The following is a 144,179-nucleotide window of genomic DNA, read 5'->3' on the forward strand; positions in this document are numbered from 1 at the left end:
TGTGATAAGCAGAGAATGTCCTTTAATCCGCTAAAAGCCCATTGAGTGAGTGAGAAAACGCCTGTGTTATTTTCTCTCTGCAGTAACTCAAAGGCACGCAGAGTTTCACACAATATCTAACTTCCTGTCGCTGTGGCATTAATGCAGAAGCCCAACGGTGCACCAGCAGGGCCCACAATAACAATCAGGCATGCGAGAGACAGCTCTTCTCTGTTCACACACCACCTGCGTGTGTGTGAGACCCTAAAAGCTCTCATTATGGGGGCAAGAGAATTCTTTGTTTGCCCACTGTACTTGTAACACATGATAGTGTATCAGCAACCAATGCTTGGCATTCTCCCTGGTCGTTCATTGCAGATCTGCAGCATTGTCTTTGTTTGTATCAAACAGTCAGATAATGATAACGAATTCAGAAGTGCCGAGACGAGCATGTGAGAAAGTAGATCAATGGATGGTTGCGACCCTCAAATATGGATGAGATGAGACTCAAAGAGAAATATTTAACACAATCAATAATCAATAAGCGCAGAGTTTGTGTTATCTGTGTGAACGCTTAGACGAGTCTTTGCTGACCTGATTTTGTTGACTGGACCCCAACTCTGAGGGGGAACATATAGATCGTCCGTGTCTTTAAACTACTGATGGTTAAGATCAAAGCTTTAACATTTAAAAACGAGAGGTGTTTGTCAGATATTTATGAGCAATTTTTTATATCTTTGATGTGTAAAGTGCGATGTCAGATAAACTGGTCTGTAGGATACTGGTCATCAGACATCTCTCATGTGATCTCAGTAACTTCTACTTTGTTTAAGAGCATTAACACACACTAACAAGACAAAATATTCTCATACATTTAATAAAAAACCTTTTGTTTATGTGTATATTTGAATGGTTTAATTTTGTTTATTTGATAGAAAACTCACAGAAACCTGGATTAATTTAACATTTAAATGTATATGTTTATATAATATATAATATTCATTATATGATAATAATATTAATCTACTAGTGTAATAGTATTTTGTACATTTTGTACAAAATGGCACAGGACACGAATATGAAGTAAATATTTGATGTAAACAGAATATGTCACTAAACCTGTTGCTACAAGGACCACAATTTGCATTCAAGGAAGCCCTGAGGTCAGCATGTGGCCTGGCGGCAGGTGTTGCATATTCTCTCATGCAGTGCATGCTGGCTCTTATGTGCAGCCAACTCGAGACCGGAGTCTCACAGGGGTCATTTCCTGATTCCACAACCCCATCTTCACTCTGTTGTTTGCTGTCACCTCTCAGACTGTCACTGTCAATTTAAAATGGCATAGTAAAATGTATATATGATGGGTCATTGGACAGCCACATTTTCCCAGCTTTTATTTTCCATACAATGTTTCCTGGATGTATCAGGAAAGTGTTTTTTTTTCCGGTCCGCTCAGAGGGGTGTCTGCATGAAACTCTTCCATCTTTGCTTTTCCCATGTCCTTTTACTCACAAACCTGAAAGAGCCGTTTTCCTCTCTTGTCTATTACATGGAAAACTGCCTCACGTTCTTGACAGAAAATGGAAGCGATGGGTGTTTTTATTTGTAACAAATTTCAAGTTAATCCTCCTTTTAATGCTTTTTTCACTTTTTTTTCTTTTTTTCTTTTTTTAGATAATTAATGATAGTTTGATTAGTGATAAAATGCTTCACTGCTGGCCGTGTTTACATATCTTTATTTTGAAATCACGTTGACGTTGTGCCACATTCTTGAAACACGCGCAGAATGTATTTTAGTGTAAACTGTTTGTAAAACAATTCTTATGTAAAATATTACATTCAATTATTATACACAGAAATGCTGCTCATGATTCACAGATGAGGCTCACTGAGTTCAAAAATAAAAACAAATTAAAATCTTGGTTAATTTGTGTGAGGCCTAGCCAGTTGACCCTAAATAATTAGACAGATTCCCTGGCATTGTATTAATATATATATATATATATATATATATATATATATAGCATTATCAATTATTATTAACATTTGAAAACTGTCCTTGTGTAAATCTGACAAAAAAGCAGATTCCAGTATGATGCAGCTATGATGACTGCACTTTAGCTCCATGTTTTTGGTCGTATGACAGATGAATAAAGCTCTTTTAAGTAGATGATAATATCTTTCTACCTCCTGTCCTGTCGGTCGGACAATGATTAGAGAATGGCTTTGTTTGCTCGCTCATAAAGAAAGAAAAAGAAGGAAGAGAGGCAGAGTTCTAAGAAGATGAGGTCAGAGTTCAAAGCTGTCGGGGGGGTCAGAGGCAGAAGTTTGCTTCTGTGACAAGATGAGCTGCATTGAGGAGATTTGACCTTCTGTGACCTCGCTGTCACACTGGACATTTACTAGAGAGGCCGATGACTTTAATGGACTCCAACTAGAGCACACACATATGTGTATGTGTGTGTGTGTGTATGTGTGTGTGTGTGTGTGTGTGTCAAACTTTCCCCTTTCATGTTAAAGCTAAGAGAGAGACTCAACAGGGTGACTGTGAGAGAGTAAAAGTGGACCTGACAAGGCAGGATATTAACAGAAACACGTTTATGATTCCTGACATGTACATTTAAAATTTGCACATATACATATGAAAACACGCGCATGTAGGCACATCAAAATAAATCGATTTCATCCAGTTGTCTGGTTTTTGGAAAGAGAGAGTGGTAGGGTCGTGTACGTGTCAGCAGTGATGTTCTGGACTTTGCTGCCCTCTAGTGGAAAACCAGCATCACACTTTCAGTCTTGGTTTGTAACAAATCCAGTTTATTCTTCAACGCGGAAGTAAGACGTTTTCTGTCAAATGTGTGAGACTTTCGGTTTACAGGGAAATAACGAGAAGAATAACACAGTTCAGTGTGTTCATAATTAGGATAACACATTCAAATAATATGCTAAGACACATCGTTTTTAAAATAAGATCCCACTAAACGAGGTGTTTTGTACAGCTAAAAATACTTGGGAGCGAGTGACACTTGAAACCAGACACGTTAAATGTACAAACGGCCGCACCCGCTCTATAGGCTACAGTATATCATATAAGCTGATGTGTGTTAGTAAATGTGTATGTTTAGTGAACAGAAGTTTCTCACGCCAGACCTCATAGACGTGTCTGTACTCACTGAGGGCTCTGTTTCCTGCTATTGAATCAACAGCCCTCTTCATTTCTGCTGCCTTATAAAACAAACACTCCACACTGACAATTCACTCTATTATTGACCATATTTCATAGGCATAGATTTTTTTTAACAGACTCTTGCCTGTAGATTTTCTTTCACACACAAACTAACTGGCATAACCTTCCATTGTTGTTATTATTGTTATTATTATTATTATTATTATTATTATTATTATTATTATTATTATTAATTCTAATATATTTTAAAATTAAAATTATTCTGGTGATGGCAAAACAGAATTTTCAGAATCAGAATCAACCAGTTTTCAGTGTCACATGATCCTTCAGAAATCTTTCTAATATACTGCATTTGGTGCTCATTAATTCTTTTTCTTATTATGTTGAAATGAGTTGTGCTGCTTAATATATATATATAAAAATTATATATTATTATTATTATTATTATTATTATTTTATTTATTTTTTTTTTTGCGGAAAACGTGACAACTTTTACCAGGATGCTTAAATGAATATAATTATTCAAATGAACAGCACGTATTTGAAAAATATGTATTTTGTAACAATGTTAAAGTCTTAACTGTCACTTTTGATGAATGCAATGCATCCTTACCGAATAAAAACGTTAATAGAGAAAGACCTCAAACCTTTGTACGCTAGTATATTTATTATATTCACTGCTTTTCAGACCACAAACGCGAAACTCAGCAAAAATCATAATAATAATGGGTTGCAATGGTAAAATGATAAAATATTGTACAAATAAGCTCAAAAGGAACGGCTTTCATTCAAGATTTCAGTTTGAGATTTGGACTTCATGCCAGTTCTAGGTCTGTACACTTACATCATATAAATTCCCATGATTTTAACTTGAATTATTAAGACTTGAGACCTTTATTTTCTGTCCCATTCTTCTCTTCTCTGTCCCCTCCTCCACTCAGTCTCTCGTTCTCTTTGTCTGATCAAAGAGCCCCAGTTCTGTCAATGTGAGGTGCTGTTTGGGATTAACACACCTCTGGTTCAGGGTTTAATCTAGACTCAGACATGGGAACCGAGTGCACTGGCCATATGTCCCGGCGGAGACACGGAAAGAGGTCTAACCACACCACCGGGCCTCGGCCTTAGACCTGAACACCTCTCACAATATTCATGACCAAAGATGTTCTGTGAAACCTCTCTTCTTATTTGCTCAGGGCTTTGTTTCAAAAGTTGCTTGTTTATCAAGGGGCTTAAAGATCCTGTTCACCTGTCCTCACCGTTAAAGAGAAAGAAAAAGCCTTTGGTCCCTGTTCTCTTCCTCGGTCTCATTTAGCCGTTCGCTCTCTCTAAGATGAAGTGACAGAGCAAACATACATCACACAGCAGTGGAGTTTGAGTGTGACCGGGCCGGCTATTCACCCTGTGTGTTTCATAAACAGTGGATTAACCCCACTCACACACAGCACCTCGCTCGCAGGGTGACGCCCCTGCGGCCGTAATACAATCTGACATTGTTTGTGAACTCCAGCACATTCCTGCCTCTAATTCTCTTTTTTCTGTTTAACAGTCCCCCACCTCCTGCAAACTGGAACATTAGCTCATGTCCTCGCTCTCATTCTTTGAAGAGCTAAGTTTGCCAGTGTGATTAATACAGGTCTTTAAGGAGAATTGGAAAATGGGACAAAGGGATTAAATAAAATCTTTATTCAGAGTATGAATAAAGTATTATTGACCATAAGCCAGAGGGCTGCGAATAAATTGTTACTCATTATTAATTATCAAAGAAAAAAAAATTAAAGTATCACAAAGTTTTTTTTATTTTTATTTTGTGTGCATGAAATGTATGTATTTTAAAATACATTATATGAATGACAAATTATTATTAACAATACTGAGAGAACCAACCCCCCCCCCCCCCCCCCATTTAACGAAGGCTGTCAGCCTTTTTTAAATAAATTAGTATTTAATTTGGTTTACGTGTTATTTTGTGCTATTTATTGAACTGATCAATACTATAGTACTGCACTAAGTTTATAGTATCATATTACCTGTTTAAGCTGCTTTAAAATCCAAAAAGCCTTACTGCAATACCTGCATGAGTGAATCTGACAAAGATTGTCTGGATCGTATTTCACCCTGAAATTCTGTCACAAGGAGTCAAATTTTCCTTGATACTTTAAGACATAATGGCTATCATATAGCCAAGAAGGGCAATTGTCTGAACATGCTCTGATCCGATCTGTTTTCGTTTATTGTGGATTGATTTATAAACATGTAATATAAAAATAATAAAATAAAATATTAAAACTAACCAATAAAAAGATCTAAACAGTGGCACGCAGGAGATTCTCATGTTGTGAGTGAGTGTTTGTCTCCATCTAGTGGCCGAAGCCAGTACGCCACGTGTATTGGTTTTATTCATTTTATTGGTTGTATATGTTATGGGTGCAGAAATTCAGAAAAATCACGAGTTGTTGTCGAAAAGGTCGAATTCGGTTATATTCGGTTATGTAATTTACATAGCAAAATACTTGGTTTTTGCTTTAAAATGAAGGTCACCATCTAGTGGCTTAACTTTGCTGTGTACTCATTATACAAACAACCTCATCAGACCATTATTGTTTGATTGTAACCCTTTTAATTAAATTATTAATAAACGTATTTGACTTATAAGTTACTATTAAATATATATTTTTTTCTGTTAGAATATACAAAATATTACATTTTTTAAATAGATAATAAAATAATGTATTAAATACCAATAAAGTTTTCTTCATCTTCTTCTTCTTCTAGCCCCTAGATATATTTTGCATCCCTCATTTTAGTTTAGTGCAAAATTAAAAAGGCTAAGAGGGGAGAGAGGCTTCAAACCGCATGCTATTATACTGTTTCCTGTATGAACTGAGCCAAATAGGGTTATGGTGCACCAAATGTATATTTAAATATACATCCTCAGACAGATGAAACCGAAATAGTTGCATGTGAACTGGTAAGATATAAAAAATAATAAAAAAGAAAGCATAAAAAAATCATCATTATTACATTTGAAATTTGCTGTAGTTTTAGGAGAACAATATAATGTGGGCAGTTATCACAGTAACCTGTGGTACCTGAGAATATTATGCATTATGTAAATCTTATAGAAATCACTTCCCTCAGCCTTATTATAGACATGGAATCCAAGTTATTTGGTCCCAAGTCCAGGCCTAATTTAACCGATCTTTTCTGAAATAAGAGTCACTCATTTATACCCTCATATGTGGGGATGTCTCAGGCTGAGATGGCACTGATCTCCTTTCATCTGTTCCACAGCGGCCATCTTGATCGAAACTGTTATGACAGGCCTCAGGAAGTGAAGAGTGTAATAGCAGAAGCCCCATGTATGCACTTATGCTTGCACAGTTTGGGTGTCCCATGTGACTTGGTACACTTCCTCCAAACGACACTTTCTCTCTCTGTCTTTGCTGAAAAAGGTTTTGAGCAGTTTTTTTGGATTACAACCGAGAACCAGGTACGAGTTTCCACTTAATTCATTTTTTGTTTTCAGCAGCAGCGGGTAATGACAGAATACATGAAATGAACAGAGATGATGCGACAAAAGAAATGTTTTGTGGGTGGCAGCTGGTTACTGAAGGATTACTGATGGTTGCTTACAGTTTCTCTGCACGTTTCTAAGTTAGATCTTTATTTATTTCTTTATTTATTTACATCTTTACTGGATATCAGGTAAAATAATAATAATAATAATAATAAAAAGATATGTAGAGGGACAGATATGTCTTATTTTACATGCATATATATATATATATATAGCAAATTTGTATGTATATATATATATATTTAAATGCATGCATATGCCATTTTATGATATAATAATATATATTATCTTGATATATGATATAATATATTTCATATGTATTTATAACTTTTATTGGAAATGAATTCCCTTATACAGAGGAGACTGCAGACTGTTGCCCACTGTTAAAACCATTGTGTAAAAAACCAACACGTCATGCACGGCTGAAAGTGGCACTGTTTCCGTTGTTCTGTCTTTTGAAGATTTATTTATTTCCTGCCATGCATGTGCTATCATAGCAACAGTGGATTTCATGGTTTATCAACTACAGAAACATTTTAAATATAAACATAATCATACACACACAATCAGAGTCTTTGTATTGCCACAGATGAACAAATAATAGTAATCAAATCAAATCAAAAATAATTATTTCAATATAATTAGGAATAATAATGATAATTAGTTATTAGTTTACGATTAATGTAATAAAATGTGATTTCCGCATCATTCTGTAAATGATCTTTGTGTCTGTACACTGTGATCATGGCAAGTTTACTAATTATAGTTCATCTTAAAGAAAGTGACAAAAACAAAAAGAAAGTAGACTAGCGGTTGACAGAATTGTCACCGTCTAAAACCTGCTACAATAATGAAGAAAAAAAAAAGGCTGTTAGTGTGAAATGCACTGTGGAGTTTTGCAAGAGTCGGCTGTTTATTTTGAAGTAAACCATTTGACAAGTGAAGTCAAATTATCCAAATATGAAAACCTTTTATTTAAGAGTGTGTGTATGTGTGTGTGTGGATATGTATATGTGCATCAATGCTAAAATGTGATATAGCTCAGATGCTGTAATAAAAGAAAAGTGTGACAGCAAAATAAATATTGACATAATATCGAAACAACTGAATGTAGTCTATATATCACTATATGTAAACATTTTATAAAAGCTGAAATTGTTATTGTACCAGTTGTACCAGTTGCATTTTGATATATTGAAAAAAATGCAATGATTTTATCAGTGTGACTGAACTGCAGTGGAATTGCCTGCAATTCTAGTTTGATGTCTCCAGTGACAAACTTTTGTGAACAAGATACATTTTAAAGAACTTTACAGAGGCATATGCTACTACAAAACCAGTGCTAGTTCAGGCCGGGGCTAGTTGTCACACAGGGAAGTTGTCACTAGGCCTGTTCATACGCACATGTAATATATTCTCATGTGGAGTAAAAATATACATGAAACATAGAAATTTTAGAACAATTTAATATATAAATCTATATGTCTAGTCCATATAAATTCGTAGCCTATATGTTTTTTTAAATGTGTAATACATTTCTGGGCATATTAGTCATGTATAAACTCATTTATATATGTTAATATTATATAAGGGAATATAAATGATAGGCAATATAATATATATATATATATATATATATATATATATATATATATATATATATATATATATATATATATATATATATATATATATATATATATATATGCAGTCTATATATCACTATTTGCAAATCATATATTCATTTAAAGGTAACATATATTGGCAATATATGTCATATATTACATTTCTGCCCGGATAAATCTCAACATCTATAAGGTTTTCAGACAAAAGTTTGGTTACACAAATGTGAACTCCTTGTTCAAAATTATATTCTGCTCTCAAAGTTAAAATGAGCTGCCTTTTAAACAAGTGAAAACAGGATCACACTGGAATATGTTCCAAAAAGTGTCAAATATAAAATTAAGTTCAAAGTATAAAATTAAGGCAAACTTTTTTTTTTTTTTTTTTTCAAGAGGTTGGGATATTTTTAATAAATACTGAGTTGGAGCAAGTTGTCACATGCTTCTATTTGTTGTAATGTAATTTTCTACAATTATTTATTGAATGCTTTTACTATTTTGTGTGTCTGACTCAAGCATAGTTTATATTTTAAGCCAATAAAAATGACAGATTTTGTATTAATGCTATTATTTTTGCTCAGTATCACAGCGATGCAGAAGCAGCCAGCAATGGTGCTTCCTGGAGCCGTTCAGCTGAGGATCAAGAACTCTCAAAGCAGCACTGGAGAGAGACTCAGCCAGACAAAGTCTATGGTCCTACCAGAACCTGACACACTACAGAAACCTGTGAGCATGAGTGCATTCACACGGTCCAGGACCAATTACATGATATTTCTGGAAATTAATGCAGCACGAGTGTGGGAAACTGCATTACATGCAACACCTTGTTTGCAGTTTCCTGTTGCAATGGCTGTTTTTAGAAACACAGACACAGAACAGCAGAGGGCAGGCCAGCACTGCGGACATGGAGCCATTTTCACCAACCCAAAAAATGCACTGCATCTGTGTTGCTTGTTACTTTTGTAATCATTTTGTGTCATAGTCTATTTTTTTTATGATACCTACGAATAATAATAAAAAAGAAGCACATTTTTATTATAATCACAAATAAAATGGAATATAAAATATACATGGAATTCAATTAAATATTAGATTACTTACAAATATGTAAATCTTGTAAACATGCATGTAAATTACAGTTTAAACAAAACAAGCCATCAACTGTATCAATTGTAAGAGAAATCAAGTAACCTGATAAAACAAAAGTTCTCCAAAAATATATACATAAATAAATAAATACATGAAATATTACATTATATATTAGATGAATTATAATACCAAAAATTGTGGTCATAACTTAGTCCATAATTTCAAACAGGCAAGAGAGATATTCATTTAGCAACACATGCTCTTTGTTCAGATCAGCCGTCACCGGAGGAACCAGTCTCAGCATAACGTTGATGGTTCTGTTGGGCTGCAGGTATGATCTGTCGTACCTCCTCCATTACCACAACTGGCTTTTTACATGTGTCATCGAGAAGAGCCTGCACTGACTGATTTACGCTCACAATAGTGCAGAATATAATCATTATTTTGAAGAACGGAAATATGAGCTGTGTAAACAGAGTTCAGTATTTCATTACACAATAAATTTAAAGGCTGGTTTCAAAACGCCTTCTTATTTATTTATTTATTTATTTATTTATTTTTTAGTCAGTAAATTAACCAGCAAAATAAATGAAAATGCAGCAGCCAACCAGACTGTTTCCAAACTTTTTTTTTTTTTCTACTGTAGTTTTTAAATTCTGGAAGATTAATTATTTTTGTGTTTGTGTACTGTTTACAGACTATTTTAAAAGGAGAATATTTGAACAAAGCCAAAATTGCTGAAGGAGGAAAGAAATTACGGTTTGTCTATCTATCTATCTATCTATCTATCTATCTGTCTGTCTGTCTGTCTGTCTGTCTGTCACTTTTTCTCTGTCTGTCACTTTTTCTCTGTCTGTCTCTTTGTCTACAAAACTGAGATTTTAAAGCTTATTTTCACAGGAAAAACTGGACCTCAACCTGGGTTGTTCTTTGCTCCAATCAACTATTGTTCTATAAAGAGAGCAAACAAGAAGCGGTGGCAAATTTGGTAAGACCACAACACATATTTACACACACCAACAAAAAATAAGTGGCTGCTGCACATGTATTTAGGTAAAAAAAAAATAATAAAAAAACATACAGTAAACCGGATAAATCCTACCTTTATAACAAAATAAATATGTAATGTGTAATATCATGAAACTGAAACATAAACAGCAGAATTTAATGAATAGCCACAGATGTGCATTAAGCAGCATAACGGTTAGCGACTGGGCGGGGAAGCATAATGATTTCCATATTTCTCTCACTTCTTAACTTCGCCTTTGATCCCGACTATTTAAAACACTGCTGAAAAAAGACATATTTACCCGTCATGCACGGGACTCTCCAGCCGTATTATTATTCTGCCGATTTGAGCAGCATGTGGCCATGATAGAGACAGGAGGTTCAGATGAGAAGAGGTTTGCTACCTTCACAGGCTTGCCATGCTTGTAGATGGTATGTCGAGGTCATCGATGGGGTCAACTCATATTAGTTTCAACATCACTCATGGTCAAGTGGCCATAAAGCCCCCGAGCCCTCTGCCATTTCTGTGGGCGATACAGGATGAAGATAAGTATTTTTGCCACCTCATTAAAACTGTAGGACTGTATGAAAAGCCCCTTGACTGACGTGGAGCCTTTTCATTTCTGCCGCTCGCATGCAAAGCTTTTTGAATCTAAATGTGAAAATCTCCTGACAAATGTGATCTATTATTATAGGAGATCTGTCCTGTATCAAAACATTGTGCTCGTCAGTTGTGTGTTATTTCACAGAGTCACGTAAGAGACACAAGAAACGTGGTGTTTCTATTTAGTGTTTTGGCAAACGTGTTCAAATAATTGTACTTTCTTCACAGAAACCAGGTGGTAAACCAGATGGTGTGGATCTGTGTGGGGCTGTAATCGAGTGGACAACAGAGAAATCCAGCCGAAAAAACGTGATTCAGGTAGGACAGGGGGACGCGAAAGTTAATCTGTTTATCATCCATTAAAACAGGAAAGGCTATGCAAATGCAAATGATTGCACTTGAATCTTAGTACATAATGTAGACTGTCTAAATCTTGATAGTGATGATTTGACAGAAGTGCAAATAACAACTAGGGCTTCCTTCTTCATCTATTATAATCTATCCCACAACTCAAACTTTGTAAGATAACAGCTTAACCAAGTTGCACAATACATGTATGAAGTCTCAAGGGATTGAAACAGCATCTAGGGCTTTCACTAGGCCAGCGGCGCAAGAACTGTCGGAGCTAATGTCATACCTCTCAAAAACCTTCAAGAGAAAATATACGCAGTCTTTTATCTGCACACAGTGACTGGATGGATCTTTCAGGGTTCGGAGTTCTTTAACACCCAAAAGCATTTCCTGTCATTTCTGTCCAGTCATTGTTGTTGTGAAGACTTTTCATTAGGATTTATGTAAAGCGAGATAATCTTTCGGGCTGCTGTTTTGGGTGCTCCAAACGCTTATCAATAAACTGATAGCAGAGTTAGCTCACATAATGAGAGCAAAGCGAGGATAAAAAGCCGATTTCATCACGATCTCGTCGCGCACTTATAATATCTTATCGCTGCCACTGTACTTGCTGTCCAGTATTTTGCCCAGAAATCTTTTTTTTTTTTTTTTTTTTTTCAGGAGAGATTAAAAAGGCATTAAACCGTAATCTTAAATAATCCCAAACTCTCACACAGAAAAAGTGCTTGTAATGACGGTACCAAGCCATTTCGTAGTCCACCACCGCTGTCAATCAACCTCAACCAGGATTAGAAATTAGTGTGGAGGCTGGTTAATTCAGCAGCGTGGAGAGTTAGATTTGCAATCTGTGAGGCATTCAGTCGGGGTCTCGAAGATCTGCTCGGCTTAGGGCAAGACAAAACACTGGTGTCAGATGAGGGATAGTTGTGATTAAGGAAGTTCACGTTCTTTCATTGGAGGTTTTGATCATCGTCTTAAGCAGCTGGAGTTGACTTTCATTCCTTTTTGTGCTTCTGTCACTGCCGATATTAACCTTAAATGCTGGTGCAGATGCTTATATCTCTACTAATACCAGGATTACAGCATTTATCAGTTGAAACTTAGCAGCCTTGAATCGCAATCACAACGTTGGAGGTGCTGTATTTAGCATGTCTGCAAATTAACATTTAAAATGGCCAAAATATGGAAATTGTGCACAAGTGTGCAAATGGCTAGTATATAACTTCTGCTTAAGACATGAGCTGCTGTTCAAAAGTTTGGAGTCTCTAAAGTTTTTATTTTAATTTTTTAATGTTTCACCAAGGCGTCATTCATTTGATTCTCTGCTAAATATTATAGTTTCACTTTAAAAAAAAAAAAAAAACAGAAGACTTTTGAAGCATTATAAATGTCTTCACTGTCACTTTTGATCAATGAAATATAAATCGTTCACTCTTCTGTGATGTGTGGCAAAGCACATACCATTTATGTCAAGTACTGAGTAAGAATCCTGATGCACTTTTCCTCTTCTTGAACTAAGAATCTCCTTCACTAGATATTCTCATAACGCTGTTGTTCAGTGGTTTGACTCACACAGCCTTTCTGGTTCATTTAAAAGGGTTATGGACCCAGGGAGCCATATGCATTTATCACTTTCAAAGCTCCCACAAAACTAAATCTGTTTTCCTACACAGATGAAACTCTAGAGCTGCTGAGAACACCACGTTTCTTTAAAAGAAAGAGCACTGAAACAACTGATTCTAGCATGTATGCACTTATACACATTTGTGCAAATCACATCAAACTTAACACAGAACTAAAATCATGATCCTTGATCCTGCATGTTTAATTTGATCATTTGTATAGTCAATTCCATATATAGGAATTGTGAATTCTGCCATAATTTACTTACTTTTATTTCAAAGTGTAATTTTAGTTTTATACTATTATAGTATATTTTTATATTTTATTTTATTTGTATATTTTCAGGTTTAATTTTCAGAATGGCCCTGTCATTTTTATTACTTATTGTTTTTTTTTTTTAAATATATGTCAGTTGAGCTTTAATAAATTTATTTTATTTTTATTATTATTATTTTTCTGAGCATATTTTTTCCTCTATTATTTATATTTTGTTTTATTTAAATTGCAGATTTTTTTTAACAATATAAACACTTTTGCAGCTGAAAGAAAGTTACAAAGGTTTTGAACTATAAAGAGAGAGAGAGTAAACAATGACAGAAATCTTACCTGTGTAAAAAAAGAAAAACAAAAAAAAAACATCAAATATAGATTATTTTTCAACCCACAGAAAACTATTATCTTCCAAAACATGCATCCTGAAAACCAAAGAACTTTCCCGAACAGCCTATCAGTTTTCATGAAAAAATTCAGACGATGGAAATCCAAGTCTCATCGTGTCCTGGGTTTGCGTCACCTGCGTGAAAAAGACTATCAAATCCAGCAATCCTGTTACACAAAAGCGAGTGAACTAAGACCTAACAACTGTCTCGTATTATTGACAATAGGTGCCTGGCATGAGTGTTTGAGTATCAAGAGGAAACATCTGATGTTGATTGAAATATCATATGCCGACATGTGGTGTCAAGCTGGAGAGACAGCAGAGCTAAAACTCAAACCCTTGCATTGCCCTTTCACCTGTAGATTGACATTTTTCCTTTGTGTGTATCTTAAACTACAACAACTATTATTTGATAATATTATGGTTTTAAAGCATGCAGTGTAACTTGAACAAGAGTTAAAGGAGAATCCTTGACTAAAGTCAGACAGGGTTCAAATAAATGAACAAATGAATCCTTCCTCAAAAACTGGGCAGAGAATAAGTAGCAATTATGAACCAATTTGTACCATTTAGAATGAGGCCAGCGGAGGCTATTGCGATGTTTGATAAGCAGCATGTGGTTCGTGTCCATACGCCATCTCCTGAACTGTCCATGGAAGTGAAGATCTTTGGCCAGACACTGTCAGACCGTGTGTCTCGTGTAAGCGGCACCTTTCGGGCATGTTTACTGCAGATTATGACAGACTGACAGGCCTTCAGTGAGCAGGAGAGATCTGACGCTTCGAATGGCTTGCCTAGAAGGACCACTATATCGTGCTCTTGAAAGGACGCTTTACAGAATCGAGCTAATGAAGTGGTGTATGGTCTAATTACAGGATGTTGTTTAGATTGTCACTCATTGTGGTACATGTAAACAGCCTTAACCTGACCGTCACAGTAGTGGGACACTCAATGCTGGACTTTGTTGGTATTTCTGTCAAAATATATTTGATCCGAATGACATTGCAGGCTAAAGGCGTAGCGTATTTAACGATTTGTGAGCAATGTTAGGACGATACACTTGGAAGGATCAGTCTTTGAAAAGTACTTTAAAGGTTGAAAGGTTTAAAATTGTTTCTTTGTCTCCAGATGAGTGACATGTAAAGAGATATGAATGAATTTTTCAATAAATTTTCGAGTCACATCCACTTGTTTAAAACACTTTTCACTCTCTCACTATATATGTATGTATTTATTTCAAAACATCCAACCACATCTCAAAAACAATTGTTTTTGTCCTTTAAAAAAAGAAAATAAAAACACTTACTACTTACTACAAACTTTTTCTTTTTCATATTAGTCATCCTTTCCTATTAAAATGCTTGTTACGGATACGAAAACGTAGAAAATCTTACCTGATTAGAATTTTTTTTTTTTTATTGACGGATATAAGTTTTAAAGGCAGTGTGTAAACGTGATTGACACAACATCAGGTCGCATTTAGTTTTTACCATGCAAAAATTTTGGTCCAGAATTTTGGATTCAGTGTGTAATGATCTTTACTAAAATTAATTGCAGATAGCATTTTATGTACCCTAAATACATAAAGTTAAACAATATTTTTGCAATTTTTGCCTAATTTTGACAAAATTACAACTTCATTTGAAAAAAGTCAGTTCAAGACGTTTAAGAATTATCAAAGATTTTAAAATGTGGTCATTTTTTAATTTATATATATATATATATATATATATATATTACCTGAGACAATGGTAAAACAATAGACGGAAGACATAAATGTCATTTTTTGTATAAAAATGTATGACAAGATAAAATGTTTCCAAGAGACAAAATATATTACTGCAGATATGAAATATATTACTGTATCTTTAAGCTTGCGATCATGCAATCTTTTTCTTAAGACCACTTTGGAAGAGAGTTGAGGGAAAGGTATTTGCTTGCCCTCAAAGCTGCTTATATTGTATTGAGCATTAATTTCAGTATTCATAACAAAACAATATACTTTATATTCAGTAATAATCATGGGGCGAATGGAAGGATTTAAGATTCAGACAGCAGATTACAAAAGAGATTAGAGCAGCAAAATCACTCTTTCTTAGCAAGAGCATACGATTTACAGTGTCTCAGGACAAATAGTTCTTACTCAGGAAAAAATAAAGAACTCACTTTTGGTTTTTCAATTTAAGAAACGCTCGTTTAACCAACATAAAAAACCATTGCTAGAGAGAACACATTCAAAGTCCTTGTGTGACAACTAGCCCTGCTTGCTTCCATGTTCTGATTCATTATTGTGCTATTTCTAACTTTAACTTTTAGTTCAGCTGTTCATTTGTGGAAGTTTTTGTATTTGCATGTTACAACTCACAATTTTTATCAAATCCACTGATGGTTGAATCCTTTACGAGAATAGCTTGCTCATTTAAAATCGCAATCCGGTGAATGTATGTTACAGAAACAGTATTTCCCGCTCGTGAAACATTTTACAAAGATTTTGTTTCTGTCATTGTTATTATTAATATTTTTAATCTGGCCTGTGCAGTCTGAAGCATTGAATTAAACAGTGTGCAGGAGAAAGCATCAGGGAAACGCAGTGCATCTTCCTCCATTTCCTCTGATTTTAGCTTTTGTTTTTCGCTGGGAAGCCGATAGCTCTCTTAGCCAGACCCATCTCAGGAGTTGTGGAAAATTGGAGATAATTAACCCTCCTATCTAAAGCGCTTCAAAGTTGAGTTGTGTCTTTATGTAGCTTTCAAATTAATGTTTAATTTAACAGCAAAACACAAATGTTAAGTCACAAATGGCATTCGGGTTTTTGTAGCGCTCTGCCTAATTAAACATTAATGAAGAGTCAAAGTGAGAGCCCAGATATTCAAATTCCTCCTCATTAAACAGTGTGATTAAAAGCGTAGTGCTTTTATCTTATACTCTTTCTTATGTCCACTCATGCAACACAAAACTTTCCAACAGTCCCTGCTTTCCATTCAGCGCCTCTGCTACTTTGCCTTTTTCCTGACCAATAATATTCTTTCAAAACATTATATGTTTATATATATATATATAACAACATTGATGAGAGATTGTGTAACAGACTATCCATCTGCAATACGAGATACTGAAGTTTACCAGGAATGTAATACTATGTTGAATATGTAACTTGTTTTTTAATGTAAAAAATTCACTGTCATATACGGAGTGATGCCGAAAGTGAATAGACATTGCATTTATCTAAAAAAGAAAAATAAATATGTAGCTATTCATATACATAATAAATTACAATTAGCAGATGTTAGAAGAAGATAGATGCAAATCATAAATCCCAGTACAAAAGCAGTGAAAATTGTGCAAGGTTTTTTGTGTAAGCTGTCCATAACAGCATTAACTGTCCATATAAATATGTGCATACTAGTAACATTGGCATTACATCTATGGGCTCTTCTGGACATCACCCCATGCAGAGATGAAACACAGTATAAATTATGAGAGCTTGATTCTAGGGAAGTATTGGTCAATATAGCAATGGGTAGTTGGAAAGATGATTATCATTTTTTCAGAAGCAGAATGGACAAAACTCATGACTCATCAGCCAGATAATCTTCGTGAAATTAAAGACAAGTGCGACGTTCGGTTTTGAAACGGCTTGATTTACAGGATGAGCTGTTTTGAAAGACATCAAATGTGTTTCAGTTTAACTTGATCGAGCTTTGGTGTTGAATTTATTAAGGCTGGTTTGGCTTTGAAATCCTGAAATACTTGAATTATTTGATACATCGCGTGCTTGGTTGTGAAACATTATCACTACGCTTTCTTCTGAATCAAAGTCAAATGGTAATACGTCATACGGTTGTTCAATGATGTTCAATGTCCGAAAAGAATGAGAAAAAATAAAGTTGTAACATGCATAAAATAACCATTGACTCTGCATTTAAGGGGACTGATTTGCACAAGATTGCACGCATTGTACGACAGCAAAACCAGAAAGAGATCTGAAACTGCCATTTCAAAGTTTCTGATGACCTGCAGCACAAATATCCTTCATTAAAGTGGATCTGTTTCACCCGTTCAAACCGCCAACGAGGACTCCAACAAGTCCACCCCAATACAAACTATTACTGTCATGTCCGCAGGCACCCTCCAGGAAAGAAGCAGCTTCAGAACAAACATGCTCTCTCGGATGTTCCACTCTGAAGAATAGAGGGATCGCAAACACACTCTGACAAGAATTGTGCCCCTAACCATTCCCTCTATATTCACTCCATCCCCAAAGAGACTGCTTGATTCCCCCTGCCACCCTCTCTCAAAGTCAGAAAAGTCTGTTTTAAACGGGCTAAAACTTTGGACGTCTATGTGAAATGACTGTACGGGGGGGAAGGAGAAATGTATTCTGTGATCCAGTCTGGTATTTTTAGAGACTGACCACTCTCTAAAATGATTTTAGGCTTTTGAAATATGTGGTGTCAGCTCTTTTTAAAATAACAAGTATCTGTTCTATGCAACATTTTTTGACAACTCTGACCTTAGCGTTGGTGTTTGCTTGCATTTTATTTGCTGGGAAGGCCACTTATTCTATGCGACTGTGCCATGTGATGTTATGGCAGTCTTGAGTCTAAATGTCTAATGTTTAGTCAGGTATCAAACTAATAGCTCGTCAAAAGGCTTAGTGCATTGGAGATTTCTCACTTTCCATCTTTTTGTATTTTTGTGTAATTGTATCCCTTAGATCTTCTGTCTTCACACAATGTTTATGATTGACTTTGCATTTTTAGCTTTTAATGTGAAAAAAATGTGTGTTTTGTTTTATTATTTTTTTCGACTCATACACTACCATTCAAATTTTTTGGTTTGGTAGTTTTTTTTTTAATGCTCACTAAGGATGCATTTATTTGATAATGATAATAATAATACTATATATGTAATTTATTCCTGTGATTGCAATCACATTACACATTATACCACTCTAGTCTTCAAATCCTTCAGAAATAATTTTAATGTACTGATTTGGTCCTTGAGAAACATTTGACCAATTTACATTACATTTATGCATTTAGCAGATGCTTTTATCCAAAGTGACTTACAGTGCATTAAGTCAATATTATATAATATAATCAGTATGTGTGTTCCCTGGGAATTGAACCCACAACCTTTTGTGCTGCTAACCCAATGCTCTACCGCTAAGCCACAGTGCCAGTTTATCCTTGCTAAATAAAAGTATTAATTTCTTCATAAATCTAACATTTATATGGTTACATTCACAGTTAGAAAAAGCAAACCATAAAAGATTGTATTATTTTGCTATATTCAGTTCTAGAGTTGTGATGTTAATTAATACAGTACATAGGTCTTTTATTGGCAGGGGATGTGCTAGCTTGCTAGCTTTGTTTGTTTGAATTCCACTTTTAAACTTTCACTTCAACTGTCTTTTGCAAACAGATAACCACCTCGAATGGGCATGAGTTTTTGCTGCAGGCAGATCACTTTCCAACCATCTCTAAATGGCATGATGCCATCAAGAAAGCAGCAGATAGTCTGGTAAGTTAATTTCTAAAAGGCAAAATTGCTTTTATACATTTTTTTTTTAGCATGTACTCACTGGAGAATTTAATTGTGGGCCTTACTGATATGAAGAACTATATTTTTAAAACATGTGTAGGTAAATAAATGGTTAAATACACTAATGCATAAGTAGCTAAACATCTAAGACTGAAATAAATACTTCAAATAGCAGCATTTTTTGGATGTTATTTCTGCATCTAAGTGATGAATCTTTTATATGATGTTGTGGTGCAGTCGAGTGGAGCTGGAGGCCAGAGCTGTGGTAGAGCGGCCCTACACCGGTCCAACAGCATAGAATGCTTGTCCAGACCAACCTGTGAACCCACCAAACCTAAACCGAAAGAGACCAAATCTGAACACAGACGCTCCATCAGTGAGTAACACGTGTGTGTGAGTGTGTGTGTGTGTGTGTGTGTGAAAGAGAGAGAGGGGGAGAGAGGTGATAACTGGCAATAGACGCAGAGAGTTCAGAAACAGTGAGCGTGTCGGAGTTGCAGCTTCGCTTCACCACTGCTTAATATCCACATTCATGAGTTTAGCAGTACAGATGATACGCTTGGTCTGTTCACCAAGCCTGTCTAGATCACATTTCACCCCAAAATCAAAAGCAAAAATCTAGAGTAATTAAAAATAATTTTTTTTTAGTTATGAAAAATAAACCCTACTGTAGGATCATATAAAAAATGCGTTGAAATGAATTCTCATGAGAACAATGAAAAAAAAAAAAAACTAAAATTTAAAATCTGTAAAATATACTTAATTTGTTATCAATCTGTATTTTTTTTATTTATTATTTTTATATATAAATATTGCAATGGTCCAAAAATTTGATTATAACGCATATCTACAAAAAGAGTAACATATAATTTCAGTTTTTACTCTTTTGATTTTGGGATGAAATGTGACCTGGACATGTTTTTGTGCAATTCATTTTTACAGCACATTGTAGATCATTTTGTCTGTGCAGTTGTGGTCACATTCTGAACAGGAAGCGCAGCAGCACCTTGACCACATGCAGTTTGGTGACTGAGAGACAGCGTTACAGTGAGAACATCCGCGTTTAATATGACGACTGTAAAATACAGACACATTAGCACATCTCATTACATCATTTAACATATGAGACAGAGACCAACAGAAGCTGAAGTTCAGAATACGGCTGTTCTGAACTCCGTTGAGATGTTGAGTCAGTCTGCTCTCTGTCAATCATTATTAGAAATTACAAGCTACTTGACACTCTCCAAACGCTTCTGTCATTGGTAATTGCAGCATTTTCTGCCCTGAATGAGTATCAAAGAGAATTCATTTACTACTGTACTGAATACTGGCCAGTAACTCCGAGCTCTCGCTCGTCACATACTAATCACTGGACTTGTGAAGATGTTGCAATATTGACACTAACATTGGCTGGAATCAATAAATGAAAGCTGTGGAATGAGATATTCACGTACACTGGAGAATATTTCAACAGAAGTAGTGTTTCTGATGTGCTTTTGAGCAGTGTGGAGAAAGGAGACACTCTTATTTGCATGAGGAGGAATTGCACAAAGACAGCCTCAAAAGAATGTGGCAAGTGTTCAGTGACAGCATTGTTCCTGTGTCTCCTCTGATCCCCCGCACAGTGTTCAAGCTGAATTACAGCGCCTCAGACAGCGCCGACAAGAATGGAGTTAAGAACAGACTGAAGAAGTTCATCTCCAGACGGCCCTCCATGAAAACGCTACAGGAGAAAGGCCTTATTAAAGGTGATGCATTCACTATATGCGCTCCACACAATACACTGCAAAATTAAATCCTGTTTTTAATTTCCAAAAACAAAAACAAAAAAAGCTGTAGCTGTGGTTTCCAAAATAGTTCTGTAAAAAGTACATTTAAAAAAAGCTTTAAACAGTTTTAAATTTTCAATTTAAACAGCTTTAAAGAACAAACATGAAGGTGTATTTATATATATATATATATATATATATATATATATATATATATATATATATATATATACACACACACACACACACACACACAAAAAGTTCAAAGTTCATGACATAAAATATAGAAAGTGCACCATGTCAAACACCAGTAGAAAAAAACATCTTGATAACACATGACACTAAGGCAACAAATATTTACCAACACAAGATATAACTGATAATACATAATATGAAAGAAAGAGTAAAAAAAAAAAAAAAAAAAGAAAACTACTATTACTACTACTACAAAAAAAAAAAAAAAAATGTGTTGTCACATTTCAGGTATTTCTGGGTATAAAAGTTTTTTTTTTATTTTTTTATTATAAATTATTAGATGACTTTCTTTTTGTTTCCATAAACTGTACATTCAATAATATTTTAATTAGCATGATATATACTGTTAGGTATTTTACAGCTTTTCACCGTATATAGTAAGGGAATGCTAAGATTACAGGGAAATGTTCAAACTACAATCATCTTTTTACAATGTTAAACTCATTGCTGACTACCAGATAAAAAAAAAAAAGTTGTTTTATTCATTTAACAACTTCACCCAGTTGTAGCCCATGTTAATAGTCATAATTGCATGCTACATAATTACAGGTTACGTGATGACATATGAAAGAGCAATCTTAGGACATTAGTGTGTTTTGGTTCTGCGTTTCCATATTAAACACAACTGTGACCCAGTTAAAAAAATAATAATAATAAGTGAAGACATTCTTTTTCCTTTACACAATTATAACAGTTCAACAAGCAATCCCTGACGCCGATTCTTAAAGACTGTAACTAATTTATTCCATTCATGGCATACACCAAATATAACATTAAAGGATATTTTAAGCATACTTGGAACCCTTGGATGGAGGTAATGATATCTTTAATTTCCTCTGGTGTCAAAAAAAGAGCCTTTAATGTAGTATCTGTGGGGGTAAATGGGAGATCAAAGAGGACAATATTGAGGGAATGAATAAAACTAGTGTGGGATTAACAGAGTAGCGCAGGTGGCCCCTAACACAGCTATCGCTGGCGGAGCTCCAAGGCCAGCTAGCCCGTTAAACATCCATCTCCAAATTAGGATCGTTCCACATTGTACCAATGCTTTTCAAAAGCAATTTATTGCGAAATGCTCCTCCTGCCTGATATTTCTCTAGGAAACCTTCTGAATGTGCATTTGTATGCAAAGGTGGCTTGCTTGCAGTCATTTATGCATTTAGCACATCGCCACTTCCCCCGGCTCCTCTCGGGTGCCGAAATGAGAGCAGGACATCTTTGATGTTCCAGAAGCCTCTGGGACAGCTCGCCTGGTCCTATATGAACTCAGAAAGCCAAATGATGAGGAGACTTGCACCTCTGCTCTGACAACTGTAGGTTCGCTCAATATGAAGCGTTCTGATCTTTTGTGGGCCGTCTTTGAAATGTGACTGCCTCAAAACATTCCACTATGCATTTCAGCTGTGAAATTCCTGGGTCACATGTTACATTATGGCGCTCATAATTATGTGTCCTTAAATAAGCTGTAAATATTTTTGAAGCAGCTGGTAATTTAAAAGCCCACTTATCTATAATAAGTGGCAATCATTTAAAACAATAATAATAATTAATTACATGATATGTTGAGTCATTGATACAGATATCTTGCAGCTATTTGTTGAAAAATAGCCCTCAGATTTAAGACAGTATTGTGGTAAACAAGTGACAAGACAACAAGTCAATATTTTGTTTATTTCCACATAATTAACATTAACATAATTAATTCACATAAACATGGTTTTTCAGTCTCATGCTCTGAAATGCACAAATTTAAAGGGATAGTTCACCCAAAAATGCTAAATGTTGTTCCAAACCTGTATGAGTTTCTTCCTTATGTTGAATTCAAAAGAAGATATTTTGAAGAATGCTGGTTATCAAACAGTTGTTAGTCCCCTTTGACTCCCAATGTATTTATTTCCCTACTATTAAAGTCAATGGGGACCAACAACTGTTTGGTTCTTCAAAACATCTTCTTCTGTGTTCAACATAAGAAAGAAACTTGTACAACAACATGACATGACTAAATGATAACAATATTCAAACTATTCCTTTAAGATACTTTAAGTTAAATGCATTTGTTTATAATCAACTGTCCTAAATAACCACATTAAACTGACAGCTCTACTATTAATAATCTTTATGCTACTTATTATTGTTATAACTGTTAATAAATGTTATTATATTAGTAATATTATTAATACTCATTTAAGATGCATTTTCAAGTTAATTATGCTAAATTAACATTAAATTTAGAGTTATTATCATTATCATTATTATCGTATTAATAATGGTAATCGTTATTTTATTAGTATTGCTAGTAATAATAATTGCATTAATGATATTGATTTAATCATTGAATTTAATTATATATTACTGATTGGTTTTAATCATTATTGATACTTTTAATATTAATAAATTAACACCTATGACATGGACTGCGTAATACAGTGTTAGCAAATCCTATACTTTTCTCAAAGTCATGTTTTTTTTCACAGACCGAGTGTTCGGATGTCACATGCTGACCCTGTGCGAGAGAGAAAAGACCACAGTGCCAAAATTTGTGAAGTTGTGTGTGGAGGAAGTAGAAAAACGAGGTATGGCTCAGAAAAGCTGCTTCTTTGTCTTTTTTTTTTTTTTTTTTTTTTTTATGATTGTGGTAGTGCCTTGCTGACTGACTGACAGATGTCTTTACCCCGTCCTCACAGGCCTGGAGGCTGATGGGATATACAGGGTGAGTGGCAATCTGGCCATTATCCAGAAACTACGCTTCCTAGTGGACCAAGGTAAGTTGAATTCAGTCATTATCAATCATCAGTGGCTGGTTTCAGGCCACCCAGCTAAATCAGTGTTCATCTAAATGACACATTATCATTTTGGTTCTAAAGGCTTAGCTGAAAGGTATAAATTGGTTCGTTTGTATTAGGCGCCACAAATTGTTTGATAAGGATTTTCACCGTGGTTTGATATGCAGTGAAATGCAAGCAGGAGAATGTGTTTGGCTCTCAAGGGGCGTATTAACGTTGACATAATGATTAGCATTTTTTAATTTCCTCATCAAACGACTGTTGTTCTAATTCTCTCTGCTGGCTTCTCTGACTGTGTCTCTCTTTCCCCAGAGGAGGAGCTTGACTTGGGCGACAGCCAATGGGAGGACATCCATGTCATCACCGGAGCGCTAAAGATGTTTTTCCGTGAACTGCCAGAGCCCCTGTTTCCCTTTCGCTTTTTCGACTTGTTTGTGGAAGCCATTAGTAAGTACTGAAATCGATACGAGCAAATCAGTGTTATTGCTACAAATATTTGGGATTAGAACCTTAAAATGTATTACAAGGAATGATTAATTACCTTTCCCAGAGATGTGAGACTGCAGAATACTCAAAATATGCTCAAGTACTCCACAGCAACATTAAGTTATTTCCATTCATGGGTTACAGCTCAGTTTGACCCAGTACTCCTAGCTGTAATTCAAGCCGCGGATGGCTAAACCGCTCGCCACTCTTGGGTTGAGTCGTGCTATTTGGGATTGACTCTCTTAGACGCATTCTTGCAGATCTGTCAGCCAAAAGGGGTCGCTCTTTGACAGGGAGGTGCTGAGATCATTCAAACTCCTTGTTTGGGGAACAGGGGAATTTCTCAGGCCAGAGGGCAAAGTCAGGGTCTGTGGTCCAGACAGAAACTGTCACCAGATCGGCCTTAGTGTCACGTGTAACCTCCCTCCAGCAGCACAGAGCAAACTCTCGAGCGTCCAGCTGACGCCAGTGTGTTGCTCTTGGGCAGTCTACCTTCTGAAAGGCATGTACCTTGTGAAATATATGTATGTACCTTTGCGCTTAAAACAACATTTGTCCTGCTCTTTTGTTTTATGACTTGTTCGGTTTCTGAAGCCCTGTTAGTTTAAAAACAAACACTTTCAGATTAGTGGCCGTGTGAACTGCATAGTGGCGATAAACTATGTACTAAGCCGTATACGGGCAAGTAAATAGAGAGTAAGTGTAGAGCAAATAGAGAGTGCTGAACAGTGTAGGCACAATTGCAGCTTTATGAACTTAAACACTGTGTACAGGAATGACGGAAGATAAGTTTGGAGTAGAAGTTTTCAAACCTTTTAATGCCCAGAGCCCAAAATTACAATAAAGTTCAGAAGTTTGGAGTCAGTCCCAAAAAATTTTTTTTTATTTTTTTTTTATTAATATAAATTATTATTATTTTTTAATTCAACTTTTTACTGAGGATGCATTAAATTGAGCAGAAATGACAGACCTCAATAATATCTATATTTAAAACAATGCTGTTTTTTAAACATTGTATTCATCAAAGAATCCTGAGAAAAGAAAAAAAAAATGTAATGGTTTCCACAAAAATATTAAGAAGCTTTTAACATTGATAATGAACACTAAACCAGCAGATTTAGCTATTGACCATTTTTTTGCTATTTGAGTAAATAAATAATTGACCTCAACCATGTAATTTTACTAATGCCAAAACAAATAATAAAAACAAAATATTAATAAAAAAAATATTCTGGAAAATAATTGTTATTATGTTGTCTGTATCAAGTTAACTATCAAATGATACAGGTTTAAATGTGATTTATATGTTTTTCACAATCATTTTTCATAAATCTTTTTCTTTCAAAATTTTTAATTGGACTTCTTAGCACCCTCTTGTGGCCCTCTTGTTGCCCCATAGTATCACCAATCATAACTGCAGAAATCATGATTGTTTTCACACAGGTTTCCAAAATTCCCTGTCAATATTTTGATAGTCCGACTATATCTACTATATGCTTTTTAGAGAAAATCAACCTACAAATCCCATACTTGTTTTATTGTATTAATAAAATAAAATAAAAATATGCCTCTCTCTCTAGTTTATTTAATTCGATGAATGATTTATATTCTCAGAGTCTTGAGATATGACCCAAAAGGCCAGCGCTCTCAATGTAATAAGCGCAGGGATATCATTATGAACACAGCACCTCAGTATTTCCCCAATGGAAGGAGATATGCATAAGACAGAATGGGAACAGGCCTGGGGTGATCTTGTAAATTGCTAATAAATATTTACTCATGCTGCATGTAGGCCAAAGTACCTCAAACTGCTTGTATCCAATTAATCAGTAGATGAGCCCGATCACTTACAGATAGTGTGTAGACTACTAATTATTACTGTTAAATGCCCCTAATAGCAGGAGGTATAATTAGTTCAACCTGCAACATGTCTCTTTAAAACCTAGGGTATGAGTATGTTGATATAACATACTACTGTACTACTGTACTATTACAATTTAATTATTCAACCGCTGTTATTAATAGTAAGTAAGGTAGTTGTTAAGTTTAGATATTGGGTACGATTAGGGGTATTGAATATGATCATGCAGAATATGTGCTTTATAAGTGCTAATAAACAGTCAGTATATTAATAATAGGCATGCCAATAAGCAGCCAGAGAACTAGTCCCTCCCTATACTAAAGTGTCACCTCGAATTTAATCAGACTGATTTGACAATTTAAATATTGTTTGGCAAATTGGAGTTAATTTATACACGACAATAGTTTGATTAAACTTAACCTTCCATTCTTAGTAGGATTGGTGCATCTCTTTGTTGAATCTCTCGATATATATATTTTTTTACCGAAAATATTTGAATTAGTTAACTAAAAATTACTTTTTACGTTTTAAATATTGATTTTTGTTTGTATGTTTATTTCTGAGACTAACCTAATCTTATAAGACAATTATTATATTATATTATATTATATTATATTATATTATATTATATTATATTATATTATATTATATTATATTATATTATATTATATTATATTATATTATATTATATTATATTATATTATATTATATAGGGACAGGACAGTAATTAACCATATCTGTAGAACAGGACTGTTTGCACTGTAGACTTTTCTAGTATGTAGGTTACAAAGCTCCTCCCCGTCTGCAATGTTGGCACGGTTAAACCTTGAAGCTCGTCTTACATTTCATTTACCGAAACTGCCCAACATCCTGTTTCATTGATCTCACACTAGACCACTGACAAGCAATTTCAGTGAATCCAGCTGATACTTGAGTGGCTCAGGTCTTCTGTATTGGTCCATCACTGTCAAAAGAGGACAGCTCCTCTAACCATGGCTGCCCTTTAAATGGGTGGTATTAACTAAAGGTCTCTGGAATGGTACTTTGGACAAGGATCCATTCAATTAGGACAGCTGCCCAATCGCACACTGCTTCTGGAAATCTTGTGGAACTCAAAGTAATTTAAGCTTACTGGAAGTTTGGGCCAATTATTAATATGTAATCTTCAGGCTTAAGACTTCGCCCAGCATTTAAACGGCGCCTTCGCTCACGATCTGCGAGATGCTCAGAGCACATTTCGCCTTCTCGCTTGCAATCTGTATGTTTATTTAACATGTACGCACTCACTCCCGCAAACCAACATTTGGGCTTCCCGGGGTCCTCAGGTGAACAGTTGGCCTAATTTTCCATTCTTTCACTCGGAGCCTGTTGTGGATGTGGCAGGCACCAGCTCTTGGCTCACGATGGACTAAATCTATTATTCATATTGCCTGGTATCTTAGCGACATTGTCCTGCCACCTGTCCAATAGACAAGCTCGCCTTGTTGTACAAAGCGAAGACATACTTGTTGACAAATGGAGGCTTTGTTCTCCGGGCCCACACACACAATTCGGCGTTTGTGTAGTAATCTGGAAAGTTCATTCAGATGGACTGTATCGTTATATCACATTTGAAGATGACCGGTCGCGTATTTTAAAAAGCGAGATTGTAAGATTTCCAGCTTGACTTCTTCTTTGAGAAACCACAGTGCCGCAATTGTAGTGTACAATGTGCTGAAATAATGCCAATCAGAGCTGCGTCACACAGTACATCTGTCATAACATAATTGTTTGTCTATTCTGATGTTATGCTCTTTCAGATGACAGTTCAAACTTCAGTCTGTGAATCACAAGGCTTTACATTCTATGCAGCTTTCCTCATTTGTGCAACGTGGCCTCATTGCCATGCAAAGCTAGCATGCAGAAATATTTTCAGATGCATAAATCTCTTCCCAGCCTCTATATTTCATCAAGAAGTTTTTCATGTTTAATAAATTACAGCGCCGATCCTCTAAGACTTTGTTATTCATAAAGCAAAGTATTCAATTGGGATACATTTAAAATCTTAATCATAACCTGCAGGACTATTTGCAGTGTGCTAATATTTGCCTTGACGGGGCTTAAAGAAGCCCGCAGACAAAGCTCGCAGATGGGCTTATACTGAGAAGCAAAGCTGTACTGCAGTAAAGATGGTCTCATTGTTTGTAATTGGATTATATTCACAGATTTTTGTAACCAAAAGTGCATCTATTCTTTACTGTACATCAGCTCTTTTCACAAAACAATGATTCTCTCAGTTTGATTTATAGAGTGTGCACTGTAGCAATGGCTCTGCCGCATTTGTGCAGCTGTAGGAATAGAATTTTGTACTTTCTTTTTTTTATCTGAACTGTAGTGTTAGAAAGTGACATCCTGTTTTGTCATTTTACTTTTACATTTTACATTTACTAGGAATTACTAATGATACCTAAAAAAAAAAAAAATATATATATATATATATATATATATATATATATATATATATATATATATATATATATATATATATAATATTTTTTTATTATTATTATTTTTTTTTTTTTTTAAATATCTCATCTCCCAAAATGACTTCTCCAAAAAAAAAAAAAAAAGAAAAAAAAAAAAAAAAAGAAAAGTGTTTCATAATTAGTTCTGTATTGTAATAATGCAAAACTGGATGGAAAAAATACATTCAAGTACCATAAGAACAATGTTTACCATAGTGAATTCATGCTGATTTAGGGTATAGGCATTTCGAACGAGTTTTATATTAATGACACTGTCCCCACCATCTGTCCAAAATACAGGACAAGGGACCATCTCCAATATGCTAGCCACCAAAGGCAAAGTAATTAATGACAGCAATAATGCCAGCAATAATGACTAGATTAAATATTTTACAGGCCGACTGCCATGCAGTGTCAAAGCCAAAAGAAAGCTAACACCCTCCACTGAGATAATGCTTGACGAGAAAGTCATAAAAGAAGATATTGCTTGAATAAAGTAAAAGACAAAATGTTGATGAAAGCTGCAGTGAAGAATTCTAGTTCGAACACACATTGTTTCACTAATTATGTGGCCTTGACATTAAAATTGATGTTATCACTCTATTTTGAGTGGTTTAGGGCATCGTACGCACAGCTTTAAACCCTAATGTTATATTGCTAACTTCATTAAAAAGCACAAAATATTGTCCCTCTGCTAGTGGTACCTAGAGTAGCGGGTCAGAGATTCGCTCTCTGTCCTAGAACATGGTCTCTGTCTGTGCTCAACTGACAGACCTGGCATCTGACAGGGGCATCTGCTCGCAGAGCCTGTGCCAGCGCGGTGTATACACGGAGACATCTGCTCCATTAGTGCCCAGGGGGCATCCTGGGCAGTACAGTAGACTGGGGGCATAACTACTGCCAGCTCCCTTCCATGGCACATCCCATGAATAGCAGAGGTGGGTAGTAACGAGTTACATTTACTTCGTTACATTTACTTGAGTAATTTTTCGGGGTAACGAATACTTTTCGGAGTATATTTAAAGATGGGTACTTTATACTCTTACTTGAGTACATTTTTTGGGAAAAATCTGTACTTTTACTTCGTTACTGTGGGCGACGCCCCTCTCGTTACTTTATCTTAATGCAATAAATGCTTCAGTTTATTCCAAACGCGCCGTCTACTTTTCTCTGGACAATGAGCGATGCCCATTCGCGAATGATTCATTCTTTTGAGTCAACTCTGTTCAAAGGCTTGATCAAACCAGTCGGCAAACGAGTGAATTGGTTCATGAATCAGTTTGATTGAGTCGTTCAGTTCCATGCTGCACGCGCTGAGCTCTGAAGCGGTTCACTCAGAGTTGTAACGTTTAAGAATATTAGCAGCGTTGAAAACGTGGCTATGGAACTGCACTGAATTGAAAGCTAATCTGCAAAGGCTATTATTTGCTTGCGATGGAGATCCTTATTAGATGAACGCGTGTGCTGTCTACTGTTTAACAGGTAATAACTTGGGCTACATTCGATTACAGTACACGATACCACTGTGACATTAGTTTGTTGTACGTGTGTGGCTTATAACAGGTTGAATGCAGCTTCCAAAAGACAAAGAATAGCCGATTAAGATTTTATTAATATTAATACAATCACACCAGTGCGAGTACGTTCAGCAAGTCATATCATCAGCTGCTAAATTCAGATCTGTGATCGCTTGCTGGCGCTGAGCCAGAGACAGACGCGTTTTTACAGCGCTGCACATTAACCAATCACACACGGTTCTGTTGAGCTTTTGAATGCAATAGCCAATCAGAGGCGTTCCGATGAGTCATCGCTGAAATGCCGGTGCTTCCTTCACTCGCTCACTTACTGAATACCTCTTTCTGCCGAATTCTCTCGTCAGAAACAACAAAGTGCAGATGTGTGTACGAATCTATAATTAAGATATTGATTTCACAGTGTTAACAGTTTCAGTGATTTTAATGGTAGTTTCTGAGAGTGAATGAAATCTAGACTGTCAGTGAAAATTATGTTTAATGTAAATGTTATTTGCTCTCTTTCTGAACAATGAAAGATTAGTAGCAATATTTATATCACATTAACTTTCAATGTTAAATTCACATTTAAAATAAAGTCAGTCGTATTAAAAATATGTTATGGCATGATACCTATATTTGTTACTTAAATAAACAGACAGGGTTTTATAATAAATTACATAAATTGGATTAAAGGCTGATGAAATATATACATTTATACACACACACATACATTACTTACATTTTTTGTCTATATATCTATATAAAAAAAGGCTCCGTATATATGACCCAAAGTAACTAGTAACTAACTACTTGAGTAGATTTTTTATCCGATACTCTTTTACTCTTACTCAAGTAACTATTCAAGACTAGTACTTTTACTTTTACTTGAGTAAATATTTCTAGAATTACTTTTACTTTTACTTGAGTAAAGTTTTTGGGTACTCTACCCACCTCTGATGAATAGCATGGTGGAGCTGTTAGCCAGCCACAGAAGGAATAACCAGTGATGTTTTCTTAGCAGGAGGAAGACAGAAGAGATTTTGCTCTGTTTAGAATGTAAACAATCTAAATTGATTTACAATCATACAATGCAAATTTGTTTCATTGTGATAGTTAATCAATACAGTTATACCAGGTATCACTTTAAGATGCACTTTGAACCTTAAACGGCGTGCTATAAAAGGTATTTGTACAGTCTAATGAAATTGTGAATGTCAGCAGTGTAGATGCCTGGATGCACATTCACACTGACTGCATGAGACAATTGTAGTTGGAAATGTGATATGAAGCAGAATTGAAGCACTTACACATATATATATATATATATATATATAAAATACTTATTTTCAGCAAGGGTGCATTACATTTTAAAAAGTACAAAATTACAGTAAAGACTTGTGCATTGTTACAAAATATTTTGAACTTATATTAGTCAAAGAATGCTGAAAAACACATCATGGATGGAAATAAAATGTATTAAAACAATTTGTGCAGTATCATGTGGAGTAATTGCTGCTGCTGAAAATTCAGCTTTGACATCACGGGGTTAAATGAGAGAAATCAGTTAATTTAAACTGTTATAATATTTAATAATTATTACATTTCTCTTACTGTTTGTATTTTAATTCTAGCAAATAACTGTAATCTTGGTATGGACACTTTTGAATGGTAGTGTATAGTTGGCTGTATAATCTTTACGGTCTGTTAATACTCTTTTAACCAAATCTGTTGAGGTGAAATCTGAGCTGAGGGAGTTTGGAGTGCACACAGGTGGCCCTGTGAAAGCTCCATTTCAACATCTGCTCAGGTTCCATAAAGATATTGATCAAAAGCATCGATTAAATTATTAAAATACCCTTCCAAATTAAAGCCTTATCAACAATAAATTACCCTTTTACTTAGTTTACCACACAAGCTTTTTTTTTACACTAACAGTGTTTGAAATAATACAATCAGCTATATTACTATATCCATCATAATGGGTTCAGGGAACGTCAGTGTCAAAGGTCAGGTAGTGACACTGATGTAGAACAGTCAGCGCACAGGTTGGTGCCTCTCAGGAGTTTGCCATGAGGTCATCATCCATCTGACATGTAAAGAGCAGCGGGGTCAAGAGGTCACCGGTTTCAGCTTGTGTTACAGCACAACAGCTTTTAATGGACGTGGACTATTACGGACCATTAGCACCGCTCGCATGTACTTTCATGTTGAAAAAACTGAACACCAGAGTGAAAAAGTTTAGGGGTGTTTATGCTTTGATTTTATAGGCGGAATAGGTTATTTTTCTACAACGTCTTTAATTACATCCATTTAAAAGCGAGATGCTTTATAAAGTGATTGCACAGAATCAAAATGATTTTGCTGAGAAGTGTAATGGTGTCAGATATCCATGCAATTGTACTAAATGTGTTTGGATAACTGCGTAAAGGTTATTGCTGCATAACACAGCTGCATAAGCACAGACTAAATGCTGCTAATTTTGGCATCTTAAAAAGAGATTATCTTGTACTGTACATTTTAACGAAATTCATATTTAAGAACTAAATTAAATCAAAAGTAGGATTTAAATTTCATATAAATGGAGTAATCTGTTCGATTATATATTGGCGTTTTGGTAAGTCAGCAGTTTGGAATGGGACATATTCTGCATGTTGCCTTCTCAAGCATGTCTCTATAATTAATAGAGAAAGGGGTAATGGTCCAGTATTGGGGAATATTTTGATGTTAGATGAGCTATGTTAATGAAAAAGTGATGGAAAAGACATTAGCTTCTCTCTGAACCTAGAGGTTCAAATGAAGGAGCAATACCCAAATCAAAACATTTCATCATCTCTTCCCTGCCAACAGAAATTAGGGAGCCCACACAGAAGATTCAGGCCTTCAAGAAACTGATCCATCAACTCCCCAAACCCAACCACAACACCATGAAACTACTCTTCCAGCACCTGAGGAGGTAAGTCTCCATCCATACACACAACCATGGGCGGAAACCAAATATTGGGTCCCGCACAGGACATTTAGGTGGGTGGTAGGAGGATAACGCCTACATTTATTATATTATTTTTGGAAATCACAAGTAGGACATTTTACACAGTAAATTAATCATTTTGTAATTTAAATGTTAGAACTTTCTTATCAGTGTAATTTTAGTTTATCTGAGCTTCACTGGTATCTGTCACCTTCAGAGGGTTTCACAAACGTCTGTGGTCTGAAACCTTGCACTCTGTTCACTAATGATCAACAAAATGTGCTTGACCTTCTCTCTGCGTATGAGCTCTCATTATACGTTTACCTTTTTTTTCCGCCTGTCTACTTTGTGAAATTAAACAGAACTGACATTTACTTTACTATCTAGCTAATTGTATCAACTTAATTAGGCTTCCTAGCTTTTCGTTTAACTGCATGTGGCTCAGCTTTCTTCAAAAAACTGGTCAGACGTTGTCTGTTTAATACTTTATCCTTTTTTTGAAAGTCTGATTTCAGCTTTTTTTGAGCTGCATTGAAGGAAAAACTTCAGTGTAGGTACAGAAACCATTCAGGATTGGGATGGCATGTGGGTGTGAGGGAACTAATGACAACATTTTCATTTTTGGGAGAACTATCCCTTTGAGATGTCAGTAACCCATCACACTGCTCTGCACTGCCAGCTGACCTTGACAGTACAAAACCAGACTAGACTATAATGGAAACTTCCCGTTTTTACGAATGGAAAGTTTGTGACGTATTTTTATAATGTTAGCAGATTAAAGATGGTCACAGATTACAAAGTCGTTTTTTTAGAGTGAAATCAACAAATAGTGCTCAATCTGAAAACCTTTTACACAAAAGTCCTCAATTAACAGGATGTGACATGAAGAGAGGACTCAATATGAACCATAATGTGTGTGTGTGTGTGCGTGTTTCCGTGTGTCAACGCTCAAGTCCTTGTCCATGATAGCGTTACTGGCACAGCCAGAAGGCCATATGGCTAGTCTCCATCTCCCAGGAGGGGTGTTCTATCCCACTTTACCCTTCTGCACATTTACCACCCTGCACAGGAGGGCCACAGGACTCATCTCAGATTGATGAGCACCCCCTCCTCCCTTCCCCCAATGGAACATGCCCTTTGGCACTAGTGCTAAAGTCTGTTGGGTAGCTCATGCCAGGTCTCCCAATCAGAAAACACTAATGTGTGACTGAGAGACAGAGAGACACTCATTGAACAGTCGATTTCTAGACAGGAACACGATATTCTGAGAGTCTGACGTGCTAAAGAAAACTAGGTCTGCATTCCATAATGAAGCTTGACAAGTTTTTTATTTATCTGGTGAACATGCTAGAACACAAACCTGCTGCCTCCTGTCCTACAGTATCCATCATGAGATTTACAAATTTTAAATACAATATTTAATATTATACAGCAGTGCTTTCCAACTTTTTTGTTTTATTTACAAAACTCCATCAAGCTCCCTTTCCTCTATTAATAGGTTATTTAAATTAATATTTTCATGCAATTTAATTTACTTTTTTTAAGCATTATTCTATCGTTTAACATTTATTATTATTGCTATTTAATTACTGAGGGTTTATATTCTATTCTATTCTATTCTATTCTATTCTATTATATTATATAATATTATATTATATTATATTATATTATATTATATTATATTATATTATATCGTTTACCACTTAACATTGATGTTATGGTTTATAATAAAACCATATGGTAAAAAACTAAAACATCAATGTTAAATGGAAAATATATAATATAATATAATATAATATAATATAATATAATATAATAAATTTTCAGTAATAATAATAATAAAAATAATAATATTCAATGTTAAGCAATATTCAGAAAGTTAAAAAAAATCAGAAAGTAAATAAAAATAAAAAAAATTGCATACAAATAATAATTTAAATAACCTATTAATTGATGAAAGGGTGCTTGATGTAGTAAAGTAAATAAGACAAAACAAGTTGGAAAGCACTGCTGTATGATATAAAATATTGTATTTAATATTTGTAAATCTCATGATGGATACTGTAGGACAGGAGGCAGCAGGTTTATATTCTAGACTATTCACCAGATAAATAAAAAAAACTTGTCAAGCTTTATAAGATAATATATAACTCGTTATTGCAGATTTGTATTGATTTGTGTTTATTAGATGCATTTTCTTCTGATATTTTTACAGATGACACATATGCACATATATTTCACTGTCATTGTGAATCTACACAAACTGCCCCTCAAACCTACTTAAGTACCACCATAGTTGGGAATCACTGGCAGCATTTCCAAATCTGTAGTCAGATCTACACACAGGCACGAGGACAAAGCATTGTCATAAATTCACTGAATGGTGGCATTAGAAAATCCATTCAGCTTTTATTCTGCTTACCAAAGAGCTGTTACAGTGGAACTTGTGGTGACACTGAAAATCCCTGTAGTGCCACCAAGTCTGTTCCTTCTCCACAGCGACGTTCCCGCTGCTCCTTTCTCTCACTATTAGAGCAATAAACGGGAAGAGAGCTTCGGATCCAAAGCGCAGTTTGCTTTGTGGGCACCACACCCCGGCCAAGTGATGTGGTTCTGTTTATTTTATATTCTCACTTAAGTCATACTTGTTTCTGTCTACTGCTTTCCCTCTCTAAATATCAGGATGACTTTCCCATGAATAAAGGCAAGGAATGTGCGGTCGCAGTGAATTAGCTTAGAGTGTGTGTTGTATTTGCCTTCCTTCTAAGACAAATGTAGTAATTTTGCAGTCCAGAGTGAGATGAAGAAAGAACAATGAGGTTAGATGCTTTGCAGCTTGTGGTAGTATTCATAATATTGCACACACCATTTTCTTGTTTTGTTGCCTTTGGCGTCTTTCACACTCAAAGTATCAATATGCGTAAGCTCTGCTCAAACCTCACTTTTCGCTTGTACACTTTCTGTCTTTCTCTTATAACACAGGTATACCTAACTGAAGCAGCTCTCTGAACCCCTACTGTAATGCCTTCGTGGGTTATATTTTGCGCTGACTTGGCTCATCTAAAGTGGTGAAAGTCAAAAGCTCTTTGTTGTGGGCGCTTTCTGTGCCCGCATGGAACCAATGTTCATTTTTTTCTTTTGGTCCGTGGAGCCTGGATTCAATAACCAGTTGTGTGCTCGCATTGTGATGATGTGGTCAAGGCAACCAGATTTTCTCAACAGTACACTTGCTCAGTAGTGCTATTTATGTCATTTTTTGTGGGAGGTTTTGTCACCACCCCTCATATTTCCCGTTTACCACAAGTGATTTAAAAGGCCACAGGTTTTGTTTTTTGTTAGTAATTCAAGGTTCCGTTCGTCTTTGTGCTGGAAAAGAAACCTGGAGAAACCTCTGATCAGGAAAGCCAAGAAACAAAAAACATTTCTTCTCATCTATGTTTGGTGTCTCTCAAATTAGATGGAAGAAAACTGCCGTTGTGTGAATTTTTGATATCCACCAAAGTATATGCCCAGCAGTTTATGACCTTTTACGGCGCAGACAGGAAGTAATAAACAATAATAATAAAAAATGGGCAAACTTCAAATATCGGAAGTGGAAAATCAAAGTATCTCTGATAAAAGTGAGCCTTTCTTTTATAGGTTCAGTCAAGGCCGTCATCTTATAACACGAAAATGACACAGTTTAAAGCTTGGAGCGATTCTGTAACCCCCACCCTGCCTCAATTTATTATTCGTCCCATGATTCTTCAGGAGCCAGTTAGGCTGACCCAATTAGCACTGGCCTCCTAGGCGGGGAATTACGGCATTGTGAGCTATCCTCCATTTCCTGTCATGCCCCGCTTGCAAACGAGATGCTAATTAATAACCATTGGCATCTTGAGCTGTACACATCGGCTTATGTACGGGATATCAATGATTTGTCAGATTCAACCAGGCGTAACGCAGTCACCTCCGGTCAAGCTGCCCACAGCCTGGCCCTTACCCAGGCACCAGAGCTTCTTCACTGGGCTCCAAGTCAGCTGATGGTTTAATGAGTGCATTTTGCCATAAATACCCAGATACTGAGGACCAGATTGCATCCTTCCCTTTTCCAAATCAACAAATTTCTTAATTGAAAGTGTTAATTTAGGCAAGGTGTACAACAAATACATTCTCTAAATCTGAGGTATTTTAGACGAGACACTATTTTAACTCAAGATTTTAAAATGACAATGGAAAACGTTTATATAAAATGTATGCATTTATACAATGTTATAATATATACCTTTTAATATGCATTATTTTAGGACAAGCATCTGATCAAAAAAATAAGATATAGAAATATAACATATCTACACTTTTTTATGTGTACTTAATTTAATGTGTTTGGTTGTTTGTTCTGTATTATTTATTTGCAATTACTTTTTTATTTTTTTGTAAATATGTTTCAAGTGTCACCAGGACTGTCACTTTAAATTATGTTTATGTTTTATATAAAACAATACAAATAGATACTATTTTTTCATATACATGGTATCTACACACACACACACACACACACACACACACACACACACACACATATGTGTGTGTGTGTCTGTATATAAAATCAGGATATTTAGGGAAAACATAAATTTAGAAAATACCTATGCATATGTATTTTTATTTTATTATTTTTTTTAGTGAATTTGATATAATTTATATATAAACTATTTAAATATACAACAGTATGTTGTCTTTTACGCGGTTCTCTTTTGATGTACAGAGTCACATCATTTTTTTCCACTTCCATAGAGTGTCTTCGAATTGCACTTCTTCCAACTGTGTGCTGCTACCGTAATTGAAAATGATAATGACTGTAATTAAGCTTCTATCATGATTTTAATCGATCTGGCATTACTGATAGCAGAGATGAATGTGAAGGTGGGGGGGAGGTGTGGGGGTCATGTATATAGTGGTGTCACAGTGGCATAATTACCAAAAAAACACTAAAAGGTTCGACAAAAAGCTTCATATTTAATGTTTTGAAAAATGTCTTCGGAAATGAAGTCTCTCTCCTTAAGATCATTAGCAGACCATTAGCAATGGCAGCCGGGATCCTTACATCATAGTGCGCTAATTAGGTTAAAAATGCTCATGGCAGGACAAGCGTCTAGCTGTGATGTAGGGGAAACGAAATGGCCGAGGTTAATTATACACATTAATGGGGAATTATTGAGAGCACTTGGCCTGCCTCTTAAGTTGTGTTTCTCGACTGAAATGGCTTCCCAAAGTCCCAATAACACTTATGTGGAGGGACGTCACATGTAGCACCAACGTTACCTTTTTCAGAGCAGAGTGCGTGAGTATTTTGACAACAAAGCAGCGATTATAGATCATTGAGTTGTGTTGCATAATTGCAGACCATTATTTTGATAGATGTGACCATAAACGTAGATGGCACATGACGTCGGTTACACTACGGTGCAATGTACGTGAGTGCAGTAAACCCAACACACTCCTAATCAGTACCTTTCAGAACTGGGCCGCGGTTAAGCCATACAAAGTGTGCTTCTAAATGTTAAGCCTGCTTCCCACCTCTTAGTCAGGATCCCGTTGACAACTTGGAAGGAAGCCTTCCACCACAATCCCTCCCCCCCTTTCCAGGCCTCAACCCATAACAGAGCCAGAGGGCTCCAATCTGGCTCCTTCTAAGAGTCCTCCAATACCCCAGTATTGATTGTTTCTCCACCACAGCCAAACCTCAGCTCAGAGAGATTCCACTAAAAGTGTGCTTAGATGCCTCCAAAGACCAGGCACAAGTCCTCAAAAACACCCTGCCATTGGTCCGTCACCGACGATCTGAGTAGTTTTTTTTATGACAGGAAACATGCACACTTAAATGATTGTACTTGTACGTCGTAGTCCGTTCTTCCATTAGGGATCTTCACAAGACTTGGAAACTATATTCATTGCTATTGTGTTGCTTCAATGATCTGGTGTTTTTCTGTTTTACAGAGTCTTGATGAACTCAAAGAAAAACTTAATGTCGACTCAGGGCATCAGCATTGTGTTTGGACCGACTCTCATGTGGCCCGAGCTTGAATCCGGAAACATGGAGGTCAATATGGTGTTTCAGAATCAAATAGTGGAGTCCATTCTCATTGAATGTGTGGAGATCTTTGGACCGGAGGCCATGTGAAGTCACCCCAGAGGATTCTGGAAAAAGACACTGAAAAAAAAAAAAAAGGAAACAAATGATGTGTGTGTGTGTGTGTGTGTGAATGTGTGTTCCCTGCTTCTGATTATTATTATTTTTTTTTCATATTTGCTCCTTGAAAAAAAAGGTTTGGATAAAACAAGTCGCATTTATAATTTAATACATATAATTATATTTTTGTATAATGCAAATCTCGCATTGTATCATACCTCAAAACATCAATGGCAAAATTAAAAAGCTGTATATTTGTACTGATATACATGTACATGGTCGTTTGTGACAGGGAAATTAACCCAATTTTGGAAATGGGTTTTGTACACTGATATTATCTAATGGATAATTTTAGTTTGAAATAAATTGGATGTAAGCGATCTCTGGCAGGCTTTTTTTTTTTTTTTTTGTCAAACTTTTATTTGGCAGAAACCTGATAGCAAACTTGTGATTATTTTTGGCAGCTCATATTTGCAGTCTGTTGCAACAGGTATTTGTGATCTTGTGTTTTATTAATGGTACATGTATTTTTTTTTTTTTTTTTTTAATAAGCTAAGCAAAATTTGTACAATTATTTTGAAAAAAGTAAAAAAAAAAAAAAAACAGAGAAAGAAAGAAAGAAAAAAAAGCCTTATTTCTTAATGCACTGAGTTTTTTGCTCTTCTTCCTGCAGCCTCCTTCATTAACTCTGTCACTCTGTGGGCCCTATGCATTGTCAGATAATGTACAGCGTGATCACATCGGTTTCTAATCAAACTGCCAAAGTCCTCTCCAATTCTCGAACAGCAGTCTCTTTTTATTTGCTTCCCGCAGGCCAGTGCTGAGACTGTCTGCATGGAATGTGTTTTTAATTCCATCCCAGAGATAAGAGAGAGTCTGTAATTACGGGAAGAGCTATCCCTCCTTGTAGCTTTTTCCCTGCATCAGATCCCTCATAGTTTGGCATCTCAAGCAGTAATGATGAAGGGGTACTGGAGGAACAGGAGGGCGACATAAACCAGATTTGCGGGTTGTGCGTCTCTCTAAATTTCGACTGAAAATAACGCAGTGAAATGAGATGCAGCTTTTAGTGACCTCTCTGGCACAGCTGCGCTTCACTCAGGGACCTAACGAGTTCGGCAGGCCACCAAGACCTTCATTGCAGAACCTTTGAAAAGATACACACATACTGTTTTTTTTTTTTTTTTTTTTTTTTTCTCCAACCACAAGAAGTTTACAGAGAGCTTGGATCCTGTATTGAATGTGGTGGCTTAGTTTGTCATTACGTTTTGACACCTAGAAAAAAAAAAGTTGAACATGCCAGACAGGCTCGCTTACTTCAGTGCTAGACAAGAAAATCCAGAAATAATAATTAAAAAAGAACCCAGAAGTATTACAGGACAATAAAAAATGTGCAGACAGCCATGATTATGATTCTAATGCAGACAAAGCTTTGCTTTAACACCTTAAATCCATCCCGTGATGTGCACTGGTCTATTGAGAATAAATTGTCTTTTAAATGACATTTGAATAACAAATAAAAACTTATATATACCCAATATATATATATATATATATATATATATATATATATATATATACCCAATTACAGACATCTCTGTCTGTGGTTTTGTTGGCAGGAGATAAAAAATGGTTTGTTTGCATTGTATGGGACTAAAATTTGAATGTTTCATCTGAATTATATCATAATAGCGGCACACCTCAGTGTTTTATTTCATACTGTCTTGGTCAAAAGTAGGCACTGAACTTCAGCTGCCCAAGCAGAGCCGAGAGGCCATGCTGTAGAGTTCATTCTTGCATTAAATGCTTCAAATAACAAGAAATCAAAATGTGTGGGTGGATGGACTGAAGTGGTAAGTAACCCAGGGGAGAATATTGGCAGATATTTTCAGTGTACATGAAGCGAATGCCCAGATTTATTCTGTGCTAGAGCCCATGGTCACATGACACTGGGCTTTGTGCAACACAGCTCACACTTTGAGAGCCGTAGTACTGCAGGTGGTGCTTAGCTCATTAATACATGCAAAATTAATGTCTCCCATCAAATTGGCTTGTGAAAAGGTGTGGTGCATTTTGAGTGTTTGGAATGAGGTGTTAAGTGCTTGAATCTAAAAAAAAAAAAAAAAACCCTTAATGGCCAAATTACTTATTTCAGTATTTTACACAGTTTGTTTGATGAGACGATTTTGACCTTGTCTATATACATTTAAAATATATAAACTAATAACAGTGCGCGCACACACACACACACACACACACACACACACACACACACACACACACACACACACACACACACACATATATATATATATATATATATATATATATATATATATATATACACACACACATATGCACATACTACCATTATATATACAGGTCCTTCTCAAAAAAATGTGCATATTGTGATAAAAGTTCATTATTTTCCATAATGTAATGATAAAAATTAAACTTTCATATATTTTAGATTCAATGCACACCAACTGAAATATTTCAGGTCTTTTATTGTTTTAATACTGATGATTTTAGCATACAGCTCATGAAAACCCAAAATTCCTATCTCAAAAAATTTGCATATCATGAAAAGGTTCTCTAAACGAGCTATTAACCTAATCATCTGAATCAACTAATTAACTCTAAACACCTGCAACAGATTCCTGAGGCTTTTAAAAACTCCCAGCCTGGTTCATTACTCAAAACCGCAATCATGGGTAAGACTGCCGACCTGACTGCTGTCCAGAAGGCCATCATTGACACCCTCAAGCAAGAGGGTAAGACACAGAAAGACATTTCTGAACGAATAGGCTGTTCCCAGAGTGCTGTATCAAGGCACCTCAGTGGGAAGTCTGTGGGAAGGAAAAAGTGTGGCAAAAAACGCTGCACAACGAGAAGAGGTGACCGGACCCTGAAGATGATTGTGGAGAAGGACCGATTCCAGACCTTGGGGGACCTGTGGAAGCAGTGGACTGAGTCTGGAGTAGAAACATCCAGAGCCACCGTGCACGGCGTGTGCAGGAAATGGGCTACAGAGAGCAACTAGACTGTTGCTCAGTGATCCAAAGTACTTTTTTCAGATGAAAGCAAGTTTTGCATGTCATTTGGAAATCAAGGTGCCAGAGTCTGGAGGAAGACTGGGGAGAAGGAAATGCCAAAATACCTGAAGTCCAGTGTCAAGTACCCACAGTCAGTGATGGTCTGGGGTGCCATGTCAGCTGCTGGTGTTGGTCCACTGTGTTTTATCAAGGGCAGGGTCAATGCAGCTAGTTATCAGGAGATTTTGAAGCACTTCTTGCTACCATCTGCTGAAAAGCTTTATGGAGATGAAGATTTGGTTTTTCAGCACGACCTGGCCCCTGCTCACAGTGCCAAAACCACTGGTAAATGGTTTACTGACCATGGTATTACTGTGCTCAATTGGCCTGCCAACTCTCCTGACCTGAACCCCATAGAGAATCTATGGGATATTGTGAAGAGAAAGTTGAGAGACGCAAGACCCAACACTCTGGATGAGCTTAAGGCCATACAGAAGCATCCTGGGCCTCCATAACACCTCAGCAGTGCCACAGGCTGATTGCCTCCATGCCACGCCGCATTTCATTTCTGCAAAAGGATTCCCAACCAAGTATTGAATGCATAACTGAACATAAATATTTGAAGGTTGACTTTTTTTGTATTAAAAACACTTTTCTTTTATTGGTCGGATGAAATATGCTAATTTTTTTAGATAGGAATTTTGGGTTTTCATGAGCTGTATGCCAAAATCATCAGTATTAAAACAATAAAAGACCTGAAATATTTCAGTTGGTGTGCAATGAATCTAAAATATATGAAAGTTAAATTTTTATCATTACATTATGGAAAATAATGAACTTTTATCACAATATGCTATTTTTTTTAGAAGGGCCTGTATATATATGTAGTGAAACTTGTGTATTAAATAAATCCAATGCACACAGACTGAAATTTAAGTCTTTGGTTCTTTTAATTGTGATGAGTTTGGTTCACATTTAACAAAAACCCACCAATCAACAAATTATTTCATAAAATTAGAATATTTCATAAGACCAAAAAAAAAAAGAAAAAATTATATATATATATATATATATATATATATATTAGGGGTGTAACGGTTCACAAAATTCACGGTTCGGTTCAATACGATACACTGATGTCACGGTTCGGTTCGGTTCGGTTCGATACGTTTTAGATACAGCAAAATGTAAAAACATCTCAACTTTTCAGAATGCCGCAAGCGCACCGCGGGTCATGTGACAAGAACTAACCAATCAGCTTCATCCTTTCCCGTAACAACGTTGAGAGCTCAGCCAAGATGAAGGATCAGCTGATCATAGTTGTATATGGATTGCAATTTTGAAATAAATTTAGTAGCAGAGCTACTGCAAGCGATTTTTAGAGCTGCAAATCCATTTATCCTTCGCTGAAATTTCCGCGTCTCATGGAGAGAGCACGTCATTGTTGCTTAGCAAAGACAGACGCCTCATGAGCGCTTCTGCCCGAGCGCTTTGGAAAGGAGGAGAAAGACGCGCTTAGCGTTTTCCATGCGTTTTTAGGCACGATATGTGAACGGCCCCTAAGGCGCTCGCTCACTCAGCACGCGCTGAAGGCTCGTTGCAAAATGTCGAATGCCTTTAACAGACCAGAAATATAAGATCCTAAAATAACCAACAGGTCTGGTGTTTGGGTTGGATTCCCTGTAAGCTATAGTTTCTAAATGCTGCAGGGATAGTTTGCTGCGTGCATGTTTCTCCTTTTTTTCGTCTTTTCCCAGATAGTACTGACGCATATATCCCAGATATTCCCGCTGGTGTTTTTTTTTTTTTTTTTTTTTTTATTCCCGCTGGTGTACCCTGTCATGTTGCAGATGCGACATACCGTTGTTTTTTTATCCACCACTCTCTTGCCATCACCATTATAGCTTAAAGGGAATCCAAAGTGCACCCAAACACCAGACCTGTTGGTTACTGGAGGATCTTCTTTTTCTGTTAAACGCATTGGCCATTTTGCAACGAGCCTTCAGCGCGTACTGAGTGAGCGAGCGCCTGCTGAGTAGCCTAACATAAACATATAAGATGGTGTTTTTTTCTTCTTCGGGAGTGTCAGGGGCGTTGCCTGTTACGTTGTTTGGGTTATTGGGCTACCTTGTTGAACGCATATCATTATATTTCTCTCTCTCTCTCTCTTTTTTTTTTTTTTTTTTTCAAATATAATTAATTACTCTAACGAACCGTTCGGTATACATAATGCGTACCGCGTACCGAACCGAAAGCGTCGTACCGAACGGTTCAATACGAATACGCGTATCGTTACACCCCTAATATATATATATATATATATATATATATATATATATATATATATATAATAGTGAATTGTTGGCCTTCTGGAAAGTATATTCATTTACTGTACATGTAGTCAATACTTGGTAGGGGCTCTTTTTGCTTTAATTACTGTCTCAATTCGGCGTGGCATGGAGGTGATCAGTTAGTGGCATTGCTGAGGTGGTATGGAAGCCTGCATTCAGCTGCATTTTTCAGTCTCTTGTTTCTAATTTTCCTTTTGGCAATACCCCATAGATTCTCTTATGATCAGGTCTGGGGAGTTTGCTGGCCAGTCAAGCACACCAACACCATGGTCATTTAACCAACTTTTTGTGCTTTTGGCAGTGTATGCAGGTGCCAAATCCTGCTGGAAAATGAAATCAGCATCTTCAAAAAGCTGCTCAGCAGAAGGAAGCATGAAGTGCTCAGGAATTTCTTGGTAAACGGGTGCAGTGACTTTAGTTTTCAAAACAATGGACCAACACCAGCAGATGACATTGCATGCCAAATCATCATAGACTGTGGAAACTTAACACTGGACTTCAAGCAACTTGGGCTATGAGCTTCTCCACCCTTCCTCCAGACTATAGGACATTGGTTTCCAAATGAAATAGAAAACTTGCTCTCATCTGAAAAGAGGACTTTGGACCACTGGGCAACAGTACAGTTCTTCTTCTCCTTAGCCCATTTAATATGCATCTGATGTTGTCTGTGGTTTAGAAGAGGTTTAACAAGAGGAACACGACAACTGTAGCCAGATTCCTTGACACGTCTGTATGTCTTGACCCCAGCCTCAGTCCATTCCTTGTGAATTTCACTAAAATTCTTGAATCGATTTGACAATCCTCATATGGCTTGGTTCTATCGGTTGGTTGTGCATCTTTTTCTTCCACACTTTTTCCCTCCACTCAACTGTTAACATGCTTGGATACAGCACTCTGTGAACAGCCAGCTTCTTTGGATATGAATGTTTGTGGCTTACCCTCCTTGTGAAGGGTGTCAATGATTGTCTTCTGGACAGCTGTCAGATCAGCAGTCTTCCCCATGATTGTGTAGCCTAGTGAACCAAACTGAGAGACCACTGTGAAGGCTCAGGAAACCTTTGCAGGTGTTTTAAGTTGATTGGCATGTCACCATATTCTAATTTGTTGAGATCGTGAATTGGTGGGTTTTTGTTAAATGTGAGCCAAAATCAGAACCAAAGACTTAAACTTCTTCAGTCTGTGTGAATTTAATTTATCTAAAACACGAGTTTCACAATTATATATATTTATATTAGTGCTGCACATACACACTATTGTTTAAAAGTTTGGGATCAGGAAGATTTGTTTATGTTTTTCAAGGCTGCATTTATTTGAAAAAAAAAAAAAAAAAAAAAAAATCTATATATATATATATTCTGGAAGTTGAAAAAATAAGCTTTCCATTGATGGATGGTTTATTAGGATCAGACTATATTTGGCCGAGATACAACTATTTGAACATTTGGAATCTGAGGGTGCAAAAAAATCTAAATATTGAGAAAATCACCTTTGAAGTTTTCCAAATGAATTCTTAGCAATGCATATTTCTAATAAAAAAAAAAAAAAGTTTTGATATATTTACAGTGGGATATTTACAAGATATCTTCATGGAATATTACTCAAATCTTCAGTGTCACATGATCCTTCAGAAATCAATCTAATATGTTGATTTATTATCAGTGCTGGTAATTGTTTTGCTTTTTTTTTTTTTAACCTGTGATACTTGTTTTGAAGGATTCTTTGATGAATAAAAAGTTAAAAAGAAGGGCATTTATTTAAAATCAATTTCTCTTCTAATAATGTACACTACATTAAATTGTTAATCTTTCTTTTTTTAAAGAAATTAAACCTTTTATCCAGCAAGATATGTAAAATTGATAAGAAGTCTTAGCAAATTATATTGTTAGAAAATATATTTTGAATAAATGCTGTTCTTTTTTTAACTTCATTCATAATAGAATCCTGAAAAAAAATATTTGGCAATTGTAATAATATATCAGCATATTAGAATGATTTCTGAAGGATCATTTGACATTTTAGACTGGAGTAAAGGCTTATGGAAATTCAGCTTTGCATCATAGAAATGTATTATATTTGAAAGGATAATAAAATAGAAACCATTATTTTATATTATAATTATTATTATTATTATTTTTTTTTATCTCATAAATGCAGCATAAAAAACATTTAAAGTCTTACTGATCCCAAACTTTTGAATGATAGTGTGTGTGTATATATATATATGTGTGTGTGTGTCATCATTATGTTTAGGAACAAATAGCAGCAAATTATCGGGCCTGCTAACCATTGCGACCAGTGTGAAGAGCTCCATTGACGCCATGCGGTCGGTGGGCGAGGGGCGCACAAAGCTGTATGAAACTGCGGCCTTCATGTTTTCTCTATGTTAGCCAAGACGTTCCACGTCTAATGATTTCATGTAATAACTGGAGACCACTGTGCTTTTCCGAACCCCGACAAACTCCCACACACCCCACCCCCACACTTTGTTTTCCCATCCTTCTTGGCAGAGCTTCATGGAAACGAGCGTCTTTGTAAGTCCGCAAAAAAACAGAAAAAGAAAAAAAAAAGAAAGGGCCCAAAAGTAAATGAAAGCATAACAATACAGTGTCCCTGTGAGATGTCTGCCATGTTCTAACCACCAGGCCCCATTAAAAAGAGCCTGGGCTCCAACAGAACATGGCAGCATATTGATAGCATATGACTGAGTCACATGAGGACAACTATGTCTCTCTCTCTCGCTTATCCATTCCTCTGGTCTTCCTTTAAGATTAGGGATCAGGGCAATGTTATATGAACTCAGAGTGAAAAGAGACATATTCTACCTGTTAGTTCAGCCAGGGCCTCCTTCTCATCTTGTGTTCAGAAATAAACAAGTGATAAAATCACACAACCGTACTGCATGACCACAAACAGTAGTACACCCCCCCCCCCCCCCCCCCCCCCTAGGTAATGGTATAATTAGATAGCGTGCCACAACATGAGCTGGTGTGTGAAAAAAAAAAAAAAAAAAAAACTAAAATACATAAACTGGCATCAAGCAGCACGCAAAGAGAATATATATATAAGTGTACAGTCCACTCCTAACAAACCAACAAACCCTTTAAAGTACTTCCCTTGCTTTAGAAAGTTATTTAAAAATATGTGTAATAAAAATATAGATATTATTATTATTATTATTATTATTATTAAAGGAATATTTATTCTGACAACTGTAGAATTAAAAAAAAGGATAATGGACAATAATTTAAATCTAGTGAAATTCACCCAATATAGTGTGATATATATTAATAATAATAATACAATTAAATAAAACCTACCCTCTTTACTTCGTTTTTAAAATATGATAGTTTAAAATATGATTATTCCCTTTATTAAACAGTAATTAGAAAAATTGTAAAATAAATACATTAATGCATATAAAAAAAAAAAAAAAAGAACTCCTTCCTAATTTGGTGACGACCATGCTCAAACTGTACTGTGACCACTAAATTTTGCTCAAGTCAGAACTTGAGGGTTCTCATTAAAGTGCCATTTCCATTTTCCATTTCCTAAATCCCTTTGCTGGTTTCAGAGGAGGCTGTGATGATTCTGTGCCGTTTCATTTGCAGTGATTTGCAACTCTAAATTCTGTTCTGGTTACAGCAATGAACAGCAAAGAGCAGCAAAGAGAATACTAAAAGTAATCTTACTGTACCTTCACTTCCAAGTATCTAATAATTGAGAAAGCATTATCTGATCAAGGTCTGAATATCATATATAAACTCAAAGCTGACCTTAAACAGATGAGTACTTATACCTGTTGTATCAGATCAAATTCACTTTAGTGATTCCCCTGTCAGATATTAAAATATCAACAAATGTAGTCATACGATGCAAATGGCAGCCCTCCAAGCTCTGTGCTACTCCAGTGGGACACCAAACATGAACTGAAGGGGAAAAAATAAAGAGTACCGCACATTTGTTTTGCCATCGAATTCGGTCGGTATTAAATTAGCTTCATATCGCTAGAACACCATGAGTGAGAAAACAGCAACAGGCCAATGAAATGGTTTAATGTGCACTGAGTTTTATAGAGGTTGCTATTAACTTTTAATATGTGGGGTGACATTTTGTGCCGTAACAGCAGGTTATAGGCTTTATGGCGTCATTAGGTCCTGACCTCAGGTTGGCCTGGAGTAGATGGCAAATTCATCTGACATTGCGACAAGGATAAGGTGGAAACAGGTCAATCGCATCCATATGCTCCTTATAAATAACACATGGATATACAAAAAGAGACAAATGAGAAGCGATAATATTTGAGAACTCATGCTAAATATCATACGGCAGACAAAAGTATCTCACTGACCACCTAAAATATGAATTAGATTACATATGAAGGTACAGTAGGATATTAGGACTATTTTTCTAAGAGCTGTAACGGAAGCATTGCTACTTAATGAGGAGTAATGAGACTAATTTTGGACGCATACAGAGATGGCAACGTGATTATATTTGAGCCTTTAATTTGAATCCTCTGTCCGGCGCACCTGAATAATCGATGCATCTGAAATAATAATGTCAGAAAGTCCGCAGCTTTATTGAAAGAATGTCTGATAATAAAGGAGGAATCCTTCAATAACTCTTGCAATAAAAGTCAGACCTCTTTCAATAACACATATGTTGGCAGGCCTGAAGTGGGCCGTGTGATTGTGGCATTGCTGTAATGTGAAAGCAGACACTTACATCTTTATGGAAAATCTGACAGGCCATTGTTAGTTTGCCCAGATTTTACATTTTGCAAAAACATATAAATAGCTAGTTACCATGCCCCCTTAATTATGCAGCGGGTTCCTGGTTTCAACGTACAGCCAGATCTCCGAAGCAAGGAAAATAAAAGAACCATATTTAGATTCAACCACAGTCCTGGGGAAGCCTTGCATCAACCTTTACTGAGCCTCGGGGGACTTTGTCACAACCTGGCAACCTCAGGTGGAGCGAGAGCCCACAACGTTTCAAGCCGCAACTTGGCTGCCGCTCTGTCGGAGTGGGAACCGAAGACTCCAGAATTCCAGGCTGGAGTCCTCCGGCACAAAGGATAAAAATGGATATGAACCGAAATATGAGGTGGGCCCGCCTAGGCGCAACACGAAAGCGGTTTCAGGTTTTTCGATTGTTCTTTTTTTCCATTAACCACAAATATAAAGCTGTTTTTTCTTTCCGGCACGAGAACATTAAAATCACATATAGATGTTTTTCTTAAATAAAAGCAGAGAGGTACAGAGGATTTTCCGGGTCATACTGTAAACGCTCTTTGACAGCGAGGCTGGAGTTTAAGTCGTAATGTATTTCTTGGGGATCACTTCATGACATGTGACTGTTAACATCCTGTCACTGTCTTCTCCCAGGAGAGATCTGGAACTGTCCCCCAGAGCGTCCCAGGAGAAAGCGTGGAGGTTCACCTAGGAAAGAGAGAATCAAAGAGTAAAGGGAAAAGAGATGGAAAAAGCAGAGAACAGCGATAGAATTGAAATCCTATTATTTTATGATTAGTTGAGCAGTGACTCTCAAATGGGTTTGCTGCAGGATGGAAATTGTAACTTTTTTTTTTTTTTCAACAACAGCTTTAACTCAAACATTTAAATGTATTTACAAAATGTATTAATATTTTATTAAATGTATTGTGTATGTATAATGTAGCCTGTTTTATATTTTCTTTTCTTTTTTTTTGCATCAAAACATCTATCTGTGGCAAATTTGCAGAAAGATACGGTGGATGTATGACCTTTGACCTAAACAACAAGATAATTAGTAAGCATTTTCTTTTGCAGTGAAACTGACTATTTAGCTAATGTGCATGATTATAGAGTTGAATATTGTGAGTAGAATTGTTTTTGTTTTTTCTCTATCAGACTTGCGACCTACCAGTTAATGGTTTTTATTGATCTTGTTGTACCTCTACAATGGAATAAAGAGCTCAGCTTTAGCACAAAAGAATTTAGGCTACATTTTTAGATTTTTGATTACTAGTCATGTATTGGCATTGTGGATGAATGTTTATTCATAGTATTTTATGACTAAAAAGCACTAAACTTATTAGAATTCTCTGAAGGAGTCTTGGCGGTTTATTTGACTCACAGCCAAATTAACATTGTTTACCTGAGTAACATGGTGTCTGACTAATTGAGGACGCTTGCAGAATTCTTGTAGTCTTTTACACAGCTGTTCAGGTGTTGAATACAGATATGTTGCTACAAGAGGAAAATACATATTTGATAAGTCAGAAACCTCAAAGAGCAGATGAGATCGCAGGCACTTTCATCATTAAAAATTCAGCTGACACCATGCTGCCTGATGCTGTACATTATTGAACTGTGGTTATATTTACTTATTTATATACAAATGCCAGAATGGTTTATGGCAAATTCTTCGATTGTGCTTTAAGATGAATAAGTCATTATATACAGAAGCTGAACATAGCAGCTTTGCCTGTGACAATAAATCTTCTTTTGCAAATGAAATTGAGCTATGCAAATCAAGAAAATGAAACATTTTTTTATTTATTTTAAATTTTTTTTTACAAGGGAATATTTCAGGATAGACCAAAGCCTTTGGACACAGAGTGTAACAACCACAATGGACCGCTTCTAACCTGAAAGAGAACATTTATGTCATTAAAGATTCAGTTCAATAGTGCATCAGGACTGTATTGACCAAACGTATTGAAATGACTTGGATGCATTATCCCAATTAGCAATTTCTAAAACAGCACCATGGAAGTTCAGCGCTATAAAGCTGGCCATTACTGAAGAAAGCCATCGTAGCTGCCTGAGGAAAGGTTATTTTTCCAACCTATCACCCGTCGGATAAAGCGGCATCTTGTACTTCACCTTTGTTGAATATCAACCATTACACACAGATCAAAGCATTTAAAATCTTTTTACTAATTCAAATACTTAATGAACTCTTGTAATGCTACCTCATAACTATGGCATAGTTTTACACACTATCTCATGCTTTTAGTTCATCAAATAGTTCAATCTAGGGCAAACTTTGCTCCCAACTGATTCAACTCATTTGAACCCCTATTGCTGGCAGTGGAAATGACCGGCTGTTTAAATATTTTGTAGAATGAGTATTAATATTTAATGAGTCTATCCATCTCTCCCTTCACCATCAGATCCTCATCTCATTTCCCATGCTAAAACCATGCATATTTTAATATCCGATTAGCCCTCTGCCATTCATGGCTGAAATTTCTAAATTCTGATTGAGCAATGGGACAAATCTCCTCGAACAATCCTGTGGATTTGGAAAATGTCTCAGAATCGCAAAGTTGTGTTTCAAAGTGGTTTATATAGTTACATACTTAATGGTCGATCATAGAATGTTAAACCTTCAGATCTGTAGCATAGGAGAACAAAGAACACATCTTTTTTTTTTTTTACAGTCCTGCAGTTGCAGGAATCATGGATCAAGCAGTTTTGGTTAAAGGTGGGCAACATATCAGACCTCACATGCTTTCTTGCATCTGTCTGCACCTTTGTTTATTTAATTTTTTTTTACACGTGATAAATCTTCATTTTTTTAAATGTCATGTTAAGTTCAAATTAGTTCAACTTTTAAAAACATATCTTGATACCCCTGTATTTTGAATAGTCTATTCATCAAAAGCCAGCAGACGCATGCTAAAAAGTACAATGCATTCTCTATTCATGCAAAAACAATAAAACTTCCACTTTTATTCCCATATCTTTATTCCAACAAATTATAATTCAGTTGAAAATAAAGAAAAAGAAAAAACATTACCTATAATTTCTCTACAAAGTAAAAAGCAAAACAAAAGCACAACAGTCACCGTCCTTGAGCAAACACCAGAAAGTAAAGGTTTAGTGTAGTGTTACCTACTCTGCAATGTCAACATCCCATTCCCTGATCAAATTCACTGTGAACACAGTAAATCAAAGTCGCTCGGCTGGAGTCTATGACAGCCCGTCGTATGAAACTGATTAAGGTCAGTTCCATGTCAATGCAGTTAATGTGTGAGCGTGCAAATGCTTATCAGGCTTTTCATCTCAAATATAATTAGGCGATCATTCTGCTTGGCTGCCTTACTGTTTTTCTGGAGGGCACGGATGGGCGTCTGCTGACAATTAATCAGATTAGGCTAATTTCCACAATAACGAGGACAGAACACGGTGGAGAAAAGTCCCCTTGCGTGGCACGGAGCTGACCAATGAGAAGCAAGGACTGATCGGCAAAAGCATTTGAGCAGGTGATTCGAGTTCCGAGGTCTTGCGGCCTCTTTCTCTTGTCATCAGCCCTTTGTAGCAAATTGATTTAGAAAGTGGATGTTTCTTCAACTCCAGGCACTTTTATGTCCTAGGGACTGATTTTTATTAAAACGAACAGATTTGAACTTGTTTTCTTTCTTTCTTTTTTTTTTGTTATATGAAGCCCACATTAAAACTCATCTCAGAAACTTTTGATCATTTCTTCATCAGTTTTGTTTTTATATATTTTTCAAATGTATTATGTAAAGATTTTGTTTTCCCCTTGTCCCAGACTTATATTAAAACATCATAAAATAAATCATAATCAAATAAATAAAAAAAAAATAATGCAATAAATCTAATAAATTATTTAATTGTACACGATTTCAAATCCAGTCGTAATTAAAACAATGCAATTGTAGACTGTGATTGCCTTTCAGTTGGTCACTCTCGATATCACGACGGATGACCAATGAATTGGGATAATGCTTCAATAGACCAATCTACCAAGTATAAACTAAACGATCCAATACACATTGGCATGCAATTATTGCATACAGCTGCAGCTGATCACAGCATGACTATAAGAAGGCAGCAGGTGCAATGCATACTTTTTTTTTGGCTTTTCGCTTCGGAGCCAAGCAACAACATTGTTCTGTTCCATCCAGTGTCTTCAAGTGACTTTGAGTTCAACGCACTCTTGGAAGCTTCTGGTGTTGGTGGTACGATGCTTCAGTGGTGGTCGTTCCGAGTCGAGTGGGTTGCGCACTTCAGGCTGCACTAAAAGAGCATTTCCCTGAAATAACAATTTCTCTAAAAGAGCTTATATGGATGTGTCTTTGTAAAGATGATGGATCGTCTTTTATAAGATACCATTCACCCATGCATTTCTGGATGTGGTTGTTACCTGGCTCCAGGTGATGGTCATGATCGCTGCCTTACATGTCTGGGCATTAAACACACTAAGGTGGCATTCGCAGATGAGTCATGTTCCCTTTGCGGGAAGATGACCATCCCGGAGCTGCGAGCCAGGATCTGTTTCCTCCAGGGGGGCGGAGCTCCGTTGCCTCTGCTGCGATCTAGTGTTCGTATTGGCAGGCTGCCAGGCGGGGTCTATTTTCAGCAGTAGCACAGGTGGTTTGAGGATTACACCTTTGATCCAGTTGAGCAGCCAATGGAACTTGGGCCCTCTTCAAAGAGCGTACCAGAGGTATCCTGCGGGACTCCTCCAATTGACCGCATGTCCATTGCTGCATTGGAAGATTTGGCTTCCAGGATGGTGGCAATGCCTGAATCAGATCCAGGGATGACAGCTATGCCAGAGAAGGTAGGGCTCGTCTGGAAACCTCCACTGCATCCCGAGCCTTCCAGGCTGGATGATTAGTTGTCAGTGCCCAGCCCTGGTGCCTTTTTTCCTAGAAGTGCATGACAAGCTCACCAGGTCATGGATGGCACCTTTTAACAGCCAGAAACCAGCCGGTAGTCTCCTCCTCCCTCACCACCCTCAACGTTGGTGCAGCGAGGGGGTACATGGGGGTCCCCCCTGTGGAGCCATTGGTTTCGATGCAGTTGTGTCCTAATACCACCTCCATCTGGCAGGGTAAACCGTGCATCAACTGACAAGGTGGCCTGCACTCCCGTCACATGTCGCAAATCAGTCTCCACCTCCACCTTTGGAGTCCTAAGGTACTGAGGTCACTTCATGCCATTCATTTATATTTCGGGCCTGCTCAACGGACGATGAGCTGTCTCGAGCTACACTACCTGGAAGAGTGGCGACTTCATCCATGTATGTACCAGCTGATTTGGAAATGTTTCGTAGCAACTCAGGTAGAACTGTTTGCCTCTCCAGAGACCTCTCACTGCCAGTTATTCTAATCCCTGACCGAGGGAACACTAGGCATGGACGCACTGGCACACAGCTGGCCGCAGGGCCTACACAAGTATCAGCTTCCCCCAGTGAGTCTTCTCACACAGAAGCTGTTCAAGGTCAGGGAGTATGAGTAGAAGGTCTTGCTTGAAGAGCCATATTGGCCCACTTGGACCTGGTTCCTCAAACTAGTCCTTGTGACAGCTCCTCCCTGGTGGATTCCTGTGAGGAAGGATCTACTGACTCAGAGGCTGGGCACACTATGGCAAACGCATCCAGACCTCTGAACCTGGACGGGACGTGTAGGTTCCCCAAGAGGTAGTGGACACCATCACTTCCTCTACAAGACACATTTATGCCTTGAACTGGAACCTGTTCATCGAGTGGTGATTTTCTCATCGAGAAGACCCCTAGAGATGCCTGATCAGGGTTGTGCTTTTCTTTTTGCAGCAAGGGCTGGAGCAAAGGCTGTCTCTAGTGTTGTTTTGGCAGCTTGTTTTAATTTTAGTTTTAGACTAGTCTTTGTGTGAAGCTGTCATTTTAGTTTTTATTAGTTTTAGTCATGTTCATACTTTTTTAGTCTAGTCAAGTTTCAGTCAACTAAAAGTCTGAGCATTTTAGTCTTATTTTAGTCAGAATTATTCATGACTATTTTCTTCTAGTTTTAGTCAACGAAAACTGATGACATCTAGTTTTATTCAATTAAATTGTATTTAGTCTCTTTTTAGTAAATCAATTCTATTTAACCCAGTCAATATAGTAAAATAATCTAGTAGGATACACAAAAGCAACATTTTCTTTTAGCCAAACCCATTTTAAACAAGCTTATCTTATTATATTACTGTTACCTTATAGACTCAAGAATACATCCATTCCAGATACGGAATGCTCTGATTTGAATTTCCAACATTTATTTTACCAACCAGCATGTTAGAAGTACACACATCGGTTCCTTTCCCTTGTGTCAGACTTAACTTTGTTTGTCATCTTCTTAATAATGCTGCAAGTGGGGCTTGAGGAAGTAAAGTTGCCTGCTTCTGCTCAGTGCGACCTGATACAGCCCCTTGAAGTGAGACACAGGAAACAGAAATACTGCAAAAAAATAATAATAATGCGACTAAACAAGATTAAATAACATTATAAGATTTAGTTTCATCTCATTTTGGTCAACGAAAATGAAGAGATATTTTAGCATTGTTTTTATTTTGTAAACCACATTTAGACCACGTGTTTATTCATCAACAACACTGCATTATACATTTAAATATATTCATCGTCACTTGACCAGCATTTATGCTGCATCTCATCTCGTTTTCATCACATGATAAAGGTTCATTAACAACGATATTTAGTCATAATTTTTGTTGACGAAAGCAACCCTAGCCATCTCCCTCCACCCTGAAAGTCCAGGTTGTTGCGTACCATGACCCTGTAGTAGGGAAGTCCGTGGGTAAGCTTGACCTGGTCATCAGGTTCCTTAGATGGACCAGGAGGTTAAATCCTTCCCGGCCATCCTCCATACCCTCTTGGGACCTGTCTCTAGTGATTAAATCACTACAGTAGGGCCAATTTGAGCCTCAGTGGAGATAAAGTTTATTTTATTGAAAACTCTGCTCCTGCTTGCAATGGCCTCCATCAAGAGGGTAGGGGACCTGCACACATTTTCAGCCGACAATTCATGCCTAGAGTTTAGGCCAGCTGACTTCCAGTTAAGCCTGAGACCCGGCATGGCTATGTGCCCAAGGTGCCCACTACTCCCTTCAGAGATCAGGTGGTGAACCTGCAAGCACTGCCCCCGGGAAGAGGCAGACCCAGCCCTAGCTTTGCTTTCCGTCGGGGATGCTACAAAGGCCAGACACAAAGCTTTAGGACTTCAGACTAGAGGTCTTCACAGAATATCCGAGATCCGTTGACCCGGGATCCGTACGGGTTCGGGTGTATATTTTAAATGATCAGTCAGATCCGCTTCGGGTCCGAATCTATTACTTTGGGTCCCGGGTCTGTTTAACATGTGTGTAATATCGGTGCTATCGGATTAATCGGATTCGGAGAACACCCAGCTGTGATCAGACACTGCTTGTGTCTTTTGTAACTTGCAACTTGTAAAATTAGGAAAAGCCAAAAAAGGGATCTCTCTCTCTCTCTCTCTCTCTCTCTCTCTCTCTCTCTCTCTCTCTCTCTCTCTCTCTCTGCAATTAGATGTTAGAGTTAATGCAAGTTCACACACGGTAATGATGCTTGCAGACTTGAGACACTCATATTTAATACCGTAATTCCTTAAATAAAAGTAGTCAAATAAACGCTGGGCCTCTTATAGTGGCCAGGGGCGTGGTCAACACGGACAAATAAAGGCCGGTGGAAATTTGTGCAGCAGAGCCAGATAACGAACGTACAGGCCCACTGCCGGAGCGTTTCTCGTTCTCGAGTCAAGAACCAGTTGGATCGGTTTTGGGATCACCAGTACACTGAACTGAGAAGCGTTTCTGTCGGACGCGTCCAATTCGAGAACTGAGGTGCTGATGATATAGCACACATGTGATTGAGCGTGAAGCAGACTGACACGCAGCGCGCGAGAACCAAGTTTGTTTTTTTAGTGATTGATTCTGAACTGATTCTGTGCTAATGTTATGATATTGGTCCACCGGAACGCTATCGCTTTTAATTTAAAACGGGTTACTTAAAACAATTGCTTATCAAACAAACAGAATTAGAAATAAAGGCCTGCCTCTAAAAAAATCCTGCTTCAAATAAAAGCCTGTTACCTTCTGCAGTTCAGGTAAATAAAGGCCCCGGCTTTTATTTGAGGAATTACGGTATATTTGAAATCAGCAACAAAATCTGAGGTGAACTGTCACATGAATGTTTTCTATGACGCTCAAATTGCGTTAAAAAGCATATTTTAGGTTGGTCCAGCTAGCACACCTGTGCAGTCTCAAGTGCGTGTCATGTTTCTATGGCAACCAGTGAGGGACACTTCGACCGCGCTTTACATTTTCTCCCACTTTTATAATAATATAAATGAACCGTATAATCTTAAAGTTTTAGTGGTCAGAATCAGACTCGACGCAGAGCAGAGAGCACAGAGATGATAGCAAATAAAAAATTTCAGTGGCCATGGCACTGAACGAGTAATCGTTATTATAGTTCAAAAGGGCAAACAGTCAAAGTTATTATACAAGTTAACTCGAGTCAGAATGTACATGTGCACAGTTGCATTTGTTATCCCTCATCGTGACATCAAGTGGACTTTTGAAGCAGAAATAATGAGTGGATTAAGCTTGGACTTGGAATAACGAGAGGATTAACATGGTTAACTTTCTTGTTGGAGGATTGTAATGCATCACAGGCAGTCAGGTACAAGTTGTGAACTCACTCAACTAAAAGTCTTGCATCCTCTTGGGCTGGGCAACCTCCAACATGTTCGCTAGATTCTATAGCATTTGTGTGGAGCCTGTATCCTCCTGTGTACTGACCTCAAATGGATAGTGGCACTGAGAGGCCCCGGTTAGTGTCGGCTTTGCTAAAACTACTCCAGGGTGTCCGTACTGTACACCCTGTCAAGCACCTCTGTCCCCTTGGCAGCCAGACGTGGCGGAACGTGTGGGGTATGTTTTCCCAGTGTTATCCAAACTCACTGAGTGGGTAGTGCTTCGACAATGGTGACCGGAACTTATTGTTGCAAGCCCTGGCCTACACCAAAAAGGGGCACAGGTGGCTTGCACAGGGCACTGGAAGGGGCAGCATCCATGGCGCTTTGGTAGGAATACCAATTCTGACAGAGGGAACAGAAATGTCACATCCTGTTATGTATTGCACCTGCTGCCTTATACTCACGCTGTGATCAGTATGCAGCTGGATGTAAAAATTGCAAGCCAATGTGAATTGGCTCGTTAAATTTACACTCGATGAAGATTGGTTTATCAAAGTGATATCCCAATTTGTTGTTCAACCAACGTGACGTCTCCGTTCCCTCCTTCAGAGAACAGAGGTTACCATATGTAACAGAGACGATTCAATTGTATGTATTTATAATATATAATAAACTAGCTATTAGCATTTTTTTAATTCATCACTTCATGTTAGTAGAATTTTCAGTAACACTTTAGAAAAGGGAACACATTCACTGTTAACAAAGTTTTTCCTCAAAGTACTGCTAAACTGATAGTACGGTAGTTTTGTTTGGGTTTGGGTTAATGGATCTAGAAAACTGTCATGCATAATTGAAGAGTGTTTTTCAAGTACAAATAAACAGCCGATATGCTAGTAATATGCATGCTTACAAACAACCAATTAATAGTGAATAGTGTTTCCTGTTCTAAAGTGTTTTCATTAAATACGTTAAAAAAAAATGTTATATGGTTGCTCAAAGTTAAGGAACATCATAGCCTAATTTAATTAAATGAGAGTAAACCAATTATTAATAAAAGCTGACAGCAGGTGTTTGATCACTGTTTGAACACACACAGCTGAGAAGTCTCCTTATTCCTCCATTCCACTGGACTTTGATCTAATGAAATCGAGAACAACCTCAGCCATATGTAGTAAAAGTCCCAGAGGGAGCACAAGTCTAAACCGTCAACCCCGCAAAGCAAAGGATGTTTCCATCCAATCAATATCACTGCTAAGAAAATTTGTCAATGCTATCATTTAATAGGATGTATACATTTGGTGTACAGAAAAGGGATGAGTGAATTCCCCAGTGTAAAACCAACCCCTGCTAATGCACTTGGGATCAGTGCTACCTTAGCCCTGGGCATTATCAAGCAGACTCTTCAAAAGTCAAGCACAGGTGACTGAAGATATCGATCCAGGCGATGCTGAACACATCAATGGTGGTGCTTTCAAAGGTCCCTCCAAAACACATGCAGTACCCTCCTGACAGTGAAACACACCCCAGATAGAGAGGACAGGCCTCTGGGATAAAAAAACTAAAAAAAAAAAAAACTTTCTTTTACGCCATGAACTCTTTTTGGACCTGTTTTGTCTTTGGAGATTTGAATGCTCAAGGTAATCATCATGTTAAAATGTGACATGATGGAAAATACTTTATGCATCCAGATTATGAAACAAACGGAAGTCACTATGAAATATGTGGTGATTTACTAATAGGAATGACTAAATTCACCAAAATTGAAATGTTTTTTTTTTTGTAATTTCATAAAAATAGCAAACGAAACTTCTGCTAATAAATGTGAATAAACCATTGTGGTGCCTTTCTGTTTGGAGAGAACATAATTCTGTGACAGACAGCAGATGAAACTCACATTGCTACTCCGAAAAACTTGTGCTTGGCCGTGGAAACAACGACATCTGCTTGGCACAGAGCTTTGAGGTAATCTTCCTTACTGGGCATGAAACCCCAGTGCTGGATGTGGTCAACCAACTGTTCTTTGGCTTCTGAAAATATGTCTATAGTGGGAAGGAATGGAGAAAGGGACAGAAGCCTCAATATCGATGTGTAACGATTAGTGGAGAAAGGGACATTTAAAGTTTTGGTCATATTTTGCGAGGAGATAAAATAAGCAAGGTCATCATAAATTTGTACATAAAAGAGAGAAGGGCACAAATAATCAATAATGTGATTCTATTAGCAAAATCAAAATAGATTAAAACGGTTTCAGTGTGATTGCCTTCCGAGCAATCGTAAACATAATTTCATAACATCAGCAACCTTTACGATCTGTTTATTTCTTTTGGTCCTGCAGCTGTTTATGCCGCGATAAAAGTTTGCATCTCAATATAAGAGATTGTGTTTCCTGTAAGTCTCACTTTGGCAGTGTTAGACTGTGTGGGCACATAAAGGAATGAACACAACGCCATAAATACTCTAGACTGTCCGAAAGATATTAAAACATAATTGTCCACTAATGGGGAGTGTATTTTGCCAATGAAAATGTTGCCTGTGTGCAATAAACAGATGATCTTTGAACCTAAAGCGATGTACTTTACAAATGTGTTTCAGAGATAAAAATTTAATTACATTTATGCGTGACATCAGAGGTGCCAAACAACTAAATCATTCTATAAAAAAGTAGGAACAGAAAGGTAAGTAAGTAAGTATATAAAGCAAGCAGATTCTGGTGAAGAGAAAATTATATGACTAACTAACTGGAACATTTTGTCTGAAAGAACTGTTGTATAAAAGCAATATCATATTGTAATTGTTTAATTGCATGCCCGTTTCTAATCCCCACAGCACATGATGTACCTGGAACGTCAGCGAAGGTCTCTCCCAAGACGGAAACTTCAAAGCTCAGCTGTCGTTCTTTGAGTTTCAGTAAGGTCTGGAAGAACAGCTGTGGGTCTTTGTCATGTTCCCTTGAGCCAGACAGAGAGACAGAACAAAACACTATTTCACATTTGGAAACAATAACTTAATTACAAAGTAATTAGCAGCAGGAAAGTAACAAAAATATTACCAAAAGAGAGTTCAAAAATAAAGTGTAGAAAATAAAAACCACTACCCGTCATACTTAACATTTAATCTTATAGCTGACAGTCATTTTACAATTTTGATTTCTCAGAAACATTTATACAAATGGAAATGCTAATACAATTATTTCGATTTAAGGTGCATGGTAAGAGTTCTGAAAGTTCCTCTTCGAATCCCAGCTCGTATACCTTAATTACACATCTGAAGCTGAGGCCACATGTTCTGTCACTGTGATCCAGCCAGGCCGCTGATTGCTGGTGTGCTTCCATTAAAGTTCTGAGCCTAGCCAAGAGATCTGGTGAGCAGCTTCACAGCGATCACTGGCACTGCTTCATCGCCTCAAAAATAGTTCACTCTGAAGTGTGCCTTTAAATCCAAAGCACACTTTACAGGTTTTAATAAGATTAAATTAGGAGTACTTCAAAGACAGTTTTATTACATTTTACACTACGAGAAGCTCAGTGAGCAATCTTTCCCACTTATACATATAAATAAAATAAATAACACATGTGTATTGTTGATTGTTAATTGTTTTATTTTTATTTTTTTTTAGGTTTTGATAAAGTGTGCCTAAAATATTGGGTTGAAATAACACACTTTCCATCAACTGACCACATTCTAATAAAAAAAAATAATAATAGGTGCACAAACCCCTAATTTCATCCACTGCAAGACACAGGCCCAATTTTATTCTGCAGACAAAAAGACTAGCATAGCAAACCTACATGCTAACAACCCATCTGATGAAGAGGCTTCCCTATGAATACAATGTCCCTCATTGCACGGGTTTGAAATCCTTCTCTTTGGCCCAAACTGCTTGCCTGAAGTCCTTTCAAAACCCTGACAGTATCCATGTGATTCATGCGGCTCATCCTCTTGATAAAGTGGAGGTATGTTACCGAACAACGGCCTTACAGAGCTCATACACGTCGCACAAAAGAGGCTTTGACAAATCTCTGAGCTCCTCAGCATTGCCTTTCTGTATACTGTCTGAGAAAGAGCTCTCTGCACAAAAATGACGATGTTGAAGGTCAAAAACAATTACCGGGGCAGAAGTGCTTTGACAAAAGACACCTCCCACTTGGGTGGAATCTCCTTGGATGAGGTATTAGTGAGGGCTTATTTCCTCTCATTTCCGGTTCTTTTATGTTGCCTTTCCCCCATGGCTTGACGTTGATTCCCTCATTAATTTTGCAACCTCTTTGATTCGCTACATTGTGGATGTGATTGCTACCTCCTCTGGACTAAGACTGGTTGACCTGCGGGGAGGTGACATGGCGACTGCAGGGATGCCTATTACCCGGCCTGTCAGTCTAGTAACTAAAACAGCCTTCATGTGGCCATGATGCCTTATTTCCTACTGACAGCATAGAGGAGGGTTAATTAATATGTCAGTTATGTTATGCAGGGATTGCTGGGGCTCAACGTGCCTCTCAAGCTAAAACTGGAAGAGAGGAGTCCTGAACAGACACACGTAAACATGACTTCACTAACATGCACTCGCAGCACTCGGCATTAATGCAGATTAACAAACATATTAGTGATTAATTATTAGACGCTTTTCTAGGAGCTACACTTAAGGGGCATTTTAAATTAAGATGTTAATGATTGAGTGCAAATTTGCGGATGGCCCAAATAAAGTTTGAGGAGATGATACTGCTACTATGCGCAAAACAATCAGAAAAACAACCCAGATTTAACATTCTAAACAGCATACATAATACAATTAATGTATTTACTTTATTTTTTATAAAATATGTATTATACAGTTATTTAAAATTTAATTGAATTACGGTAAATTAAATTTTAACATACACTACCATTTAAAAGTTTTAGGGTCTATAAAAGCAGCTTCACAGCAAACGAGGCTGCATTTATTTGATCAAAAATATAATAAAACAGTAACATTGTAAAATTATTAAAACAACTTTTGTTTTAATATTTTAAAATTGTATTCATGTAATGGCAAAACAAAGCTAACATGCAGATTTGGTGCTCAAGCTGTAATACTTTTTTTCAGGATTATTTGATGAACAAAGTTCAAAAGTTTGAAACATAATTTTGTTCTTGTCACTTTTTGACACAAATGAATGCATCCTTGCTTATTAACCATAATTTATATAATAATAATAATAATAATAATAATAATAATAATAATAATAATAATAATAATAATAATAAAAACTTCCATATACATGAAATCATTTCTTACTGATCCTAAACTTTGGATTGGTTGTATTTTTTTGTTTTTTTTAAGACCTAAATATGTCTTACTTCCCAATACTAAAATGGAGAGTGTTCTTACCCTTTGACCTCCTAGTGCAATGAGACAGAAACCAAATAAAACAAATACGAAAAAAAAGAGTTCTGCAGGGACCCTGCGAATCCTCATTAGCAGTCATCCGGTACCACTTAAAAGAATATGATCCTCTCATTTAGACAGCTATGATTAAATATTCCCCTTTAAGTCGCACCCATGAGGTGCATGTTTTAAAATTCAAACTCTATTTACTGCAAAAGCATGACGTTAAAGGATTCAAATCAGAAGGAAGCGAAAGGGCTAATTAATGGGGCTCTTGAAAGCCCAGGATTCGGTTATCTGGGGATTGATTAGGGTCAGCTGAAAATAGCGGAGGCAAAGCCTCCGGTAAAACAAGACAAAACAAACCACGACCGTGTCGATCGTTCTCGCCGCTCCTCCACAGGGAAGGGTGCGTGCTGGGGTCCTAATAAGGGACTAACTATAGATGAATGGATGTGAAAATGTATGGGCTGGTGTCTTTGGTTACACTCTGACTGTCAGTAAACGACTTGTTTTCCACTTCTCTACTCTAACATGACCCTGATTCATTAGTTTTAATTGTGTGTGAACATCAAAAGTCAAATATTTTCTGGAATTCTGCCTTCACTCACAAGTCGGGTTTAAATCCTTTGTGCCGTTTTCAAGATTCCAACATATCATGTCCTTCCAAGCGCCGTCCCTCTCTAATGGGGGTCTCGGCGGCACAGCTCTGGCGATGAGCAGGGCGCAGGAGGAGTTGTGGAACCAGTCACGATGCTTGCCAGCACAGCATGGTGATGCGTCAGTGCCTGCGCCTTTTTTACTTGGTCATTAGTGCCCGCTGCACAGTCTGGGAAGAACGAGAAATGCACAAATGTATCTGGATTTCAAAACAAGCCACAGGAGAAAAAGTCATAAAAAAAGATCGCCTGAAAGGCAAAGGTCCAGCAGAGAGAAAGCCCATGCCAGGCCATGTGACTGTCTGTCTGTCTTCTCTGCATTTTTTCCTTTTTTTGTTGTTGAAAGAACAAGGTTGAAAAACAAGGTTACCCTCTTAGGTAAATGGGCTTTTCGAAAGCAAATTTAAGCCCTCATCACATGCACCTGCAAACAGCTGCCCTCTCTGACCATACGCCCCGGTCAGCGCCTGCAATAAGACAGTCCTGTAATCCAACAGATGAAGACCTATCCAGGCCACATGGAGATTAACAATCTGCAACCAGTGATGATGACAAAAAGAGAGGTTGGGGGAAAAAAAAAGGATGAAATGGGACACACTGCCAGAGATAATCCAAACCCCTTCTTATTTTTCCAGCAGCTCTCGCCCTGTGTAAATCCCAATTTAACTCGGACCAAAGCCAACGTTTATGAGGCACGGATGTTAACAGCGCTAATCCATCTGTGTTTTGCTCAGTTTTGAAGAGATTACACAATGGCCGCTTTTGTTACTGATACAAGAGTAGGTGAATGACAGATACATAACAAACAAACATCACAAAATCCCTGTGCCTGCATCAAACTTCAACACCGGTGGTCTTTTCAGTTGTTAATCTGATTTATTGGTGTTTTTTGGTAAGGAAACACGTCGTTGCTGCCAAGAGATGAGCAAAGAGTCATGGGAGAAATATGTGGCTTGAGCAACAGTTACTTTTTTTCCCCCTTTTTTTCTCAGCCCATGGCAGATGAGGTAGAGATACAATGCTGTTTGGTTTCCACTCATGCCAAGAGGAGGTCTAAAATATGGGGAGTGGAAGATATTTAAACTTCAACGAAAACCACAGAGCAATCCTGCGGGCAATAAAATATTTTCTCATCCCTCCCCCATTGGTCCCTGTGAACAAAACTCAGTGACACAGACACTTTCTCCTGTTGCCGTCTCTACAGTTGAGGTTCTGTTCGTATAATCTTTTCAAACTATTTTTTTTGTAAGGAATCAAACACCGATGTCACTGATAATATTCTAACAGTGGATTTCGCCGAGACTGAATTTGGGAAACGATGAGATGATGCTGAAATATATCATGCAAGCATCCAGGGAGTAGGTGAACACGCTACGTGTTTAGGACTGCTTCAAACCAGTGGTCAATATATGCATCTTGTTCCAAAACAAACATGTTACCCATTTTCCATGCCTCTGCCGTATTGTCAAACAGTTCCCTGGACAATCCAAAGCAAATAACTCACAGAATGGCAGTAGTATTACAGGTTGATGTTTGAGGCACTTTCATGGCGCACATGTTTGAAGTCTGATGAGAAAACAAAGTGCTCAAATTACATTTCCGTCTGAGTGCATTGTTTAGTAAGAACAGTGAAAGTAAAAAAAAAAATTAAAAAAAAAATAAAAAAGTAAACTATGGATCACAAATTATTTCTGCATGAAAATAAACAGTCATCTAGTTTTTTTTTTGTGTGTTTTTTTTAGAATCCTGCTGCTTCTACAATTGTATGATATAGTGTCACGTTTATGTTGGATTCATTTTTATTAAAACAAACAAGGCTTTTTTGTTGTTGTTGTTAAATACCACTTAAAACAGAAACTTTTTATGATGCCTTAGTCATTTTTTTTTTTTTTTTTGCAACTTTTCAGATGCATTTTAAATGCCTTTATCACACATTTTCAAATTATATGTGAGTGTGTGTGTGTATGTATATATATATATATATATATATATATATATATATATATATATATATATATATATATATATATTGCAAGTCCACAAGATCTGAATAAACTGAAACCCCTTATAATTATAAATGAAGAATCGGTATTTTGTTAGTATTTTGTTAAATCAAAATTCCCATAAATAAATGCATGTTAAGGGAACTCTTGATGAATGAATGTTTCTCATGTTATCATGAAGGTCCTACCAGCGATGTGGCCAGACTATGTGGAGTGGCTGAAGATTCCCGCTCTCATCACCACACGGATGAGACACAGACTGATGCAACATCTCCTTACGTGGTGTGACACTCATAGACTCCTGCGGTCCTGTAACATTGAGAATCTTCTCAGGTGGCTCCAAGTCTAATGTGAGCTCTGGACAACTACAGGGGTTTATTATAAGGTCATTGGTTAAGCCTCCATCATGTACTCATGGTCACTTTTGTCATATTTTCTCAAGAAGAATTCTTGGTCATTTTGTTTCATGAATAGTCTTCAGTGCTACAGTGCATTACCTTGGAGCTGATGTTTGAGCGTGGCTTGGAGTAGCCGGAGCGTGGATATCATCACACCGCACTGAATGCCTGAGACGTTTGTGTGCATGGAGGAATCTGAGGACGAAAGGGAAAAAGCCCTATAAAACAACATCAGAGAAACTGGAAAAAAAAACTGTTTAAAAAAATAAATAAAAAAAGACACCATGTCTGTAAACACATTCCTAATTCAAATATGTTTTTCCTCTAACCTTTGTTGATTTCTATAATGAAAAAGAACATAAGGAGCAAAATATTCATAGGCAATACAAATCAGAACATTACATGTTTGAGCAAAATAAACAAAAAAGGTAACTAAAACCACATTTTAAAAAAGAAAAAAAGGGGCCTCATGTGGCATTTCTCTCTCCTTGGTCTTAAAATATGTCGAGCACACAACCGGATTGATGTATTCTGCAACCACGATGAATATTACAAGTTAAAGCAAGTTAAAACAAGTCACATTTTCACATAATCCAGCACCAAAAGCAATCTATATCATGCAGAAAGCACTTTCTCCGTTCTCTGTGCCTGCACAGCCCATGTGCTGCCTCCACGGCACCCCGAGTCCTAACTGTGGGTTGTGTGATGGACGCGAGCCAATTAGCTGCTTGAGAGCGAGATCCCCCCCCCCCCATGCTTACTGACGTGCTATCATTTCTTTTGCAATTGGAGCAGAAGTGAAGGAACTGCTAAAATTTTAAATAACCTACCTTGCACATACTTAAGTGAGCATGATAAAATGCCAGATATATGGGACTACCTTTAGTATGGTATGAATAAGTCCAAAAAAGACAAAACATTCACAAAAGCAGTTCAAGATACAATATAACTGTCCAAAGATTAATGAGCAGATCATTAACAGCAAACACTAGGCTGCTAATGCAAGCTCCCATTACAGAAATATCTTCATTTATTTGCAGCCTTTGTTTTTTTTTGTTTTTTTTACAAATAATTTTACATTGCTAATATGTAACAAGGTTTGGATAAAATACAATAAAATAGTACAGATAATTAAATGGACTTGAATAATGTGGATATCATAAGTGGCACTATATGTGCATTTTGGTGAGCCAAAAGTCTTGTGGTGTAGGAAAGCAATACAACATGACAAACTACTAACCGATTTAGCACAACTTCCCACAATATGTTTATAATATACGTGGATCCTTCCAACCAAGTGCTGGAGAACTCATCGACTTCAAAACAAAGGGGGCTGTAAAGGCAGTCGAGTGAAAAGAGAGTTTCTCTCTGAGTTACATACAGATGGCCGCCCTGACTCACCACAATGTTGGGTGTAGTTCTACCGCCCACTTTTTCCGAGTTAGTTCTGTACCGGTCATAAACGATTATACACGAAGAGAAAGCAAATACTTATTTTTCTCAACTGTGTTCAGAGCATTTCCGGGTACAGGACACAAGCGTGCATGTGTCTGAGCATTTTGACTGCACTTTCATCTAGATGAAAACAAGTTCGGGAAGCGTTACTCAAATACAGATAGGTAAATTGTGGTTTGAATGGAAGAACCTTCAAAGAAAGCTGTTAAAGCCACAAAATAAACGTCCACAGAGCATTCTCCGTTCACTCTTTTGAAGTTGTTGTTTCAGACGCAATGCTCTAATCCCGTATCCATTTCAGTAAATATGCATTCGGCAGCAATCAATGGCCAGCCAAATATGAAACGGTGCCATTATTATTCTCCAAACGTCCCTGGGAAAGACAGAGTATCAATGAGAGCAGTCACTCAACAGTTCACCTCCATTAGATTAGCCATTGATAAAAGTGCCAGGGAAGAGTTTCGCAATGGATGAATTAACTAACAGATGTGGACAGGAGAGCCAGGCTACATAAAGCTGCACTAAAGAGATGACAAGAAGGTGGTTGTGGCAAGGTATGAGCGATGGAGCTGCCTCGCAAGCTGGGAGGAAAATTTCATTTCGAGGGCCATTTTGAAAATTACATGAGGAGGTTTTGACTAGGCAATAAAAATGCAGCCATGTCCACCGACAGGAGAGGGAGAATGCCACCAATTAGCTTATTTATAAATCAGGCGCAATTTCAGTGATGACTTTTACCTTGCATTTGATTAAATGTGAAAGGATGGTTGGGGAAAAGAGGGAGGAAAGAAAATCAAAGTCAAAAATCATTTCATCTAATTTCCTTTATTGGCAATAATCACAAGCGGTCTCTTTTTCCCAGGCTAATGAAAAATTCCATTGATCTTGGGGTTGGCCGTTGCGACGGCTCAGAAGTGGAGAGAGCTATATGTGAGACATGCAAACGTTCTCCAGCATTTCGGGCAGTTCTTCTGCGAGCCTCAAGACAGCTTAAAGGAAATGGGGTTAATACAAATTAAGCTTAATAGCCAACATTTGTTCCATAATATTGAATAACACCAAAAAAAAAAAAAAAAAAAAAAAAAAAAATTATATATATATATATATATATATATATATATATATATATATATATATATATATATATATATATATATTGTTTTTTTAAATAAATAAAAAGAAAGTTGTTACAATGAGGCACTTACAATTGAAGTTATGAGTTAAACATTATAAAGTTAAACATTTTTAAAAATGTATAATGTTACAAAAGATTTACATTCTAAATAAATGTTGTTCTTTTGAAATTGCTATTTAAAAAATAAATTCAGAAAAAATAATCATTGTTTCCAAAAAAAAAAAATAAATAAATAAATAAGCAGCACAACTGTTTTCAACAATGATACTAATAATATTTCTTAAACATATTAGAATGATTTCTGAAGGGTCATATGACACGAAAGATTGGTGTAATGGTTTCTAAAAAATCATGTAAACAATTTCTGAAAATTTCTGAAATGGCATCCTAAACTATATTCAGAGAGTTGTTTTAAATTGTAATAACATTTCACAATCTCGCTGTTTATTTACCCAACCCAAACTTTTGAATGGTACTGAACAATATTTAAATACTACGGCTATAAGCTTTGTATGCTAACAGCCAATTGAATGATACTGTAACATTTTTCTTTTTTTTCTTTTTTTAAGTTAAAATTATTTTATGTGGTAACAGACATTATGATACAAATTCTGTCGATTAAGCAAAACTTGTATTGAACTTGAAACATCCCTATAACACTCTCTGCCCACTGAGAAAAAGCAACTGATCACGCAAAGGTTTAACGCAGCCAAGTGTGTCATTTTGAAAGCACCGTCGCCAGCATTAGTCTCATCAGTGTGCCCTGTAGGGTGGCTTGACAGAGGTCCAGTATGATGGGCACAGGAGACCTGAAGAGAGCCTCTGAGATGTGGACAGAGAAGGTCATTACAGCACATTAACATCTACATTCATTATTACCAACTGACCTCATAGTCAAACGCCAAACTTCCTGCCCCAACTGTGGCACATATCCTGGACTTTAGTCCACTCGATTTGACACTGAGAACGAAAATATCATACCTCTGATGGCCATGGAATGAGGACTCCAAATTCTAATGACAAAGACTGACATGCAGTACCGCTAAAGTAGGTCACAGGAGGTAACCAAACAGACGGCTAGTAGAGGTTTCCAGCGACACTACAGCCATTTAACGCAGATGACGGATATGATCGTATCGGGTTGTGGAATGCGTAAGCGATGACAGACTTTCCGTATTATGTAATGTGCATATGGCTTACCAAATCTGACATAGAATGGGCAGATTTTGACACAACTGCACAAGCCATGACATCTGTCATGTGAAGCAGACAAATTAACAGCCTGATCACATCAAAAAAAGCCTCCACAACTTAGTCCCCTACAAGCACATAGCTGTTCATCACATCTAACAATCATGTAGTAGCAGTGGCAATGTATGCGATTTTTTTATTTTTTAACAGAGATAACTGCTTTTTTTGCTTAATGGAAGATGGAGGATGAAAGTTATGTGTTGTTTCTAGACAGAGCTTAAGACAAAAACGCCCAGTTCTGTTTCAGTTACATTAATCTCACATGTGAGCCCATGTTTCTACAAATTTCCACACTTTGCTTACATGTTCTCTTCTTTTGTTAACACTATTGATGAAGCTGAGCAGGTGTTAGCATGATGAAAACTTTCTGTATAAAGGGAATAGAGAACTCGAGTCTTTTTTTCAGACAATGGCCAAATTCCAAAAGGCTTTTTTAGTAATGCATTCATCCTACTTGGCACTTGGCAAAACTCTCAGTTTGCTCTTGCACACCAAAGGACTATATCAAAAGGAAAACATCCCTATCCTTAATGTGTTTTCCTATTAGTTCTTGTTTAAATAAATAAATACAATTATGTAATAATTTTTTCTTTTTTTTCTGTGGAAGTTTTCAAAATATGTAATTTTATGTTTACTCTCACAGAAGAGAGTAAATCATACTTTGGAAAGACATGAGGGTGAGTAAATTATGACATGATTTTTAGCTTTGGGTGAACTATCCCTTTAAAGACACAATCTGAAGATTTATTCACCACACTAATGACAGTAATCAGCAATAAGCATTTGATTTGCAAAGTACATTTCCAATTCAAAATGTAACAGTATCGTGTTTCTTCGTGTAGTGTGTTCCAAATCAGCCCCTATGAGACAGTAAAGCTCTGCACCCTTCAGTATCTTGAGTATTCACTTCAAGTGCGCTTTTGAAGCAAACAGGGCATATCGATGCTCACTTTTGAAGTCTCTTTTAAGACTGGAAAATGTATACCTGGTAATATACTTGAATATAATACTTGAGGGTAATATTCCCCCTCATCAAGAGCAAACAATCAAAGAAGGCCCATTTTTACTTGTGCTTTATAAATACCTGCGTGTCCTGATTACATCATGGCAAAAACCTATGGCCACAAGCCAGCTGCTTGGGACAAATCTCCGAAGCCAGGGGCTTTATCCTTGATTCATTCCTATTTATCACGGTTCGCTCCTAGCACTTGAAAGCACCATATGGACTCAATTGTGGTTCGTTCATGGCACATGTGATCTGGAGATCAGACGCATGCCATACCTTTGGGCTTTACCATTGGATTATTTTCACAGGGCACATTCTGAGGAGTCCTCGTGCCATAAGGATGAAGATCCCTTTTGAAAATGTCCTCCGAGCACGAGGTGGTGGAATCCGATGTCAAAGAAACAAATGAGAAAAGGTGCCCGCCAGATGTTTCACCGACAAGATTAAACGCTCAGCGGTTTGATTAAGAAAGCCCGTCTCCTCATCACCCCATCCTGCCCACATTAAGGCTTAACAGCAATCAAAAAAAGAGAGCGCTACGGGATGAGTAGCAAGACACATGAGGATTTGAAGCTCGGTGCCAAGTGATGAGTTTCTGACCACTGGTGGCCACTGACTCTGGTGATAATCAGGGCCTCTGCAGGAACCTGAGCAGATACGAAAAGCAGAATTAACAGAAATTCAACATCACAAAAGCAGCTTTTATAACTTATGTGTATTTACAAAATAAGCTTGCGTTGGGCCAGCAGCGAATTTTCCAATACATCGGAAAGGTTTCCTCGGCCGTCCAGGGATGAAATCACTGAATGAAGTCTACAACTCGATGTTCTACACACATTCTTACAAAAAAACACCCACACGGTTCAATTAAATAATGTAACCCACACAACTATGAAGCCGTGGCACTGGTTTATGTAACAAGGTAATCGGCGTCTTTGATGCGACTTTATTACTTCGATATGGGACCGAGGCGCATAATTTCCACTGTGCTGTTCCCTTTGAACCATTCTGAGACAATCTCTACAGCAGGATATCCTGCCATCTGCTTCAGTAACAGAATCGCTCCACCAGTCAGTCATTGGCGGCAGGCCGCTGTACAGAGAGTCACATCCATGCCTTTGAACTGCTTTTTAAAAAGCAGCCAAATACCCTCTTTTCCCCACCAACTTTGAAAAGTAGCTTCAGTTATCTGTGCTGAGTTAAATGGGCTAATGAAAACCTGGTCCTCCTGACAACAAGAGATTCCTGTGATGTATTTTACCCTCGATGAGCTAGATAGCACTGTGGTCCCCATCTTAGGAGGAACTGTCATTGTTTTAGATCACAGCATTGGGATCAATGCAATGCTGGCCATCAATCTTAGCACTCTGATTGGGTGTGTGGGACTTTCTGCAAACATCTGATGCCAGTTAAGTGCTATGGAAACCAAATTCACTCTTCTGCCAGAGCGGAGAACAATGGAAATCAGAGCAGCATTACATCTGAGTCCTTCCAGGAGTGTCTTTGTGATGTGGCGGCTCCGTAGGGCTGAAACTCTTGAAAGGACACCTGATTGTCATGTGACTTTATGCAAACATACCCAGTTGGCCTGTTGTGTTTTAATACAAAGACTAGCCTTTAATAGGGGCCACCAGCGTTGTGGATTGCGGTGATTGATGATGTGGTATGGCCTCGCTCAGCTGGGCTCCTGCTCACTAGGGTCAATCGCGATTGAATTACGGCTATACGCAGAAAGCCAATTAATAAGCGAGGTCTGATGAAGTTGATCCAAAGGACACTGTGAGGGAATAGAAGCCATTTAAAGAAATATTCCTTTGGATTATGCTACATTCAACTGGATATTACAAAAGATGTTTTCATTCTGAAGTTACTTTTACCTTGTTTATTTCTCTCCATCGTTCTCCACTTAATGGGGATGGTGACTGCGGCATAACCCTGTACTTTATTTACTTTAATGGGAGTTTCCTTTTACTAACCGTTATGGGCTGTCCTCTCGTGACTATACATCCTATATAAGTATTCTTGACATCTTGCAGTCTGTCTTTTGTTTTCCCAGCATCTAATGTGAATTTGGTACGGCAGTGCAGCCATATTTTCATAATTATATATATTTAACTTCTTTTTTGTTTGTTTGTTTTGGCAGATAGAGAACAGAAGATTGAAAGAAATAAAAAAAATATGCATCACATAAACAAAGGACCAACGGGAGTCCACCTGCGAGAAATTTCACATCAAATACTCTATTTCTTATGTTGTTTGTCTCTGGGAATATTTTTAAATTCTTAAAAGACTTGGACAAAGTTGGTCGCTGAGAAAAGAACCCAGGGCATGTTGACGGATGGCCGGCCATGCATATAATCGTTTCCTTACACTCTCTGAGTTTGCTTTGGAAGGGGCGAATTACCATCTGAAAATGAGCTGAGAAACACTTTAGGCGAGAGCCCTGCGTCATCAGTGTCAGCTTACTTACAGCGTCTCTTACCCATGATACAGACACACACACTCCCAAATGTGCACACACACACTAGTGTGGACCAATATTACTAATGTCATCTTAACCCACATTTTACACACAGGGCAAATTTGTCATCCAGCCAAGCGTAGGGGCACATCCATCCCCTCATAGAAAACTAAACACACAACAAAGAACACACACACAGATACACAAACACTAAAAGACAGAGGGAGGAATTCAGTTATAGTGTCTATTGATTGTTACTTTTTATTTATTTGCATATGCTATACATTGTCTGATTCATTAAGGGAATCATGCAAACCAGAGAGTAGCACAAAAAAAAAGAAAAAAAGAAAGAAAAACACCAATCCGTGCTGAACTCAGATTGAAGACTTCTGATTTTACATATCTTTTAAATACAATTCAGGTAATAGAATATCATATCTATCATACTTGATAATATAAAAATCAAGTGTCTTAAGTTCAACTGTTAAATTCATCCACAGCATTGCACGATTTAGGGCATACATATATTTCCATCAGTGCACTGTTATTTAATTTAGTTTACATTTCTAAAACACAACTGCAATTACTTTCCATTAAAAAAAATAATAATAAAAAAAAAAAAAAAAAAAAAAAAAAAAAAACTGGAGAGCTACGTTATCCATATAGGTGCATTTTAAAAAGATACAGCAAAGTGTACACAGCTGTTTTAGTGATGAAGAACAGTGAAATCTAACCTCAGTGGTGTACGCTGGTCTGGCTCTTCTAAATCACGAAAAACAAACTTGAAAACACAAAGCGGCTGGATATTTCTTTTAAGTGGGCATTAAAAATCTTGATTTTTTCAACCAAGAATCTACTGACTAATGCAAAAAAAAAAAAAAATCATGCATCAGAGGGATAATGCAAAACATGCCTTGCTCAGACCTGGAGATAAACATTTTAGATCTACAGATTGAAAGAACAAAGAGAAGACAAAAAAAAGTAATGGACTGCAAACACATATTAAAAAAGAAAGATATGTGACGTGACATTTTTATGCTGAGCTAATGCATATAATAAAAAAACATGAAATTCTGATTCAAATTATTATTTCATATTTTCATTTTATTTATAATTTTGATATCTAATTAGATTTTACAGATTGTATGTTATTTAAACAGTATATATATATATATATATATATATATATATATATATATATATATATATATATATATATATATATATATATATATATATACATTAATTTTAGATATATTATATTATATAACCTTATTATAATTATATTATGATTCAGATTATTTGATAGACAGACACAAATTGATCTCTTCAGCATTATATTATATTGATAAAATGAAAGCTATGACAAATTTTGCAACCAATCCACGACTTTTCACATTTTTCTAATTTAATAACGACGCACAATATGACAAAGACTGCCAAAGGAGGATGTGAAATGGTATGCACTACATGCTTACAGTCTCTCTAATCTTTAAACCAGCACACATAAGCCAGGCCGAGAATGCCTTGAATCAAAATGAATTAACAATATTGTTCTATTCGTTTCAGGTCTTGCTTGCTGTTCATTAGGAATCTAATAAGAAGCAGGCCCCTCCGTGGAGTCGCTTCTAGCCGACGTATTCTTGACACTGCTTTGGAACGGGGCGATGAAAAAAGCACCACCCATGCTTGCTGATCCAAGACGACAGTTCGAGAGGCAAATTCTGAAGCCAAACTAGACCGCGCAAGTCAAAACGAAAACCACACAGCACAGTTAGATTTTAAAGCTGCAGGGGATTGGGATGGGGGGGCAGGGTGCTCAGAGACCCCCCCACAAAAAGCAAAAAATCAATTCAGGGACCAACGACTTAGCCCACAAGGACATCAAGCATGACTGAGTGTACTGCATTTTAAATATTTGCTTTTAGTAGGTTTCGTCACTAATTCAAGCAATTTTAAAAGCTGAGAGTTTATTTTAAATAGCTAAAGATGCTATTTATGTCATGATAACTAACTAAAATCCAAAGCATAATTAATGGTCACAGCTTTAAGAGTCAGTATACTGTAGCTACAGTTGCTTGCATCCAAATTAGCAAAAACGTTCTGAAAATGATTTTGGAAACATGGTGGATTTTTATAACGTGCAATAAAACCCTATTTCATTTGCTGATTTTCATGACAGATGACATGCTCTGAGTAAAAATCCTCACTCATTTTCATACTACATCATCAGTTGTTCAGCACACAAACATCAAACCCAAATATCTACATCATCTACAATCAAACAGACTATAAGACAAAGAAATCGCTTCCTGTCCCAGTGGGCATGTTGTATATATGATGCATGTGTGCCCGAGCGCAAGCACGTATCTGTAGCCAAAGCGTGTCAAGTGATCCACACAGGATATTAAAGCTGTCTATTCTAATCACTTTCTTACACAACTTTGCCCACTTGTCATTAACCACGCTTGCATACGCGATCAGCTTTTGGGGGCGGATTAAGAGTGAACTCGCTAGCACATTTTTTAATCAGCGGAGGAGTGATCCCTAGAAGACTGTGGTTGAGGTAAATAAGGACAGACCTTGTGACATCGGGAAAGCAAATCGGGAAGTGAAGGACATGGCACTTGGGTCGGATGAGTCGGTCCAGATCTTTGGGCCGATGGTCAGGCATGGTCTTCATGAAGGTAGAGATGGAGGAGAGGAAAGACTCCATGTTGAATGCAGAGTTGAACACCACCACATCCGCAACCAGACTGGGAAAACATTGACATTTCAGATGACGAGAGATGAAATATGCTGACAAACAAAGCCACAAAATGTTAAACTGTCACAATAACACTCCTTAATTAATTCTCCAAACTGAGGGTTATTAAAAACAGAACATGTTTTGAAAAACAAACTTCACTTGTATATGAAAAGCCAATGTCTCCAGTAACTAGTCACTTTAAATATCTAATACATGTTGATTAGAATCCAAAGACACAAACACACCATGTTTTTAAATGGCACACTGATTAACCCCAATTGCCAGAATCAATCACTGCATTGCTCTCAATTAGAGAGTGAATTAGAGGAGCAGAGCCCTTTTTTGTGTCACTGTTCTGGCACATTAATAAAGTTGAGCAAGCAAAGGGCCTTTGAATTATTGACATGATACTCTGACAGACAACAATCACAATGTATTCCAATTAGAGCTCTTAAAACCCTTTCTTTCAAGCATCAAGATTGATTATGACATTAGGCTTTAAAACAGCGAGTTCTTAAGAATTAGAGCGCCATTATACGATCCCATAATTAACCAATCACATCATGTCAAGTAACGGGCATGATAAACTATTCTGTCTCAGACACACTGTCTCTCTTGTGAATTGAAATCCAGTCTGGTACAGAAATGGTACTTGTTATACGCAGACTGTTCTGACATATGAGCATACGTTAAGATGACCACATTTCTGAAAATCAAAACATGGGAAATTTAACATTTAAAATTTCTAATGTTATTTGCTATGAATGAAAAAGTCCTCCTCTTTTAATTCATAGTTAATAACATTAGAAATTAAGAAAACAAATTGTGTATTTTGATCATGGTTAATGTAGTAATGTTGTGAAGCATGATACACTGTATCATACTTTGACTTTCTACTGCTATACTATTTAGTCAACAATCCACATCCAGCACAATAAATAATACTGTGTGTTTGTAAAATTCATCAGTTGTTACCATGAGAGGATCTGGTTGTAGCCATATTGGAAATCTCTTTCTTGACTCTTGCGAACTGGATAGACCAGCTGGTTCTCATGGAAGTAGAGGACCTTCTTAAGATGGGCGAGATCAGGCCGCAGGGCTACAAGTTGTAAGATTGAGTACGGAGCTGGTGAACAAAACCCTGCGAGTCAAAGAAAGGAAAAACAGATAAAAGAAGGAACCATTAGTTTGCTGGCTGCAACGGCATTACATGAATATCAATGCTGTCACACAGGCACAAGCACTGATAATTGTTCTGACCACTAAAACCTGCTTTAAAATGTGAAGAAAAAAAATTATATATATATATATAAAAAATTATAGGGCCCCAAGTGTAATTTTTGTTAAACTTTTATTAAATTGATGTGAAAATGTCTATCTGTATGATTTGCTGTTTAATTAATAAACTAATATTAAAATAGAGTGGAGAAAAATTTTAATGAAATAAAAAAACAGAATCCAGAAAAATTCTAACGAAAAAAAAAACGGAATTTGGAAAAAAATAAAACAGAATTTAAGAAAAAATAAAACAGATTTTGTCATAATTTCAACATTTAATATTACTTGTATTACTACTACTACTACTTGTATGATTCAGTCCCGTTTTTATTTTTAAAATAAAGCACTTTTTTAGTCTATGTTCAGTATCCATTTTGAAAACTATCGGTTAGGTTAATTAATTGTTATATATATATATATATATATATATATATATATATATATATATATATATATATATATATATATATATATATATCCTTTAATGTTCATTTCTCCAGTCTTTATTCTTTCACTTTCACTGTCACTTGATTAATTTAGTGCGTCTTTGATAATTCACAAACATATACATTTCTTTCAAAACAAAATTCATTCTGGCCCCAAACTTTTGAACAGTTGTGTTTATACGAAATATAACTAACAACGAAAAAAGTTTTCCTTTTAGAAATGCAAAATGCATAAAAACTGCAGCTATAGCTGAGGATGCCTGCAATGAAGGTCTCAAATGACATTAGAGTAAAATATGAAATCCTAGATCTGCAAATGAAAAAAATACATCATTTGAAACACAAGGAGACACAGAAATCTCTGCACATTCCATGCTGAGAGAAACATTATTGAGGTTAATGAACACTTCTTTAAGATGTTATATACACAAGTAGGGGACCATTGAAGATTTTGCCCTTGTATGTGCTAAGAGCCATGGGACAAGGACTTTGAAGTTCAGTTCTGGTCTCCCTAAATGAACCCAGCCCCCTCTTCTAAGCCCCCATCTCCTGTCAGTCTAACCCTGCAGCCCGCTTGCCAGTCTCTTTGATGTGGGGAGCCCGCGGTCTTGCGACCGTGACTCTGTCGCTGTCAGAAGTGTCCCTTTTATGCTAATCTACAACCAGCTCCCCCTAACCAATTCTTAATCTTAACTATACGAAAAACCAATCACACTGCTTTAAGATCAGCGTGAAGGGGCAACTTCTACCATTCCGTGCCCCCATAACTGCGGCAGGATTACGTCTCTATTCCCCAACTCCATCAGGACGAGCGCAAAACAGCACCTCCCAAATCATCACTCACACACAACTCTGAAATCAAGCCAGATGATAGAAGTTACTATTTTAAGTCTTGCTTTCCTGCTTGAAATTGTCAAGTGGAGTGAGTCAAATACTAATGAAACGGGAAGGCTTACTTTGGCTCCCTTTGAACTGGAGGTGAGGACAGACATTCGAGTCTGATGCATCTTTTTAGGTCAGTCCAGTTGATGTGGTTGCTGAGGCAAGCAGACAGACGGCAAACGTTATCACTGCATATACCTTAATGAGCAATTTCAGGGCCCACCAAATTCCAAAACTAAATCTGACTCATCTATTTCAACTGAAAAATGCACTTAAAAAGGTCTCATCTCGATAGATACAATCTTCATCCAAGGTGTGTAAACAATCATTCACAGGAGTCACTGTTGGCTTTCATTAAACTGTGACATAACTGTAACTGTCGCCCACAGACTTTTTCCAGTGCAAACTATTAACCATAACCAAACCAGACATTTTGGCTCTGTGAGAACCTGTAAGATAAGAGATGCAGTGGGTGGGTAAGATGCTCTGTGCTGAGTCAGGTTTGTAACTGCATCATCAAAGGTGCCGATCTGGAGAAGCAAGCAATGCTCTTGGCACACAATTGACTTAGTACCTTTTCATTATTACTGTATGTTTGGCAAGCATGAATAAAATAGGAGATGAACCATTTAGCCCATCCTTATTCACTGAAATGGACCACATTCACATATTTCACAATCTCATAAGAGCAAATTGCAGATGACCCAACAATTGATACAGGTTTTCCAGGTCACCAACACGTGAAGGGTTATGACTGTGCATATTTGATACCTGACTTTAGGAATGAAACGCCTGTTCTGACTTTTGTTTAACTTCAAGTGCAGCAAGATGAGATTGCAGCTGAAGGAATGCTCAGGGCTTCCCCCACCCACCTGCGGTTTCTCCGTCCCTTAAAAGGAGGCATGAAAGTCCCCAATCGGATCCTAGTCTCTAAATGTGTTTGTGTCCTTGTTTATGCAGTTTTAGAAACTTTATTTGAACCAACACTTCACAGAGCACCACTAAGTGATATAAGGAAACAACTGTATAATCTCTCGGTTGAGTGCACTGTGTGAGAGGGCACCCTTATTCTAATTTTAAAATATCATTGTAAAAAATGAACATATTCTGATTCTGGGAATAACAATATTTCATTAATTAGAATTAGTTAATGCATTAGGTATCATGACCTAACAATTAACAATAATTTTGTGGCATGTATTATTCCAGATTTACATTAATTTCCATATACACCAATACATTTTTCACATTTTAAGTTGCATAAATTAACAGTTGCTGTATTTTAAACGAACATGAGCTTTTAATCAGTATATTAGTTAAATTATAAATCGTATATTTATAATTTAACATTAATTTAGGTTAATAAATGCTGATTAATAAAAATAAAATAAACTGTTGTTCATTGTTAGTTCATATCTGATGAGAACTAAGGAGAACAAATTAAACCTTATTATAAAATGTTACTCATGTTCTCATAATGAAGATAATACAGGCAGGTATGATTAGACTACTTTCATCTAGCTCAGCGTTGGTGTTCATTTTGTGTCAGCTTTTTAATCTATAGGTAGTGACTGATCAAACTGTGTACCCACATATACCAGTAATGCCTTAACAAGCTTTGATTTTGACTTTTAAGAATATCCTATTGGGTGTAAAAATGTCAAACCACATTTCACAGTTGTTTTTACACAAAACTTATGTGAGGTTTAGTAGACATTTAAAAAATATTAGAATAGATACATTTCAGCAGAAAGTAAGCAAAGTTCTCTAAATCCATAATAAACACTGGCAGCACAACTCAAATGTTACGTTATGTTAATAATTAAAAAAAAAAAATAAGTGAGCTTGTGAAAACTGCATGTTATTTTTTTTTTTATTTAGTACTGTCCTGAATAAGCTATTTCACATTACAAATGTTTATATATATATATATATATATATATATATATATATATACACACAATAGGGTTGTTTATTTTAACAGGTTAACCGTTAACTGACCGCTGAGAATTTTTACCAATTAATACAATAAGTTAAACGGTTTAAAAAGTCATTTATTTTTCAAGTAAAAATATATTTCTCGTATAGGCCTATTTATTCATTATATATAGCCTAGCTTTATTATGCTTTTCTCCACTTGCAGAATCGCTTCAGGTGTGTGATGTGATATGAATCCTCATGTTCTGTTGTTTGTTGCTTTTTGTTACAAATGTTAGTATTTTAGGGGGTCACAGACACTTATCCTTTCTCATTTAATTCAATTATTTAATTCAATCTTATCGGTTAACAGTTAATAATCGGTGAACGAGCATCGGTTGTCGGTTAGGAAAAACAATGGAATTGAACATCCATACTCAACAAGAAAAATAATTATAATTGAATTTATAAAAATGACCCCCTTAAAAGGTTTACATACCCTTGAATCTTAATACTTTGTTTTGTTTCCTGAATGATCAGCAATTTCTGTTTTGTGTTGGGTGTTCATGAGTACTGCATTGGTCCTGAACAGTTCAACTGCCTGCTGTTCTTCAGAAAAATCAACCAGCTCCTGCACATTCTTTGGTTTCCAGCATCTTCTGCATTTTTGAACCTTTACCAAAAGTGGCGGTATGATTTTGAGATTCATCTTTTCACACTGAGGACAACTGAGGGACTCATATGCAACTATTACAGATGGTGTAAACGCTCACCGATGCTCCAGAAGGAAAAAAATCATGCATTAAGAGCAGGGGGGAGGGGGGGTGAAAACTTTTTGAATTCGAAGATCAGGCTAAATTTTACTTATTTTATCTTCTGAGAAACATGTAACAATCTCCTGTAGCCTATGAAGGGCAGTACTAGAATAACAAAAATGATATTTAGGTAAAATAAGAAAAATGTACACATCTCCATTCTGTTCAAAAGTTTGCTCTTAATGCATTTTTTTTTCTTCTGGAGCATCACATAAATATGTAAACGTATGAGCACAACTGTACACACACACACACACACACACATATATGCATTCTTTCAAATGACAATAGAATCCAGAATCAAAACAAACAAGAGCCATATGTAAGTGCTAAGTCTCAGTTAGCCTAATAAATAAAAAGAAAACGAGTAGAAATAAATAAAATAATAGAGAACATTAGTGTTAGAGGGTGTTTTTCTTATAAAGAAAGAAATAATTGAAAAATAATATAACCCCAAAAAATGCCAATCCTGGTTACATTTATAAGAAAACCCCTAAACTAAACACAAACACACCCAAAACACAGAATGCTCCATATTGAGAAGGTTGTACAAGAAATGCAGAAATTAGATCTGGACAGGATTTAAAATTCGGAAAAGTCTTTGGTACATGTCTGCAAACAAGTCTTAGTTCTGCAAGTCTGGTTATACACCAGAGCTGTATAGCAACAATATCCTCAGCCATGCTCTGCAGTAATGAGGAAACCACAGCTATGTGGCTTTAAAGTATGGAACTCGGGGGGATGACAAATGTTTGACGTATGAGGTACAATAGAACTGAGTAAGTGAGTTAACATTAAAGGTCATGCAAATGTCAGAAGTTGTGGTAAATGGCCATCATTGTTTATCTAATGCAATGAAATGAATACGTTTAAGTGTACAATTATTGTATGACAGTATATATGTTTAAATATTTAGCTAACCTGTACGAGGAACTTGCTGGAACTGCTTGCATTAAGTACAGAGCAGACGTTCTGGCCCTACAGTGCCATTTCTTTGCAGGCAGAGTGAAGCTAACACAGTCTTCAACACTTTCCTTGAGAAGATCAACCAGCTGTTTGTGGGAGCCACCATAGAACACCTCCAGCAAGAGCACACTCATGGATACAGGCCCAACCAAACCTGAAATTTAGTGTGAATGCAAGCTATTACTGTAGAGTTAAAAAATAAATTTGATATAATAATAATAATAAAAATAATAAAACATCACATTTGAATGACTCACATTTAAAAAGGAGACAGTAATAACCTATGATTAATAACCACATACTGGAGAGGGTGTTAATAATGATCGCACTGGCAAAATTCTCCCACGTACAGTACTTTCCGAATCACATAGAATTTCATCATATACGTGTCACAGTTAAGTCATAGCTGGAGTGCATAATGAGTTAGGCAGCAAAAAACAAAAAAAAATTAAATACTTCAGCTGATTGTTTGGAAATTTACCTCTCAATTCGATTGTTGTTTTGATAACTAAAGAGTCGTGCAGAAACCAATTTAACTCGCTTCTTCAATAAGACGACAAACCACGCAACGTAGTGACAAAACATTTATTGAATTATGTGTACATAGATGCATTTATTTAGTTAAAGGCCGAAGTCACTATGTCTGCAACTGCTGAATAAATCAGGGCGTTTTGTTTTTAAGCGAGCGAGTCATTCATTCAGAAACCCCTTGCTGTTCATGTGGCAGATAAATACAGCTAATTTCTGTAAATAAACTGCAATGTCTTTTATACATAAGTCTGCAGCTATGCATAGCTGGAATTAACAACTTGTAGTAGCTAACCACTTTTTTTAACAGCTGTATAAAATACCTTTATGTAGTTAGCTTGTAGTAAAATTCAAAATTTTTGTTCAAAGTAGCTTGCCGAACACTGAATAAATTAAATGGACGACAAGCTGATGCTGTCATATGGCAATCGAGACACTTCAAAATGACAATAATTTGTTTCTATGAATTTTAGTGGTATCTTATGGCGGCCATTGACCATACTTTTTTTTTTTTTTTTCATGCAAACAGCCATGTGATAAACACTGCTGAGCACAGCACTTCATAGCAAACAGAACTGTGAAAACGAATCAAAACTTTGCAACAAGGAACTGGAAATGTAACAACTTAAGTAGGTTTAAGCGTCTAACCTGAAAGGCTGGGGTTTTCCAATCGCTCGGATGTACTGAGTGGGATTTTCTCACAAAGTGATTTACCTCTACCCTTTTACCTCAGTAACTCCATTTTACACAGGTAAGGCGTGAAAAACATTCAACCTCAAGATGGAGAGGAAAATGAGGGGATAATGTTGCCTCGTTCAGACCCCCGCATAGTTCATGCGAAAGGGAAACCCCGCAGTGCCTGACCTCACAACTAAAAGCAACACCATCATGACTGTCGATGGATGCTGAGTCATTGCTCAACTGCATTCAAAAGGCTCGCTTGAGTAAGAGTTAACTCCTTTCAATCAATGGGATACCATATAACAACACCATAACAGAAGAGTGAGGGATTCCATTTCTAGTGATTTCCACAAAATACTATTAAAGGCGGCATGAAAAAATACATTCACACGCTAGGCTAATACAGACATGACCATAAAAAACAAAAAACAAATCTATAAATAAAAGAACAGAATGAATTGACTTTAACATTGAACTGTGCATACAGCATATTATTCATATAAATACATAAATGGGGGAAGTCGTGGACTAGTGGTTAGAGAGTTTGACTCCTAACCCTAAGGTTGTGGGTTTAATTCTCGGGCCGGCAAAACCACGACTGAGGCACCCTTGAGCAAAGCACTGAACCCCCAACTGCTCCCCGGGTGCCGCAGCATAAAAAATGGCTGCCCACTGCTCCAGGTGTGTGTTCATGGTGGGTGGGTGTGTGTGTGTGTGTACCTTGGATGGTTTAAATGCAGAGCACGAATTTTGAATATGGGTCACCATACTTGGCTGTATGTCATGTCACTTAATAAAAAGCCTGATAAGATTAATCTTACCAACACTGAAGACTATTGTAACAATACGACCTTTTTAATCATCGGGAAGAAGGAGGCGGGAACCGGCGCAAAATCAAAACATTTTAATAATTGAAAAATAAACACAAAACAGCACACCAGCCCCTCACGGACGACTGGTGCGCTCAAAATAAAAAGCAAACATAAAATAATGTCCCAGGCCTGGTCCTCTCTCCTCCTTCATGGTCGTCACTCCAGTTTTATATCCTTCCATCTCCTACGTGGGACTCGATACGGGCGGTGGGGCGCAGGTGCAGCTCATCTTCAATCACTACACCTGGCCTCACTCCTCGTTCCCACGACTCTCGGCCCCGCCCCACTCGCCACAACTATATATATATATATATATATATATATATATTTTTTTTTTTTCTCCTATCTCTTTATTGAGTCTTCATACAAAACATTTAAAAAAGTTTGCCTATGTTTTTGTTTGCTTGTTTTTTTGTTTGTTGAGTATCATATTTGATACATCAGGCTTTTTTTGCTCATAAAGTATAACATGCGGGGTGGGGGCCCAAACGGAGAAAAGGTATTCAATTTGGTACAGTTTCTAATATTTCTATGATCAAAAATTAAGATTAAATTCTGATAGTTTTTTTTTTTTTTTTTTATATATATAATAGTATGTACATACTAAATAAAGACTCTGTTAATATCGTTATGTGTATACTGTTAATATCGTAACTGCAGGGTTTTTTTTTTTTTTTTTTTAGAGAAAAAACTGCCTTTTACTTGCTAAAAGATATAAATTTTAACAATCAGACAACATAAGGTATGTAGAAGATTGTGTACAACAGGTTTCTCACCAAAGTTTTGTTAACGTTTATAATATAGAGGACTTAGAAATTAGCAGATGAAATTTGATACAATAGGCTTTATAGGGTTAACATACAGGCCTGGCACAAAATATCCCCATTTTAGCTACCCAGAGAATCAACCATAGATATTCCTTCCTCCTTTCTCATAGAAAAACATACAGTACTTTTACCCTGAAGAGACAAGCCGTTATCTAATCTGCATTATTCCAGATGAAATACAGGATTTCCTTTGGCTCTTGAAATACTGGGGAAGAGGCAGTATTAGAGTCAGCCTCAGAGTACAAAAAAAAAAAAAAAAAACTGTGATGCAGCTGATACATCCGCAGGGGCAGTGCACAAGGACGTCATATCAAGCGCCACTACCAATCCTGACGATTAAACCCATCAGTAAAAGTGACTCTACCAATGGCACCAATAAGTGCCAGCACAGGGGGGCGGATAGCATGGCACTGCCCAGTGACAAGCACCCAGAAACATGGCGCATCGGAGCGTGTAAGCCAACTCTCAACACCTCATTTTAACAGCCTCTAGCCATCCGTGGATGTCTTGAGTGTGTATGCGTGTGTGAATGTGTGTGTGTTTGCGTCATCACCCGCGATGGACTCTGACAGGGCAGGAGGAGGCCTTAAAGTGATGTGGTCTTTCTGGAGGGCTAATTCAGCCAGAATGAAACATCCGATTATGTACTCCCACACAGCAGACCAAAGCCACGGCTGATCACTTGAAATTAGACTCGAGCAATACAAGGAAAAAACATGAGGTCGAGCCTTGACCGTGCTGCATCTGAATTGTATCCAAAGTAAAACACCAACGAAATAAACAGGACTATTAAAAAAAAAAAAAAAATAATAATAATATTAAAAAATACAATTCATGCATGGAGTGACTTGAATAAACCTCTTCTATGGTAAGCATGTTTTTAATTTTTCTAAATTAAAAGTAAATTGATTTCAAAAATGTATATTTAAATCAAAGTCAAAAATCAGTGATTCAGCTGTCCTGAAATTATAATACAGAAAAAGATGTTGTTTACTAAGTACTAGAAATAATATCAATATAACTATTATAAGATGCACAAACATATTCAAGGAAATTGAATGCTAACACATTTCTAATATCCTGCGTGTAGAGATGTTTCCTTTTCTTTATCGCAGACACTCCTTTGTCTTACTGACCCATGTACTGCACCGGGATGCTCTCGTTGAAAGTCAAATGAGTAAATTCATGACAGATGAGAGTTGGTAGGGATGTTTTGTAATGAAGAGCACAATAAGAGATCAAGTAGACACCATATTAACATGCTTTGTTTCCACAACATTCCACACACAGAAGAAAAAATATAAGTGCAATCGCATACTGTAACAACTGGGTCACGAATGAGTGGGCAAACTGTGGAGCTCTTTTAAAGTTCACTGTGCTCATCAATTCAGACGCTGGGCCGTCTCCATGGCTTGCATTTGTGCAGTTGATGTTTGTTTTATGTGCTGCAATCCAAGAGATCAGATGATTTCATATTTCACAAACAAATACTGTGGCTTGGAAATAAATACCATGTCTATGATTCTACTCTGCCTAGGACAAGAAAACTTTTACATTATATGCTCTAACAGTTGTTAAAAACAATCAGAATGAGGTAAAATACAAGAAAAAAAAATGTTCCAACTATCAAACCTAACTTCTGTTTCCTTCTAATTGTTAGTGAATATGAGTAATAAAATTTCATCGGCTCAAGCTGCATGAAATAACGGTGTCAAAAAAGCTTTTCGGCAATGATACTGTTTAACAAACTAGTCTAATGAACGTTGCCAACACACATTCTTCAACTTCCAGAGAGTCTCTGCTGAACTGAGTGGCATCCCAATCAACTAAAACACTATTAAGCCTTGTAAAATGATAGTCATTTGTTCCTGAAACCTTTTAATTCGAAGTGCTCAGACTGACACTGACACTTTCAGAAGGTTCACCACATGCACCGAGTGCACAAAGTACTATTCATAAACGCCTTTGATCTCACGTTAGAGAAGCGAGAGGAAATTCACATTTTAAACAAATTAAAATTTCAGACCATCCAAGTGTCTGTTCTGTCTTTTAATAGAGTGAGCCGTGTCCTCATTCACCTCGTCAGAGGCTTTGTGTTAACGGTAATCATTAAAGGAAAGGAAGCTGCTCTGTAATTACATGCTAGCGCTTACATGCTAATCACTGCACACTCGGCTGACGGAGATGAAGCGAGCCAAACGCCGGGCACAGTAATCATGTGCCATGAATTGAAGAGTTTAACCTGATTCTTTATCATTTATGGGTGACAATTAGGTGACAGACTACAGTATTCTGAATTAGACCAGGCTTGATACAATAAGACAAAAGCTAAACGCTTGATTCCTGAACAGGTCATTTGAAAGAAAATTTCCTCCAGATTTCATAAAGGGCTAATTTCAAGTGTCTAGTAGTAGAAAATTGTGTCTATTACTCTCAGAGATTTAATAAGATGGCAGACTATGGCCTTTATGACAGACATGGGAGGCATGAAGTGGATCAAATGAAGTTCAAAAGAGCTCTGTTTAAACTATCAAGACACAACCAAAATATTTAAATGAAAATAAATTATTTTAAAGTGAAATAAATGGAAAATTTTGTGTCCAGGACACATTAAACCATAACTGGACATGTGGATGACATTATCTCCAAAATGTATTAGCTACATGAACTGCATTTGGAAAATATCTCAATACTGAACTTTTTTTTTTTTTTCATTATCGAGAATTACAATTTCGAACTCAAATACTCAGCTATACAGATTACCGGAATGAGTTACCATCTTACCAAAAATACCCACATTTCAAATTAGCTTTCCATTTCTATGTGTTTCCATACGTGGGTAAGATATGCTTCCTGCTTAGTGTAATGCAGCACACAGGTTCTCCTTCATTTATGGGTCATATACTGAAACACACAAAGGCCTTGAATATCTCTATTACTTTGTTACTGAATTAAGCAAAAAAGACCTATCGAATAGGTAAACAGGTAAAAGGTCAAATAGGTTATTTTTTGCCAAAATCACAGCAAAGGGAAGGTAAAATATGTTTCAAAGAGATGTTTAAAAGTAACTTTGTATACCTTTTTTCTCTTCAATACGACAGTTGGGATCAAACACAATGCATTAACTGGTGACAAAAATCTCAAGACCAGCGTTGTGACATTTCAAGGTTACATTATTCATTTCCTCTCTCTGACTCATTTCAAGCAAAACACAGCTGGTCCAGCTGAAACCATGTGAATTAAGATCTGAAGCAACTTCTCTGCATCATATTGCAGCATTTAGAGCAAAGGCTATGATATTCAGTAAAATATTGTTGGGTCCAAATTTAAATAAAAGCACAACTGGAATATTTGAATGCATTCGATTTTGTGTTAACTCTCATTTGTCTCACTTATCTGCATGCTCTGCATTTGTCCATTATTCCTAACATTTCCTTGGTCACAGGCTAATAATATATTTGTTTGATTGTTAATTATTTTTCAGCAAACATACAAAAAGAACAGAAGTTGAAGCCACATTTTAAAATGTATTCATTTCAGTCTAATAAAAAAAAAGAATGTCATACAATGTATCATACAAATGGGGCACAATTTGCTAGGGGGATTTAATTGTGATCACATTAAATACAGTTTCCTTGGTACTAAAAGCATTTCATGACATGTCACCTATTATCTACTTGCCTAAAAAGATGGGTAGTTGGGTCAACCTCTGCCTATGGAGTTTTATTTGCCTATAAAAAGCAAAATCCCCCATTTTTTTTCTTTCTTTCACAAATCGCTCCCTGCATATAAATACATGCATAAATGCACTATTCTAAACAATTTTTGAAAATAAAATTACTTAACCAAATGGAGGTAATTTCCCCTTTTTATGAAGTCAGTTCTTCTCAAGTGTCCTAGGTGTAATTCATCACAGTGACTGAACATATTTCAATAATGTTCAACAACAATAAAGTTTCTATGTTTGACAACCAAAATGTCTCTATATACTAATTTGTAATTGTTTAATCGTTTAAAATCAAATCTAACTTATTTGTGTGGAATAGCTTATGTTGCTTGAAAGGGGTGCTTATGCTATTTTTTAAATTTCCACTTGGTTTGATATGATGTTATTAAACGCAAACAAATAAAACACTTGTGTTCAAATATATTTTGGGCCATTGTATGCCGCATTCATACAAACGACTGCTCTTTAGTTTTATATTATATATTTGTTGTTGTTGTTGTTTAGTTTAAACAACATTAACATTAATACATTAATCTCAGACACGGCAATGAGAACCACCAACTTTAACTTTTGTTTAGAAATCAAGAGACGCTAAGAACGTATCGATGACTGCACAAACGCATATGCTCATGTTTGCCGTTAGTTGATCGATACATAAGCGTTTGGTAGCTAGGTTTTAACCCAGTTAAGCAGGCAGAAACCAACATACACTCGCGTGTTTAATTCAGTCTTACCTCTTCCTGAACGACGGCGCGTGTTTACGTCATGACGTCACTATGCGTGAGTACGCCCTCCAGCGCTGTACCGTCAAGTCGTTTGCAGGCATCGTGATGTGCTCAGTCTACACACTTGGTAGTGTGAACTGTGCAGTTTCGTTTTGTTTTTTTTTTGTTTAATTTACTATGGATTATGTGTAATCCATGTGGATTATTTTGTCAAAATAAATTGAATAATTGATTCATCCTTCAAAAAGTGTAATAACCTTTTACTTATTTATTTATTTATTATTATTTATTGATTAATTGTTTGACTTATCCATGAGAGTGGTGCTTATACTAACTACGGTGCAATTATAAAGATAAATGTTGGAAATCAAAAGTGATGTACTTATTGTTCATATTTTAATTGTGGAGGAGTGTATATATATACATATATGTATATGTATATATATATATATATATATATATATATATATATATATATATATATATATATATATATATATATATATGCACTCCTCTTCAATAAAGTTATTTATGCCAGCATATTATAATCATCATCTCCCCCACACCCAAGTTTAATTTTTACATTGACATTGTATAGCATGTCTCATTAATTGTTGTCAGCAGTCATCTTCAGTTATTGTAATACATTTTCAATTACCGTCATCAATTTACTGGGTCATTTATTTATTTGTATTTGTGTTTAATAAGTGCTTTGTGTGCAGAGGTCAGTGTATGTAAAGTACTGTGTGGTCAATAGCACTCACAGCAGTCCCTTCAGATAATCACCTGAATGGAACCAACTACAGCTACAGTCTCAGATCAATTAAACTGCTGCGTCTCTGAATTTAATCTGCATGTTAAAGTTACCATATTATGTCATGGAAAGTGTCCAAAATGTTATCATTCAGTGTCAGAACATATAAACATTTAAGTGGTTTTCTTTTTATGCATTTATTTTCCAAATTATACATCAAACTTTGTACATCAGAGAAAATGTGTATTTCAAAAGAATGTAGCTTATTGTATGTAGGCTATTGAATGTAGCTCTTTTATTCAGTAACCTTAGCTTCTAAAATGAAATGGACTGTACATCTCTGTGGGAGAAAAGTGTCTTGAATAGTTCCTTGAAAATTAAACTTGAGATGAGTATGTGAGTTGAGAAAATTAGCAAGGTCATGGTTAATGGAACTCCTTAGAGTTCCGACGTCGATAATTCACACCCAGTTTGGCAGCCTGCAGCTGATGTTAATTTAGCGCAACCCAACATCATTCAACTTCAAAGAGACTAATAGAAGGCTATCATACTGTGAGAGACTTTGATAAGGTGGATTATATTGCTATGTGAAATCCACATCAAAAGGTAAAGGTTCCAGTAATTAATTAAATGATAGCACAGAAAATGATACCGGGGAATATTAAAGTCTGATTTTCTATTTTTTTCTCTAGTTTATGGAGGTGATTTATAATATGGACGACACTACTTATTACACACTCACTCACACACACACACACACACATGCATTATAAGATACTAAACTGCCAACTCTTAAAAAAAAAAAATTCCCACTGGATATATGAGAATCATTATTTTGTATTTAAAATAATACATTTAAAGTGTTGATATCTGTCATAATGTGAGGGAATTGAAGTGACTTGATAAGTGAAATGTTACACAGGCTTTTAAAATTAAATCGGGCTACATTTATTCGAGCAAGGTCATTTTCAAGAGAAATTACAAATTAAAAATTAAATTATACTTCAACCGACATTTCAAAAAATCCCAACAACCACAGCCCCCCTTTATTTCTGTAGCTAAAAAAGGGGGGAAAGGAAAAACAAATAAGATGAATAAAGTGGAATTTTTTCTTTTCAGTCAAAAATACAGTGTTTTCACAATATTGTATCAAAAGTTCCCAAATTGTAGATTCTCCTTCATCAGGTAAGTGTAGTATGAAGAGCAATTCACAGCAATCGCTCCAGATACAATAAATGCTCTCTTTACGTAAAATTTGCTCCACTTGTAAGGATCCTTATTTACTAAAATATATCTATATCAAGGAACTATAATACTGTACACTACAGTATGAAATAAATATAATTAGGAAATATAAAATGAGTCATAAATAAAATGGTAGTTTAAAATAAAAATGAATTTTGTATTGAACAAAACAAAACATAACAAACCATGATAATACTGACAGATGATCTTAAAAAAAACAAAAAAAAGAAAATACAGAAAATTGCACAAACAATATGTAAACTAAACAACTGCAGTCTAGATATACTAATACTGACGTAGGTATTTCAAACAACAAGGTGAAATATTTTGTTTAATACTAAAGCAGGTGCAAAGAGAACACTAGTTGACTTCGCTTTATACTGTACAAGGATGGCACTTGCAGAAAACAAAGGTGGAAGGGTTTGCATATAAGGCTTTTCTCGAACGAAAAAAACACAGGGGTTCTGACGTCGACTCATACAATGAGCCTTCGTCATTACAGTTACCCAAACTCTTTCCATCCACCCCTGGCCAACTTTAAGACTGTGTATGTATAAGAATCATATAGGTATTATTTAGTTAAAGTCGCTTCATAAAAAAGCCATGGTGAGACGCCAAAACTTGGATGGCTGGTCAGGAAAAGAAAGGTAAAACCAAGGGTATCACAGTAAGTGATAATGAAATATAACACTGACACACTACTGCGTCTTCAAGCGCAGTATAAGTACATATAGGCAATGCTTTTTTTACCTAAACGTTTTTTGTTCATTTTGTTTTTTGTGTTTTTTTTTCTTTGTCTTTTTTTGTAATCCTTTTCTTTTTTCAGAGTGCAATTTCCAGGCTTGTGCTACGACCACAATGAAACACAGGAGTTACACGGAAATCAGCACCGCACAGCTTTCTGGATGAAAACTCTGTACATTTTAAAAACCTTTCTTTTATTTTTATTCTGACAGTTGTTGCCACTTGAATTGTTGCATAATATGGATTCCTTCAATGTTCCGGCCTAGTTTCTGATGCCTGATTTTGGAGTTCCACTCTTAATATCAATGAGTGCAAGCCTTAGACGCACACTCAGATTACCAAGATGTGGAAGTGTGGTACAAATGAGAATCTGGCTCAAAGTCCCTCCAAAAGGGTGGAAGAAGGGCACGATGCAAGCTTGAGGGAAAAGGAAAACATAGAATACAGGAAGCTTATTCCGAAATGCAGTAGTTAATCAGCATCCTCATTCTCGCCATCAGGAATCATTTTGCTCGCCAATTTCACCTCTTCCCAGTTCTCGTCCTCTGTCCCTCCCATTACTTCACTCTCTTTCTCATCTTTTGCTGTCCCATCAGGGCTCTGAGTTTCAAATCTCTGCCCCTCAGTCTCCATTTCCTCTTCTTCAGCCAACCTTGTCTCTTGCCTGTCAGTCACTTCCGGATATGCCTCCTCTGCTTCCCTGGCACCGCCCTCAAAACCATCTCTCAAGATGGTGTTTTCTCGTGTGATGTCCTCGGTCTGGTCCTCTGGATCCGAAAAGCCCAGGGGCCCGAGGCCTTGAAGGTAAGCCCGACGCATGAGAAGCTCCGTGGGCTCCAAGGATCCACCATTGTCGTGGCTATCTTGTTTTGCGGCCTCGCGCTCCTCCGCCTCCCGTTTGCAGTATGAATATCGGTGGTTCATGTGCTGCGAGTAAGAGCCAGAGTGGGAGAAGCGCTTGCCACATTTGTCGCACTGGTAGGGTTTCTCACCCGAATGTAGGCGTGAGTGCTCAATGAGGTGGTGCTTGTGTTTGAAGGCCTTCTTGCAAATCTGGCACTGGTGAGGCCGCTTTCCTGCAGAGACACAAAGAGAGAGGAGCCAACTTGTTAGCTCAGCATATCCATAACATGTTAAAACTATAAAAACCTTCTGATATATTTAAATACATTGTTTGCATTACTGTCAAATGTAAGGTAAAACATATTTAGTACATATTGCTAAGACACATCCTTTAAGTAACCACACATATCCCTCCTTACTTGTACTTTATTATTGAATTATATATATATATAAAATGTTTGGGATTAGATTGGGTAAAAAAAAAAAAAAAAAAAACTAACTGAAAACCCCTTCATATTGAGCAGCGACAAAACCCAGCAGTTTATTTTAGATGTTACCAAAACAGTGCAGGGAGGTGAGGGGGAAGCCACAGTCCTGAGGTGCTATTCTGAGGCTGTCTGTGACTGTTCTGTATGCAGCCAAGAAGATCAGGTGATTATCGCTCCATGCCGCACAAGGTGAAAGTGAGGCAGTCAGCATCCCTGACAGAGTATATGACATCATGTCTCGGGATTCAAAAATGCTTAGATAAGACATTAGCCTCGTGAAGCCTTCTGTAACGCATACACCAAACGCCTCACCTCCTGCACACCTTCCTCTTTTGCCAACTTGGCTCACAGTGTTTACTTTCAGAAAATAGGAAATGAATTCTACTCTAATCAGTGAAGTAGGAGGAACATGCCATTTGGCATTCAGTCATTCCACCAGTAACATACTTGCCATAAAACCCACACACTCGCCATCAGCACCAAGCACATGAACAGATGTACTATATTCTTGGCCATGAATAGCCCTGGCATGCTTGCAACACCTTCCATAGCAGCCATACTTGAGATGGTCCCCTTCCCCACCTCCCCTCATCAAGTTCAAAAATAGACGAGACGGCGGATTCCTCTCTATGCATTCCGACCGAAGAATGTAAGTGAGGATGATGCAAACATGTGAAAGAGAGGAGTCCCCCAGGAGGATAGGTCACATTGTGGCATTAAAATGCCACGCACACATCATGCCTTCACACACCTGGCATACTGCGCCATCTTGGCTTGCCAACAAAACTGCACTGACAATGTGTCTCTATATCGACTGGTGGTCCAAATGCTCATATTAAAATCTATGTGAGAGTTTTTTGTGGTTCATTGTACAAAACGTGTAGATGAGAAATGGTTGTGTGTGAGTTTGCCATTTAAAGTAATAACTATTTTTGTACATTTTAGCTGGATTGTAGCTGTATATATTATCACCTGCTATTTTTTTATTTTTTTCCTTTGAGCCTGTCAAAAGGAAGAAAACCATTACACCTTTGTCATGGGTTTGAAATGTACAACAAAAATATGGCAAGGGACAGAAAAAAGTAGGTATGAAAAAAATTTAAGCAGGAAAGGAATGAAAGAAACAAGAAAAAACACAATGTGGTAAAAAGGGATTACTTGGAGGGGGATGGACGAGGGTAAAAAAAAAAAAGAGTTTTCTAAATGTGATATACCTGTGTGCTCATATTTGTGTCTTAGGAGGGAACTGGTCTTCTGGAATGTTTTGTCGCACAAGTCACACGCGTACATACCACTTTCAGTCTTCTTAATCTTCTTCCGGGCGAGCAGCGACTCGCTGTCTGTCAGGTCCTCTAGCCCTGACAGATAGTCTCCTGCGCTGTCCAGTAGCTCTCCCTGCAAAAGAAACAGATTTTAGACACATTTGATGCAATCCTAACCTGCCACAAATCCTAATCCTAACCTGCCACCTAGGAAGAGACAGCCCCTGCCCCAAGTTTGATCCCAAGTCTGGACAGAGCTTATCGCTGTAACTTATATAAAGCCTTTATCACAAGAAGATGTCTCAAAAAGAGGGACATATGGCTTGACTTACATGGGTTCTCTCAGCTTGGTAAACAAAATAGTGTGAATTCATGTACATAACAGAGCAAGGATATAAATTAATAAGTAATAACCTTTGATAATTTATATATACTTTTATTAAGTTACTTATTTATTTATTTGAGTTATTTTAAATTAATCACACTCTGACAAATAGCTTGATAACATTCACGTTGAAAGAGTTAACACAAAAAGGCAATGCACTGTGAATTATTTTTCCTGGGACCAAAACATTTAATTTACCTGGAAGCCTAGTTTCCGCTGGTACTTGCGGCGTTGCTGCATCTCAGCAAAAGTGGCTGCCCCTGTCGCATATGTATAAGCCATAGGTGGAAGGAAACTCATGGGATCCAACCCTGGGTAGGGCCTGAGTCCCGGGATGCTGGCTTGAGCCGTAGACATGAATGTAGGAGGAGGGAATGCTCCATGAGGAGGAAGCGAGGTGTACATGTGCCCGCCACCAAAAGGGTTTATGCTAAAGATAGGGCTCGAGCTTTTCTCCAGCTGGTTTTCATTGCCCAAACTGTTAGGCCCATTGAACTCCTTCTTGATGTGGGCCAAATTCAAAGGTTCTGTTCCTGGTTCACGAGCAGATGAGTTGATAGTGTGGTCAACAGAAAAGCCATTCGGTTTTGGCCTCCGTTCAGCCTTGGAAACTTGTTTTGGCAAAGACAAGTCCAGTGGTTCCCCATGGGCATCCTCAGAGGCGAGGCTGTTAGGGGTGTACGAACTGCTATGTGAGTGTTTGGATGATGATGATGAGAGATTCAAAGGTGAGGGTGTCTCACCTCTCAAGTGGTCCACAGAGTCAAGTGGCTTTTCATTGGTCTGCCTAATGCCTGTAAACTGATGCAGTTTGGACAACTTGTGTCCTGAATCCCCATTGGTGATGGTTTGGATCTCTGTTGTTGAGTCGCCATATTGGTTTAGTGAAACAGGTGACCGGGCAAAGGCTGACTCCCTGCTCAAGCTATGGTTGATCTCTCCACTTCGTTCAGGGGGAGGAGATCTTTTCCTAGAGAAGCTATGATGAGATTGAGCTTTCCATTGCACAAACGAATCCTTCACAAATTCCTGAGGAAGACCCACTGCCAGGGAGATCTTCCTCAATTCCTCAGAGTTGGGCTCAGTGTTCATGGCAAAGTAGGCTTTCAGTACTGACATGTGATCTTTGTATGGGTTGACTGGGCTGGTGGCATTCCTCTCAAGGGATGAGGGGATCACACCAGCCTGCTGCTCTGAGGTGAAAAGCCCCCTCCGGCCAGTTGGTACAGTATCGTTAGGTTTGAGGACAGCCTTGATCTCTTCGTTCATCTTGCAGAGATATCGCTCGTGTTGATGTAATGGAATAGGGCCAGAAAATGTCTCCTTGCAGTACTGACATGAGAATGGTGCATACTGCGCATCCCTCTCCTGTGCTTTATCTTCAGACAGAAGATCCATTGCGTGGCTGGGTCTTTCTCTTTTGAAATCTACAGGCCGTCTCTTAGAATCTTCTGTTAAACTCTGGAGACATGCTTTGGCTTCATTGACTTTTTCCAGTGTGTAGTCAATGATGGTCTTGGTGGGACTGTTGTGACCAACACCAAGGAAACCTTGCTGGGAGGCCAGTACCCGATTCTGCTCCTCCATCTGGGAGCCTAATTCCTTCATGTATGCTCTAAGCTTAGAGATCTCTTCAGGGTTGCCATCCATCTTCTGCCGGCAAACTGTGTTGTCCACAATCTGAAGAACCTTCTGAACCTCACTCATATTGTTGAGGAACCCTGGATAGCTCAATGGATGAGAATCCGACCCAATGCCCAGATGTTGCTGGGGATTCTGAGATGAACCGTGCATCCCTGGAGGACTACCTCCATGACCACCGCCATTGAGAAAGGCTCCTGGCCCACCATATTCTTGTTGAGATGCGATCATTAGACGGTATTCATTGAAGTCCATGGGCTCTGACTTGATGTCTGGGTGAGCAGATGGGTCTTGGAGGCTCATGGACCTGCCATTCTCCAGTTTGTGACGGAGCTGAGCTAAGGCAGGACTGCCAGGGGAGGATGCAGCAGAATTTGGTGATGAGCCAGGTTTGCTGTTGACTCCATGGCGTACACGTCCATTAATAGAGATAAGACCAATGCACTTCTTGCTACTTATGTGGGAGCTGTAGGAGCCAGAGTGGGAGAAGCGTTTCTTGCAGTTGGAGCACTCATATGGCTTTTCACCTTAAAAAAAATAATAATAATAATAAATAAAAGTGTTACTTTGATTATTCAAATTCAAAAGTAAAGTGATATTCCATTACATATTTTACCTATCGAATTACTTTATAATTGCTTTGAACTTATTTCCCCATCCCATCAATCAATTTAATGATTGATAGGATGATGAGATCCTACAATAAAAAATAATTCTTGCATAATTATATAATTATGGTTTTAAATATTTATCATCTATCCAGCCTATCCAAACCACACTGAATTATCATTAGGCAAACTGGAGACATATGAAATAAGTTTACATACATAATTGGCATTCTTTTCATAGCCACTTATGAAAGGAGGCTCTTAACATATTATAAAAAAAAAAAAAAAAAAAAAAAAAAAAAACTTACCACTGTGAATACGGAGGTGCTCCTTCAAATGATGCTTATATTTGAAGGCTTTACCACACTCTGTACATTTGAATTTGCGGTTACCAGCACCTTCGTTTAGCAGTTGAGGCTGCAGAGGAGAGAAAGATTACAGAAATTGATACAGGTAGAAAACAGTAACAAAAGTGCTAATTTATTCTTAAGCTGAAATAAATATTTATTTTTTTTATATTGATTAATTAAACACAAAACAGCCCAGAATTGTATTTAGGTATGTGTATCCAGAGTACCTAAAGCAACAGACTGTCTCCTTTTTGGGGGGGTGGGGGGGACTTCTGCAAAAAGTTTAAAGGTGGTGCCTTTTGTCTCTAGTACATTATTCGTTCAACTACTATCTGAAAACTTTAAACAGTTGTTGTCTGGGTTTAGTTAAAACAGTGTAGGCTGGATCTGTAGTCACCATTCAAAGTTAAACGTAGGTGCTCTTCCTCCATTTGAAATTCAAATGTGGGCCCCAGATGCACAACAAAAACAACAGCATTCACCCTGCACCCCACACACAGACACAAAAGGTCTGTAAAAAATGTGTGGGTGTCCACAAGTGCACGTTTAATAGTCACTATGTACAGTACTGTGAAGTTCTTTCTTCAAAAGTTCAATCATACTCATGCACATAGGCCAGTTTAAGATGTGTATTGGGTTTCGATTTTCTGTATGAGTGTATGCAAATATATACACGTGATGAAATGTAAAACTTAACCTAGAAAGGTGAACCTAGGAATAATGTTCAAAGCCTTCAGGAAAAAACCTCTTTAGAGCAAATAAACAAACACTTAGGGCCCTATTTAAACGATCTGAAACGCAAGTGTCAAAGCGCGAAGCGCAAGTAAGTTTGTGGGCGGGTCTCGGCGCTGTTGCTATTTTCCCGGCGGGGTAAATGGCTCTTGCGCCCGGCGCAAATCTAAAATGGGTTGGTCTGAAGTAGCTTCATTATTCATAGGTGTGGTTTGGGCGTAACGTGAAATAAACCAATCAGAGCGTCATCCAACATTCCCTTTAACAGCAGGTGCGCAAGTTCCATTATGGATTGCTATTATTATGGCGTATTTACCAGGCGCACGCCAGGAGCGGTTCACAGCCGAGGAGACTGATGTTCTTGTAAGAGCAGTGAAAGACAGAGAAGTTGTGTTGTATGGGCATGGGAGAAACCCACCCAAAATACACCACAATGATTTCCGTCATCTCATGTGTTAATATTTTTTTTTAGTGTAACAATTTATGATTTGCAAAAATAACTGTTGCATCTGTGTAGATTACATGAGCAAAGTATATGCGCGTTGTGCACGCTATACATTATGGTCAAGCATGCGCCCTTAAAATAGCATAATGAACAACGCGCAACGCGCCACTGACTTTAGACTAGGTTTTTTCTGGTCAGTGGCGCAATTGTATAATGGAACAGCAAAATAGCACTAGGGATTGTTTGCGCCGGAACACGCCTCCTTTTTTGCGCTGAACCGCCCAGGGAGCGCAAGTTCATTCACTAGTTTAGCGACGTGCTTCTGTGGAGGAAAAAGCGCGCTTTGCGCGGGTGCAAAATAGGAATGACACATGCGTCGGTGTACAAAGTCAATTGCGCTGGGTGCAAGATAGGGCCCTTAAAGTCATTTAAGGATTAGGATACTCTAGATCACCGGGAAAAAGCCATCTGGTCGTGTTTAATTCAGTCTAAAGAGGTGCACATATGTGTGTATGCGTGTGTGCATATGTGTGAGTGTGATTCAGCCAGTAAGATGAGCATGCAAGGCAAGTATTCCGAATTCTTTTCCAACATGCCCAAGTCTGATTAAGGTTCAAAGTTGAAAGCCTAGATGCGGGATATCCTGCTATAATCCTATCAAACAACTGAAAGCCCTTTTACCACATCAAAAACAGACAGTAATAAAGCAATATAGAGTTTCCTTTTCAAATAATTCCATATCGCTGCATTTTTCACTGCATGCTTATGTTGAGACCAGCCTAAAAGGCAGAAATAACATCAGCTTTCCCTGCATCTTTTGAGTTGACTCCTTTCCAACAGCTGATGCGAGAAGTCGGCAGGCCTATAGGACTCAATGTGCTAGAACAGCCCACACATGGCTGGCTGTGGGCGGACACTCAGGGGAGTATGACACTGCACAGCTGTGGCTCCGGTGTGAAGGATTCAAGTATTAAGGAGCTTCCGGAGGAGCTTGTTCAATGCTGGAGCTATCAACAGGCTGAAACATGTTCTCCTCTGACAAGTATACAGGCTTAGAATGCGAGATGCAGCATCTTTCACAATGAAACCAAACTAAAAAGCATGAGGAAGTAATGGGTGTGGGTACAGACTGAGGTGGGTCTCGTCTCACCTGTTCTCTGGCAGGCTTATGTGTGGCCATATGGCGCTCTAGCTGCGTGCGGTAGGCGAAGGTGTCACTGCACAGGGGACAGGGGAAGCTCTCATCGTTTTTCTCATGTCTGTACTTGATGTGCTCCTTTAGGGATGTCAGCCGCTTGTAGCCCCGGTCACAGTAGGGGCAGGTCAACAGTTGGGCAAAGGCATCTGGTGTCCTCAGTGCCAGATCTGGGCAAAATTGAATGGAGTGAACAGAGTGAAGGAGGGGGGGATTGAAGAAAAGAAAAACACAGCATATGTGGGAAAAACAGTTGCCATATGAGGCTTTGGAGAACGATAAGTAAAGCACTGCATTCAGTTAAGGGAAAAAGCAAAACATGCTATTCATTTATATCATTCAAATAACATTAGAAAAAATATTTTACAAACTAAATATATGCATTTTGTCCATACAACCTCATTTGCAAAAATAAAATAAAAATAAAAATATTTTTTTACAGACCACAAAGAGATTTTTGCATACATTTTTATTAAAAATATATATTTTTTTGTCCCTTTGAGAATATAAGATAATAAAAGTATATAAATACTTTATAATTGCATTTGGTGCTTAACGAGTTAGATCCTATTTATTATACATATATGTATAGTTTAATGCCTACCATTTTCATTTTCATCTTGTCCATTGGCCTCTGGTGTGCCGAGTCGTGTACCCTCCTCTGGGTCCTCTGGGTAAATAATAACGGTATCCTGCAGGTATTCGGCAATGCTCGCTGCATGTCCCTCACTGTCATCCAGTTTCCTCTTGGCAAAGAAGCTTTCCAGCTCTGAAGAGGCATCAATACCCTTAACTGCACAGAGGAAGTGGGCAGCAAAAGCACAAATGAATCCAGTGGTTGATGCTCAGTGTCACTGGAAAGGACCAAGCTGAACATTAGGACACTGGCCACTTTAAGTGTGATGTAGTGGAGACCAAACCATTAGAAGGCCTTTCAAGGTGGAAGTATTTATTTAAGTTACAACATAATGGCCACTTCAAAGACTAATAGGAGCCAGCTTGATCATCAAGCACTCTTTAAGCATCCTCTTGCATGTTTGAAAAGGCTTTAAACATTTCCAGCATTATGGGTAATTGAGTTATATGGCAATTAGGCGTGCCAGGGTAACTGATCTCACTTTGTATTGCTCATCAAATACATAAAATTGGACCCAATAATCTAATTATAGATCATGTGTTATGTGTAATTGCACAGAACAAGATTTTAAACGTGATTTTAGTAAACAATAGGTTTTTGGATGCCTTATGGAGAACTACTTAAAGATACTGACAGCATGAATAGACAGCTGCGCCTTACAAAAAAATAAACATTTATATATATATATTTATTTATATAAAAAAGAGGGAATGTGGGTAGATAACTAATAAAATGACCAAAATTATTCTAAATCATACTTTTTCTGCAGATGACTGGAAATGGGGTAAGCAAATGAAAATGTTATTGTTTCCTTGTAATCAATTTGAAAGTACATGGACTGGACAAATTTGATTTTGCCCTTAAACTCAATTTGGCTGCAAAATGTGATTTGCCATGCACTCGCGCTCAACTTAAAAACGTTTACTTTCCATCTCCCATAAACACACATTATCTCACATGTGTGCCAAGCATGCATTTACATATAGCTTTTCCATAGGAAACATTTCATAATGAATATGGTCAAGATTTGGTTTCTTGTTTACTGCATTGACCCAGCTCTTTAAATACAGTTATTTATTATGTATCTTTGCATGCATTTTTCAATAAATTGTGAAGTTATCTCACCTGTACCATTTCCAATTCCGTGGAGAGAGATGTCAGGGCTCATGGAGCTGTACTCCGCTTTTCGCTCCTCTGTAATAAGAGATAATACTTTATTTAATGATCATCATAACTAGAACAATAACAATTCAGCAGCAAATCGTCTGCCATTAGCAGTTCACTTTTAATTAACATGTTTAATGTATGTTCAGTTGTAATTAAAGGAGATAAGACGTGACAGCAAATCAAAAAAAAAAAAAAAAAAAAAAAAACAATGATAGAGAACACCCTATATATCAGGAAGAGTTATATCTCAAACACGTTGACAGCAGCTCAGAGAATGATATATTTCTCTGTAAGCGGGGCTTTGGAAATCATGTCAAGGTATTTAGGGAGGAGAGGAGGGTGGTCTGAGAGGAGTTTGCTCATATACTGCAGCTATTGTGTTTGTTCCTCCTCCTCCCCCTCATGTGACTTCATACCGGCAGTCACAAGTATCATAAGCTTCCCCCTCAAAAGGAGGATATACAGCACCTCTTACACCACAGCGCTGGGAGAAAACAAAGGTACTCAAGACTCCTGACACACACATACACACACACGCGCTTCCAATGCATTAGTACTGTTTAATTTCAAAACTGCCTTCCACTTCCTTCCTCATTATCTAAGTATGACAACCGAGAGAGCTTCTGAAAGTCAATGAATTCTCTCACTTTTCACCACATTTAAGAGATGTCTTTCAAAGCAGAGTTTGAAATCATTGTGAGGGCAATGCTTCTTGAAGGGATGTTTTGAGCATCAAAAGCTTTAATAGACTTGGACGTGTTTCATTGAAAAAAGTTTTAAAGAAACAAGGCGTTTGCTAATGGGGGCTTGCCTTCCCGAAACCCCTTCCTGATGAAACTGTCTCCTGTGCTGTGCAGATAAAAGTGCAAGGCCTGGAGCCGGTGAAAATAGTTCTTAGCATTGTGCTTTCCTTTGAGGTACATTGGCTTAAAACTTCTTTAGGAGGGTTAGCGATTAGCTGTATTAGCATGGGGATATTTTAAGGTCATTTGAAGGACCGAACGTCATGTGTGGCACCCTAAAAACCCTATTGAAGGGACCAAATAGGGTATAAGAGAATAATTGCGAGTAAATTAATGAACTGTTTATGAATGACAGTGAAATACAGTTTCCTCGAGTGACAAAATGGCAACTACATTAGAGTCTCAGTTCTGCTTGTGGTAGCTGCAGGCTCCCTGAGGTAACGGTGTGAATTTAACCACTGCAACACAAAAGTTCCATATTTATTTAGGTGTACAATTAAATTATATTTAGTTTCAATATTCAGTTTAACGTGGACTAATATTAAATGAGCCTGAAAGTATGCTTGCAAATACTGGAGCTACAGTTCAAGTGCTGATACTTTATTTATTTAATACTAGTTATACTTAACATACATTTTGTGAAAGAAAGAAAGATATTTATACTTGGATTCAGAAAGAAAGTGCAACTGATTAAAAGTGACAAGATTTACAATTTACAATGGCATTTTACAATTTACAATTTACAATTTACAATGCCATAAAATATTTATAGTTCAGCTTTACTTTTGAAGGTTCTATTAAAGAATCCTAAGAAATAAAAACGAAATGTATCATGATTGCCTCCAAAATATTAAGGTATTTTCAACATCGACAATGATATGAAATATTTCTTGAGCTCCAAATAACCATATTAGAATGATTTCTGAAGGGTCCTGAAGACTAGAGTAATGACTGAAAATTCATATTTTGTCCTCACTGTCATCCAATTACGTGTTCAAACATATTACAATAGAAAAGTTATTTTGTAAAATATTACTGTTTTTACGACAATAAATAAAAGATTTTCAATCAAATTACAACACTGAAAGTAGAACGAATTAGCAACGGAAATGTTATTTTAAAAATATATTGCTTTTTTATAAATCAGAAAAGTGCAAATTAGAAGCACTTCCAAAGGTCATCTTTACAACCCCACTGTCTCAGCAAAACATATACAGGGGACTTGAGGTGCATCTTCTCTAGCAACCACAGAGCACGGATAAAAAGAGGAAGAACCACACAAGATGATTCATGCAACCTCTTTTAAGATGTTGCTTTTACTAGCATGTACCACAATTTTTTTTCTTTTTTTTTCAGCAAGCATACCTTCATATTTAATCACGGAAAAAAACTAAACAAAATGATACACTGCCGGAGGTGTGGCCTTCAAATAAACTCAGATGACGTTCATTAATCTAGCATATCATGGTGTGAACATCAACTAAACAAAACACTGTTCAAGCGAATGACACATCCCTGAAGACCCTGTTTAGTTCTGAGACTGTGACACTCTCTGAAGTTAAGTGATGCATATGGTTTAGTCATTAGCTGAAACTGATTGCTGGGGGTCGGGGTTTTTTCTTTCTTTTTTTATTTTTTTTTCAAACCGGGCGACTCGCATGAGTTCTTCCTTCACTCTGTAACTGTCAGCCAGGCCCAGGGAATTGTGGGACTATTATGTATGTAAATGGCCATCATAATGCTAAAAATTTCATTTAAGGCCTTTAATGAGTCTTCAGCAGGGAACGCTCATGCTAAATGATAGCTCTGCGATCCTAATTAAGAGAATTTGTCTTTAAAGCCTCACTAGCTTGGGTCTTGTCCGTGATCTTGATTGCTTTTGGTTTTGGGTGGGTGAGTCAAAACGAAGCCAGAAGAACGGGGTGTGGAGACAATGATGAGGCACTGAAGATTAGGTGTAACCTACTTTACTTTACAAAAGTAAGAAACCGAAGTAGAAATGTAAGCTAACAGTCTAAAAGTTGCCATTACATCAAAAGTGCCAAACAGCTGCTAGGTGTTGGCCTAATAACTAAAGCTGCTCTGTAATGGTGATACGAAAACGGCAAGGTTGATGAAAAAAAAAAGAATTCTCAGCATTCACTCTTACCTGAACCATTCAGGTCTCCGTGGCGCCAGACATGGGCTCCTGCCCCATCCTGGCTTTCATTTTCTTCATCCCCCCGGCAGGAGAGTAGGGCATGGGCTACCCGGGGTGAGGCCTCCAGACTCGGCACACCTGCTGGACTGCCTTCGCCCTCAGAACCCAGGAGTCTGTCCTCTTCATCGGACCCTGACCCGGCATCCGCCACGTTTTCATAACTCAGCACTGAGGACAGAATATAGTCCAGGTGTTATTGTTTCAGTTTACGTTAATCTCAAGAGTTTGAGTTTGAGTTTGAGTAGAGTTTTTGTAGGCCAAATGTAAAATGTAAATGGCAAAAAGTAAAAAACAGATGTTGATAACCTTTTATATATATGTAGGAATGACAACAGTAAAAAATAACAATTTGTAGTGTCAAGATAATGGAAACCTCACAAGACCAGACTGCTGTTTGGTATACAACAAGAGGGCACAACGATAAAGCAAACCAAAAACCTGTACATCTCTGGTGGTTAGAGGTGGTGACGGTCTAATAAACTTTGAAGCTTACATCATGGGAACGGCAGTTTAACGTTCAGGATCATTTGAAGTTCTTTTCTTGCCTAATACAGCATCTCCCCAGGCTCTCAGAGCACCTTATCTTAGAGGCACGCTGCCAAAGCAGTGAGAACTAGTGGGAAGTTTCTCTAATGGTTGGATTTAAAACCTAATTGCTGATTTCAGGACTATTTTCTTCCTCTCCCGAACACAGAGTTTTGAAAAACAACAAACTTTACTTTCCATCCGTGCTCTATTTCCCAGTTCGTTGGCGTCAAATGGACTCGTCTGGGCTGTGGAGTGCTCCATTCCCTCCTTCGTACCTTAACTACCCCTAATCTCTCCTTTGGAGCCCATTCACTTAAAAAAAAAAAAATACCAATGACGTCTTTTTTTTCACAGGTTCCCATGAAAAAAAGGCTGACGGCTTCCCTTTGGCGGATCCCAGCAGAGGACGTGAAGATTAGCCGCACGTATCTGATCATAATATGATCTTTGTCTGATCTGTGGGGCTGCATTTGCTCCCCCGGACAACTGCTCAACAGGTGCAAATTAAAAGGGGAACCATCTCGGGTACAAGGGATGGTCGAAATGCACTGACCCGGGCTGAATACCAAAGAGTGGGGTGAGGTGGTATGGCGGGGGTGAGGGGCGTGGGACAAAAAGCTTTCTAACTAAGAGGTGTGACCAGCGGGATTATTTAGGAGCGACTTCAGGCCGAGGGTGAAGACCCCCCCTCCTTGAATGAAAAGGAGAAGGCGAGAGAGAGAAAGCAAAAGAGAGACATAAAGGGAGTGGTTGAAAGTAAGACATTAGAGGCTCTTTGTGTGGTCCGAGTATACCTTGGACGTAAAGCAACTTTATCTCGCCTTTTTCTCTCCTCTGTTCCCTCCTCCTCCCACATCGCTTCCTTTTTCGCTATCACACAGCCATCTATTCCATCTTTAAGCCCATAGTAAGTGCACTTCACTATGTCTTGCGCAGGTACGTAAGGCAGCCCTGAATTTTGGTATCGGAGCTAAAAAGCTGAGGCCAATCATTCAGAGTTTGAATGGTGGGAGTGTTCTGAAGAAAAAGAAAGAAGTGGGAGGACTGGGAAAAGAATCAAGAGGATGAATACAGAGGTCAGGACTGAATATTAATAATAGTGAACTGCTGAGTGGTTTGACTTCAAGCCCACACAAAACACTAAACTCTTTACATCACATTTTCCTGTTCTTGTGTTTTGTGTTTTTCGACAGAATATGCTAGGCATCCACATTCTGAGTGGCATAGCTTGAATACTTGAGTGGATGCTTGAGATTTTTTTTTACAGAAAGTCAGTATGGTTCGTTCTGGAAGTATGCTCTAATTTTACTGTAATTGCATAGATTCTCTCGACACAAATAGAAATAGAAAATGCTGAGCTTTGAAAACCATTTTGGAAAAAGGAACATGCATGTTTTGAATTCTGTCAAGCAGATACTTTGCCTTTGTGTGTGTGTGTGTGGGAGAGAGAGTGATAGAAAAGCAAGTGATGGGCACTCAGAGCAATCCATCAAATGATCTGCCTCTAAGGTCACATGGGTCTGACAGATTTGACCAAGATATTGTATAGCTTTGTGCACTTTTTTTTACAAAAAAAAATAAATAAATAAAAATAAATAAAAAAGGCGCATAAATGATTTTAAGATTAAAAGATCTTTGTTTCCATCCTTCTAACTTCTTTTAACCCACATTTGTAGTATTTTCAGTTCGTAAAATGTTTGATTTTATGTAATTTTTGAGATTTTATGTAATTTGTAAAATTCTTCATCTGTATTTAACATACAAATTGATTAAACACTTGAACTCCTGCAAGTTGAAACACTGATTTAAAATATTAAAAAATAACAGTATAAAGTTTTTATTCATATAAGATCTTTGTTTTCATCCATTTAACTTGTCATCAACTTGTCACATTTTTAGGATTTTCAGATCATAAAATGCCATTTTCATCTGTAATTGAATTGAAATTGGGAAGGTTCTGCAGGGTATAACTTGGTTTTAAAATGTTCAATGTTCAGTTTTGTGTGCGAGAGAGTAAAAGGTAAAAAAATACCACATTATAAATGTTTTCATTATTATGATATATTTGCTTTCATCCATCTAATCAAAAAGTGAAATGCTAAATCCTAATCCTAACTCCCGCAGGTTCTAATTTTTAAGTTTTCAATTTTTATTTTTATAGTAAACTGCAAAGTATTTTTAAAAGTATGATTAAATCACACCAATACTTCTGGTATATATGTGTAACACATAAAAGTGTAACTTTGTTTTATATCTATACCAATCAAATACACTTTACGATGTAGATCTGCCCCCATTTCTATTCTATTGGCTGCCATTTCAGTATGTCATTCTGGCAGCTGTCCTGCCGTGTAATTCCTGCAGTGAACGGTCCATTGTGCTCACCCTAGAGACAAAGAGGCCACCTCTCTTCTCTCTCTCTCGCCCTGACTTCTCCTTACTCCCCTCCCTCTCTCTCTCTCTCTCTCTCTCTGTGCTGTTTCGTATTCTCAAGCAACTCCACCTATCATTATGGTAGCTGTCCTTTGAGAATAAGGCATGATGCACTTCAAGATGGTACTGAAAGTCATCCTTACCTAGAACTGCACAACAAGCTAGATGGGAAGAAGCTTTTAAATGTGTAACACATTAGCAAACAAACAATTAACATTATTACAGAAACAATACCTTGTGTCAGTCCAGTTTGGAAGAACTAAAACCCTCTCTAATAACTGGGAGAGGTTCACACATTCCATAGCCTGGAGTTGTGCGTGCACACATACACATGTTCTTCTGAGCAGTTTAGCTGTTTAGACAGGTATGTGTGTGCTCTGTCACAATCTCTTACAATCCTCTCATCTTATATGCGGAGTGTGTTCCCAGTGTTCGGGGGAAAACTGCAGACACACCTGCAAACCCAAAGCCACTCTGTCCACTGCAGCCATTTCACTGGAACGTGGCGAAAGATGATTCAAGCTTTCAGTTATTTCAGACAGAAAAGGTTTCTGTAACGCCATACGCTCAACAATTGCATCCATCTGGACTGAACGACACCTCCGCTGGCTCACACACCTTTTCAACATTCCCTGATCACAGGTAATCCACCAGCTATCCATCTTTTCCCCTTCCTTTCATCTCCTTTCCGTCTATTCCTAGCGGCCGAAACAGAAAGGTGAGTGCGTATTCCACATCCATGTCGAGAATCAGACAGCCTGCCGCAGGTCTTTCCCAGGTGCCTCTCTGCCACAGTAATGAAACCCGGTGGAACAGACGGTGGAAAATAACTGCTCAGTTCTCTCTCTCTCTCTCTCTCACTCTCTCCTGTGCGGTGCGCATCACCTGAGCGAGCAGTGGGGGAGGGGCGACTAGGTAAGGCTTCAAACAGTTGAAAGGAGGTCGCTGCCTAGTGGCTATAGCCTGGAAATGATCCATGTAAATCAAATCAGCCATCTTCCATTCATGCGCAAAGAGGACTGGGAGGGCAAACATTTACCTGTTTCATGCCACAGAAAAGTGCTCAGAGGTAATGTATATGCTGAAGAAGCTGTTTGATAAACAATAAATGGGTAAATAATGTATTATCAGATTTTTATATAAAAAAAAAAAAAAATCAAATGTATAGTAATCTGACACGAAATTATGATTTTCACCTGCTGGACATAAGAAGACACACTGCTATATACAGATTTAAGCAATCTCAGAAAACTGTGTCAAAGTGCCCTTTTATAAAGGAAGTTTTGGCAGAGGAAGCACATTCCATTGAGAAGAAAAAAAAAGATAAAACTGTGCAGGATGAGTTATCAGTATTTTTGGTACATTTTCTGAGAAGGAAAAGAAAGGAAAAAAATGCAGATGCATATATCTACTATACACTGCTGTAAGTGAAACTTGTCAAACTCATCAAGATTATTATAAATAGCCTTAAAGCTAACACACAGGCAATAGAACAAAAAAACAAAACTGTAATTCTGATGATGATAGGGCCTTTCAAATTAGTTCTGTACATAACATCCACACTTTTCAACAATGATTCTGTGACTCCCACACAAGGCTGTTTATATCAGCGAAGGCCTTGAACCTGACGGATAGCGTCTGGATTGGGTCTATTTTTTCTTGTGGGGTTAGAATGTAGATAACGGCTGGTGAAAGTGCTCTTGTTTACGGTGTGTGTGATGGGAGAGGAGGCTCTCCGTGTTTGTTTTAAGGCCAGGCAGCCAGAGAGGTCACACTGGTGCTGGGTGAACAAAAGGCCCAGGAAGAGAGGGGCCGCTTTTGTGCCGCCATGATCTTCAGTGAAAACTCAGCAATGCGTGAACCATTACTGCAAACCTGGAGAGGGTGTGTGTGTCTGTGTGTGTACTGTGATGGGCTTTGTTTCCTTGTATTTAAGTATTTCAGTACTTGCCAATATTTGTGAGTGTGAAAAAAGGAGAGCGAGAGAGAGACAGCATGTGTGTGCGTGCACTTATCTAGCGTGCACCCATCTGTAAATGGGTGGCGGTGCTCCACAGACCCTGCCGTGAAACGGCAACAGTAGCCTGGCCCTAATTGAATTAAACTCCCATTTGTCTACTATAGGACCCAACGCAACAGGCAAGAAGGAGAGAAGGGGAGGAGAGGAAGCGAGAGAAAGAGAGAGAGAGAGCTCTCTGAGGCTTGCTCATGCCGCCAGACGGCCCACCTTTCCCCCTTCCTCCCCCACGCAGACCCACCATCTGTGCCCACCCCATGCACATGTTACCCCTCTCTCTCTCGACAACTGTTCTGGGCCTCTACCAGCCTCAGAGTGCCTGTGTGTGTGTGTGCGTGTGTGTGTGTGTGTGTAAGTTCATAGAGCTGGAGACACACAATAGCTCACTGGGCTACCCTGAGGAGGAGAAAAGACAGGAGGAGAGGAGAACACAATATGCTGTGCAGAGGAAGATAAAGAAGTCAACCTCTATCTCAGGCGAACTATCAGTCAGGTTGCACTCTGGGAGAAAAGAACAACCACAAAAAGCCCAAACCGCCTCGGGGCGAGAGAGCTGAAAAGAGATGACGCAAATTACACACGCTAACAAAACCTGCAATTTTAGGTTTTCTTTCCTTTGAGCACAACGTCTTTGTACCGTGATACTCTACCATAAAATCGGCAGGTGAGGGCTTAGAAGCGCGGGCAGATGAATTTGTTGGCCAAGTTCAGAGTCTATCAATTTTTTTGGAAGTTAATATGGGTCAATTAATATGCAAATCTCCCGGCAGATGCTCGGTGGCTCTCAGCATGTGATTGGCCCATCGGTCACTAGCTGTTCAAACAGTTTCACGCGCAAAACAACACCAGGATCTCTCTCTGAGAAAAAAAAACAATGAGACACCTAACATTGTTCTTTTTTTTTTTTTTTTGTCTCTTGTAAGACTGCAGAGCACTTACCGAATATCTCAAAATAACATTTTTTTTTTATTAATTAATTATTTTTTTATTATTATTATAAAGTCATAGTTCATTTAAAATGTGAACATTTTGTCATGATTTACTCAACCTCACAATGTTCCAAACTTGTATGACTTTCTTCTGTGGAAGATTTATGTGTTTTTTTTGTATTATTTATGTTTCATTTATGTGTCCTTTAAAGTAATTATTTAAAGTAATATTTATGTATCCACAAGAATGGATCTCACGATAAGCCATTAAAGGAATATGACGTTGCAAAAAAAAACATTAATTTGTGTATTTGGTGTAATGCAATGTGTTTATGTGGTTTAAAGTAAAAAAATAAAATAATAATAATAATAATAATAAAAAAAAATATATATATATTTTTTTTATATATAAAATATATATATATATATATATATATATATATATATATATATATATATATATATATATATATATATATATATATATATCGTTCTGAAAAGCATGGTGTATGCTGAATGGCCAGTTATCCAGTGCATTGTGATTGGCTGAATACCTCAAGCATGTGACAAAAATGTTTCACCCATTACCATACTGCAATGCCGTGTATACCAGCACGACGAGACAAAACCAATAAAACCCATTAAAAACTAGCAATTTTTTGCATCCAGTGAGGTCATAATTACTGATTATAATGACTTATACTGTCTTTTTACGCACTGCATTGTGTATCGCTCGGCGTAAACATAAAACCATGTCTGCATTTGTGATTGGAGAAATGACAAACGAGCGCTACTCTACACTGCCCAAAACTTGCATTTGAATCATCAGTGGCAAATTCTTTAAATATAAGAAACATTTTCACAGGCTGTTTCTTACAAGTAGTTTCGCTTTCACTACAAAACACACAGCGTCACAAATGGTGGGCTTGAGTGAGTGGCGGCCAGCGGATTCGACATAGGAGCGGCCGGGGGAATGCAGCAACCACGTGACGACTCCGGGCTGGACTCTGATTCGTTCACGGTGAAAGCTGATCCAGCGATCCACAACACAAAGTTAATGTATTTCCCCAGTGAGCAGCACGGATCAGCTAAAGGCATAACAAAGTGGATATTATCCTCTCTTGGATGGCCAAAGAAAGTAGTTTCGCTTTCACAATGAAACACACAGCATCTCCACAACATGGCAGTGGAAACAACAATACTACAGCAAGAATAAAAGTTACCTCTTCTTTATTTGCATGAACATTTGGGCAGTCTTCCCACACAGTGATGTAGACATGTGGGGGTGCATTAAAATGAGGTGTTTTAGGGGGCGTTGACAAGTCTTAACTTTTATAAAGAAAATATCTTTGGATTTGAGACTTTAATCTTTGCAACTTTACAGATCTTCTTTATACACCAAGAGCTTGTGACATTCCAAAAATAAATGACAAATTGAAATCACATCATATGACCCCTTTAATATAAGTCCTTTTGAGCTGTCTGAAACAGCTTCCAACTTCTCCACTTCTAAAAAATTGATTCCAGTCTTTTGGTTACTTTTATTTAAGGCTGATTTAATGGAACGCAATGATCTTTCCATAAAACCTGTTTACTATCAGACAAAAGACAAAACTAAAAGGAAACAGCTTGGTTCTGCTAAGACTCCTCAGTGGCATTGCCAGAGGTGCTTGTTGGGTTTCTGAAAGCTAACAGGTCCAGATGGAGCAAAAAATAAGACCTCAAAGGGGGGCTTTAAATGAAGGCTCATGACCAGCAGACAGGTTGCTAATGAAATATTCATGTAAGGAGTGGCCCTATCTATCTATCTATTCTTTCATCCTGCCCACAACCTTCCCACACTTCCTTTTTCTGCTGTCCACCATTTTATGGTACACTTCATTTGTGAAAAAAAGAAAGAAAACAAGCACTCATTCACTGGCACCACAAAGGCAAACTATCTCTACCTTATCATAAGAAACCCTCAGAGAATTTAGCAATACATGGCTTGATTTCCAGCCTTCTTCTCAAAACTACTTCTTTTTTGGACGTTCTTCAGTGTGTCTTGGCAAATGTTCATAGCATATGACCACTAATTGTACTTTCACAAGTGCTGCCTGCATGGGAAACCATTCGCCTATAATAATTATTTAAATATCACTCACATTCTTTGGGTTGGTAAATGCTTTAGTTATGGATAGACAGTTATACGTTCGATTCAGAGATGATAACTCAAGCCTAAAGGTGCGGTCACATGTACCGTTGTTCTGCAAATGTTCTATTTCAATATGAATCCACAAAACTGGGAATTTAGCGTGAGGGTTTAAGATTTACCGCAGATTTCAGAACTGGTTTAGGTTGGTTACACTGACCAACAGAAAAGTGTGAAAGTGACTTCTGTCTGAATTGAAATATCACCGAAATATCTCTAAGAAGACCCTGCATTACCACACCATTTCACCCACCTCTAGCTAAGCTGAATGCCATTTTACTCCCCATATCTTTCTGTATAAATGGGCCACACATATACGCTGCTGTGGGAGCAAAGATGGCTTTGTCAAACACTCATGCATGTTATATGGAAGCTGTGCTCTCCTGTATTCAGCAGGCCCAGGATCAGCTGGGGTGGTATTAAACATGCGCAAGGTTGCCTGTGAACAACTGTCAGTGCATCTGCTGCGTTGTTCTTTAGCATCTCTCTCTCCATCCCTCTCAAAAGCCCATCAATAACACTCTACTGCTAACAGCTCCTGGCTACTGCCGCAAGCGTGTGTGTACATGTGCCCCGTGTGCTCTGTGTGCCAAAACACGAGTGAATAACACAGATTATGCCCTCATCCAGTTGTGTGTACTAGTGCATGTCCATTCACGGCAAGCTAACCTGTTCTGTATGTGTGTGTGTGCGTGAGATTCTGCGCTTAATATCATAATGAAATAAAAAGCCTGCTTTAAGCACATGCAAATTCAAACGTGCATAATCAGGGCAAAATTAATTTTGCTGTTGCTGATTAGAGACATTAATTAATCTGTGTGAGGTACGGGCCTAATCTGAAGTTGAATTACACCTCCTGTAAGATTAATTAGGACACGATAATAACACACGGCGCTGCCAGTGCAGATTACAGTAAACCTTATTCCTTTGACTTGAAAAAGAGCCGGGCAAAACCTGAATCGCCGTGCGACTTGCTGCTTAAGTATTTTGTTGCCGATTGCGGGTGACGTTTTCTCAACTAGTTAATAGTTATCAGGGATTTCCAAGATATTTAATCCAAAAAGGTTTTAGAATTTTGGTTGAAGCTGATATGTAATATCTCAGAGCTTATTTCCCATTTCGAAATGGATTCAAACAAATCGTTTGACCTCACAGAAACGCTAGTGGGAAGTCGAGTCCATTTGTGGCAAGTGCGTGCCTGTGTGCGCCTGCCAACATATGTTTATGGGTGTGTGCGACTGAGGTGTTCGGAGAGCTCATGTGCACAGATCTGTGATGTGGACTGTGGAGACCACAGCTAAACCTAACCAGTTGCCAGCTGGCAGTGTAGGTGGGAGCCTTTTAAAGAGGTCAGTGTGTGTGAGTGAATGGGGACAGTCCACATCCAATGAGAAATTGAGCCCCCTTGGTCCAGGACCTTCAATCAGAGCAGTTCTTTCTGATGTTAATGAGGGAGTAAAACACATCTGTTCAGCACCCCCTCCGCACACACATCCTAATGCACACATACACACTTGTGTGAGGAATTTGGTCACCTGAATAGCTTCCCCAGCAGGTAGCACACAAGGGAAGGATTCAGCCCTTTATGTGGTCAATCTTTGACTCCCCTAAAACCTTTTCCATGCCCTTTCCCCATAACTACCATCAAAGTTCAGTGACCCATGGGATGCACCGGGGACCCATATTTGGCCCTTATGTATTGTCAGAATAGAGATAGAGGCGTGAGCTGAATGAATTAACTAAAATTTCCACAATGCTGACAACAACGCTGATCAGTGACTCGTATTGGCTTGAGCATTTATAAAATTGCACCAAATAAATGTAAATACATATGAAACACTGAAATTAAATGAAAACTATAAGAAATCTTAAAATCTAAAAAATAAATCTAAAAAAAGATATATTCACATGCAAACTTATACAATATAACAATTTAAATATATTTATGAATGTAATATAATTATATAATTATATGTACTAAAATAATTTAATAATTAAATACTTAGTGTTATAAATCTAAATATTCTACATTTATATGAATATAGGTGTGCATGTTTCCCTGTTTGTTGTTGTGTGACAAATTATAAGTATCTTATTAACTATTTCTGAACTGAAAATAGAATATTTTTAAGAAACCTAAAATATTATATATATATAATAAAATATAAGAATATAAATATATAAATGTCTATACATAAATGCCATGTAAATATTTTCAAAATTAGTACTGTATGTGTGTGTATCTACATACACATAGTAAATATATATTTACATTTACATTTATGCAAAGTGACTATGCATTGAGGCTATATATTTTTTTTTTGTATATACAGAATACACATACATATATTATGTAAGCAAAAACTTTTATGTTATATGTGATTAATCACGATTAATCATTTGGCAGCACTAATTTAAATACGTTTATAATGATTTATAAAACAACAACATTATTTGGTTACCCTGGAAAACATGCAGGGCATGAAGATGCCCTGATTTGGTGTTCTGGGAGGAGGTGTTGGATTAGGGGAACATCAAAGAGTGCGAAAGTGAGCTACTTTGATGATGTTTACAGTAACACACCTGGGGTGAAGCAAGGTGCTAATTAGCTCAAGTGGATAATTAGAATGCCGATTACAGAAATCAAAAGGTACTGCAAAGCTTAAAGCTACAGCCTGCCTCTGTAACCTCTCCTTTGGGTAAGCTCTCTCTCTCTCTCTCTCTCTCTCTCTCTCTCTCTCTCTCTCTCTCTCTCTCTCTCTCACACACACACACACACACACACACACACACACACAAGCATACATACAAATAGTCCAGGGGGAAGCCATAAACATCTCCTTGGCCCAGGCGATTATAAGGCAGGCTTAGAGTGGAGAACCAGTAAATATTGAGGGGGCCATTGTTCCCTTCACTTCCTCTGTTCAGCGAGGAGGATTCGTCTTTCCCCTTGATGACACCTCCAGGGAGCACACGCGGATCATATTATCGTCTAAAACGGAAGTCGTATTCATTCCGTCGACTGTGTTAAGGCTCTCAAAAGCCACATCATTCGTAATGCTGAGGACCGCAGGGCTTTCACAGAACAGGAAAGACCCACGTTAACTCCTGAACAGCCAGGGTTTGCTGCTTTGTTAGGGAATCATCTATGATTTAACGCAGGGAGTGGCAAAGTGTTGGGTTAATAAAGCTAGCCGAGGCCATTTACAAACAGGCAGAATTATTGGTGTTAGAGTTACTGTACCCTGGACAGTCACTTTAAGAGTGTATCCAGCTCAATGAGGCTGATTTGTGACCAAATCCCTCTTGATAATGGCCATCAGGACTAACCATCAAAAAAAGTGGATTGTGCTGTAAAATATTAATCAAATTATTGCAATTATATTCACTGTAATAGTCTACAAATTTTAGGTTCTCGTTTTACAAGACAATTTCTCATTTTAAGCCATATGGATATCACCATTAAACTCACTGTTTTCTTAAAAAAAAAAGAAAAAAAAAAAGAAAAGAAAGCATCAGGTAGTTTTGTGTTGAAACCTATACACAGTAAAAGGCACCATATAACTGCCCTATAAGACAGATATGAGTTTCTAATTTCACACCCGAATGTTTATTGTTCTTTTTCATTCACCACAACTCTACTGTATAATTATCCCTATTATGTTCATAAACTTTCAGCGCTGGCCCTGTCATTGTTGATTTTAGCTGTTGGGTAATACAACCGTGCCTTTAAAAATGCAATACAGCTCAAACCTTTCAGTTAAAAATGTCTACATAAATATATCAATAAATAACATGATCTTTGCATGGTCACCTTAAAAGAAAGCTGATTTCTGACCTTCTCCCAGAGTTCCATGGAAACCAGAGCTAGACAGTGGCCAAAAATACGTGTTTTCTTAAAATACAAAAGCCTGTGAAACTGTCTGTTTTGGGGAGTTTTGACTTCAACAGGTGCCAAGAAAAACCTCCACGGTCTCAAAACCTGTTATTTAAACAAGGGTGAAGGACCGTAGGTCACATTCTCCCATGGATGGCTTCTCGTTTTCTGAGCCTTATAAGACAGTTAACTCTTTGAGCTCCATTTAAACAATATTTCAATGCATTATGAATGAACAATTAAGAATTTATTTGCTTCCCTTTTTTTTTGCTTAACACCTTTCAAGTATGAACTGATAAATAGAACATGCTTGCATGTTAAACCGAATGTCACGGTGACTTGGCGGCAAAAAAAAAAAAAAAAAACTATTGCTGCTTTGTTTGTCACATATTTGCTAACACAAGCTCTTCTCTGCCCTTGTGCTGCTCTTATCAGTCATGAGGGGATAAGGTGTGACCTGGTAAGGGAGGCAAGTTCCACTTTCAGAGGTGTGATCACTGGGGCCCAGCAATTGAGCCAGAGCCGCTTATAGAAGGAACTTAATCAGCCTTTAGCACCTTGAGATGGGCGCTGAGCAGACGTTAACCGAAATGGCAGCTGAACCTCTTTTGAACATGCAGTGGACTTCAGTTTTTGTAGTCATGTCAAAGAGGGTTTCTTTAGCTATATGGTGGATACATGTGATTAGCAAAGTATTTTTCATAAAAAAAAAAAAAATGTTTAAAAAAATAAATAATAGTAATTAAATAATTAATTCATCTCATTTGTTTATCTGCATTTATGGATTGTTTATGTTCTACATAATTACCATTCGTGATCCAGTGAACTAAGCCCTTAAACAATCTAAGCAGCATAATTCAGGTTTTTTGGCGTAAACAACCTGATGAGATTGTGAGTCACTGTAAAGTTCATTTGAAATCAGATAGAGTATCACAAAGCATGTGATATACAGGCCGCTAATGCAAGCTACCATGCCCTCACACACACACACATACACACAGACACACATATTTTTCTTGGGACCTCTGCCTGTTTACCAAATATTTTGTGTTACCATGGACCGCACTGAGAAAGAAGTGAACATCTGACCGAGAGGCTGTGTCACGTGGAAGCTTAACTTCCTTTCAAATGAAGAAGAGAATCTATAGCTGATTAATGTCTAAGTTGTCATATCAGAGTGTCATACCCCTACAATTTAGTTTCATATTCTTTTGTAACTTAATTGAAACAAACCACAATACGAGCTTTACACATCGCTTTCAAACTACATGTCAGTGCTACTACATGTACACTACTGTTCAATTTTGTAGTGAGTATTTTAATAGATATTTTTATACACTTGTATTTATCAAAGGCACATGAAATTAATCAAAGCTTACAGTAAAACCTTTTGCATTGTTACAAAAGATTGTTATTTTTCAAATAACTGCTGTTCTTTTCAGCTTTCTATTCATAAAGAATTCTTCAAATATGTATTAGGGTTTCCAAAAAATATGTCTAAAAATATAAATATCTATAAACTCTTACACACCACAGACTTGTTAACATGTATATTTCTAATGCTAATATTAAATTAAGGCTTTCCCCAACATTTGCATGTCTTTCAACACAAATCAAGATATCTAGCAGAATGTCCAGGCTGCTCATTTCTATAAAATGGAAGTAAATGGGGACTGAGCCAAAAAAAAAAAACAACTAAAAAAATTCCCCACATAAAACCTACATGCAAGTAATCTTTAAAAATCCTGCAAGAAGTACTTGAAACCAAACATTATTTTAAAGTGAGGAACTGACCATAAAATAAGTTGTTTTTCACTGAAAATATTTACTTTGGGCAAAATGCATCAATTTAATCTTGGTTGTGGTAAAATGAATGAATGAATGAATGAATAAATTAATCACTCACTGATCAATAAGAACTTCTGGTTCACATACATATCCTTATGACTTGGCAAGTGAAAAAAAATTCTTACATTTCTTTCAAAACCATATAATGTTCTACGTGTTTTTTTTTTTTGTTTTTTTTTTTTTTTAGCTTGACAACAGTCCCTTTTCACTTTTATTGTATGAAGAAGAAGAAGAAAAAAACAAGCTTGGCCATTCATTATTTTCTCATGTTTCACAGAAACAAACTATGACCAAATATTTTTATTTTGGGTGAACTATGCTTAAATATTAGAAGAAACATATTGGGTTGGTTAAAGTGAGCAAAACAGAAAAGGAGAGAGAGAGAGAGAAAAAAAACACTTAATCTCATATCGGTAATACTGCTTCAACAGAAAATCAGGGAAAAAGAAAGCTCTGTAGCTGGTCTCTGATAAGACCCTAACACATAAATATATTAACTGCTCCGTGTGTGTGTGTGTGTGTGTGTGTGTGTGTGTTTGTAAAAAAGGTATTCTCCCTTTTCTTCCTAACTGTAACTAATTCTACTTTTACACATTTTATATCACATTCATTTGCAAGAAAACCCACTTTGGGGAATCACCTCGCGCCGTTTTGAAAATCTAGCCATTCTTCAAACCTGAAAAGTTGCCTCAGAGAAGATGAGCTCCAGTCTAACGGCATACAATATGCCCGTGTAAATGTTAGAAATGATGAAGCCATTCCGGCTTCAGCAGCCCGCTAGCCTCTCAAGGGGACGCAAGGCCTACTTCCAAAAAGCCTGAATTATTTATTGACCTAGGTGGGAGTGCTCTCTGGAAATGTTCAAACCCTTTTTGACAAAAGAAAGCAACATGTTTAATTCCTAATGTTTCAGATCAAATCAAAAATACACCAGCATCACTTTCTCAATACATCATTTAATAATGACTGCACAGGCAAACAGTGCACGGTATTATTTTACTCTGTTGCTCAGAATTTTACCAAAAAAAATCTAGGTGCCCTCAAAACACACATTCACACGCGCACACACAAACAAAGCACTACAACTTGATCTTTGCCAGGTGGCAAATAGTACCTCAAGGCTCCCTGGCCCACACATCTTAATGTGCAGTATGTCAGATGTGCCGGGCTGACCTTTCACCTCTGAGAGACTGACTGCAGGGAACCCTTTGTTTCACATCTAACAGAATTCAGACCTTACTATCTATTGTAATCTCTGCAACAGGCTTGCATTGGTCCAGGGCATATAATCGTTCTGGGGGGTTTTTCATTCCCATATGAAATATTAACTGGTTTGTATGTGATGTAATTTATGCGTGCTGGCACAGAAGCATGCCCTGCTAGTGGAGTTCATTTTTGGATCTACATTTCTGAGCGCAGACTTCACATCTCAGCATGTTTAAAAAGTTAGGAAATATAAATGGATAGACGTTTCTATGATAATATTGTTTGGTATGTTCTTTCCTCTTTTTCAATTTTTTGACTAGTGTAACCGGAGGGGAGTTTGACATGGAGATTTGTGTGTATGTGAGTGTGTGTGTGTGTGCGATAGTGCTGCAATATAAATAAGAAAAACAAATTGTTGCAAAAGCTTTTTGCCGTGGATATTCCAGCAAGAGTGTTGTTCAAGGGAGCAGTATAATATCTGAGATTAAATGTGTGGGGCATTTTGGGTTCTCTCACCGAATACAATTTATGCAATTATTCTATGATGAATAACACTACAGATATCACCAGAGCCTCATGAATATTCGTGAAAGTCGCTGGATGAAATGATCCCATTCCAACACACACACACAGACACACACACACGTGTCGTTGGTAGGTTTCAATCTTGCACACGGTCAAGCATCTATCAATGTCAAACATCTTTTTCTCAAATTGCAATTTGTAGCCACTTTTGGCAAGCCCTTCCACCTATTTGTTAATTTCCTGTGACAAACTTTTGCAGTAGTGAAACTATATAACTCAGCAGACCTCAGCTGATTGGCCAGCTCTTCTCAACAACCCAGATCACCATCTACCAATAACACGCAGCCATCCACCGTGAAAATCTGACCCCTAGCCATGATTTTTGACCAACGCTGCATGCTGAGCTACACACTTGCATTTTAAATGGGTCAGTCCCTTAAAGGCCATTTACAGTACATTGCCACTCTACAAGCCAGCTGATGATGGTGATAAACCACAACTAAAAACTCCCCTGCATCACCAAAATGTGTCAAATGTGTCACATGTCAAATGTGTATAATATGATGTTATACAGTGATGTAGGTATGTTGTTTCTAAAACATGTATTAAAATGCCTCCAGTAGGGCTTCAGAAGAGTAACCACCTTATAAGTCAGAATGTATTTGATTCTCTTTAAGTAATAGTAAAACATAGACAAATGGTATTATCAACTAAAAAAGGTTATAAAAAATACATAAAATATAATAATCATAATAAAAAAACAACATAAAATAAAATAAAAAAAATAAAAAAATATTTTACTGTTAGTCACTAATGCTACAAAAAATATGTAACTGGCCACAACAAAAACTCCTAATTAGAGCCGTCTGAATGTTTTCTTAAGATAAGATGAACTACAAATGAAAGTGAATGTCAACTGAAGATAACAAGTTTGTTTAGACCAGTGAAACATAAATTCTGATACTGGTCTCCTCACATCTGTCCTTGAGCTTACAGATATGGGAAGCAGAGCTAAATACAATTTTTTTTTTTAAAGGATGACTATTTTCACACATATTTAACACTTTTTTTTTACTTTGCAAATATTTTCCTGTTGTCCTCAGCAACCTGAACCCAACATGATAATGTGCAAAGGTCCTATGGGGGAATTAATTCAAGTGTTGAATAAAACGGCAAATAAACGGCTACCTCGTCTAGCTCTACGCTGATGATTCGTCATGTTGATAAGTGGACAAAGGCGTAGATTACCCTAACAAACCCTGCTTTGTGATCCTGTCCCCCGGTTAAAAAGGGCACAGGGAGTAACGAAGCAAAAGGTACCACCGTCTGTCAATTTGAATCAATTTACACATCAGGGAACGGCAAGCCGTGTGTCCCCCAGTGCTACCTTCACAGTGACAGATGTACATCTCCTACATGTGACCTGAGAAAATGACCCCTAAAAGCCACCTGCCCCCTAGGCACAGTGCGGGTAATTTGTCCCACTGTTCCTGTTCGACACCGTCGATGGCGATGGTTGTCTGAGGTAAGAGGAACTGACAGCCATGGGCTCCCCAGGGCAAAACTTTCCACCCAAGTGAATCGGTAGGATGAAGGTTAAAAAAAAAAAATCTAATAAATGATTTTTGAGTAGACATTTGGTCTTCATTACTCCCCCCTCAAAAGAAAAAAAAATCGTTCTCCTGTTCCACACCCTCATGCATTTAATGGGACTATTAAAATCTGTTGCTTCAACGGCAAATCATATTTTGCAAGCAGCATGATAACTGTAAACTATTCACCTTAGAGTTTAAAAAATAATATTTGTATGAAATATGTATTAACACTCCTTAAAAGTTTAATATTTAAATTAATTTTGGTCAAATATTATCAAATCTCTCCTGGCAACTGGACAGCAGCTCCATCCATACCCACTGCCTCTGTGCAATCCCTAAAGTCCAATACAGCCTTTAAAAGCCAATTGGACAAGACGTACTAGCTAATCTATCCCATGACAACGAGAACATAGATTAAAAGAGAAGAGTTGGCTGCGCAGTAAAACATATATCAAAATTTACAGTGGGTCATAATGCTAATGAAAACATTGAAGAGTCGGCTAAAATACTCTTTTGAGATGGCCCACACAACTGTTTCCCTCAGTCATACAATAATGATCAATCTCAGTGGAAATAACTTTCACTCCCACTTAACAACAACCCGAATTTCCTCCATGCGGGCCAGTGGCCAACATTGACGATTAGTTCTCAGGCTAGCATGTAGCAGCTGGACTAAGCTAGTAAAAAAATACACATGCTTCCGTCATGGGTACGGAATGTGACAGCTCATGCTCATAGCATTTTTCCCCATCCTCCTCCTTTTGATTCAACAAATCGCCATAAACTTTTCCTGTCATCGAAGTGCATTGTGGAGTGCAGTGGGTCCCAGCGGGGAAAGAGCCATTCTTGCTAGCTTTTCACACTCGTATTTTATTTCCTTATTGTGTTTGGACGCTAGCCTACAACATCCAGGTGGAGATGATTTCAAGGGCGAGTGCCAAAAATGTGCTTTAGCAGCCAGGGATGGACAGGGATAACCAAGCAAGCGCACCTTTTGGCGCTGAGCTGCCATTTTGTGTCCAGATTTGTATAAACATGTCATTCTTTGGAACATGTAGAATACAATGAAGAGCTTGTGTTTGACGAGCATACACTTAACCAACAAATAGACTATGCTAAATGTAAAATGAAGCAGATGTGCAAGAAAGCAACCTTGATTGTATTAAGCAGAAGTCATAGAATCAGCCATTTTTAGCAATAATTAGCCTACCACAGTTGTTTTCTTCGCCACTTCCTGTTTTATCATATGACTGTGCTGAAATACGGAAGCTGTTTTTACTGTGAAAATCTGAAAGGACTCATTTGGAAAGAAAAAAACCCAAGATGTTATGGAAAACTCTCTCTCTCTCTTTGTTTTTTTATTTATTTATTATTATTAATGAAAACTATATGATAATAAGACACAGGTAAATGTTAATCCACAGAAAATCTTTTCAAATATAAAACAATTTCAGCATAATTCTCTGAAAAACAATGAAACATAAGATAACCCAAGTGTACAAAAAATACAGAACTGCTCTTTTCACGAATTGACATGCCTCCTCACTGTGATTATTTACACATTTTAAGCAGTAATCCAATTCGCACCAATCTCAAAATGACAGATTGTTCTTGAGAACTCGCTATCTACCTGGTTATTAGTAAAAGCCACATTTGCTTGATTAAAGTGCAGCCAAAAGAAGGCCATCCCCAGGAAAGGAGGGCTGGTCTGGGCTTCCTTTAACACAGCAGGGTCTGGTAATAAATGCTCGGCCTTTTGTTCCCCGCACAGTTGGCAGGAGGTTAGCCAACAATACAGCAGCCATAATGCTCTCTCCCAAGGGATGCTAGAGGCTAACACTGATTCTGTTACATTGAGTCGCAGCAGAAAGAAAGGCTAGGTCATGAACTACTTTTTGAATCACCTCAGCACCGAGCCATTGTTTTGTTCTCACACTATAAAACACCCTTTGAATCTGAAGATCCTTCTGTAATTTAGCTGGTCACACAATTGTGAACGTACACTAAAGCGCAAGGTGTCTTTGATGCATATTGTTTTCCAGATATACTATTTTTAGGTGAATGTGAGTGACAGCTATCTTTGGACCTCTACAGTGGGAGACTGGAAGATCAAAAGGGCTACAGCTGTCTGAACCCCAGCTTGTCCCGCAACCTTAAAGATCACCCGCCGACAAGACCTAAATTGCTGATACAATCTACCCTAGACAGCAATTCCCTGCTGTACAGAGAGGCCTGAAGGGCTGAAATGCCCTGAAAATTAGGCCAGAACTTTAGTCTAGACTCCTGAACCCTGCTGGTGTCAGGTTGCCAGGCCACCTGAGTTAGCATGTGGCCCTTTTTCTCCACACCAGCATGTAATGTGTGCACCTCTGCGGGGAGGTAGGAGAGGAAGGGGTCTTGGACAAACGTGCTCAGGTGTTTTAACAGCTGTCGACCCCCTTTAAGCTGCGGGGGTGGTTAAAAGCACTAGGAAGTGACCGCTCGATCAACTCCAGATGTCGGAATAAGGAGCGGGGGGACGACACCTAAAAAAGGTAAAACTGAAATGTCAACCTGCCATGTCTCATTCCTGAGTCATGCTGGCATCCTTCTGCCTTTAGCCCGGCAGGTCACTCCTGGAGATACTTATCACTCTGGGAGTGTCGCAGTTCTGGGTAAATCAGGAAATATGGGGTGGAGCTTGACGATTGAAGCACATTTCCAAATAAATCCTTCCATTACTCCGAGATTACGCCTCACATTCCACCTGCACATTTCTAAGTCATGCAGCTCACCGACTGACTTGCTGTAGAAGTCGGCAGGGGAATAAACATTTTGAAAATGGAAACCCAAGTGCAACTATCCAAAGCCACAGACTGGGACCTACGCCACTGCCGCTCTGCTCTTTAAATCCCAAAGCATTGAGATACTAGCGTACCCACTCAGGGTGCACTCTAAAGCAAGTGTGTGGAGGACCCTTCTGTCTTTCTTTCTCTCCTCCTCTGTCTTTCTTTCCCAATCAGTCCTTGGTCAATTTGACTATGGGCTCCAATTAGCAATTGCTTGGTTCTATTGTGGGAAAACAATTTGCCACTTAAAACGGGACTTCTCGAAATGCTCGAGCTGTTTTGCTTAGAATAGTTTTAAGAGCACTAGTCTCTTTTAAGAGTCTTGATAGTGCAGCAAAAATAGGGATCGGTGTGAGGACATTATCGTATCTGAAATAGAAGTGTCGCTGAAAGGCAGAATGAGTTACAGCTTTTATCTGCAAACCCTCTATGTACCTCACACACCCATCTTCACGCATACGCACATGCTCACTCTCTCTGCGCATTTCCACATTTTACTCCCCCTAAACACTGCTCTCGTTTTTCTTCAGCCACAATCCTACATGAGGTCTGTTAAACACTCAACACATGTATGTAGGAAGCACTTGCACACCACTTCTTCACACTGTAAGTTCAGTTGTATCAACTCACTAGCGTCACTTTTCAAAATAGCCTTTACTGTCAGCTTCTGTGGTAAAGGTGTGGAACAGTCATGCCCTCTAAGAACCAAACCATGTAATAGGTGAAGATAAGCAGCTTCAAAATGACACTAATGTTAATTTCGAATCCCTGTTTAAAGTTTGGACACTAAGCATGTTTATATAGGTAGTTACAATCAAGCTACAGCATAATAGGTCAAAAGGCGTTGTCTGGCTGTTCCAATATATAAGCAATTAAATATTTCATAAATCTATCGCGCTTTGATGGGTTTGACTTTCAACTTAAAAATGCGTCTTCCAGTAGAGCATGTGAACAATGTCAAGACTAAATATAGTCTGATTTATGTGTATACATGCTGGACTGATGAAAATACAATAAACAACAACACAACAATATAAAACCCAACTGTAGAAAAAACAGATACTATGATTGTAGTCTGACCAAAAAACAAAAAGCCGTAGGCCTTCTGAAGAGATCATAAATATTACTTAGTAATATAATATAATATAATTTAATATAAAACTATGAATTATAAATGCAAAACATATATGTTAAGTTAAATAATAAAAAATAAATGTAGTTTTGACAGTTTTGTAGTTTTTTTAAGTCCACTTTCAAATCTGTTTTGTCTGTCCTTGGGTGAAACATGTAAAATTATATTGTATTGTGTTATATTTTACTACGTGTTTGATTTCTATTACCCAAGGACAGACAAAATGTATGTTTGAAAAAGAGTTGAAAAACGCAAAAACAAAACTACATCACTAAATCAAATGAACTGTTTTAATTAGTTTTCCATTACCAATCTCAGTGTTCTGGGTTATATTTTGCAAATCATTCCCAGCTTCCTTCGGGACACCTTTTCATTGGTTCCAAAGCTTTCTCCCATCTTGGCGAGGGAATGCATTTCTCAGCCAGGCAAAAAAAAAAAAAAAAAAAAAAAAGAGAGAGAGAAGTATCCTAGAATTTTAGTGGGAAGAACACAGGCCCACCCACGTGATGCTAGGCTGTGCTGTGCTACACATTAAAGAACAGATTTTGCACAGTTGGGAAACGGGATTTATTCATTTCCCCAGGTGGAAAGAGATATTGTTGCCTCGCTTAAAGGGGCCCGTGAAACCATGCAGCTTTTATTAGAACGGTTTAATATTAATCATTCTGTTAGCTGCTGTGAAAAGCCACTTTAGGTTTTGTCGTGTCACGTCCCTTACATACAACAGGACAGATATTTCCACTTGCGAGATCTCCTCTGAAAGATTAAAAAGCCGTTTCATACACTCATAACCAAAAGCTAATGGACTTAGACAAGAAGTGCTCCCAGTGTGTCCAGTAAACACTCAAAGTTTGTTTGTTTACAGTGTTATTTATGTATACATGTTTAAGGAAGCATGGACAGTGCTCAAAAATTATTTTAGAATCAAGAAAGGCATGGTTTCCTAAAGTCATCTGTCACGTTGCCAATCTAGAAGTATAGTGAACTTGTTGCTAGTTAAGATCTAATAATAGACAACACAGCTCTACACAAGCACAGATAATCATCACATATGAACAGCTGGATGTGCAATATAGACTTCAAACAGCACTGAAGAACATTGAGGCCGCTTATCAGGGATGAGTCAAATAATTAGCTTAACCGTACTGCAATTGTGACTTTGTTACTAAGTATAATAAAGAGGAAGTCAAAAGCTTTCTTGAGGGCGTCTTTAACCAGAAGACAATGACAAACATGCTTTTTTCAGCTTTTGTGAAATGTGTGTGCATATGAAGATGTTCTTACCTGTGACGATAAACAGATGAGATGAACATCAGAACCATGGGAGAGAAAAAGGAAAGAAAGAATTAGTACTTACAGATTTTAAATAATGACCAGAAACATATTAGTAATTAGTATATTAATAATATTAGTTACATTCATAATTTATACATTATTTTAGTTTAGCTTTTATTTTTTTTTTTCCCTCTCTCACACCATATAAAAATATTTTCTGACAGTCTTGGCTCTTGCTCTAGGGAGCATTTGAAAAATAATTACTTTTCCTTCAATTGGTATGAATAGTAACTGTAGACATAACCAGATCTTAATGAATGACTTTCTGGTCTAGTGCACGTATACACAACTAACATGTTAATTACTGTCTGTTATTGCTTGAATCAATTTGCATTTAACCTAGATTTCTTGTTTGACAAGGATTACACTACGTATGTGATTGGCATGGTCAATATGAACTAACAAACTTCCTCTACGAATTGACTTTACCCTGTAGCATATTTATAGGATTCATAGTTTTGTCCTGTGTTGCGATGTTTCCTTTATCTTATTACTTAAAATATCACAAAATAAAAAAGCAAAGATACACCATGTTTGAAGTGAAAAAAATAATATTAATAAAAAATACCATACGCTAAAAACAAATCATTGATAACATGCATCATATGGACTATATAATTACAACACTGTTAATCCGTGGGTAATATGCCTTCCCTCAAGCTGTTCATAACAAACCAGCCACAACACTATGGTCTCACTAATTCCCATGTCTCAGACATGCAAACAAAAGACCCCCTTAGACAAGAGGTATGACCCCCACCCTGGCCTAGTGGGTCACCTATTTGTGCCCCCCCGTCTTCTTTCCCACGCCAACCTCATTCTCATTAGGGCTCGCGTAAGGGAGAGTGTCTGCTGGGGCATTAGTTTCAGGTGAACTGGTTGACATGGTGCCCCAGAAGGATTCCTCGATGTGTCTTGAATGCCCACTCCCTCCACCTCCCTCCCCATCCCGTCCTGTCTCTTGTATCACCCCACATTGTTTATTTGTTTGTTTGTTTCTCCCTGTATACTTGGTTGGCAGACAGAAAGAGATGTTTCCCTCTTCTTCAGCAGTGACTGCCATAAACAAACGACTCATCGTGTACAGTAATACACACACTTATGACAACCTAGGCAGAAAATACATCTACTTTTGCATGATCATAGGAAGCCAAGCAAGTGTAAAGTGTGTCATCTTAAAGGTCAATGATATCTCATCTAATTCTCTCCAGTTCATTTCAGATAAGCCTTGTTTTAAAACAGCCCAGTTCAAATCAATGCAACAGTAAGTTCCCCGCGCACTGTAATGGCTCATGTCAGAGCGCCTAATTTAGGACATGGCTAAATCTCCACCCTTGCTCGAGTGTTTTGGAGAAGACGTCAGCAGACCTTTTCATTCTTCACAGAGAGGTGCAGTTATCACATAACCTGTGGAAAAGGGTGGGCACCATCTCGAGTCTTTAATTAAAAGGGAGAGACTGTAAGCAAACTCATCCTTTTAAATGTTTACAGATGGCCGTGTGTCAACAGCTCGCTGCTGATTGCCGTCATTCGACTAGCAACAGACAGCTGGAGCGCGCTGTTTCTCTCAAACATTTGACCGTGGTTATCTTATGTGGTATGACTGTTTTATGCCACTTCCTATGTTGAGAAACATTATGAGTGAGTAACTATTTCAAACATAAAGCTGCAACTTTTGACCAAACAAGCTGCTTTCAAGCAAATATTTGTAACCGTGCAGCTATGAAAACATATGTTTCCTGCTCACCTCAGACTATTCAACTCAGAATCACAATAAGAAAGTCCAAAGACATTTGCCCCTGCAGTCATGGGAAATAAATGTGGGGCTGGCTTGGGAACTGTTTATGCGATGCAAACGTGCTGTTGACAGTATGCTTAGCTGAAAGAAAAGAAAATGAAGGTAAAAGGCAGCAACAAGTGAACAAGGGTAAATAGCATATGCGGACAAATTTATAGATAACATTCACGGTCAGTTGGGAGGTTCCTGGAACGGTTTTTGTTGGCGCTGCTAATGTAAACTACTCTTCCTTGAATCAGATGAAAAGGGAAATTATTGCCCGGTCCCAAACACATCAGCTGCCCTTAAATGACATGGGATTGAAACACAAAAATCCAACCATCGGGACTCACAGGTTCACAGCGCCCGCCACAAAAATGCATGGATGTACTGTGATGTATTTTTAGGGAGAACATGGAAAATGAAAATGGTAGTGCTCTCTGTGGCTTCTCAGAGCTCTTCGCCTCCAGGGACAGTAACCACCCATTCTAAGGAAAACAACATGTACAAGTACAATGTTCGAAGCAGTGACTCGTCCAACCTAAAATGAGCTGGCTTTTCAATAACAAATATCTCAGCAAAAAGCAATTCAGTTCCACCTATCTTATTTCTATTCTAGTGCATTTTGTCAAATGAAGAATTTTTGAGTTGGTGACAAACTGTCTATCAATGTGCTGTTTTAATCATCTCTCTCATCAGACTGCATACCAACGCAAAGAGAGAAGTCTCAACTGGAAAAATACATTTATTTTCTATCCTCGATCACTTGTATCATTACACTGAACCTTGACCCTGTTGCATCTGCTCTCTTTAAGGCTGTTTGTCAGAACCGACGACATAAGTTTCTGTTTGACTGTTTCATGTCTGTAGAAATAAAATTAACAAATCTCACATTAAGCTCCTGTGTGGTTATTTCAACAGCTCCCTTGGCAAATGAGTCAATCATCGGTCTGAGTAATCTTGTTACCTGTGAAACGCATTCATGCCACTTCTTTTGGCAGAGAACTACTGAAAAGGAGGCTTAGCTCAGGCAAAACAAACTAGGTGATCGAAAGAGCCATAACTGTCTCACTACCTATAATTTTGTTTTGAAGGACCTTAAAGGACCTCACGATCTGAGGAACCTTTCACATTGCAGATACAAAATGTTCTTAAAGAATGACTAAACCACATGGCAGGTCTTTTGGTTCTGACTCTGCAAAAAGCACTGCACAATATGCTAGGTGCTGTTGGGAATTAAATAGCACCTTCTTTTTTCTCACCCTGGTGGTTTACACCGCGTTTGCGGGGAACAATCCGTCTCACGGGAGCTCACAACATTCTGAAGCACCTTGTCAGATGCCGCCTGACCTAGTCGCTCCACACAGCACCCCGAGGGAGAGAAATAAAAAAGAATGAAACAATGACTGTGGGGTTGTGTGCAGCCAAGAGGAGAAATGAGGGGAGGAGGGGAGGTGACAGCGACAGGGAAAGAGAATGGGAACGCTCCGATGCTAAGCCCACCGCTCTACCATTTCCTCCCCCTCTTCATACACACACACACAGCCAGGCCATTGTACACCCAGGGGGCTTTGCAGATAAATGGCCGCATGTTAACCACATTTGACGTGCTGCACAAAAGGGGACACCGCGGGTCCCATGACGCAACCTGCAACAACTGAAACCCACCGCCCCCCGCTTCCTCACCTCACCTCCTCCTCCTGCTTTATCCATCCTAAAGGAGAGAAAAAAGACATGAGGTGCACTGACTGGGTGAAGCTGGGACGTCAAGTGCAGAGAGAGGCAAGACAATTTGTCGCTAGCCTGTAAAGACTCCTTAGCATTATGCCTGACTGGGCTTTTTGACCCAATGCCATGTCAGAGCAGTAACATGCCCTGAAAAAAAAAAAAAACACAAACAAACAAACAAGAAAGTTATGTGAAAGACTCCTTTCTATACGTTTCCAAAAAACAACATTGACTTCGTCATCGACCTTTCAACTTCCAATTTCCAATGATAATTATAAATAATAAGGTTAATATGTTTTGTTAACCTTGACAAATCTAAAGGGATGTTTCAAAGGTGGCAAAATGTAGAATAGCCTAACAAGATCACTGGACCTTGGTTAACTAAACACTCCATAGGTATAATGAATTTACTGTCATCTTAAAGATTGATGGGAATTTTGGACCCCCTATGTGTCCGAATGAAGTGCATTTGTAATGAAAGACCTACACACAGGCCATTACGGAGCGGAAAACTTCACTTTGAGCATTTGCCATGGACCTCTCTTCCTTTGGAGCCCATTCAGGTACAAAAAGTGACCTCTGAACACCAGAGCATGGGAGCCAGCCTTCACTTTCGCTCCTGCACCCACTCTCACAAGTACAGAGCCAAAAAAAAAGTGTGTGTTGGGGGGGGTTGGCTTTGCTTTGCAGCGCCAGCACTAACCTTTTCAGCCTCGTCACGTCTTTGATGCCTGACGGACTACACAAAAGCACCTGCTCCATCCCCGGAGAGCTTCTTTGGTTCCCCCCGTACCAACCCCTGCTGACCTCACCGGCATTCCATGCCTTTGGGGGGCCCTTCCCATGGCTACCTCTTCCTCAGCTGCCCCCGGTCCCTCCCGCAGCCTCCCTCTTCACCCCCCTAATCCCACAGTAAACACGGCAGGGCCGGCCTGTTTGGAGGATGCACGGGACTTCTCACAGAGCTGCAAGGAAAGGTGCACCATGGATAGGGCCTCGTTGCGTGGGAATGAGGGAGTAGAGGGTACAGCACCTCATTGAGATGCAAAATGGTCACTGGCAGAGTGAAAACCTCATAAAGTGACAAAGGCCTCTCCAGGTTGATGTGGAGATGGGTAAAGTCTTTGATTAATGCAAATTTGGGATTGTTCAATAAAATAATTTAAATCAATTCTGAAGTTCTGAATGCCATAACAACTAAAAAAAGTTGTGTGTTATGTAACTGGAAAGTTCACAGGTAAAATCTGAAATGCTTGAATAAACAATTATTCAGTGTTTGCTCCCACTTTTGTCTTCACCTTAACAAAACAACACTGTCATGGCTATCCGTGTCAATCTGCCTTTATGTGTGAAACTTTAGAGAGAGAATGAAGGTTTGTGTGTGTGCTTGTGTGAAAGATCAACTAGTGGATTGACAGCTGTGAGCTTTTTTGTTAATCATTTTTAATACAACATGACGTGAAGAATTTTCAATACTAGATACATCATATCCAAACTGAAGATGTAAAATGGAGTTCTGAGCCATCAATAAGTATTCCTCACAAAACATGTAATAACTCACTGTCTCACACCTCAAACCTTAACACAAGTATCACTATCCTTGCCTCCCTGCATGTTTGCACAAAAGCTGGTGTGTGAAGTGAATCAGCAGGCGGTGCCACCCTCGCATTACAAATGGTTTGCTCAGTCCTTCCCCTTTTCCATTTCCTGTGTACCTTCCCAAAGCATCATGTGACCCCTCCGACATCCCTAATACTTCCCTCTGCTCCAATCGCTACCCGCCATACCCAGCCAGCGCTGCTAGACATTGCACTAATTGCAGACATGCCAGGCTACCGCCATAATAAAGCCGGGAGTTGCTTGGGGGGGGGGGGGGGGGTGTCATGGCTTGCTCATTTGCGAGGATGGCTGAGGAAGGTGCCACACATGAATATTTCATTAGCTTTAATTGCTGAGGAACACTTTCTTTATGGCAGTCTCGCCAAAGAGGCCGCCGCTGGTAATAACGAGGCCTGGCCCATTGTAAAACTTGAAAAGCTGATGGCATTAAGACCTGTGATTTTGCCAGCCTGAAAAGGTGGGTTCAGTTGTACCATCTGGATCTGTTGCACACATGGCAATTCAATCCCACTACTGCCTAGCAATTGGAATACAATTAAGAGCTGACATCATTCAGTTACAGTAGACCCTCAGGACACCTTGTACATCAACATAAGGAAGTCTAGCATCATTCATCACTCAGCCCCCTTTTAAATTCTCAAATCTAAAATGTGACTAAATGTGCACACCCTGTGTTAAATAAACTTTATTTCCCACACTTTTGAACAGCTCATAATCCCTATCAGGAATAAAGTCTCTGGTTGAAGTGTGCAAAAGAGATAGTCTGTGGTAGTATCTCATTTGTAGAGACCAGAGGCTGCTTTGACGGGGCCATCAGATCCAATCCTCCTGAGTGCTAGCGCTTACTAGGAAGAGGATCATTTAGCTCAGGAATGTAAAGCACAGGACATCCTCCCTGATAAGGAGCAGGCATGCCTTTGCCCGAGGTTGTGGGCCAGGAGTTATCGACTTGAAAGGCAGCAAGTCAGCACTACACTCAGGCCTTGGCTTCTGTGAGCGGAGAGTCTCCTCATTACTTTAATTGCTAGACCTGCAACCCTCAAAAAATGTTATGCCCTGTAATCTCCGCCGAGAGCCCTGCTGGTGGACAGTCAGAGAAGCAGTAAAATGGAAAAGGCAAAGCTTGGGCAACTGCTTTCAAAACCTCACCTCAGATAATGATAAGATATGGCAGATTCAAGGAATGACGGGGAGTGAGGTGCTACAAATGCGGCCTGTCTGTTAAACAGGAGGCATAAAAGGAATGCTGTCAGGAGTAATTCCTCAGTACTGTTCATTTCCTTAGGTAGCAGGTTGACATTTGCTTATGAGAGTGCCCGCAGCCCCTCTGTCTTAAGCAAGTGCTGAGAATAGCACATAGCACCCTTTCACACTCTGGAATCCACATCTGTGTTGTAGGAATATGTCAGAGCACAACGCCAGTCCTTTTACTTTCACATGTATGTTGCAAATGGATGACTGAATAAGTATGTGTTTAGATAACAAGGCTGATGTAATTACAGCTATCAGTCCTTCCAACATAGACGAGCATTTTAAGTCTGATCTCAGAGCAGTGCCTGTGACTGTGGGTCAGAATGAAAGAGGCCATTACACTCAAGCTAATCTCTGAGAGCAATCTATTCCAATTACTTAACCACCGTATCACAGGCCAACATCTCCACCCTCATCACAGCAAAGGGAAGATATACGCCGACAGACACAGCCTGTGTTTTCCTAGCAGCTCAGTGAGGGGAAACCTTCAAATGCAGATGACTGGCAGCAAGGCCGCAGCCCATGGACACAAACTCTTTGGGCCTGTAATACAGATCTGGCATTAGGGCGGGAGCATTGTCAACAGAGTGAGCTTTAAAGAGGCATTCACCCATACATGGGAGGTCTGGGTCCACAGATGTCATGACACCTTAATCCACCGATCCGTTATTGATTGTTCCATGTGGCTGTGACCTTGCCGGAGGTGTTCCACTAATCAAACGGGACATGTCCATGTGAGTGCGTACAATGTACGTGTGGGGTGTGTGAAAGAGCATCCATATGTGTAAGCAAACATAAGTCGGACTTGAGGGAACAATTAACTGTTATTCCAAACTGTCAAGAAGGGGTGAAAAATATAACTGTTAAATGCATGTAAAAAAACTTTTATCAGAAGCTTATACATTTATAAGCGAGTTACATTCACAGACACACACACACACACACACACACATACTCATCCAAGTTGAGCTTAACCTTAGTCCCATTCATTATCACCGGGACTGTTGTTTCTGCTGCCTGCAGTGACATACCTCATTATTGACCTTGGTAAATCCTCGCTGTTTAGGCTAACGGCAATTCGGCGCCACAAAATGTCACAACGCTACTCTGCATTCACTCATGAAGAAAATGTGGACATGGTTAGTTAGGGGGTAGACACACAACAAACTCTGTCAGTCACCTTGAACCACAAACATACACGTCCACGGCTGAGCACCTTGAACAACACAGATAACTTGTAAAGTACAGCCACTGACTACGGAAACATTACACACTATCTTGATCACCATGGCCAGTGTGGGTGATTCTGGCACTCTTTGGCCAACTACCCACACCCAATGTAGCGATGGATGCATAAAACAAGAGCTGTGGCATTTGAAGCTGTATCATCTAGTAGAGAGTGGGAGAGCAAGAGAAAAAAGGAGGGAACAGACTCACTACTGTGAATTGCCCATTCCGGTTAGTCACAAGTGACACAGGACTAACGAAGCCTCCGGTGGTGTTCTCCTGTCCCTCTTAGCGGTGACAGATGTTAGGAGAACAGAGTCAGATAAAGCTCTCTGCACAAGCTTGGAGAAAAAAGGGGGATGGGCTTAACTTGGAATAAAAACACCATAGTTATGCCATGGTTAGACAGTTTCCTGCCACAAAGTATATAGGAATCTAAGCATCTCCTAGCAAATACTCAAAAATATCACAAGCTTCAAGCTTTTGAACTGACATGTACCAGTACACTTTTTGCATATACTCCCAAGACAGCCCCATTACCTTGAACCATCTAATCGCTCACGTCCAGAGAAGAAGTTTGAGGCACACAATGGGGGCACATCTCTACACTAATGTGTGTTCTCTTGTCTTTGGCAGATAGCAGACTGCTTTAGCTTTAACCAGCCTCCCTTGGCCACCAGCATACAGCTTAATGCGATAATACGGCCGCCCGGTGAAGCATTAGGCCTTCTGCACCCCAGCAAACAAAGGACCCCCTCTTTCCAAGCAGGGTCGGTCCCCTCCCCAGTGTCCATAGGTGTTTGCTGAAGTAAATCGGCCTAAATCCTGCACAGCTTGGCCCAGCTGAAAAGGGAGGGGACTTGAATGAAGGTGTACAGATAATCTCCTTTTCTTACAAACAAAAAAAAAATGTTGGGGGGGAGGGAGCGAAACAGATAAAATTAAGAATTCATATCACATGGTGCATTTGAGTATTCTTACGTTCCCTCTCTCTCTCGGTATGCCTGTGGATTTGCATTTGTGATCCCTGACCTATTGAGGTACAGGGGGAAAAACGAATGAAAGACTAACACAATAATGGATGTCTTGTCTGTCAGTGAAAAGGCACAGGCGTTTGGCCCCTGACTGGATGTTTTGTCTCACTTTGTGAAAGCGATGGACTGGTAGAAAGTGTCTGTCCTGAGAGTGGCATCTGTCCCGCCACCCATACAAATCCACAGATCTCTAAAGACCAACGTCTCGTTTCTCTTATCTCTATATCTGGGTCGTTGGCTTATCTTAAACATGGCAGATGTATGTCATCTTTAGGGGTGGTGAGAAAAAAATATAAACATAGGAAACTAGACAAAATGAGTGAGCTAAAATTGAGCCTGTGATTTGGCTACAAAGTGACAACATAAACAACTAACACCTAACGTCTGTCGCGACACTTTAAAAATGGATTCTGCATAGTATCAAGCACTTGTGATATTTCTTTTGGGTCCATAAAACAATCTGCTGCTCACCCCTCCATTCCACTGGCCCCCAGATCCCATCCAATACACACACACTAACTTGTTTTCGCTCACTCAATTCTTGCTAACCTTATCAGTGTCTCTCTTTTTTTGTCTCTCAAAGTCCCTCCCTATTCTCTCTCTCTCTCTTTCTCTCTCTCTCTCTCTCTCTCTCTCTCTCTCTCTTGTCTGCTATCCGGCCGTTAATAGTTCCAGACTGGCCTCCAGTAACATTATCTAGCCATTAGTGCCCCCTTCGGCTGGGGCAGTTGACCAGTGTAGGTAGCGTAACCAAGGGAGTTTAACAATCGCAAAGAGGCACCAAAGTTATGTCACCCTACCTCTATACCTCTAGCTCTAGATCATAATTTCCACCTTTTCTCTCCTCACTTGCTTGCTCTTGCTCTCCCTTTCTCCTTTCTCTCTTGTGCTCTTTTCATCTCTGGCTTTGGGATGCTGAAAGCGAGAGAGTGGCCTGGCGGCAGTGAAAGGGCTGAATTGTGATTAAGAAGGAGGAGAGGAGCTCCTTTTCTTTGTTCTGCCCTCGGGGGTGTTTACTGAGGGGGTGTGTGGTGGAGGAGGGAGAGAGGGAGGGAAAGAGAGAAAGAGAGAGAGAGAGAAAGAGAGAGAGAGAGAAGGAAAGGGGGTGGCTTAAACATGGCATAGCAGATATGAAAGGCATTCAGGTCAGCACAGATGATGGTACTGCTGGAGAGCTACTTGAGATTGGTGTGTACATGTGTTTTAGAGAGCGAGATCTGTATTTGTAAATGATGTGAATAATTAATTCAGAGAATTTATGTTTTTTTTTTTTTTTTTTTTTGACGTATTTAGTAGGAAGTGGTTAAAGAAGAAGAGTGAAAGGTATCTGCTGCAGCTGCATTCACAATGGCCCGGTTGTGTGCATTACGTGCCAAAGACAGTACACTAGACACCCTGGTACTGCTGATTATAAGAGCATGCCAATGAGATGCCCCAATGACAAGCCATTGTCTTAGCGCTTTGTTTCGGTGAACCTGCTAGCCTCTTTATGGCATCCGAACAAATATCACACAATGTTCCTTTCATAGAAACAAGTGATTTAATCTGTTAACTGCTGTGACTCAATGCAGTGACTTCTCACAAAGGCTTCTGACCATTTGTATTAGCAGCTCCGCATTGGTTTCTAAACAAGCCAAAAAAACAAGAATGAATCACAAAGAAATTCTAAAGTGACAGCTGTTGAAGACATCATAGACAAATTATGCCTAATAACAGGAAAAACCTGAGAGAAATTAAAAACCAATGCGGCTGAGCATTACAACAAGCTTACAGTGCTCAAGAGAACCACGGCAATCTACAGAACGCTGCAACTTTATAGTCTTGCGCCTCTCTGACAGTTTTGTCAAGCTGGCCCTCACAGCTGGATGTGACGTGCTGTGAAAAAAACGGGGAGGTTGGGGGTGTGGGAGGGTAAATGACAACCACAACACAACTGCAGCCAGAGAGCGGATCGAGTTTCACATAGGGCCTAATGTGACCTCCCATTGGGCCCTCAAAACAGCGGGGTGGAGCCGGTGCGAGAGAAGAGGACCTGAACTACAAACTATACATTTGGATTAATTATTTAACGAATCTGTCATTCTAATATTCAGTAACTTGGGTAAAATGTGTATTTTTTTATTTCAATTATATATATATATATATATATATATATATAATTAATTTACTGCGTTAATGAGGCAATAGTAACGTAAACAATCTAGTTTTCAAACTTTCAGTAATAAATGGTGAAGGATCATTTAAAATAATAATAAATTCAGCTGTATAATTTTACGGAATTATATCTATGTTTAAATGTGCAGATTTAAAATTGAAAAGTATTATTAATATGTGTGTGTTTTATTTGGGCTATATTATTTACATTTATATTATCACGGCCTGTTAAGACGATTCAAAACATTTTACACAACTCACGTTCCATACAACACTCGTTTAGCCATCGCTCGATACATAGGCTATTATTTCTCTAGTCCTTACTTATCCTCCTCAAATAGCCTACATTTTGTCATTAAAAATAATAAAAAGGGATAGTTTCCCTAAAAGTTAAATAAGTGAGAAATAATGTTTGCCTTAGCAAATAATTTCAAACAACATCTGAAAATAATCCTAAACTCAACATGATGCGTTGTGTTTCAATCCGAAACAAGAGAATCACCAATTAACCGCTTCACTCATTTTTGCCCCTATTAGAAAATAAGTTTCAAACCATCGAGTTTATTTAATGTCATACTCTCCGCTAAAAGGTTACATTGATTTTTTATAAAATCAACAGAACGCGTTTAATAAAGTCTCGTGATCAAGCATAGCTAACAGAGTCCGGGATTATATGTAAATGCTAATACCAAAATAACCAAATCATTATTTGCATTTATTTGCATAAAACACAGATTGAACAATATAATCAGAAGTATTTAAAAAATATATGAATTTTCCGATTAAAATAAAATATTTTCCTCTAGCAAAAATAATAGATATATATATTATCAATAAAATAAATACAGGACAGCGTGAATGATATGCTGAAGATGAGTTTGTTTTTCTTTGTGTCTAAAATGCTCCTCAGGCCACTAATGGCACCAGGACTTTTTTAGCACTTTTTTTCCCAGATAGGATTCCAACAAAAACATTAGTCACTTAATTTTGCTTCAATTATACCTTCAATACAAACCAAAAATCATGTGTTCAATAAGTCATAACACTTGTGACTACTTATAAATTAAGAGTAGTGCCCCAACACATAACCTGTAACCATACAGCAGTACTTAACTCCTTTACAACTCCAGCAAAGACAGACGTCCATAACAAGTATAACTGTATAACTTTTACAAATCACATACAACTTAAAGCAACTTTCTTAAGCATTTAAAGGTATTTTAGAGCCGGATTGTGCCAACAGAAGACACGCGAGCGCGCACGCACGCTCACACACATAACGGTTTTGTGCCTGTGAGATAATAGACGCTCACATCTGAACTCTCCCTCTAACTCTTACTCTGCTACAACTTAAACATTTCCACGGCGATGAAAACACTTTAAACCGGTAGACTTCTACCTTAAGCACACACGAGAATAGTTTGCCGCTGAGTTTTCCGCACTTTTGTGTACAGCGATTCGTTTGACAACGCACAATCTCACCCAAATCCAACTGTTTTAAAGACGCGAGAACAAGCCGGAGTTCAGTTTTTCGCCAAAAGTCCCTTTCTTACCGTTCTTTCTCCTCGGGTTGGCCTGTTTTCTCCTCTTACACCGGGGACCCTCCGCCATGATCTCCTGCTTCATTGATAAGAGTGGGTCAGATGGCAGCAGTCCGCATGGGCTCCGCTCCTTCATCCAAGATCTAGCAACCAACACACACACGGCAACAATTGGACTCTCAGGGCAGGAAGGAGGATGTGTGTCGCTCACAGGAGAGCAAATTATATTTTGGGGGTAGAGTGACTGAGAAGTCCGAATGAAGTTATCCAGGAGGGTTTGTTTAGAGGGACCGTGAGCGTCCTGCGCGTCGTCTGTTCTTTTGAAGTGTGTGTGTGTGTGTGTGTGTGTGTAAGATCGGACAGCAGAGCGTGAGTGCGCGAATGAAGGGGGACGGACACACCGACACCTTCAAGTCACCATTAAGCATGTGCTGTGCTTATAAAGCATTTCACAGAATGAGATTACAATTAAAGTTTTCGGCAACTTGTGTTAAGTGGAAATGCTTTATGTAGTGTGATATTTTCCCCCTCTGTCAGCTTTAAGTTTTTATCATCTAATCTTGTGGGCTAGTTTGTAAGTCTGATAAATGTTAATATTGGCTTCGTAATTTCTGCTGCCTGACCGAATTTAATTTAGTATATTTACTTTGGTCATTAAAATCCCGTTCACGTTTTAAAATACTAAGACAAACTGTTTATTACTTATTAAGCATTATTTGGTTGTATATTCCTTTTAATTAAAAAAAAAAAGAAGAAGAAAAAAGTAACTTAACAAATGCATGCTACAGTCTTCTAATAACTGCTTATAATTTATCGTACCTACATCTGAAATCTTTAATTGTCAGCTTATCTGATGTAGCTAATAAAACCTGCAGTATTGTGCAGGCGAATAATAACAAGAAAAACAACACGGAATCCAAACATGATAGACAAGCAAATAAAAAGCTACATTACCCTTTCATCACAGCAAATGTAAGACTTGGAAAATTTGTGGATGCTGATGATAAAAATTTAAATGATTATTGTTTAGCTCATATTTGCAATTAAATTTGTTTTACATTTTTTAACTAAAAGTCATGTACCTAACATTTAAAATAAGACTGAAGAGATTCGGAACAGAAAAAAAGGTTTTTATGTTGTTGTCTAACGGGAAAGCATCCGTTTATGAGAGACGCGTAAACATGCACTAATAAATTTCGCGAGCGACATCATCATCATCATCATCAGCAGCCCTGCATGAAGCTGCCGGTGTGTCAGCATCCATGAGGCGCGCGCACCTTTCTCACCTGCGCCAGCTGAAGCCAAGTTGATTGCAATCGCATTTTCGGGAGGGGGTTCAAAAAGTAAAATAGGGTGTATAAAAAGCATCCACAAGGACTCAAGTACAGACGAAACAGGCTCACCTACCCGATTTTATATGAAAATCCCCCAAAGTGCCGGTTAGAAGGGAGGCAAACGCCACAGAGATGTTTGGAGCGCTGAGGAGGACTATGCTCTATAATGAGGGACCGTTATTCCTGATGGACAGGTTTGGACTGATCTCTGTGAGCCACAACACGGAACAAACCTGAGGACGCACTGACGTGTTCCGCCTCTTCAGATGACATTTCTGCGCTCTCTCTTTTACTTTTGCGCTCCGAGACTCTGACACACACGCCACCTATCTTTACACGGCGGGATAGATGGAGAAACACTGAGGTCGTCTGATGAGCCACATCAGGTGCTCGCGTCTGTCGTTCTGCAACACAGGTGGGACTTTGGAAAGGTGAGGCGGTGGACATTCTATCCTGTAAGCGGAACAGAGCAAGAAAGGTTACAACTCGATTATCGACCATTTCATCTTAAGGAAGAGGAGCAGAAAAGAAGCAGGAGAGGCTGCCGGTGCTGCAGTGATCTGACAGGTAGCTCACCTGTGTGTGGTGTGTGCGTGCGCGCGCTCTTTCACCTGGCATTTCATTGTCTTGCGCGGTGATGTATGTTGCATATTTGCACGCGTATGTGATGCACTGTATAAAATGCGGGCTGTTCACGGGCTCCAGGGTGCACAGCGCAATTAAAAGTGATAGTGACTTTATGTTTGGCTACATATTTGGCTACATGTCATCATTGCAGCAGGCGACCAAGTATCATTTATTTACACCAAAATCTAAGCTATTACAAGAAATCTCGATATTTTTTTTTTCAAACGTTCTCCCCCTTTACTCAGCTGTTTTTAGCTCTTAATCTTTCATTTTAATACAATACTCCGGGATTTATTGAAGGCATTGTGATTGGTACAATATGAAGAAATTTACCCTCCCTAAATTCATGCAATTGTTTTTTTTTTTTTTTATGGATTGCTAATTGACCAATAAAATGTCAGTGCTATTTGATGTACTCATTAAAGACCAATTGGATTTCACTGGAGGCGTTTATATTAATCGATGCATTTTAGAAATTGCTTGAGCATTGCGCACTAGCTTGGAAATCCCTCTTAATTCACATGACGCCTCTTATAATAATAACAAAAACAACAGTAGTAATGATAATAATAATATTAACATTATAAATAAAACATTTTATTTTTAATACATTGACACTATTCAATAATACATGGGAACACTAGACGCGGATTTCACTCCCTTTTTCTATTTCCCCTCCTCCTCATGCACCTTTTTTTTTTTTTTTTTTTTTTTTTTTTTACGAAAGTATGTTTGTGCCTCTGTATAGTGTAGCGTGAAATAGTCGAGAGAATAAATTCCCTACCTAGGAATATATTTGTGTCGATAATTTTATTTTTTTATTTTTTGTATTCTGAGACACTATGACCTATTTTCTGGAGAAGTAAACGAAAGAATCCAGTATAACAAGGACGGTGCTCAGCTAACCGTTCTGTGTGTGCTGTTGTGTCAATTGGCAGCATAAGTTCTGCTGTATTACTCATTCACTTTGACTGGAATCAGCTCCCCTCGCGAGATTTCTCACTAATACATTCCGAGGATAAAACGGCATATATTCAATTCCTGATTCTCCTACTGCCATTCACAATGATAGAAACCAACGTGACCTCATATTCTTACGTTTCACCCACATACTTCTGTTCCCAAATGATCCCTTTGTCTCATTTATAATAATATTTATCTGGTCTCTTCGTCGTTTGCCCTAAATTTAGTTTTCTTGAATTGTTAGGACTTAATCATTAATGCTAATTAGATATTAGTTTTGGCATCACTGAAAAAAAGGAATGTTTAAAAATAAAAATAATAATATAAAAGATTGAATAAATTCTGTCAATTATTGATCGTGTGAAATTGCAGATTTTTTTTTTAAATATATATTATTATTATTATTATTATTATTATTATTATTATTATTAACCACTGACAAGCCAGTGAACGTTGAGAACA

The 144,179-nt window shown here is 37.9% G+C and overlaps 3 protein-coding genes and 2 long non-coding RNA genes across 7 annotated transcripts in view; 2 read left to right on the top strand and 3 right to left on the bottom strand.

The window, feature by feature from the left end:
- Positions 1-6,502: 6,502 nt before the first annotated feature.
- Positions 6,503-39,820, top strand: arhgap15 (Rho GTPase activating protein 15). 2 transcript variants are annotated; one of them, XM_052566172.1, is made up of 14 exons: positions 6,503-6,656; positions 8,947-9,091; positions 9,726-9,785; positions 10,152-10,213; positions 10,355-10,442; positions 11,295-11,384; positions 19,126-19,224; positions 19,483-19,621; positions 20,871-20,993; positions 23,744-23,842; positions 23,954-24,031; positions 24,365-24,499; positions 33,265-33,370; positions 39,362-39,820. In XM_052566172.1, exons 2-14 carry the CDS (start codon positions 8,957-8,959, stop codon positions 39,543-39,545), a joined length of 1,398 nt encoding a protein of 465 aa, XP_052422132.1. In that variant the 5' UTR covers positions 6,503-6,656; positions 8,947-8,956; the 3' UTR covers positions 39,546-39,820. The 2 variants fall into 2 exon arrangements, with proteins under 2 accessions (XP_052422132.1, XP_052422133.1); XM_052566173.1 differs by lacking the exon at positions 9,726-9,785.
- A 9,750-nt stretch (positions 39,821-49,570) lies between these two features.
- gtdc1 (glycosyltransferase-like domain containing 1) lies at positions 49,571-85,614 on the bottom strand. Its single transcript, XM_052566261.1, is given in 10 exon segments — positions 49,571-50,381; positions 60,327-60,471; positions 61,271-61,380; positions 66,648-66,824; positions 66,957-67,052; positions 76,748-76,921; positions 77,890-78,024; positions 78,026-78,055; positions 83,174-83,372; positions 84,395-85,614. Coding segments are annotated over 9 exon segments (1,050 nt in total). The 5' UTR covers positions 83,353-83,372; positions 84,395-85,614; the 3' UTR covers positions 49,571-50,377.
- Positions 71,404-73,080, bottom strand: LOC127965446 (uncharacterized). Its single transcript, XR_008155300.1, has 2 exons — positions 72,428-73,080; positions 71,404-72,351 (listed from the first exon to the last, which is right to left on the bottom strand). It is a non-coding gene; the product is annotated as an uncharacterized LOC127965446 (long non-coding RNA).
- Positions 85,615-92,256: 6,642 nt separating the features above from the next.
- Positions 92,257-141,199, bottom strand: zeb2a (zinc finger E-box binding homeobox 2a). Of its 2 annotated transcripts, none has more exons than XM_052564832.1 (9): positions 140,806-141,199; positions 105,967-106,185; positions 103,033-103,101; positions 101,875-102,063; positions 101,226-101,440; positions 98,857-98,965; positions 96,498-98,467; positions 95,867-96,047; positions 92,257-94,397 (listed from the first exon to the last, which is right to left on the bottom strand). In XM_052564832.1, exons 1-9 carry the CDS (start codon positions 140,927-140,929, stop codon positions 93,793-93,795), a joined length of 3,681 nt encoding a protein of 1,226 aa, XP_052420792.1. In that variant the 5' UTR covers positions 140,930-141,199; the 3' UTR covers positions 92,257-93,792. The 2 variants fall into 2 exon arrangements, with proteins under 2 accessions (XP_052420792.1, XP_052420793.1); XM_052564833.1 differs by having other exon boundaries at positions 95,945-96,047; positions 140,806-141,139.
- A 1,346-nt stretch (positions 141,200-142,545) lies between these two features.
- LOC127964588 (uncharacterized) overlaps positions 142,546-144,179 on the top strand; it is a 3,620-nt gene continuing 1,986 nt past the window's right edge. Inside the window, exon 1 of the long non-coding RNA XR_008155077.1 lies at positions 142,546-142,694. This is a non-coding gene — a long non-coding RNA (uncharacterized LOC127964588). The remainder of the gene's footprint in view (positions 142,695-144,179) is intronic.

Source organism: Carassius gibelio, chromosome B9 (genome assembly GCF_023724105.1).
Source record: "Carassius gibelio isolate Cgi1373 ecotype wild population from Czech Republic chromosome B9, carGib1.2-hapl.c, whole genome shotgun sequence".
Lineage (NCBI taxonomy): Eukaryota > Metazoa > Chordata > Actinopteri > Cypriniformes > Cyprinidae > Carassius > Carassius gibelio.

Excerpts from the sequence above, each read along its gene's own strand:
- arhgap15 (XM_052566172.1), top strand. The coding sequence starts at position 8,957 with ATGCAGAAGCAGCCAGCAATGGTGCTTCCTGGAGCCGTTCAGCTGAGG. Across the intron at positions 24,032-24,364 it reads ACGCTTCCTAGTGGACCAAG|AGGAGGAGCTTGACTTGGGC; the intron begins GTAAGTTGAATT and ends CTCTTTCCCCAG. Across the intron at positions 24,500-33,264 it reads CTTGTTTGTGGAAGCCATTA|AAATTAGGGAGCCCACACAG; the intron begins GTAAGTACTGAA and ends CCCTGCCAACAG.
- zeb2a (XM_052564832.1), bottom strand. The coding sequence starts at position 140,929 with ATGAAGGAGCGGAGCCCATGCGGACTGCTGCCATCTGACCCACTCTTA. Across the intron at positions 102,064-103,032 it reads CGGAATTGGAAATGGTACAG|TTAAGGGTATTGATGCCTCT; the intron begins GTGAGATAACTT and ends TCCTCTGTGCAG. Across the intron at positions 98,468-98,856 it reads GCACCTCCGTATTCACAGTG|GTGAAAAGCCATATGAGTGC; the intron begins GTAAGTTTTTTT and ends ATTTTTTTTAAG.